The 144179-nt window shown below is 43.1% G+C and overlaps 1 protein-coding gene across 1 annotated transcript; it reads left to right on the top strand.

Annotated features, from left to right (window-relative positions):
- Positions 1-42351: 42351 nt before the first annotated feature.
- On the top strand, positions 42352-117933 carry LOC116972947 (regulator of microtubule dynamics protein 2-like). The gene is made up of 10 exons (XM_033020546.1): positions 42352-42839; positions 74721-74937; positions 77273-77375; positions 80006-80066; positions 95050-95125; positions 98836-98913; positions 111053-111151; positions 112858-112911; positions 113039-113116; positions 117478-117933. The coding sequence occupies exons 1-10, from the start codon at positions 42397-42399 to the stop codon at positions 117529-117531; spliced, it is 1263 nt and encodes a 420-aa protein (XP_032876437.1). The 5' UTR covers positions 42352-42396; the 3' UTR covers positions 117532-117933.
- The last annotated feature ends 26246 nt before the right edge of the window (positions 117934-144179 follow it).

Raw genomic sequence — 144179 nt, 5'->3', positions numbered from 1 at the left:
CACATCGGGAGGGTGGAGGGGCCATGGCAATCGATTCAAATCGACTACATCGGACCCCTTCCAACCGCTCAAGGGGGCTACAAGTACTGCTTAGTCCTTGTGGATGTGTTCTCAAAATGGGTAGAGGCCTTCCCTTGCAGAGCAGCCACCGCTATGGGTACGGCAAAAATCCTGGTTAGGGAGGTGTTCACCAGGTGGGGACTCCCACAGTTCGTGGAGTCAGATCAGGGGAGCCATTTCACAGGACAGGTCATGCAGTCAACCCTTAGAATACTGGGCATCAAGGCCAAGTGGCATGTGGCCTACCACCCCCAGTCCTCGGGTCCGGTAGAGCGGTTGAACCGGACAATAAAGGAAAGGATAAGGAAGGAAACAGGGGACTCACCCAACCGGTGGGTGGAGGTTTTACCCCTGGTCCTTATGGGGATTCGGGCCAGCCAGTCAAGTACGGGGTACTCTCCCCATGAGCTTATGACGGGCCGGGTCATGAGAACGCCAATGCACGTTATGGTCCCAGCCCTAACAGAGGGACAGCTCAGAGAAGTGAACCGGGACAAGTTTGCCAAGAGGCTATTTGAACAACTTAGGCAGGTTCACTGGCAGGCAGCCAGAAACATGGGGGGCCAGCACCAAAGAAACAAGCTACTGCTGGAGCCTCGCAGGCATTGCGAGTGGGCAGTGGGAGACCAGGTAATGGTCAGGAGATATGCTAGGGTAGGGGTGTTTGAACCCTTGTATGCGGGCCCATACAACATAGTGGACAAAGCCAGTCCCATGGTGTATGCCATTCAGCTTCCCCGTAGAGTCAAATGGTTCCACATCAACCAGTGTAAATTGTTTGACCCCACAAGGGCAGGGAAAAGTAAGAAAGGGGTACATGTCAGAGAACAGGATCAGGAACAGACCCGGGTTGATGTGGAAACCGTAGGGGAGCCAGGCGAGTCCACAGGTAGTCAGCCTGAAGTAGCCGGCTGTGTTCCAGGGCGAGGACTGGAAGCAGCAGAGAAGGAGGCTGACTCCAGCCCTCCGCAGGCAGGTACCGTTGACTGCCTAAGAGAGGCAGAACTAGCAGAAGCAGAGGAGATGGAGGTATCACCTCTGGTGTGGGAACCCCCGGTCAGATGTAGGAGTGACAGGGTCACTAAACCCCCAGTAAGGTGGTCCCCATCCCTAATTAAACCTAGGGCTAGGGCCGGCCACAGGAGGGCCGGGAAGGAGAGTGGCTGAAACAGGGCACTACGGAGTGCAGCTGGAGGGAGCCCAGTCTCCACAGGGAACGTAGGGGTATCTCCAAACCCCGTAGTGCAAAGGGAGGTGAGGGGCAGTCAGGCCCCTCAACAGGAGGAGTTCTGTCCTGCACGGGAGTGCCCAACAGAGGGGTGGCCCCAGCGTGACGGGGACCAGTTATGAGTTGGCCACCCGGAGAAGGGTGGCGTTGTATATAGCATTGGTTTGTGTGTAAGTAGATGTAGTTAGCGTAATTAGATATAGGGTTTTGTATAGCTACAGGGGAGTACAGGGACAGACAGTACGGGATCGAAGGGATGTGCTGTGGAAAGGTAGACCATAACAGACAAAATCAAAGCCCCGAATGCCATTTTAGGCGGATAGCTTTGTGGAGGCAAGGAGGTGTTTTGCTTTGTTTTCCAGATGGGTAGCCCCGCCGTATGGATGATGGCAATGATGTGCCTCCGGATGTGCGTGGCGCGTCGCGGGGACACGGAGGAGTCCATCGTATATGGGTGCTCAGGGGACAGAGCACCCCTCGTGTCTACTGGGCAAGGAAACCTGGTAGCGGATAGCCAGGCTGGATACTCCCATGAGGGGAGATGGCCTGGGTGGCTGGGGTCGAACTCGACCAGGTTCTCCAGCCACAGGAGCTTCGCCTACGGGGAAGCATCCATACCCTGTGCCGAGATACAGATGGCTACCGACCGGGTTAGTGTGACTGAGGGCAGGCGGGTGTGTTTAACCTGTAAGGGGGACGTTCCTTTGGGGAGATGGTGGTGGCTTAGGAAGCTGAGCTCGGACATGAGGGATCGATCCTCGGACTGGGAAAGACTGGACAATGATACCTACCGGACCATCACGGGGTCACCGGGAGGGATCACTGTATGTTGGGACAAATTGTGGGCCTATGACCAGGGGCTTTATTTATGTCTATGGGGGTCTGCCAAGGTGTGTCCGGTAGGGGCATCAACCACTTTCGTCAAGTGGTGGCAGGACCCCGGGAACGGGATAGATTGGGACCGCAGTGGGCAGGCATGTGTAGCCCCCAGGACTGGGATGACAGTAAACGCCACCGAAGAAGCCCCTACCCACAGCCCAACCGATCGACCCTCACAACTGTCCAACCACCACCAAAGGGCCGGAGAATGGGTTAGCGCTTGTCCCAACCAAAAAGATGCTGTACCAGGGAGTGCAGCTGTGGCCTCAGTAGTATTAAATTTGACTGAAGTGCGGTTACCCGCATGGTGCCCCCGCGAGACGGAATTATTATATCAGGCCCTGCTAAAAGACATGTTCCAGAAATTCCACAACCTGGATTTTGGGGACATAGACATAGAAGAGATGTACCGCAGGGGAGGGGATTTCACTATGGGGATATAGGCAAAGACGAGGGGTGGTTAACGACGGGTTTACAGCATTTAACACGGGGACGTCTATTATTAATAGCATGAACAACGTAGAACTGGCCCTGCAGATCAATCAGTTGAAGGGCCAGTTACGAAAGGTTCTGGGGGAGGAAAATGCGGTGGTAGGATTGGGACTGCACGAAGAGGTGGCAATGACTCTACATCTAAAAGAAATCATAGCACAATTGGAGACACATGCAAAAACGATAAACGCTTTGATTAAAGAGGACCGGAATGCGTCCGATCAGGCTGCACAGAATGAGGTGTGTGGGCTGTATGGTGCGTGGTTGTTGGGGGAGGGGAGGAGCAACCTGGAAGACCTGAGGCAAGGTCGGGTCCCCTCCTGGATAAGCAACCAGCACCTAGCAGCGCTACACCCTTATAACAGCACTTTGAGTCCTTGTCAGCTTCGTGTGGCCTCCGAGGCCTACCCGGTACCGGTGGATTGCGGAAAATCCAATCACACCATAATGGGAGTTGTCGTAAGAATCCCGGTGATGGGAATCTCGGCACGACCAGCTCCTCTGTACCGAGTGGAGAACGTGGGAGTTGTTCGTGGGGGGGTGCATATTCGCTACGGGAAGGTCCGGCCCTATGTCATAGTGAGGGAGCAAGCTGTGACAGGCATTGACCTTTTGGGTTGTCGGAGCCGGGGAGCACAGGTAATCCTGTGTCCCCAGCACATGGGCGCTGAGGCTAGGCCTCAGTGTGGGTTCAGGGCTGTTGGGGCACAGCCTATAAACTGTACCATGGAGGCGATGGCGGCAGACCATGTCCCTCCACAGGTGGCGTATATAGGCAGTGGGACGTACTGTGTCACAAGTGCCCAGCGGTATCAGCACGGATCACAGCTGTGGTGCCCGATACCGCACAGCAGCTTCTGCTTTAAACCCAGGGCAGAAGTCCATGTGGCACAGCAGCGAATATTACCCATCCCGGAACCTTCTTCAGTTCACCTCTCGGTACGAGAAAATGTAACTGACTTATTTAACTATGTTGCCCATTTTGGGTATGATATTCCCCCAGTGAATGAAAAATTAAAAGAGTTGCTGGTGGCGGTCGAGTTGTCGCACAAACACTTCTTCTCCCTGGAACAAAAGACTCTGGATATCGCCAGGGAGATCGAAGAGATCAAGTCTCCAAGTTGGTTGGACCTGGAGTCCTGGATCATAGTTCCAGCATGGGTCCGCATCGTGTCCCATGTTCTGATCATCTGCCAGATGATAATTGTGGTGTATTTGCTATGCATTAATTGCAAATTTAAAAGGCGGAGGAGGATGACCAAATTACAACAGCTGGTAAATCGAGCCGCCCGACATCACCGTAACAACACCCCGTCACTGTAAAATGTCTGTACTCTAGTGCAATCGTTTTTGTACATATGTTGTAATCCTTGCATTTTCAGGGAATGGTCGTGAGGGTACTGTATGGTTTGTGGGATTGATGTAAAGTAAAAGGTGTATAGTGTAAGTTAATGTGCTTCGAGGGCCTAGTTTAGCAATTAAGGGGGCTTTCGGGGTACATAATTTCACCTTCTCACCAGGAGTGTTTACAGCTCTTGAGGCTGGAGGATTGCCCACTAACTTTGTCAATCGATACGGTCCGTGCAAGCCTGGACGTAGCATAGGGGCATGTAAGTTATTGGGGCAAATCCTCCAAAATTATGGAAGAACTCGGATACGGACATGGACATTTAAAAAAAGACAGATTTGCTGGCTACAACGGAAAAACCCCCAATCCACAAAGAAAGAATCAGTTTCAAGTTTCAAACCTGTCTGGCCTGTGGACTTGGGCATCACACAACTATGCGGATGGTGTGGGCAGGAAAGGCTGAGACGGAGATAACGAGATTATCTTGGATACACAAAGGAAGGTACCGAGCCTCAGCAGACGGTGGTAAACAGGCCAGCAGCAAGCACAATCACCATCGTGGATGACCCATCCATCAGGACAATGGGAGCCCATGTAGGCGATGGGATAACGATCAGGCTGAGACATCATGACATCAGCAAACTCCTTATCATCGGAAGCCTATTGTTCATGCCAGATCGAAACTGGGAATGATCAAAAGAACCCTTTTATCCAGAGGACCACCTGGGGGGTTTCAAAGGAAACTCGGGTATAAAAAGCCGGAGTCAAGCCAGAACTCGCTCTCTTTCTGCTCTGCTGGACGGCTCGTGAGCCTGCATCAACCTAGCTGTAAGTATCCCAGTGGCCTGGTGAAGTTCCCGAAATAGGATAGAGGTTGAGAGGAGAAAGGGAAAGGGGGAGTATACTTGCAAGTAATATTGTGTAAAGTCAGTTTTACGACGTGCCCGATAGTTTTCCGTCCATAGTCTTAGTTTAAAGCAGAAGTTTAGCCATATAGTGTTGGTGAGATTCGATTTCTCATTGTTTAATAAAGCCTGTAAATTTTAGACTTGCTTTGATTCCATCTTGGTTTCTGTTTTCTCTCATCAGCACACTCTGGTCAATTCAACCTTTTATCATATCGCACCATAATTCCGAGGTCTAGAACCTAGGGGAATCCCTTTTGTTGTATTTTCTCTCTTGGAAACCGCTCGAGTGGAGTGGTGGCCGTTTGACCCTCCGACAAGGGAGAGAATAACTCGGGCAGTTGGGCCCGAAGTGGAGTAAAGGGAAACGAAACCCCTACAAATCCACCAGTTTCATTAACACCCCTTCTTCTTGGCAACTACCCAGCTCCTTCCACCCATAACATGCAACTATCCTGCCAGGTCACTCAGTTCCTTTCCTCTCCTTCACCTTCTCCATTTGCTCATCACAGACCATCTTTGATCGGATTTTACTGACTTTATTTAGCACTAAATGTTATTCATGTTATTCCCTTTATCATGTATCTACACTGTGGATGGGTCGATTGTAATCGTGTATTGTCTTTTTGCTGACTGCTTAGCACGCAACAAAAGCTTTTCACTGTACCTTGGTACGCATAACAATAAATTAATTTAAACAAAACAATCCGTACTCTGGGTCCCCAGTTTTTTATGTTCAAGAAGGAACTGCAGATGCTGGAAAATCGAAGGTAGACAAAAGTGCTGGAGGAACTCAGTGGGCGCGGCAGCATCTATGGAGCGAAGGAAATAGGCAACGTTCTTGATTCCACAACTCTGGGCATGAGACTCTGTGCGTCTTCCCGGTCCATTTCTCTCAAACGTTGCCTATTTCCTTCGCTCCATAGATGCTGCCGCGCCCACTGAGTTCCTCCAGCACTTTTGTCTACCTTCGATTTTCCAGCATCTGCAGTTCCTTCTTGAACATAAAAAACTGGGGACCCAGAGTACAGATTGTTTTGTTTAAATTAATTTATTGTTATGCGTACCAAGGTACAGTGAAAAGCTTTTGTTGCGTGCTAAGCAGTCAGCAAAAAGACAATACACGATTACAATCGACCCATCCACAGTGTAGATACATGATAAAGGGAATAACATGAATAACATTTAGTGCTAAATAAAGTCAGTAAAATCCGATCAAAGATGGTCTGTGATGAGCAAATGGAGAAGGTGAAGGAGAGGAAAGGAACTGAGTGACCTGGCAGGATAGTTGCATGTTATGGGTGGAAATGTTGCCTATTTCCTTCACTCCATAGATGCTGCCGCACCAGCTGAGTTTCTCCAGCACTTTTGTCTACCCCCATTTTTTATACACCCTCCCTCCCGCCATCCCTCCCTCTGGTTCTATGTTTCACTCCCCACATTCCTTTCTTAACAGATATCTTTTGGCTTCTCCACATGTTACTTCCAGCGTTGGTCACTACTTCCATCCTTCTCTGTCCCAGCCGACACATTTACTGATCAATCCCACCTTCCCTGGATCCATCTATCACTTGTCACCTCCCTCCCACATCTTCCCCTCATCTCTTTCTACCAAGTAACTATCGACTACTCAGCCAGTCTGAAGAAGTCTCGCAACCCGAGATGTCCTCCGTCCATTTCCCTCCGCAGCCGCTGCCTGGCCACTCAGTTTATCCAGCATTCTGTTTTTGCTCTTTGATTACAGGTCAGTCGGGTAGTGGACTGCATGGAATATCCTGGAGATCCTGCAGAAGTAGATGTGGATCCTGACTGGCATCACTCTAGTAGAATGTGTCTTTGTTAAGAAGGTGTGGAGAGGGATATAGTGGTCTTTGTCAAGTTAATCTTAAGCAGCTATGTAATACAGGATTCTACGATCTATAATACACTCAAAATGCCAAAATAACTCAGCGGGACTGGCAGTATCGCTGGAGAGGAATGGGTGACATTTTGGGTCGACCCGAAATGTCACCCATCCCTTCTCTCCAGAGATGCTGCCTGTCCCTCTGAGTTACTCCAGCATTTTGTGTCTATCTTCGATTTAAACCAGCATCAGCAGTTATTTTCTACAGGTTCTATGATCTATGAACAAGAACACATATCGAGACAAATATTGACAGCTGTTGGAAGATCATCAACTAAGTGAATAGAGTATATTATTTGGTTTTAAAAAAGCAGCATCAGAATACTTCTGTGTTTAGCCAATTGAATCTTCTATGTGTTTAAAAACTTCATTTAGATTACACCTTGAGAGAAATGGACCGGGAAGACGCACAGTCTCATGCCCAGAGTTGTGGAATCAAGAACCAGAGGATGTAAGTTTAGGGTGAGGGGGGAAAGATTTAATAGAAAGCTCAGGAGTAACTTTTTCACACAGTGTGGTGGGTGTTTGTAACAAGGCGCCAGAAGAGGTAGTTGAGGCTGGTAGTGTCACAACAATTACGAAACAAATGGACAGATACATGGATAGGGCAGGTTTAGAAGGTTATGGCCAAACAGGCAGGTGGGACAAGTGTAGATGGGACATGTTGGTCGGCATGGGCAAGTTGGGCTGAAGGGCCTGTTTCCACACTCTATGATTCAATGAGCTCAAACATCTTTTTAGCTACAAAATAACTGGTAATTTGCCACAGGCAATGATGGTCCAGTTTTATACTGCCATTGTAGAGTCTGTTCTCACCATCTCCATCATGGTCTGGTTTGGCTCAGCCACCAAGCACGACATCTGGAGGCTGCAGCGAATCGTTCGATCAGCTGAGAAGGTTATTGGCTGCAACCTTCCCCCCATTGGCGAACTGTACACTGCAAGGGCCAGGAAGCGAGCGGGTAAGATCATCTCTGACGCCTCGCACCCTGGCCACAAACTCTTTGAAGCACTTCCCTCTAAAAGGCGACTCCGGACTGTCAAAGCCGCCACTGCCAGACATAAAACAGCTTTTCTCCACGAGCAGTAGCTCTACTGAACAGCCAAAAGTCTGTAGCCTCCTTTTGCTCTGTATTTTATTTCATTCTTTACATGTTTAAATTATAATATTTTATTTTTAATTGTCTACTGTATATCATGTTGTTACTTGCGAGCAAAGCACCAAGGCAAACTCCTTGTATGTATACATACTTGGCTAATAAAATGTATTCAATTCAATTTTGCATCCCTCATACTCCATTTTATATCTTTTTAAATCTTGGAAAAAAGATTTGAAATAAGATTGAACCTCACTTTTGATTTTTAATTACCTTAAGATACTACTGATATTTCACAGTATATTTGTACCTGTGCATCAGTTCTAGAAATTAGGCATGCAAAAAATGGTGGCGCAGCAGGAGAGTTGCTGCCTTACTGTGCCAGAGACCCCGGTTTGATCCTGACTACGGGTGCTGTCTGTATGGAGTTTGTACGTTCTCCCCATCACCTGCGTGGGTTTTCTCCAAGATCTTCAGTTTCCTCCCATACTCCAAAGGTGTACCAGGTTTGTAGGTTCATTGGCTTGGTATTAATGTAAATTGTCCCTAGTGTAGGATAGTGTTAATGTGTGGGGATCGCTGGTCGGCGCGGACTCGGTGGGCCGAAGGGCCAGTGTTTGCGCTGTATCTCTAAACTAAACTAAACTAGTAAGATTAAACGAGAACTTACCAGTTTGAAGTTTGATCTGTATTTTATGAGGAGTTACGATGAGGGATTACGTGAAGACCCCGTCCAGCACGCATGCGCGACATACTTCAAAGCAGCGGTGTGGAATCACAGAAAACACAATAATTGAAATAAACATAGTAAAGATAAGGAGAACTAACATACCAGTTGATCTCTATAATTGAGGGTGGGAGTGGAGGACACGTAATCCCTCATGGTAACTCCTCATAAAATAAAGATCAAACTTCCAACTGGTAAGTTCTCGTTTAATCTTACTATTTTACTTCAGAGTCACGTGAGTGACTACGTGAAGATTTTAAAGCTCTGTGATTTCAAACCGTGTAGCAGTCCATACTTCACTCACTGCCGAAGTCATCCAAGGGAGGAAGTATGTTATCGTAATCAAACCTGAATCTGCTTGTAAAACAACAATGGTATTATTTGAAAATAATAACAAAGAAATTAATGCTTCCCCGGGCTAAATTATATATTTTTTGCAGCGTCTAAAATTCTCTCTGCAAGTGAAACAGGTTTTAATGGCTTGTTGTAGAATGTTTTAAAGTTCTTCCCATGGACCACCCCACTGTTACCAGGTTAGGTCCAGTGGCACATCCATACTGTTAGCCGCCGACGTGGATGGTGCTCTGGTGGAGTGAGATGTGTAAATATCGGTATCAACTCCAGCAGCACCCAATACCTGTTTGAGCCATATAGAGATGGTTTGACTCGGTACTCTGACCCAGTGGCTTTTTTTGTGGCTGACTTATTTTGTCTCCCTCGGGAATTTTAGGTTGTGTTGATATATTGTAGAAGGTGAGTCATGACACGTAACGGTGGTCAGGTGGGTACGCCCAGGAATTCCATAATGAGTCCTGAAGTTCCTGGTCTACTCTGTTTTATCAGCTCCTGAATGGTGAATGTTATTTGGTCTGATGTTACGACCATATTGTCCAGTCTAAGTAGGTAAAAGGACTGGACCTTATGCTGAGACTAAGCCATCAGCATGGCCGTATACAGGGTAGCTGTTTTCAGAGTAAGGGATCTGGCTGGTGGCCATCCCTTAGGTATGTCAGGACAACGCTGACATCCCAGATCTTGGTATATCTAGGTCTAGGGGGTTTTGAATAGAAGGTACCTCTCATTAATTTGGCCACCAGTGGATGAGACCCTATGGCCTGTTTCCCTTGGTGCCTGTCTTAGATAGGCTGACAGTGCACTTCTAGCACATTTGATAGTTCAGACCTTCATCGTGGTGAAGGCTGGTCAGGAACTCCGGTACATAGATATGGTGGTTGATTAGTAGGTTGTTTCTGTTCTCGAGCAGTATATTTCCCATTTTCTCATACTGGAGAGATGTTGTTTCTTGGTGGAAGTCGGTGAGATGCTGTCATCGTCTCCATGGTCCTATTTGACAATCCCAGGTCCATCAAAAGGTCTTTTTGGAATCTGCAACCCAGTAGGCTTATTCTGTTATGGCATGGGTGACTTTTGCCTGATACAGGGTGGATCAGTAGATCTGGTCCACTGGAAATGGTCATGGGTTTCAATGACCCTGTCTAGGACCACTGGGAACAATGGCTGTGTAGGCCAGTCGGGTACTACCAAAGAGCCCGAAGCAAAGTTCATCTGTATTTTGCGTAGTACCCGACTGATGAGGCAGAAAGGGGGGGGGGAAACATAGAGATTAGTTCCCCCCAGTTCAGCGAGAATGTATCCATCGCCGCTGCCTCAAGGTCTGATTCCCAAACGACATACGTGGTGATTCAGTCGGGATGCAAAGAAATCGATATCTGGTGTTCCATATTGCTTTGTAATTTCAGCAAATACTTTGGGGTTTAACATGTCTGCCACAGTATTTAGCTTACCTGGTAGGTAAGTTGCTGATAGCCAAATATGTTTGTCGACATACCATTACCAGATTGTGTTGATCAAATTGTCACATGATATCGATTTTATCCCGCCCATGTGGTTAGTATAGGCCACCAGTGTGATATTGTCAAATTGTAAACGAACATGCAAAATGGTGCACTTTTGAACAATATGCTTTTAACCCATAGAACGCACCCAACATTTCCAACTAGGTTTTATATGCAGTGTCTGTAGTAGTGATGACTCTAGATTAGTCCATCTACCACCTGTTCTGGATATGGGTTATTGATAAATGATGGGACTGGAACTATGCCAAATGTTCTCTTTCCATCATTATAGGTTTGAAATAGGCAATTTCATGGTTCAGTCAAAGTGACTGAACCATGAACCAGGGATTGTTTAAAAAACGCTAGCACCTTTGCTCTATTGCAAAGGTCCAAGTTAAGTAGCTGCTACTAATTTCCCAATTACTCTTGCCACTTTGTCGAATGGTTGGTTGATTGTTAACCATTAATTTGTTACAGGTTTGTGCCAATTCTGCTGACTTTTCTTTTGGCAGCGTTATAGACATGTGGACTGAGTTAATTGAATACCAGATAGTCCATAGTTGTGGATGGTGTCAACGTAGATTTATCTGGATGTATGACAAAGCCCAGGTTAAATAGGTTTTTAGTAGCTAATGCTGCTGAATTAGCTAATTCCATGGTTTTGTCTATTGTTAGATATCATCGAGATATGCCATGACAATATGTTTCCTTAATAGTGTCAGGGCTGGTTTAAATATCTTGGAAAACAGTTTTGGCTCATATTAGACCATTAGTCTATAATTTGTACTGCCATAGTTATGCCATCCAGGTAAATCTTTTAGGTATCTCCGATGATCTTTATGAATGGGTACTGAATAGTATGCATCTTATTAGTCGATGCCTACCATAAAGTATCCTTAGGAAATCCATTGTTTGGCAGTTACAATGTTTTCCATTAAAGTGTGTATACCTGACGAAAGTATTCAATGTGGTTAAGTTAATGATGGTGCAACATTCACCATCTTTTTTGGTTTTAGTAAATTTAATAGAATTCCAAAGGTTCATATTTAGACTTCTTTATGACCCCTTTGTATGTAACTTCTCCAGTTAAGCTAGTCCCTCATGTTTTCTTTTAAGTAAGAGGGTAAAACCCCTTTGGGGTGCATGCTGAACTGGTGGCAAGTTTTTCTTAAATTCAATTTTTATCCTTGAATACTTTTTTGTATATAACTACCAAGTGTGATAGTTCTTCATGCTTCAAAAAACAGGTGTAGTTTCCCCCCCCCCCTCCCCTGTTAGCACAATCCCCTCACCTTTTATGTGAAGGTAGGAACCAGACCCACCTACCTCCACTGTTGTTTGGTGGTGTGTTCATTTCTTCGGTTTCTGGTTCCTTGTCTGTCGGGGTGGTGCTGTTGGGGGGTGGCGCATTTTCCATGGGGCCCGCTCTGGGCCCTGTCCCGAAAGACTGCGGGGATGGTATGCGGGCCCCGAGCTTTCACCAGCACCATGAAGTAGACGCCTACTGGTGGATGCGTAGAGGTACTGCCGTCTGGGTTTTGCGTGGTTTGCTCATTCCAGGTCCTGCCCTCATGAGGCCGAATGCCTTGGATTCTTCGTCCAGATTTTAGGCTTGATTTGGTAATTCTTTGCCAAATAGCAGGATCTGTGGTTCTGAGGCCAGCGTTCTACACAGTCCTGCGAATTTTTGAGGTTGAGGGCAGGTCTTATGACCTCCTTCCAGAGGTTGCCAATCACATACTGTGTTGCACAGTAGAGCCAGGGTGTTTTGGCATGTCAACCCTGTCCATGGAATGAGCATGTGAAGTGATAGCCGACATCAGTGGTATCAACATTTTTTGCAATTTTAAGTTGTTGGGTTTAAATACCTTGCTCAATGTACCCCCAGTAATGGCAGGCACATTGAGCAACTTTGGGGAGGCGTGATAAAGTCCAACGCCTCAATGACTACCTGTCTTGGAGAGGTTTAAAGGACAGGTAGTAAACTGGCCGCCAGTTTAGGCTGTAACGGCCGTCCCGCTCGTGGTGTTGCCACGTAGCGGTTCTCACACCCAGTAGCTCTTCCTGGTCCTGTACCTCAAGCATACTCACGATTTTCTTCAGCCAGTGACCACTCTTCTTGACCAGCCCAGTCCTGGTCGCCAACGCTCCCCTCTGTTGAGGGAGTTGCGATGGCCAGTGCTGTTAGTGCACTGGAGCGGGAGTGTTTGTGCTCCCTTGGCGAGCTTGCCCCAGCTCCCGGGGCAAGTCTCGCTGGAGCTTTGCTCCATGAGCCTTTCCAGGCTTGAAACGGTCACCTTCTCGCTCTCGGGCGGTAGTCTACCATGCCGGGCTCTGCTGAGTGAACCGGCTGGTCCGACTTCCGTGTGCCTGTCTCCAGCCCGCTGCAGTTGGTTGCCAACGTTCCCTTGAGCTGTGCTAGCGGCGCTGGGCTTGGCTCGGAATGCTGTCGGTGACTGTGGACCACAGCGTTGTGCGGTCCAGGTGCCCCCGGTCGCCCCCCACTGCTGGAATCCTCCTGGTCCATAGCAGCCCGACGGGGAACGACCTTCCCTGTTCTGTTCCTATTAAAATAAACCAGAACAAGGTTTCGAAAAAACCATGTCCTCAGAGTAAGGTCCGTTTTCAAATTGTTGCGGGAGAGCTCGTACTCCCGTCCGTCGCTGTGCACTGCGTGAGACGCTATTTCGCGCATGCGTGCTAGACGGGGTCTTCACGTAGTCACTCACGTGACTCCGAAGTAAAATCCCAATGCTCACTGTGTTTCACTCAATAACTTCTCGACCATCTTAACTCTCTCTTATTTACCTATCACCCCTCTCTGTGCAGACCAGAAATCTTACTCCATTTTTCATAATCTCCCGTATAATGCCTGCTTGCTGACCTGCCAATAATCAGAATTGCAGCTTTAGATGAGGGTTTGCTCTCAATGCTATCAACGGGGATGTGATTTGTAATTGCTGCAGGATGCAGGCTTCACAAAAGTATTTATTTATTCTGTTCCCTACTGAGATGGCAGATGATTTTGATTATCGCTGGATCAGACCCATATGAGTGCTGGGCTAAAGTTTGATTTCTTTGAAGTATCACATCTATGGTTTGACAGCTAATAAACAGCTGTGGCAGATCAGTGTAGGAAGGAACTGCAGTTGCTGAGTTAAACTGAAGATAGACACCAAAGTCTGGCGTAACTCAGCAGGTCAGACAGCATCTCTGGATAGAAGAAATGGGTGACATTTCAGTTCGAAACCCTTCTTCAGACCTGATGTTTCGGGTCGAGACCCTTCTTCAGGTCTGATGAAGGGACTCCAATCACAATCACAATAATACTTTATTAGCAAAGTATGTTTGCAACATACGAGGAATTTCATTTGCCAAGTCGATCATTCAGATTAAAAGCAACGAAACAAAATACATTTTAACATAAACATCCACCACAGTGACTCCTCCACATTCCTCACTGTGATGGAAAGCGAAAAAGAGATCAAATCTCTTCCCTTCTATGCTCTCCCACGGTTGGGGGCCTCGAGCCCGCTGTTGACAGGACGATCTTCACTCCTGTAGCTGGCGCCGTTTGGACCCTCTGACTCGGGGCGATCAGCTCCTGCATCGGGGGGATATCAGCTCCTCTCTGCCTCAGGCGGTGGAGGCTGGTTCTCTGGATGCTTTCAAGAGAGAGCTAGATAGAGCTCTTAAAGATAGCGGAGTCAGGAGATATGGGGAGAAGGCAGGAACCAGGTGCTGATTGTGGATGATCAGCCATGATCACATTGAATGGTGGTGCTGGCTCGAAGGGCCGAATAGCCTACTCCTGCACCTATTGTCTATAGTATTGTCACTCCAAGGACGTACAGGTTTGTATGTTAATTGGCTTGGTATAAATGTAAATTGTCCCTAGTGCGTGTAGGGTAGTGTTAATGTGGGGGGATCGCTGGTCGGTGCGGACTCAGTGGGCCGAAGGGCCTGTTTCCGTGCTGTATTTCTGAACTAAACTACAGTGGCTTGCAAAAGTATTCATACCCCTTGAACTTTTCCACATTTTGTCATGTTACAACCACAAACGTAAATGTATTTTATTGGGATTTTATGTGATAGACCAACACAAAGTGGTGCATAATTGTGAAGTGGAAGAAAAATGATACATGGTTTTCAAATTTTTTTACAAATAAAAAACTGAAAAGTGTGGCGTGCAAAAGTATTCGGCCCCCTTTACTCTGATACCCCTAAATAAAATCCAGTGCAACCAATTGCCTTCAGAAGTCACCTAATTAGTAAATAGAGTCCAGTTGTGTGTAATCTAATCTCAGTATAAATACAGTTGTTCTGTGAAGGCCTCAGAGGTTTGTTAGAGAAATTAGTGAACAAACAGCATCATGAAGCCCAAGGAACACACCAGACAGGTCAGGGATAAAGTTGTGGAGCAGTTTAAAGCAGGGTTAGGTTATAAAAAAATATCCCAAGCTTTGAACATCTCACAGAGCACTGTTCAATCCATCATCCGAAAATGGAAAGAGTATGGCACAACTGCAAACCTACCAAGACATGGCCGTCCACCTAAACTGACAGGCCGGGCAAGGAGAGCATTGATCAGAGAAGCAGCCATGGTAACTCTGGAGGAGCTGCAGAGATCCACAGCTCAGGTGGGAGAATCTGTCCACAGGACAACTATTAGTCGTGCACTCCACAAATCGGGCCTTTATGGAAGAGTGGCAAGAAGAAAGCCATTGTTGAAAAAAAGCCATAAGAAGTCCCGTTTGCAGTTTGCCACAAGCCATGTGGGGGACACAGCAAACATGTGGAGGAAGGTGCTCTGGTCAGATGAGACCAAAATTGAAGTTTTTGGCCTAAATGCAAAACGTTATGTGTGGCGGAAAACTAACACTGCACATCACCCTGAACACACCATCCCCACTGTGAAACATGGTGGTGGCAGCATCATACTGTGGGGATGCTTTTCTTCAGCAGGGACAGGGAAGCTGGTCAGAGTTGATGGGAAGATGGATGGAGCCAAATAGAGGGCAATCTTGGAAGAAAACCTGTTAGAGTCTGCAAAAGACTTGAGACTGGGGCGGAGGTTCGCCTTCCAGCAGGACAACGACCCTAAACATACAGCCAGAGCTCCAATGGAATGGTTTAGATCAAAGCATATTCATGTGTTAGAATGGCCCAGTCAAAGTCCAGACCTAAATTCAATTGAGAATCTCTGGCAAGAATTGAAAATTGCTGTTCACAGACGCTCTCCATCCAATCTGACTGAGCTTGAGCTATTTTGCAAAGAAGAATGGGCAAAAATTTCAGTCTCTAGATGTGCAAAGCTGGTAGAGACATACCCCAAAAGACTTGCAGCTGTAATTGCAGCGAAAGGTGGTTCTACAAAGTATTGACTCAGGGGGGCTGAATACTTTTGCACGCCACACTTTTCAGTTTTTTATTTGTAAAAAAATTTGAAAACCATGTATCATTTTCCTTCCACTTCACAATTTTGCACTACTTTGTGTTGGTCTATCACATAAAATCCCAATAAAATACATATACGTTTGTGGTTGTAACGTGACAAAATGTGGAAAAGTTCAAGGGGTATGAAAACTTTTGCAAGCCACTGTATATAGATTATGATTAGGAATATTTATACATTAAAAGGGTAGACACAAAATGCTGGAGTAACTCAGCGGGTGAGGCAGCATCAATGGAGAGATGGAATTGGTGACATTTCGGGTCGAAACCCTTCATCAGACTGATGTCCGGGGAGGGACAAAGGTAGAATGTAGGCGGTGACAGTAAGATTGGAGGGAGAACTGGGAAGGGGGAGGGGATGGAGAGAGAAAGCAAGGGCTATCTGAAGTTAGAGAAGTCAATGTTCATACCGCTGGGGTGTAAACTACCCAAGCAAAATATGAGGTGCTGTTCCTCCAATTAGCGCTGGGACTCACTCTGACAATGGAAGAGGCCCAGGACAGAAAGGTCAGATTAGGAATGGGAGGGGGATTTGCTGAGCCACCGGGAGATCAGGTAGGTTAAGACGGACTGAGTGGAGGTGTTCAGTGAAATGATCGCCGAGCATGTGCTTGGTCTCGCCGATGTAGAAAAGTTGACACCTAGGACAGTGGATACAGTAGATGAGGGTGTAGGACTGAAATGTCGCCAAATCCTTCTCTCCATAGATGCTGCCTCACCCATTGAGTTACTCCAGCATTTTGTGTCTACCTTCGATTTTACCAGCTTCTGCAGTTCTTTCATAAACACATATTAAAAGGGTAGTGAAAGCAGGATTTTAAATTCTGTATTAAATAGGCAGCTACTTATTATTAAACAGTGACTCATAGTTCTACATTCTCCCACAAGAGGAAAAATCCCTGTCAAAAGTCTTAGGTATAGTTACTAATGAATCCAAGTTCTTCGGTTTTTTAGCCAGAGAGTGGTTGGGTGATCACTCTTTTTCCCATCCATATTCCTCCATTCCCTGTCTATCCAAACACCTCTTCAAAACCATTATTTTATCTGCTGCCACCACCATCCCTGGCAGTGCATTACAGGCACCTATAACTCTGTGTAAAATGTCTTGCGCCACCCATCTCCTTTAAACTTTGCCCGTCTCACCTTAAAGCTAGTCTTTGATTTTTCCATCTTGGGAAAAATGTTCTGACTGTTAACCCTATCTATGCCTCTCATAATTGTGTACACTTCTATCAGGTCTCACTTCAAACTCTGCCATTTCAGGGGAAATAAACCAAGTCTGTCCAACCTCTCCTTATTGCTAATACCCTTTGATCCAGGTATCACTTTGGTAAAAAAAATTGCTTCACCATTGCAGCTTACCCAAAAAACCTCAGAAGCTGGAAAACCTCAGAGGATTCTTTTGTTGACAACCAAATGCTGGCAAATTGTGATCTGAATCATTGAACATTCAGATTGTGCGGCACAATGGCACAGCAGTAGAGTTGCTGCCTTGCAGCGCCAGACACCCGGGTTCCATCCTGACTGTGGGTGCTGTCTGTACGGAGTTTGTATGTTCTCCCTGTGACGATGTTGGTTTTCTCCAATTTCCTCCCACATTCCAAAGGTGTAGGTTTGCAGGTTAATTGGCTTTGGTAGAAATTGTAAACTGTCCACGATGTGTAGGATAGTGCTAGTGTATGGGGTGATCGCTGGTCGGCTCGGACTCTGTGGGCCGAAAGGCCTGTTTCTGCGCTGTATCTCTAAAGTCCAAACAGTATGATACAGAAACGTGCTCTCTGGGTCAACATTGTCCATGCTTACCATATGCCTAGCTATGCTACTTATTTGCCAATATCCCTCTACGCCCTTCCTATCAAAGTACCTATCCAAAAGTCGTTTAAGCATTGTAATCACAATTGCCTTTACCACCTCCTCTCGAGGTTTGTTCCAGATAACCATCTGTGTAAAAAAAACTGCCCCTCAGATCTCGTTTAAGTTTCTCTCTGTCACCTTAAACCTGTGTCCTCTAGTCTAGAATAACCTGCCTTAGAGAAAACCCTATCTATGTCCCTCATAATTTTATAAACATCTAACACCACTCCCAACCTCTTGTGTTTCAATGAGCATAAACCCAGCGTATCCAACCTCTCCTTATAATTAAGGCTCTCCATTCCAGACAACATCCCAGTGAATCTCTTCACACTGCCTCTATTCCTACCTCAGTGGCACAGTGGCGCAGCAGTAGTGTTGCGGCCTTACAGCGCAAGAAACCCGGGAAAAGATTTGCAAGGATATTGCCAGGATGGAGGGCTTCAGATGTAAGGAGAGACTGGATAGGTTGGGACTTTTTTCCCTGGAGCAAAGGAGGTTGAAGGGGGTGACCTTATAGAGGGTTATAAAATCATGTGGGACATAGATAAGGTAGGTGGTCACTTTCATTTTCCCAAGATAGATGAATATAAAATTAGATGGCGCAGGTTTAAGGTGAGAGGAGAAAGATTTAGTCGGAACCTGAGAGGCAACATTTTCAGGGGGTGGTAGATACATGGAACAGGGTCCCAAAGGAAGTGATAGAGGTGGGTAAATTTACAACATTAAAAAGACATTTGGAGAGATACATGGATAGAAAAGGTTTGCAGGAATATGGGCTAAATATAGGCAAATGGAAGTAACTCAGGTAGGCACCTTGTTTGGTATGGGTGAAATTGGCTGAATGGCCAATTTCCATGGTGTATACCTCTATGACAGTAACCCAAGTGTGGTCTAGCCAATGTTTTGTACAGCTGCAAAATGTCATCTCGACTCTAATCTTCACTGCCTCGGCCTACCAAGTGCCTCCTTCACTACCCTATCCACCTGTGTCAGACTTTCAGCTCCACGGTTCCACTCCTCAGGTCTTCACCATGTACTATTTAGACTTCTCTAAGTCCAGTACATTACCTCCCACTTACCCGGATTAAACTCCATCTGCCACCTCTCTGCCCAGATTTTCAGATGGTCTATGTCCCGCTGTATCCTTGGACAATCTTCCTGGCTATCTACAGCTCCAACAATTTTTGTGTTGTCTGCAAATGTACAAACATACCGACTTCCAATATTCTCATCCAACCCATTTATATATATTACAAACAGTAAAGGTTCCAGCACCAATCCCTGTTGAACATCGCATGGTTACAGACTCCCAAACAGAAATATACGCAGGATGTTAAAAAATGGGGCAGACCTCTGCAGGGAGGTCGATGGGGCCTGGTGAGTTGTTTTGCAGCTATAGAGGCAGATTTATCACACAGCTTGTATAGTGACCCTGAACTCAGGGGCCTTCACCCATGATGCCGTTAAACGCACAGGGACTGTGCTGCTCTTAAATTATGGGGCTTGTCTTTCATGCTGTGTCTAAACTCTGGCTCTTGTTTTCAAATTTATGGGGCCTCAAAATTCAATGTTGCCATTAAATTCATGGAACCTCTATTTTCTGCCCCATTTTTTAAACTCACAGCACTTCTATTTCCTGCAGCATTTTTTTACCCCATGATCTTTTAACTGTCTCCTGCACTGTGTTTAACTGATGATGCTTCTATCTTCTGTCCTGCCAATAAACTCTGGGAACTGCAGATACTGGTTTAAACTGAAGATAGACACAAAAAGCTGGAGTAACTAAGTGAGTCTCTCAGCATCTCTGGAGAAAAGGAATAGGTGATGTTTCGGGTCAAGACCTTTCTTCAGACCTTCTATAGAGTTCTTTAAATTCTGTGATCTCTGTCTCTCACACAATATCTAAATTGAAAGAGTACTCGGAAAACTCTGGCTTGCTGGAACTCACATATGTGCCCTTCACTGTTGTGAAACTCAAGGGGCCTCTGCCTCTCTACTTTCCCTGAACTCCTGGGTCTCTGAATGTGTTCTAAATGAAGTCCTAACTTTAGGGTGCCTCCATCTTTTGCAGTCCCTAGACTCACCGCACTCCTATCTTTTGTACTGTCCCTAAATTTGATGCTGTCCTTCAACCCCTGACATCTCCTTAGTCTCCTGAGCTGCCTCTCCAAACTCATTGTCCCCAAACTCATCAGGTTCCCACATACATCCCACATTTAAAAAAAGATGCAGTTGTACAGAAGGACATTGGGATGCAAGACCGTAGCTGACTACATGCTCCTGGCTTGGTTTTACATTGTTTTCTACTCATTAGCTTCGTTATCATAAAACTGTGTCGGACAATCTTTGCAAACTAAAATATATTCTTTTTTTTTGTTCTTTCACTTTCCCATCCACATTACCTTAATCAGAATGCAAGCAGAGCATCTTTCCTCCTGAACTCTCTTAACAACAGTTTGCAATTTATAATTTAACAGAGAGTGCGAGTGAGATGATATAGGGTGCAGGTTCAGAATAATTCCTACGATAAATGTATGTTAGTTGATTTAAGACATAGGCTTAATCTGGTGCTAATTTCGAAAAGTGCCATAAAGCATTCATTATTTATTCATTAATGTTGGCTTGTCTTTTATTCCAATTGATATCTTTGCACTCATATATCACAGGCAACTTATGAACTAGCGGTCTAAATTGAAAGAGAATAGGTATTTCTGCACTAGTTGCTAATGCAGGCGTGTTCCTGGTATTATTTTTCTTTGCTCAAGCTATTGCATATTTTTCCTAACCTTGCAAGACACTAAAGAAAAAATACAGTTTACTTACGTTTTCTTTTACAGAATGCAGAAATATGAATAAGCCATTCAGCTCCTTGAGTCGCTCCTGCCATTCAAGTAGGTCTCCAAGATCAGCTCCTTAGAATTAACCTTTTTTCTATACTCCTTAATATTTCTCCAAACAAAACTATGATTTTGTCAGCTTCAACTGACTAAGGGTCTTGACCCGAAACTTCACCGATTCCTTTTCTCCAGAGATGCTGCCTGTCCTGCTTAGTTACTCCAGCTTTTTGTGTCTATCAACTGAACTAATGTCTGAAGAAGGATCTCTACCCAAAACGTCACCCATTCCTTTTCGCTAGAGATGCTGCCTGTCCTGCTGAGTTACTCCAGCTTTTTGTGTCTATCAACTGAACTAATGTCTGAAGAAGGGTCTCGACCCAAAAGATCATCCATTCCTTCTATCCAGAGATGCTGCCTGTCCTGCTGAGTTACTCCGACATTTTGTGTCTATTTTCGGTTTAAACCAGCATCCGCTGTTCTTTCCTACTAATTTCAGCAACTCTTTGTAGCAAGGAATTCCAGGTCAGGTGAAATGCTTTGCACAACAGCCAGGTTTTAATTTTAAGGTCCTGTTCAGAAGTCACACACAAGATATTTTATCTCTATCGACTCCTTCAGAAATATTAATGGCAATTTTTCAACAGTCAGGCTTTCGCAGAAATTCGCAGTAACCTTTTATATCTGCAAAAGATCCTGTCAGTACTGCTGAGTGTGGTATTAATAATTATGAGTTTGCAGAATTGGTTAGGTGATTTCATTCGCAAACTTTGTAGCAGATGAAGTTTATTCCAATCCAGCCAACACTTACACATTGGCTAATGACATAGGCAGCTGTATTTCCATGCTGGTTCTTGGATGGTACAAGTGCATTACGGCCAGAATATTTTGCACCAGGAGTACCAGGAGAACTGGGTGTGTCTTGTGTGGGGGGTGGGTGCTGGGGAATAGGGGGAAACCGGTCCCAATCACTTACCTCCGTGTCGCATTTGCGACCCTCACGTGGCCTAACAACTGGATTGATGCGGCCTTTCTGACTGGAGACCAGCCCAGAGCCCAGAGCTACAGCAGCGGGCGCAGCGTGGACCTTAACATCGCGGAGCTGCGATAATTTGCCGGGACTGCTGACTTTACCATCATGGAGCTCGGTCTGTGGAGCTTCCAGCCGAGGCCGCTGCGCTGACTCTGGCATCGCGGAGCTGCCTGCCGATCCTTTGCCGAGGAATGTCGGGAGAAGTAATCCGGCGAGAGGGCCTGTACAACGGGCCATCCGTAGCGGCGACTGCGGAGGGTTCACGGCCCTGAACTCGGGTGCACGGAGGAGGAAGAATGACTGGACTTTTGTGCCTTCCACCTCAGCGGGAGGTGCTGGTTCCGCTATGGTGGATGCTTATGTTTTATGTTGACTTCTGTTATGTATTGTGTTTGTTCTTTCTTGCTAGGAGAGGACTGCTCATCCGCCTAGCTTACTTATGAGTGAAACTGCATCATGACGAATGGCTAACAGCACCAGGACATCATGAAGCAGATGGCACCACTCAACCCCAAGTTGGAGTGAACGCCATAGATAGATAGATAGTACCGGGAGAATCTCTTGCCTTTTTTGTCATCGTCTCATTTGACTGCAGGAGATGCACCACCAGCAAAGATCTTTGACCACCAGTGTGTACAAATAACATTCCGCACTTTTTCTTTTGCAATTGTCAAGCATCTGCAGGTGTTTTGTCATTATTCAGTTGGTGACAGTGATAGGAAAAAGACAAAAATGCTTGCACATTTGCTCATAAATGCACACTGGTCACAATGTATTTTTACAGCAGCTGTGTGCAAACACGATTTGAAAGTAAATCACTATTCAATAATCTATCCACATTAAATGTTATTATTGAAGTATTAATTTAAAAAAATCATCTGCAATAGTTACTTAGAATTGGACAGAAAATGAACGAACAGACAATTGACTGAATTCATACTTAAAAGGGATCAAAAATTACCTTTGATATTTCCTGCAATCAATTGGCTAACAGTGATTGAGCCAAGCATTTCCTGCCTACATTTTGGTATAGTGAGAAAGTATTCTAGGATTAGAGTGCATAATTTTAATTGCACAATTTTAGATCCTATATAATAATTTGAGAATGCTGAGTGAAAATTCTCAATTCAAGTGAACAAATTGGACAATAAATTTAAATGTAGCTTTCGCTCTGCTTGCAATATAGTCCCATGCACTAACTTGTTTGTGCCACATAAGCTCTGGGAAAGATCAAACAGCTCTGGTTTCACATCGAAATGCTTCAAGACGAATGTCAAACCTCTGGACCAAGATTTCTATAATGATGGACAGGCATATCGGACCACCATTCTTCACCACAATTAAACAAGTCAAAACGTATTAAATGATGATATCTTTCAAAGAGTTCATCCATATCGCTATTATGTACCTAGGAGGGAAGTACTTCAAGAAGTTGCACCCAGATGTTGTGTGAGATGAAGTGTGCACAAAGCATTATATGGCACTGGCAATGACCTACTGCATGGCTGTTCATGGATGGATGCCATTCTATTCTCACCTGCAATCCAATACCAAACAACATCAAGACTGCTGAGGTTTAGAAATACATGTCCCATTTCAAGTTGACGAATGATGGATGGGGGCCTTAACAATAACCCTTATTGTAAGCACGCTCCAAAAATGAAGTGTGAAAATAATGATCAGATGCGATACTGCACGTACGCAAGTCATGTATCCCTTCATTCATTCAGCATAACCGTTTGCAATTCTCTGCATCCGGTAGGTTGTGAAGTAGCTAGTTTTGTTCCAAAGAACAGATTGCAGTAACTTTGCCAAAGAAAATATTGCTGAGAAGGAAAATATTTCAAGGTTATAATAATCCCAAGGCATTATTACGAAACAGTTTTTGAAAAATGGTTATATCCAAGTTATATGTCAAAATACTTGAATATGCAGAAGGGCCTTGAGCAAGCCCTATTGTCAGAAGAATTTATACCTGTGATTTATCAGTTCTTGTATGCAGTTGTATTATCTATTATATTGAAAGGTTTTTGGTGCCTTTAGTAGTACAGTTGACAAAAAAATTACAGAAAGATAAGCTGAACTATTTTTTAATACTTTGCTGTTATTTAATAGATTATTTGCACTATTTATTAGATTAAAAGCAAAATGCTAGACATAGAAACACTTGGAAGAACACAATAAGACGGAGGCCACAAACCCTTTGTGCACATAAAGAACTATTGCATGTGGAATGCCTGTATAATAACTGCAATTCCCCATCCTGTCACAAGTTCCCTCTGATACAAACCCCCTCACATCCCATTGACCATGATGCAAAAATAATAGACAATACAAAGAACCATAAGCGTGAAAGGAGTCAATTGAGCCTGCCATGCAAGCTTTCTGTCAGAGCAGGCTGTTGTTAAATCAAGCTTTTTCCATTTGAGGCAGCTGGCCAAAATAAAGCCAATTCTGTCAAGGCAGCACTTTGAGACGGTAATCCACGCCTTTGTTACCACTCGGCTGGATTACTGCAATGCACTGTATGTGGGGGTTAGTGGGTCCTCCATCGCCCGTCTCCAGATGGTACAGAATGCAGCTGTACGTCTTTTAACTGGCACACGTAAACATGAGCACATTTCGCACATTTTAGCCTCACTCCACTGGTTGCCTATTCAGTTTAGGATCCATTTTAAAATTCTTTTATTTGCTTTTAAATCCCTGAATGGTCTTGTCCCGCCCTACCTATCTGAGCTTCTACACCCTTATACACCCGCCCGCTCTCTCAGGTCAGATAATCAGCTGCTCCTGAGTGGGCCTAAAACTAAGCTGAAGCTCAGAGGGGACCGTGCCTTTGCTGTGTCGGCACCCAAATTATGGAACAATCTGCCTCTCCACATTAAACAGGCTTCTTCTCTGTCTGTTTTTAAATCACTGCTTAAAACCCATCTCTTCTCCGTGGCCTTTGATACCCAGTAAGATGTCGACTTTATTTACTTGATTTAATTTCTTATTTCGATTGCTTTTATTGCGTGGCTATTATTTTTACTCATGTTTTATGTCTTTTAATTTATTGTTGTATTTCATATGTAATATTTGCGCCTCATGTGAGCTGTTATGTTGTCTGTTTATGATGTCTTGTTTATTCTTCTGTACAGCACTTTGGTCAACATTGGTTGTTTTAAAGTGCTTAACAAATAAAGTTGGATTGGATTGGATTGGAGAGCAACTCACTTACGTATTCACCTACGGCGCCGAAGTAGAGATGGTTGAAAGTTGCGAGGAGTAAATGTCACAAGCAACTTGTTCTGGACCACCCATATTGAAGCAATGGCCAAGAAAACACACCAATGCCTCTACTTCCTTAAAAGGTTTAGGAAGTTTGGCATGTCCCCAACAAATCGCACCAACTTCTACTGTGGCGCCGTAGAAGACATTTTATCGGGATGCATCTCGGCTTGGTTTGGGAACATTCATGACCGCAAGAAATTGCAGGGAATTGTGGACGCAGCCTAGACCATCACACAAATCAACCTCCCTTCCATTGACCCTTATTTACACTTCACACCGCCTCAACAAGGCCAGCAGCATATTTAAGGATGAGTCGCACCCTGGCTACTCCCGCTTCTCCCCTCTCAAATCAGGCAAGTGGTACAGAAGTGTGAAAATACACACCTCCAGATTTAGTCCTGGGCCTCCTCCATGGCCAGAGTGAGGCCCACCGTAAATTGGAGGAGCAGCACCTCATATTTCGCTTGGGCAGTTTATACCCCAGCGATATGAACATTGACCTCTAATTTCAGGTAGTCCCTGCTTTCTCCTCCCCTTCCCAGCTCTCCCTCAGACCACTGTCTCCGCCTCTTCCTTTCTTCTTCCCGCACCCCCACCCTCACATCAGTTTGAAGAAGGGTCTCGATCGGAAACGTTGCCTATTCCTTCGCTCCATAGTAGTTGCTGAGTTTCTCCAGCATTTTTGTCTACCTCCAGAGTTAGGGACAGTTTCTTCCTAGTTGTTATTAGGCAACTGAACCATCCTATCAACAACTAGAGAGTGCACTGATCTACCTCACTGAAGAACATCTGACTATCTTTAATCGAACTTTACTGGATTTTATCTTGCACTAAACGTTATTCCCTTTATCATGTACCTGTACATTGTGGATGGCTCGATTGTAATCATTTGTTGTCTTTACGCTGATTGGATAGCACGCAACAAAAAGCTTTTCAATATACCTCGGTACATGTGACAGTAAACTAAACTAAGCTAAACTCACGTTCCCTTGCAAACACTGCATATCCTTATATATTTATCCAATTCCCTTTTAAAGCCACAATGCAACTTGCCTTTGTCACATGTGCAGGCAATGCACTTCAGATTCAAATCATTTGCTCCATAAAAAAAGTTTTTCTTTATGGCACTATTAATTATTTTCTTTCACCAAAGGAAATCGCTTCCCACTACCAACTCATCATTTCATACCTTCCCTCTTTAAAAGCAAACAATCCCAGACTCTCTAATCTATCCTTGCATCATTAGTCCATCGTTTCAGGAGCCATTCTGATGTTTTTGCTAGTCCCCCTCAATTGCCATCACATTCTTCTTATAATGAGGTGAGCAGAATTATACATGATACTCCAGATGAGGCCAGACCACTGCTTTGTAAAGGTTCAAAATTACTTCTCCTTTATGCTTCATGCCCCCATTGTTAGAGCCTTTAATTGTGTATGCCATATTAACCTGTGCATCTCAACCTGTACAGCCACTTTCAATGATAACGACTCTTGGTCCCTCTCCTCCTGAACTCTATTTGGTACAAAATCCTTTTTTCTATATAGCTTCTCATTCTTTCTACCCAAACGCCTCATCTCACATTTATACGAATCAGACTTCATCTCCATGTGCCTGTCCATTCTACCAGTCAATTCACAAACCATATCTATAAATGAAATGTAAAACTCCAATCTGCTGCATTTTTATTTCATGTCCATCTTCTATACATTCGCCTTACAGCTTCTAGCCAGAGCTATCCCAGTTACTGCTGACTGGCTGATTGAAAACTATTGGAGGAAGAGACTCCAGATAGTCTTGATGATTGGCCACGAAGACCCAATTTCAGACTGCACATCTCAGCAGTTTGCATATGGCACAGTCTGGTGATGGTGCGCATGGCAGCATAATAAATGTTGATATATCTATTGAGTCGACCAAAGAATGGAGATTTATTTCACTAAATAACATGAATAATAATCAAATGGCTAAAGGCAAGTAACAATGGAGCATGCCATAATTTAGTTTATTTAGTTCGTTTAGAGATGCAGCGTGGAAGCAGTCCCCACCGACCAGTCCGCATCAACCAGCAATCCCCACACACTAACACTAACCCACACTAGGGACAATTTTTATATTTATACCAAGCCAATTAGCCTACAAACCTGTATGTCTTTGGAGTGTGGGAGGAAACCGGAGCATCCGGAGAAAACCCATATAGGTCATGGGGAGAGCGTACAAACCCGGTAACTCTACCGCTGAGCCACTGTGCCGCCCACCATGCCATCATGTTCTGAAATGTTTCAGTTGATTATTTGAAAGGCTGAAATTCCTAGTATTTTCAGCAATGTTCAAATCAGCAATGTCCGCCTCTCTTGCAATGTGGCAAGAGTGTCCACACTACCACTCATTGACGATGAGTAGCATCATTGTCATTGCTATCTTGTCACTAGGTGCAACATTTATATTGGGAGAATTCCAATGGAACAGGTCCACATGTTCATTGGACACGCCTGGGATAACATGGTGTTATCGGTGTAGGATTGGATCAGAAAACTGCCAGGGGTGGAAGATTGCAACCTTCACGTGGTCCGCCCTGTTTCGACTAATGCAATCAACTCGACGTGCACAAACGGAAGATCAAATAGAATAAGTTGTCCAACAACTTTAGGCTGTGCACGCCACACGAAAGAAGAAGAAAACTGCCACAGGATTAGCATCTCCTCATGCTTCATGACAGCTCCCATCCAGCCAGTACCTTCCTGATCTGTGTAGGAGGGAACTGCAGATGCTGGTTTACACCAAAGATAGACACAAAATGTTGGAGACAGGCAACATCTCCGGAGAGAAGGAATGTGTGAAGTGTCGAGTTGAGACCCTTCTTCACACCGAGAGGGAGAGGGAGACACAGAGATAAGGAAGAGTAAGGTGTGGAAATGAGACACGAAAAGGGATAAAGTTCAGAGAAAATGTAGAATAGATCATTGTTAGCTATGAGAAGTTAACAACGAAGTATACAGATATAAAATTTAATATGGGAGACAGTCAGACTGGTCAGAGACTTAGGAAGTGGGAGGGATGGAGAGAAAGGAAAAGCAAGGGTTACTTGAAATGGCTGACACCATGATTATCCACATCGCTGTCTAGAAGCTGTCATCCTCTGACCCTGTAATTCCCAGCACATTGAAACTGCTAGTCTTGAATCGTCCCCATTAAAATTATTGGCACCAATCCAGCATAATTCCTACTCTTCCATACTCCACTATCTAAATGGCCAGTTATAATTCTTTCCCCACACATACCCTTCGCTACACTCTAATTTCCCAACCACTCCAATCAGCCACAGCAGAGGCCTTATCTTGCTCCATACCCAGCTCCCAAAAATAGAACTAGGCAACGTATTATAATGCAACATGTAATAATGTCAACTATAATAGTGTGGCAATTGATTAAAAAACAACAAAGTGTAAGATAAAGGGACTGTGTGAGTCTTTCCATCTCTTCTTATCTTTATGAGTTTTTGACTTTATGATGTGCATTATACCTTCGACTGATGAAATGGCAGGTGAAGTTTAATCTAAGCAAGTGTGAGGTGCTGCATTTTGGGAGCCTGAATGTAAGGGAAAAGTATACAGTTAATGGCAAAACCCTTAACAGAATTGATGTATGGGTGGATCTTGGGGTCCAAGTCCATAGCTACTGTGCCTGAAAGTGGCAAATCAAGTAGATAAAGTAGGAAAGGTGTATGGTATGCTTGCCTTCATTGGTCAGGGTCATGAGTGTAAGAATCAGCAAGTCATGTTGTAACTTTGTAAAACTTTGGTGAGGCTGCATTTGTAATATTGTGTGCATTTCTGGTCACCCCAGTACAGCAAGCATGTGGAGGCTCAGAGAGGGTGTAAAAATGTTATGCCAGAATGCTGGCTGGATTGGAGGGTATTAGCTATAAGAAGTTGGACAAATTTGGATTGTTTTCCCTGGAGCATCAGAGCTTGTGGGGAGACCTGATATAGTATGTAATGTAATATGAGAGGCATAGAGAGGGTACACAGTCAGAACTATTTTCCCAGGGTTGAAATGTCAAAGACTGGAGGACATAGCTTTTAGATGAGAAGGGGAAAGTTTAAAGATATGCGGGGAAAGATGGGAGGGAGGAAGACCAAGCATAGGCTTGCCGATCGTTTCGCCCAACACCTCCGCTCAGTTCGCAACAACCAACCTGATCTCTTGATTGCTCAGCACTTCAAATCTCTCTCCCATTCCGAATCCGACCTTTCTATCCTGGGCCTCCTCCATGGCCAGAGTGAGTCCCACTGTAAATTGGAGGGGCAGCACCTCATATTTCGCTTGGGTAGTTTACACCCCAGCGGTATGAACATTGACTCCTCCAATTTCAGGTAGTCCTTGCTTTCTCCCTCTTTCCCCTCCCCTTGCAGCTCTCCCTCAGCCCACTGTCTCCGCATCTTCCTGCCCCATCCCCCACCCACCCCATCAGTCTGAAGAGGGGCCTCCACCCGAAACATCACCTATTCCTTCACTCCATAGATGCTGCCTCACCCGCTGAGTTTCCCCAGCATTTTTGTCTACCTTCAGTAGAAGTTGCGATCACTGTCGTACATAGCATTGTAAAAGGCACCGTGCCCATTGATGTTTTCAATGATGATGATAATGCCTTCTGTGGCAGAGAATTCCACAGATTCACAACTCTGGAGTGGTATGTGTTTTTTTCTGGAGTGGTATGTGTTTTTTTTATGGATTATGTGTCTTCTGTGTGTCTTTTTAATTTTTTTAAATGTTTTAATTTTTAATCTTTAATTTTTAACTTGACTTGACTTGACTCTCTGAATAGCCGCACAAGAGTTCCTATGTGGGTAAGCACAAATGGCAAATAAGGTTTTTGACCTTTTTTCTCTGGGTGAAATCTTTATGCAGAATTCTACCATATTATGGTCATAGTTGGCTAAGGGGCTTTGCACAACAAGTTTGCAAACTAATCCTTCCTCACTACACAATACCCAGTCTAGGATAGTCTGCCGTCTAGTTGGTTCCTCTACATATTGGCTACATATTGGCTTAGAAAACTATACCGTATACATTCCAGGAAATCCTCCTCCTCAGTGTTGTTCAGCACGGGAGCACCTCAAGGCTGCGTGCTCAGCCCCCTGCTGTACTCACTCTACTCATGACTGCGTAGCTGGTCATAGTGCGAACTCCATCATCAAGTTCACTGACGACACCACTGTTGTGGGACGTATCACTGATGGGAGTATAGAAGAGAGATCGAGCAACTGTCCATATGGTGCCAGCACGATAACTGGCCCTCAACACCAGCAAAACCAAGGAACTGATTGTGGACGTAGGATGGGGACCCACAGTCCCGTTTATATCAACGGGTTGATGGTTGAAAGGGTCAAGAGCTTCAAATTCCTGGGCGTGCACATCTCTGAAGATCTTTCCTGGTCCGAGAACACTGATGCAATTATCAAGAAAGCAAATCAGCGCCTCTACTTCCTGAGAAGATTACGGAGAGTCGGTTTGTCAAGGAGGACTCTCTCTAACTTCTACAGGTGCACAGTAGAGAGCATGCTGACTAGTTGCATCGTGGCTTGGTTCGGCAACTTGAGCGCCCTGTAGAGGAAAAGACTACAAAAAGTAGTAAACACTGCCCAGTCCATCATCTACTCTGACCTCCCTTCCATCGAAGGGATCTATCGCAGTCGCTGCCTCAAAAAGGCTGGCAGTATCATCAAGGACCCACACCATCCTGGCCACACACTCATCTCCCTGCTACCTTCAGGTAGAAGGTACAGGAGCCTGAAGACTGCAACGACCAAGTTCAGGAATAGCTACTCCCCCACAGCCATCAGGCTATCAAACTTGGCTCGGACAAAACTCTGAACATTAAAAGCCCATTATCTGTTATTTGCACTTTATCAGTTTATTTATTCATGTGTGTATATATTTATATAATGGTATATGGACAAACTGATCTGTTTTGTAGTCAATGCCTACTATGTTCTGTTGTGCTGAAGCAAAGCAAGAATCTCATTGTCCTAACAGGGACACATGACAATAAACTCACTTGAACTTGAACTTGTTACCAATTTGGTTAGCCCAATCTATATGTAGATTAAAGTCACCCATGATAACTGCTGTAGATTTGCTATACACATCCCTATTATCCTGTTCGATGCTATCCCCAACCTCATTTCTGCTGTTTGGTGGTCAAGATTCTTCGTCTGTGAATTTTCCTGTGCTGAGAGTTTTTATTTTCCATTTAACAATATGTATTCAGGATGTAATTCCATGAATAAGCTGGGTTAGTAAGTGGGGAATGGAATTAAATTACAGTACTGGAAAAAAACTAGGATGGGAGAAAAGGGACAAACACCAATTCTGGCGAATAGGGTAGGGTATAGGATTTACAGTGTCGTCCATAATGTTTGAGACAAAGACCCATCATTTATTTATTTGCCTCTGTACTCCACAATTTGAGATTTGTAATAGAAAAAAACAAACTCTGAACTATAACAGCCTATTGCACTTTATCTGTTTATTGATGTGTGTGTATATATATATATATATATCGTCACACTAATCTGATCTGTATTTATGACTACAATATCCTGCTGTGCTGCAGCAATGCAATAATTTCATTGTCTTATCTGGGACACATGACAATAAACTCTCTTGAATCTTGAATCTTAATCTGTCTGTTACATTTATTAATTTTTTTAATTATTTATTGTGCTATATATGAGTACTGTGTTTACAGACGGGTTATGCTGCTGCAAGTAAGAATTTCATTGTTCCGCTTTCAGTACACGACAATTACATGCTCTTGACTTGACTCTTGAATATTTTCGTCTAACTTCCACTTCAGCATTTGTATTTCTTAAAGATTATACGTCAGCCGAGGACATTTCTAAGCAGTATGGCTTAGGACCACATCTTGCAGCACATTGCCTTGATTTCCAATGCAATCTGAGTTTATGAAGTGGGTTATATCTTAGTTACTATCTATTTAATATCATTTCCTTCTGCAACATAATACCATCTAACTTATGAAATGTGCTACATATTTGGTTACTATCCAACTAATATCCTTCACCTTCTAAAAGATAACAATCCTAAGAATATTGAAATCCTCAGTCAATAATGTAGTGAAGGTTTTTGCGCAAATATGTAAATATTTATTGGGAGTAAAAGTCAAGGGCAGCTTTTTATCATGGGAGGTAACCATGCAATCTGGAAATCTGCCAATATAGAAATGTTTGACATTTGAAAATATATGTCTCTTTTTCTCAGAAGGCCATCATTCATATGCATGAGAGAAAAATATAATAATATTGATCGGTCTAATTAGCATTTAGCTGTCCCTGCAGTACTTTAGTTTCTAAGCCAGGTTTGGATATCTTTGTGTACATCATCATTCTTTTACTAACTGGAAACACACTTTGTGACATGAATTGTCTTGTTCATGATCATCTTCTTCCTTTTTCTACAGCCTGACCATTACATTTCAAAATGATCTACTTCATTACGGAAAATAAAAGGGAATGTAATAATCTCACATGGATAAAGCTTGAATAATGATTTTGATACAGGAAGACTCTTTTGGTACAATTAAAACCTTTTTAAATATTTTGACTTCATTGGCTCTGGGGATTGACCGTCGTCTTACTTCAAAACTTCTGATCTCAAGGCTTTCCCCAAGATAAATAAATGGCACCATAAGACAGATCTATACAGAGGGTGGGGACTTTATTCTGTTACTGAGAGACAACTCAGAAATGGCGCGAATATCAAGCATGTCTTTCCCTGTCCTAAATTATCAAACTGAAATTACAGAACAAAGTATGTCATAAATGAGTAGGAAGGAACTGAAAAAGGCACAACACGTCACCCATTCCTTCTCTCCAGAGATGCTGCATGTCCTGCTGAGTTACTCCAGCATTTTGTGTCTATCTTCAAAGTCATAAATGAAGCCATTTTTGGCTCCAAATACATTTCTGCAACTTTAACATTTAACAAGATCATGGCTGATCTTTGTCATCCAATTGCCTTGAATATGTTCAACAATTGGTTATCAACAACCTTCTACAGTGATGAATTCATAACTTTCACAAACATAATGCAGAAATTGTTTCTAAATATCAAACTTCTTAAACTGCAGCTAGGCACCATATATCTAGCTGTCAGCCAAGAGAAACATCATCATTTCAAGCCATTACAGAATCTCATGTGCCAAAATAACATTTGTTCTCATTTTATTAAACTCAAGAAAATATTAGCTACCTCTACTCAACATATTCATTAGGTAACCATTTTACTCTAGGAATAAATCTATTGTATCTTAGTTACAGGCCTCTCAGGCATCGAAATAGTAATCCAAATCAATATGTGGTACTTCAGGTGGAGTCTTAACAAAGTCCTGAGCGGTTGCAGCAGGAATTGCCGACTATACCTAAAGGCTAATATACAACCACCAATTTCCATACTGCACTCAAATTCACTTGGACCATCTCTCACACCACCCTCTTCTTTCTTGATTAGACCATCGCCTGACGCCTATTACAAACCCACTGACTCCCACGACTACACTTCTTGCCACCCTGCTTCCTGCAAAGACTCTATCCCCTACTTCCAATTCCTCCGTCTACGCCGCATCTGCGCCCAAGATGCAGTGTTCTATACCAGGCAATCTGAGATGTCCTCATTCTTTAGGGATCGGGAGATCCCCTCTCCCATCATAGATGAGGCCCTCACTCATGTCTCCTCAGTACCCCGCAGCTCCGCCCTTCCTCCCCCTAGTCACAACAGAAACAAAGTCCCCCTAGACCTTACCTCTCACCCCATCAGCCATCGTATACAACACACAATCCTCCGACATTTTCGCCACCTCCATTTGGATCCCACCACTAGCCACATTTTCCCATTTTCACACCTTTCCGCCTTCCGCAGAGACCGTTCCCTCCGCAACTCTCTGGTTAACTCATCCCTTCCCTTCCCACCCAACCCCCCCCTCCCCAGGTACCTTTCACTGCAACCATAGAAGATGCAACATCTGTCGCTATACCTCCTTCCTCAACTATGTCCAGGGACCCCAACAGTCCTTTCAGGTTAGGCAACGAATCACTTGCACCTCCTCTAGCCTCATCTACTGTATCCGTTGTTCAAAATGCATACTCTTATACATCAGCAAGACCAAAAGTAGACTGGGCGATCGTTTCGCTGAACACCTTCGCTCAGTCCGCCGGAACTAACCTGATCTAACCGGAAGTGGCGGCGCTGTGATACAGCTGCGGCTCGCCTGCAGTCTGTCTGTTTTTACTTTTTGTGTTGTTTTTTTTGTCTAGTTTAGTAATTTTTTTGGTTATTAGGTGGTGTTATGTGTGTGGGGGGAGGGTGAAACAGAGCTTTCTGTCTCTCCCTTCGGGGGAATGCGACTTTTTGTCGTATCCCCCTTCTCTTCCCCCGTCTGCGCTGAGGCCTAATGGCGGAGCTGGCGGCCTCCAACCTGCGACCGACCTCGAGGGTCTGGAGGTAGAGCCAGCCAGGACTCACCAACGCGAGGCTGGCCGTCTTCGAGCTGTGGCGACGTCCGGGTAGCGGCACGACTCGGCGCTCCGGTGAGGGCGGACGGCGCGGAGCTGAGACACTCCTGTGTGAGCGGCGCGGCTGCTGGCTGGAAGGCGCTCCCGTGTGAGCAGCCCGGTGCGGGGCTGAGACGCTGCCGTGTGGGCGGACCGGCTCCCGGCTGGAAGGTGCTCTCGTGGGGGCAGCCCGGTGCGGGGCTGAGACGCTGCCTTGTGGGCGGCCCGGTGCGGGGCGGAGACGGTGCTACGGCGGCGGCGACCTGGATCCGGGGCTCGGCCGAGGGCCAGTGGAGGACAATGTCGGGAGCTCGCAGGTCACAGGCTGGTGCCTGTTTTCCGGAGCACCCGTTGCAACAGCTGCGGGCAGCTTCGACCACCCCCGGGCCGCGGAGCTTGAACCGCGGGACTGATGCCATCGCCCGGTGGGGTATCGCCTCGGCGCAGAGGGAGAAGAGGAGGGAAGAGACAGTAACTCTAAGACTTTTGCCTCCATCACAGTGAGGAGGTGTTTGGTGAACTCACTGTGGTGGATGTTAATTTGTGTTTATTGTGTTTTGTTATTATTACATGTATGGCTGCAGGCAACAGCATTTCGTTCAGACCGAAAGGTCTGAATGACAAATAAAGGATTCAATCTCCCGGTTGCTAAACACTTGAGTTCTCCTTCCCATTCCCACACTAACCTTTCTGTCCCCGGTCTCCTCCGTTGTCAGAGTGAGGCTAAATGCAAATTCGAGGAACAGTAACTCATATTTCGCCTGGGCAGCTTACAGCCCAGTGTTATGAATATTGATTTCTCTCACTTCAGGTAGCCCCGACATTCCCTCTCTCTCTATCCCTCCCCCACCCAAGTTGCACCAGCTTCTCGTTATCACCCAACAAACAGCCTGTTTGCTTTATCATCGTTACTTTTTTTGCATATCTTTCATTCATTGTTGTTTATCTCTCTACATCATCGTCTATATCTCTCGTTTCCCTTTACCCAAATTAGTCGGAACAAGGTCTAATTTGTTCGACGTCTCGACCCGAAAGGTCACCCATTCCTTCTCTCCAGAGATGCTGTCTGTCCCAATGAGTTACTCCAGCTTTTGTGTCTACCTTTCTAAATACTTGCTCTGGTACTATAATAAGACCTATGATTAATTCCGAGGACATGTCTGGACAATATTCAATAGTTGCTTTTAAATTTAAAAACATTGCTGTGTTTGGCTTTATGACCTGAGCATACCTTTGATACATTGTTGTATCAGCTGTTTTTGCCGATTGTGAGTTGACTATCGGATGTTTTGTTGGTAGCTTTAACTTGGCCATTGTCCTGAGCAGCTCTACGAGAGACCTTGCAAACACCATAGCGATAGCAAGTATGTGACAATGCTACTTTGGCAGGACCAGAGCAACAATGAAATGTGAAGTTGATGGAGAATGACTTTCTCTAGGTTAAGTAATAATGATGGGCAGCAGTGCATTTGTTAAATTACATTGGCTAAGTCTATGACCTTTTAGCTATTGGCCTACATTGAGTGGAAATGTTTCTGAGGGTGAATGAGACAATTAAGGTACTGGAAAGAATGCATAATGGAGTGATGTGACCTAATGAGAAAATAGTTGCTGGTAACGGAGCCTGAGATATACTAGACATTGGACTCTTATACGATATGATAGAACTTTATTTATCCCAGGAGGGAAATTGGTCTGCCAACAATCATAAAACACAACAAACTACATGAAATTAAAGTGTTGAATGGAAAGTCCAGGATTTGGGAAGTGCAAAGATTGGGGAGTGCGGTGTGGGGGGGAGAGGGGGAATCAGTCTACCCCATGACAGAAGGGGGAGGAGTTGTACGTTTGATAGCCACAGGGAAAAAGGATCTCCTGTGGTGTTCTGTGCTGCATCTTGGTGGAACCAGTCTGTTGCTGAAGGTGCTCCTCAAGTTGACCAGTTTGTCATGGAGGTGGGTGAGCTGTATTGTTCAAGATGCTCTGCAGTTTGTGGAGCATCCTCCTCTCCAGACCATCTCTAGTGAATCCAACTCTGCCCCCAGGACGGAGCCAGCCTTCCTGATGAGCTTGTTAATTCTGTTGGCTTCATCTTGCTACCCCAGCACATGACAGCAAAGTAGATGGCACTGGCCACCACCGATTGATGGAACATCTGCAGCATTTTACTGCAGATGTTGAAAGAGTATGTACAGACAGCTCTGTCTCTTCTTATACAGTGCCTCAGCGTTCCTGGACCAGTCCAGTTTCATGTCCAGTTAAACTCCAATGTACTTGTACTCCTTGGTAAACTGCACATCCACACCCTTGATGGCGACAGTAGTCTGGGGTGTTCCACTCCTCTTAAAGTCCACCACTAAATCATTCATCTTGTCGGTGTTGAGCTGCAGGTGATTCAGCCCACACCACTCAACAAAATAGTTGACTACACCTCTATATTCAGCTAGAATACATCGGCGAGACCAAACGTAGACTGGACACACATTTCGTTGAACAGTCGTTCCGTCTGCGTGGATCTACTCGATCTCCCGGTTGTCAAAACACATTTATTCCCCTTCCCATTTCCACACAGACCTTTCTGTCCCATGCCTCCTCCATCAGAGTAAGACCAAATGTAAATTTGAGAAACAGCATCTCATATTTCACTTGGGCAGCTTTTTATGTCTTTATGTATATGCGTTTTGTGAGGTCCTTTGCAAGGACATTGTAAAAACCTTGGAGAAATTTTTATCTAACACTTTTTCACATTTTAGATAGTTATAAGTTTGACATGTGAAACCAAGGGAATAGGTGAAACGGGTCAACAAATGTTAACTCTTTGTGTGTGGATTTTGCACGATCTATGAAGTATCTCCAGAATTCTCTATTTTTATTGCGGCAAATATTTGGTTAGATTAAAGATATTTGATGCAATTGGTAACCCAACAGTTCACCTCCTCCATTACTTGGAGGGTTCTTCCTGTATAGGTCCCCAACGGTTGGATGTTCTAGATATTTTTAGATGAGGCTCTGTGGTAACATTTGGTACATGGGCTGGCAATAATAGAATTCGGCCAAAAGCATTTGACACAGTAGATGTTACATTTGAAGGAGTTGGCAGAATCTATCTATCTATCTTCTACACATAAATAAAACTCTGATCTTGTGCTCTTCTGGTTTGCGCGTTTTTTCTATTTGCGAAAAACAGTACGTGATAGCGCTAGATTACTCACCGGGTCACTCACCATTCTCCTGTGCTGCGAGTGCAACAAGTTTCGTTCCGATCGGTGGTATATTGTAAAAGTTATAGAGCTTTAAAATTCTTAAAAACCGTGCGTGCGCAAATTCCTTCAGACAGCGCCACGCAGTTTGGTCTCTTCAACTGTCAGTCAATGCCACGGCCGGGATGGCGACGCCCCTTCCAGCCCCACCGGCGGCAGCCTGTTCCGCCTCACTCACAAACTCCTTTCTCCGCTCCTCACAGTAACTTGTCTATTGTCTCTCCCACCACCGGCGGCGGCCGCGGGGGAGGTGTTCAGTGGAGGCCCTGGTCCCGTCTCTCTCTCTCCCTCATCACTCACCACTCTCCCCCGCCAGCAATGGCGGTCCCATCTACCCTCCCCCCCCGGGTCTGTCTCCTCTGCCGCCGCCGTTGCTGTAACTCACCCTCATGGCCTTCTCGGAGATCTTCTCCACCAGCTCATCGAAACTCGTGCTGCCCACTGTGACGAACACCGACTCTATCCGCCCTCCCCCCCCCCCCCCCCCGCGGCCTGGCGGTGGCAGCGAGCAGGCAGGTAGGTAGGCGGATGGGCATGGCGGAGATGGGCCGAGCGGCAGCAGCGGGAGGGCGGGCAGGGCAGGGACGGGCCGAGCGCAGCAGCAGGCGGTCGGGCAGAGCGGTCACGGGCCGAGTGGCGGCTGAGCTGGAGTGGACAGAGGGAGGGAGGGAGAATTGGATTGCAGGGTGGCCTAGCAGTTTGCGTGGAGTTTGAGTAACTCACACACACACGATGCAAACTGGTACAATCGTCAAGTCAACAGGATCTATACCACAGCTAACAATGAATAACCTGAGGAGGATGGAGCTGCAGATGCTGTATTTTATGGATGGAGGGAGTGACTGAGGGTAGGGGAAAGGAGAGGGAGGGAGAGGTGAGGGAGGGATTGGGGAGGGGAGGGGGAGAGGGGAAAGCAGAGGGAGGGTGAAGGGGAGGGGGAGGGAGTGTTGGGGGATGAGGGGAAATGAGCCGTGCCTGCGCAGTTGGAGGCTATGTGTGAGTGGTGCAATATTGCGTTGGAGGGACGGGTTGCATTGGGGGAACGGGTGAGTGGTGGAATATTGCACTGGGGAACGGGTTGCGTTGGGGGACTCGGCCTCTCATGTGACAGTGACCCAACGGGTCCCACTTAGTCTAGTATATAACTAAAACTCTCATCTTGTTATCTTCCGGTTTGCTTTGTTTTTACATTTACGCAAAAACGCTATACGATAGCGCCACGATTTTTTGCCACCTTACTCACCATTCTCCTGTGCTGCAAGTGCACCAAGTTTTGTTCCGACCGGCAGTATGTTTTCAGGTTTATTAAGGTTTGAAAATCTTTAAAACCGTGCATGCGCAGATTGGCCTCTTCTCCTGTCAGTGACTGGCACGCAGATTGGTCTCCTGACGTGTCATTCATCGGCGTCGCCGGCCTCGCCCAGCATAGCCCGACCACAGCCAATCAGCTGGAAGCGGGCCACAGCCAGAGACGCCGCAGGCCACAGCCAGAGCAGCCGCGGGCCATGGCCACAGCCGCAACCGCCGCTGCTCCGGGGAAAAGGAGCGCCAACCTCGAGATCCTGGGGAAGTGAGGATGGAGAGTGGGGGGATTGAGGGAGAGGAGGGGGATGGAAGGGAGAGGGGGGAAAGTGGGAGGTGAGGAATGAGCGTGGGGGACGAGGGGAGATAGAGGGAGAGGAGAGGGGGATAGAGGGAGAGGAGTGGAGGAGGTAAGGAGTGGGGAATAGAGGGAAAGGAGGAAGAGGAGGCGAGGAGGGATAGTGGGGGGCATAGGGGGAGGTGAGGAGTGGGGGATAAAGGGATATGAGGGGGGTAGGGAGGGGAGAGGAGTTATGGAGGGAGGGAGGCAGTGACTGAGGGTAGGGGAAAGGAGAGGGAGGGAGAGGTGAGGGAGGGATTGGGAAGGGGAGGAAGAGAGGGGAAAGAAGAGGGAGGATGAAGAGGAGGGGGAGGGAGTGCTGGGGGATGAGTGGAAATGAGCCGTGCATGTGCAGTTGGGGGCTATGGGTGAGTAGTGGAATATTGCGTTGGGGGAACGTTTAGCTTTGGGGGTACTGGTGAGTGGTGGAATATTGCGTTGGGGAACGGGTTGGGGGACCAAGCCTCCAGTGTGACAGGGACCCAACGGGTCCCATTTAGTCTAGTATCCATTAATATGGAGGTGGCACTTGAAAATATGAAAGTTTCACTCACGGCACTATTCCAAAACATGCAGGCACAGTGATTTGAAAGAAAGCAGTAGGTCATGTTCAATGCGAAAGGCAAGAAGCCTGCAGTTCATGTCGGTGCAAAAGATGGGGCCATGCCAATGATGTTATTGGGGTCAGTTGCCGTCAGAATGGTCTGTTAGGTTCTGAGAGTTGCACGGCAATTTGCATCTGGTGCAAGTTCTTGAAATAGGTAGCTGTTGGTAAATATGGTACTCTCGTTTGCCTTAGATGCAATGGAGTGCAGGTATGAAAGAATCCAGCTGAGGTGCAATTACAAGGATGAACCATCTAATGAGAAGGAAATGGTATTGGTATATCTTTGTCATGTGTACCAAAACACAGTGAAAGGTTTTAGTGTGATCGCTATCCAATAAAATTAGATCACACACAAATACAATCAAGCCATACACATGTATAACAGATAATGAGGATTTTGAATGGCATTTACTACTCAACAAAAGTGTACAACATGCATAGTACATTTAAGGGCACTTTATTGCTTGAGAGAATGATAAAAAACACGTGTCTTGACACTGCACTGTCAGTCTATTGCAGGCCAGGATGGGTATTGGAAATAACTCAACAACTTCATGTTAAGTGTGCAGGAAGGAACTACAGATGCTGGTTCAAACCAAAGTTAGACACAAAAAGCTGGAGTAACTCAGCGGATCGGGCAGCATCTCTGGAGAAACGGAATAGGTGACGTTTCGAGTCGGAACCCTTCTTCAGACAGATCGTATTACGTCCAGTTGTCTCCCTTCCACAGTCTCCAACCTTATCGTCCCCCAGCCCCACATGGCCTGTTTTTACCTTCTCCCCAAAATCCATAATCCTGTCAAGTTTTAACCCCGACTCTCCCCAAATGATGACTGGAGATGCCACCAAATTTAATACTATCAGACAACACAAATTTGTCATGAACACCCTTGGTCACTATCTGGTTGGTGCCCGAGTAAAGATTGGTTTTCTCATTTCAACCAAATGTTGCATGCCTACCGAATTGGATGCTCGGGTGCGTGGAGGTACTTGCAGCAAAACCACCCATTGAGCATTAAGCAAAATGCTCAAAATTCTGAAACATGCTGTGACTTTTTTTCCCAGATACTGAGAAAAATCATCTCTGACACACTATCAGGGGGCATGATTTGAAAGGAGAGGTTGGAACTTTCCCCCCTGGAACCTAGGGGGCTGACCTTGTAAAGGTTTATAAAATCATGAGGGGGCACACATAAGGTGAATAGCTTTCTCCTAGGGTTGGGGAGAGGGTATAGGTTTAAGGTGAGAGGGGAAAACATTTTAAAGCGACCTGAGGGGCAACTTTCTTCACACAGAGGGTTGATGCAGAGGAAGGTACTGTGGTGATGTTTAAAATAACATGTGTACAGGTACATGGATAGCAAGGGTTTAGAGGGAGGTCAGGGACTAGCTCAATTACATAAGCCTCATCTGGTTGGCGTCTGTGTGAAAGATGAGTAGTTCTCATTACAACCAAACGCAGCATGGATGAGATGGGCCGAAGGGACTGTTTCCGTGCTGTGCGAGTCTGATCGGGCTCTCGGTTACCTGGTCATCGCGGAGAAGAAGGGAGTCGGTTGGCCTCAGCAGAGAGAGGAAATCCCGGCGCGGGGGGGGAAGAGGCTCCCGGCAAATCCCGACCGGAGACGGAGACCTCGGCGAGGGCGGGAGACGATCCCACCGACCCGACCCGACCCGACGGCTGTCAGCGCCCGAGCTCGCGCTCTGCGGGGACCGTTGGCGCTCACGGCCCGGCCCAGCCCAGCTGTCTGGCCTTGAACCGCTCGCGCCCGAGCTCGCGCTCTGCGGGGACCGTTGGCGCTCGCGGCCCGGCCCAGCCCCCTGGCCTTGAACCGCTCGCGCTCTGCGGACACCGTTGGTGCTCGCGGCCCGGCCCAGCCCCGCTGTCTGGCCTTGAACCGCTCGCGCTCGCGCCCGAGCTCGGAGCGCGGCCACTGCCACAGCACAGCCTCCCGCTCTCCCCCCTTCCCGCTCACCCTCACTCTCTCTCCACCAAAGATACTAGAGGAGCTCCTCTATAATCTTTGCTCTCCTCTCTCCCTCCTTCCCCTCACCCTCTCTCCTTCCCTCATCCTCCGTCTCACACTCTCCCTCCTTCCTTCACTTTCACACCCTCCTTCCCTTCCCTCACTCCCTCCTACTCTCACTCCCTCCTTCCCTCACCCCCCCCCCTCCCACTCCCTCTCTCATCCTCACTCTCTCCTTCCCTCACTCTCCCCCTCTCACTCTCTCCTCCTTCCCTCACTCTATCTCCTTCCCTCACTCCCTCCTTCCCTCACCCACCCACTCTCCCCCCCATCCCACTCCCTCTCTCATCCTCACTCTCTCCTTCCCTCACTCTATCTCCTTCCCTCCCCCTCTCTCCGCGGCAATGGCGCCGGTGAGCGAGGGCAAGGCCCTGGCGCTGGGCCTACTAGCCGGCATCGGGGCGGCCGGCCTCACGCTGGCCATGGCGGCCTGGTACCGCCGGAGGAGAGAGGCCGAGGGCAGCTTCGGGGGATGCAGCGGGTTGCCGGGCCGGCCGTGGGCGCCGAGGCAGGGGCAGGGCGACGTGGCGGACAAGTTGGACGGGCTGATCCGCAGCCTGGAGGAGCTGAAGAGCGAGGTGAGGAGCCTGAAGGAGACGGTGCCCCGGGTGTACAGGGAGCTGGGCCAAGCTGGGACCGCCCGCGGAGCCAGAAAGAGATGCAGCCCCGGACACACGGCTTCCAGGAAGAGGAAGAAAGTCGAGTGGGGCTCGGACGATGGCGCCGCCGATGTTGCAGCCACCGGACAAGCCTCCCTGAGCTCCGAGGAGGTGGAGAGTGAAAGAGGGTGAGGCACCTGTTCGCTTACATTTTACATATTTGCAATGTCACATTGCATATCACTGTGGTGAAATTCCAGTGACTGCTGCACCTTTGATTATTTTCTGAGGCTGAGGGGGGGGAGAACTGATGGAAGAGTGTACAATTATAAAAGGCATAGATGAGGTAGACAGCCAGAACCCCTCCCCTGGGTGGAAATGTCAAATAGAGGGCAGTTTTAAGGTGAGAGGGGCAAAGTTTAAAGTGGACACAATGAATTGCAGATGCTGGAATCTCGAGTAAAACACAAAGTGCTGGGGTAACTTAGCAGGTCGAAGACTAGAGCAAAGATCTTTGGACTAGAGGGCAGAGCTTTAAGGTGAGAGGGGCAAAGTTTAAAGCGGACACGAGGAATTATGGATGTTGGAATCTTGAGTAAAACACAAAGTGCTGGAATAACTTAGTGGGTCAGGCAGCATTTGTGGAGGGCATGGACAGGTGACGTTTCAGACCAGGACCTTTCTTCAGACTGATTAGGGACACAAAATGCTGGAGTAACTTAGCGGGTGAGGCAGCGTCTCTGGAGAGAAGGAAAGGGCGATGTTTTGGGTCGAGACCCTTCTTCACAGATTGTAGAAGAGTGTTGGAGAGAGAAAGCTCAAAGGAACTGTCCTTATGATGCACACAGAGGATGGTGGGTGCCTGTGGTGTGCGGCTAGGGGTGGTGGTGGTGGTGGAGGCAGATGCAACAGTGGCACCTAAGAAGCTTTTAGGCACATGGATATGCAGGGGACAGGTGGGTATGGATCATGTACAAGCCAATGAGATTTGTGTCTCTTGGCATTATGCTCGACACAAACATTGTGGACCAAAGGGCCTATTCTTGTGCTGTATTTTTCAAAGTTCAATGTGGTTTATGTTGCATGATTATCATAACGGGACAGTTCCATCTGCACCATTTACTAATACCCACTTAATCTAGCACTGTGTAAAAAATAAAACACATTGCTGGAGAAACTTAGCAGGTCAGGCAGTTTTCGTGGAGGGAATGAATAGATAATATCTTGGGTCGGGACCATTCTTCAGACTGTTATGTCCCTATGTGTTTTCTCTAGGACACCAGACTGGTTAAAATGTGGAACAATTGAGACAGATTTGTTTAAGGAAAAGGTAGATGAATATGTGGAGAATATGATATGTTTGTACATAGACGGCGGATGGTGATGCATTAATCAGAATTTTTTTGAGCTAAAATGTCCTGATTCTGTCTCTATTTATTTTGTTCATATTATAGTCACGGTTGAAATAACACAATGTAGAGACATTTTCCTTGACTAATTTCTCCTTATTGCTAATACCCTCTTATCCAGGCAGCATTCTGGTAAACCTTTTCAGCACCTTTTCTAAAGCCTCCACATCCTTCCTTCATTGGGGTGACCAGAACTGCACACATATGGTTGATGCATACGGTATAGAAATTAGCCATTTGGCGTAACTAAGATCATCTTGTTCTACTTCTTTGAATTTTATCAAGATAATCCTTTATTCCTTTTCCCTCGTGCATTACCTAGCTTTCCCTTGAGTACATTTATGTTTTTCAATTCAACCAGTCCTCGTGGTAGTGAAAATATCAGCTTAATATACTTTATATTAGTGACTGATTATTGATCTTGTTTTTAGATTTGCCACAAGTCTCAACATCCTTTCTATACTCATACTTTATTGTCTATTAACAATAACTACCAATAACAATAACAATAATATCCTTAAGATAGTAAAGCATCCTGAGGCATTTCATTTGTTTTCAAAGTAGAAACTTGACTACAAACTTTTTAAGGATTGAAAGGCCGAACAGTTGGGTTTTTAGAAGAGATTTTGACGTGGAAAGACGATGGAACAGTTTAGGAATAGAATTCCAGATGTTAGGATCAAGCTGCAAAGTTTATGGAAGATCAATAGGGAAAGATGTGGCTTGACCAAGGGACGAGGAAGAGAGAGCATTTGTGTGTAAAACTACTTGTATGTTTTACATCCTGAGTATCTGAAAAATACATTATGCTTACAATATTATGTATGTTTTATCATATTTTAATATTTAATTTTTAATGATGTTACATTTCATTAGATAGTTATTATGTAGGTATTTCTGGCTAAGATTCTTGAGGTCTGGCATGCAATCAGAATTTAAAAAATGAAATAATAGGAAATGCTTATGAATTTCCACAATAGACTGTTTTCCTCTGTGGAACATGAGCCCTTTGTCGGATACCTGTAAAAACTATTTCTTCACATCTTCATCTCGATAAAATTATATCACATGTTCACACTAAATAGTTTTTACCTTCTGCCTTTCCTTAATTTCCAATTGTCTGCATTATTTATGTGTGCATAAGTCAACATATTAAATAATTCATGTTTTAATTTACAAAATTACTTAAAATGTAGAGTACACCACCTAGAGGTGAACTCTAGTTAATACTACAAAGCCAGTGTATGGATGACTGATTTAAGGAAATCCACTTTACACAAATGTTTTGCATACATTTTTGGAGCATTTTTCAGTAGTCATTTTTGGTAGTATTCCAAACAGGGTTATTATATAAAACAGGCCACTGTGGCCTTGGTGAAAATGAGTTACGAACAATGAGACTCCACAAGACGGCTTTGAATCTAATAGAATGACTTGGGGGAGGGACAGAGAGAGAGAGGGGATGCATGGGTTACTTGAAGTTTGAGAAATCAATCTTCATACCATAAGATGCCCAAGCGAAATATGGGATGCTGTTCCTCCAATTTGTGTTTAGCCTCACTCTGACATGATCTGGATGCCATGATTTGGTTATCTATATCTGTGTTTCTTTGCTAAGCACCCCAGTTGATACTTATTGCATTGAGAACTTCCACAACTCCATCTGCACCAACATTATCTGGAGGTGCAGAAGTCCTGATTATAATTTAAAAATAGGCTGTTTTGTTTTAGTTGACAAGGGTGAATACAAGGTGGCATCCTGGTACAATATTAGGTGGTGCTGCCTCACAGTTCTGGTGACCTAGTTCCATACTGACCTCGTGCTCGCTATGGTATTTGTAAGCTCTGCCTGTGACCAGGTGTTTCCTCCTAAGTGTTCCAGCCCACATCACTACTGTGTAGGAAGGAACTGCAGATGCTGGTTTACACCAAAGTTAGACACAAAATGCTGGAGTAACTAAGTGGGACGGCAGCATCTCTGGATAGAAGGAATGGGTGACCTTTTTGGTTGAGACCCTTCTTCAGACACTAGGATATACTGCCTTGTTAATGGACTGCTGTAAATTATCTGTTGTGTAGGCAAAATATTCAAAGGGAAATTGAGGGCACGAGTCTTGAGAGAATATATTACAGGGTTATTGAGAAGTAGAGGGAGAATTGGACTGCTGGGATTGCAGAAAACCAGCATGTTCGTAGAAACTATTTCCAATTGTTTTGAATCATAAATGTTAACATTTTTTTTGCTTAATTTTGTTTTCTTCACCTCCATCACTATTTATCAAACGGTTAGCAATGAGGCAATTAGCAATGAGGCCTATGTTGTCAGTTTTTGTGATTCTAAATTAGTTCATTTCTCAGTTTTGAGTGAGTAGTGTCAAATAATGAGAAATCCATAAAGTCAACATTGAGCATGTTTTAAGCTAAAGGAGATCATTTAAATTAAAATCGGAAAATGGAGAAAACTTTTAGCGGAGATGTTTTTAGAAAAGGAAGACGGGGCCCACAAATCTATGGCTCTAAATCTTATACCTCAGTGAATGGGTAGAAATAAAGAAAAACGGTTCAGGAAACAAATAACAATTGTGTGAAATAAGCATGGTCTTCTTGCTGGAGGGCTTTTGAGGAAGTTATTTTAATTTTTAATTTTTGGTGTGATAGGTGAGTGAGCATTAAAAAGTCAGAGAATGCCATACCTATTGGAACTACCTTCTTGAACTGCTCTTGTCTTCTGGTCAAGGTACTCACATAAAACTGCTGGATAGGGCGAACGGTGATGTGCAACTTGTTGCAAACTTGCAGGTAGTTTTGTTTCGATGCACCTGCTGTCCTTGAGGTCTGGGTGTGGGCAGTGCTATTGGATTAGCCCTAGTGAATAAGTGCAATACATTTTGTAGATGTTACATACTACAGTCACAGTATGCAAGTTGATCGTTTAACCATTTCATAATTTGGCGTCTTGGAGTGGGCTGTTTTGTCATTGATGGGGTCATGCTTTTTGAGTGATTTAAAAACTGCACTCCTCTGGGCAAGCAGATTGTATTCCTCTGCACTCCTCAATTATGCCTTGTGGTCATGCAATTACTTGGGATTTGGAATGAGCAATGAATTTTGTACAATGAAATCTGTACATAACTAAAGCTCTGATCTTGTGCTCTTCCGGTTTGCGCGGTTTTTCTATTTGCGCAAAAACGGTTCGCGATAGGCCTAAGATTTTTCACCAGCGTTTTCCTGTGCTGTGAATGCAACAAGTTTCGTTCCACTCGGTGGTATATTGTAAAAGTTAGCGAGGTTTAAAAATCTTAAAAACCGCACATGCGCAGATCGATCTCCTCTCCTGCCAGTCAGCGCCGCACGGATTGGTCTCTTCCCCTGTCACTCCCTTGAACGGTCCACCCCTTTCTACGCCATCGCGTCTTTACTGGAGCTAAGGGACGCTGTGGGTGGCCAGTGGAGATCTCCAACCGGACACAATTTTCAGAGGGCGTCCCGGCGTCAGAGATGTCGCTAAACGGAAAGTGGTGAATGTGATCCCGGCGGAGGAGAACGTCCAGCACCCGCTGTGAGTCCCAAACGCACGGCCATCGCAATGCCCTGGAGCTCCAGCCCCTTCCCCTCTGCACCCCCTCGCTGGTCCTGCCCCTTACCCTGTGATACCCCCCTCTCCCTCATGGCTCTTTCCCCGTCTTTTCTCAAAGCTCTCCCCTCCCGTCCACACGCCGGCGCGGCCGTAGCTGCTGGTGCTTCCTGGCCAATCCGAGGCCTGACTCTGAGGGCGCTGACAGCTGATGCTCCTCCGGGGCACGCAAGAAGGGAAAGGAGCGGCAACCTCGAGATCCTGGGAGGGAGAGTGGGGGAGGAGAGGGGATAGAGTAGCAATGTTACAAAATTTTGAGATTTTAAAAATCAAGTCTGCAATTTATCCCATCAGATAAAGCATAAAAAGAAGTTTATTTTGACACCTAATTCACTTTCATATCTTCAGTATTAAAAAAGTTATGGCCATTTTCATACTCGGAAATAAGCTACTTGTTCCCTATTGCTTTTCATTTGACTGAACACAAAAGCTGTGATCGAGGACAGTCAAAAGCCCATAACTTTATTAGAAATTAAGAGAACTGATAGAAAGTTTCAGTTATTATAGACTGAAGCATTCTGAAACAAATATTATACAATCTTACTTGGATGACCTGAAATTAAAGCATATAATTAGTTAGTTACCCAATTGTAGCTAATTCCAAAATTCAATTACTAGATCTAAACATCTATCCATTTCTTAAGGAAAGATTAAGATTTTTAAATAGCCTAAGTGTCCAAAGAACATTCACACAATAATTCACAATAAAACATGATTTTTAAATCTCATTTACATTAATTTATAGGCCAAATGGAAGGGATTTAGTGTTCAATTGCTGTAAATTAATGGCCATTTAAATCAGCTTGCGAGTGGAACACGCTGGTTTGGAACGCTGCCATTGCGGTGAATTTGAAGCCCATATGGCATGAAAGGTACTGCGGGATTGAATGGGCCCCCAAGTCAGCTACTCGCAACATACAATTTTGTATAAAGAGATCTTAAGAAGCCCTTTTTAATGTAAAAATAAACAACCTACCTTGCCTTGTCCCCTACATGAGATCCATCCCGTTGTCGGGGTTCGCGGCTTTAAAGGATGATTTTTAATTTACTATAACAATTAAATAACCCAATTTAGTTTAAAAATACCTGCAGCGAACGAATTTCGCAGCGATTTTTCGTCAGCAACTAAGTAGGCTGAACAACATCGATTTCAACAGCCTAGAGAAAATCGCGTTTTAAACCCGCCCCCCTCTCAAAGGCGCCAAAGCCGCGCACACGGGCAGCGGCAGAACTGCAGCGCCGCTGAAGGTAAGTTTTGCAACATACCTAGATAGAAGGAGGGGAGGGGAGTAGGGATGGGAGAGGAGTTATGGAGGATGGGAGGGAGGGAGGGAGTGACTGAGGGTAGGGGAAAGGAGAGGTGAGGGAGGGATTGGGGGATGGTAGGAGGAGAGGGAAAAGAAGAGGGAGGAGGTGGGGAGGAGGGGAATAGAGGGGGGGGGGAGTAGAGGAGGTTGAGAGTGTGGAATAAGAGGGACAGGAGGGCAGTGGGAGATGAGGAGGGGTAGTGGGGGGGATAGGGGAGGTGAGGAGTGGGGATAGAGGGATAGGAGGAGGGTAGGGAAGGGAGAGGAGTTATGGGGGGTAGGGGAAAGGAGAGGGAGAGAGAGTTGAGCGACATATTGAGGGGGGAGAGCTGGAGAGGGGAAAGAAGAGGAAGGGTGAAGAGGAGGGCGAGAGAGTGCTAGGGATGATGGGAAATGAGCTGCACCAGTGCAGTTGGGGGCTATGGGTGAGTGGTGGAATATTGCGTTGGGGGACCAAGCCTCCTGTGTGACAGGGACCCAATGGGTCCCACTTCGTCTAATAAAAAATAAAATCTTGATGGTGCTTTAAATAGAAACAAATGTAAAAACAAGTGTTGTACCAATGAGCTAAGATTCCAACTTCTGGTTTGGCAAATGCTTGGAAATTTGATTTTGTGAACATTGTTTATACGGTATTTGTGCCTATGCTATTTAGTCATCTGACATTGTTTATGGTATGCTTCAAAGATGGCAAAATAGGAACATGTTTTTTCTTTTAAAATGGATCTGGAAGTTATTAGTCGGGTAACAATATTTAATATTTTATGTTATATATGTTTTGTAGTAACATAAGTTATAATCAAATCGAAGAATTTGGTAGCATGGTGTTTGGAGATAATATGAAAATTAAAAACTGTGATGTCTGCAATATCAATATTCTGCCAGCTATTAATTTATCAAAATATCATCGATATAGGAAAATTCTACATGTGTAGGAAGGACTACGTATGCTTTTTTCTGAAGAAGGGTCTCGACCCAAAACATCACCCATTCCTTCTATCCAGAGATGCTGCCTATTCTGATGAGTTACTCCAGCATTTTGTGTCTATCTTAGGAAAATTCTACATTCAGTTCCAATGCTTTTTACAATATGCAGCAACTCTCAAAATATGCTGTTGATCCCCCTCATTGGAATTTATATCACAAATTTAACTTCTTAAGATAGCTTTTTTAAACTTTCCATGATTTTTCTACATAGGTTTTATTGCATGTTGAAGAAAGTAATTTAATTAACCTGGGTTATATTTGTGCAAAATTGAATTAATTGCGTTTACATTGAAACTTGCATTATTAATTTCTAGATCCAGCTTTCATCCACCTAATTTGTCAGTTTTTTCCACTAACATCACTGGATCCAACAATGTTTATCAACAGTTTAATGCTGATAAATGTGAGGTGTTACACCTTGGCAGGACAAATCAAAATAGGACGTACATGATAAATGGTAGGGAATTGAAGAATACAGTTGAACAGAGGGATCTGGGAATAACCGTGCATAGTTCCTTGAAGGTGGAATCTCATATAGATAGGGTGGTAAAGAAAGCTTTTTGTATGCTAGCCTTTATAAATCAGAGCATTGAGTATAGAAGCTGGGATGTAATGTTAAAATTGTACAAGACATTGGTGAGACCAAATCTGGAGTATGGTGTACAATTTTGGTCGCCCAATTATAGGAAGGATGTCAACAAAATAGAGAGAGTACAGAGGAGATTTACTAGAATGTTGCCTGGGTTTCAACAACTAAGTTACAGAGATAGGTTGAATAAGTTAGGTCTTTATTCTCTGGAGCGCAGAAGGTTAAGGGGGGACTTGATAGAGGTCTTTAAAATGATGAGAGGGATAGACAGAGTTGATGTGATCAAGCTTTTCCCTTTGAGAATAGGGAAGATTCAAACAAGAGGACATGACTTCAGAATTAAGGGACAGAAGTTTAGGGGTAACATGAGGGGGAACTTCTTTACTCAGAGAGTGGTAGCGGTGTGGAATGAGCTTCCAGTGGAAGTGGTGGCGGCAGGTTCGTTGGTATCATTTAAGAATAAATTGGATAGGCATATGGATGAGAAGGGAATGGAGGGTTATGGTATGAGTGCAGGCAGGTGGGACTAAGGGAAAAAAATTGTTCGGCGCAGACTTGTAGGGCCGAGATGGCCTGTTTCCGTGCTGTAATTGTTATATGGTTATATGGTTAATGTTACTGTGAGGATTTTTAGGATCCAGTTGGGGATCATGCCTGAACAGTGCAGAGTTTGCTCATTTTGCACGCCCCCCCAAGCAACAAAATGTGCAAATTGTGAAACGTGCGTATTCTTATGGGTTTCCAATAGCAGAGAATCTATCCATGATGGGAGATTTCCGAGCAGGCGACGAAAGAGTTGACAATTCCAGCTGGATAAGATTTCTGCCAAGAATAATGTTTTACATCTTGCAAGTTGTCAGAAAGGTCAGACGACATTTAAAGGAAATCAATTTTTACCTTCTCATTGCATCATCTTCTGAATTATCCGGGCATGTGTAGAAAATCATTCAATGTTAACAGCATTGTGTGTACACTCATCATGACTTTAAAGTTAAATGCAAGATTAATTATTTTTGAAATACTAAGAAATACTCTGTGAGATGCTCAAGGTGATTCTGATTCTGATAGTTATCTAGAAAATACAATAAAAGTACTGCTCGTGTAGATGTTTGTTATTGGAACACTGTTTTGTTTGGCAGTGAATAGGTTTAATGGCTCATTCTATATATCTGCTTGGTGAATTACTTTTTCTATGGTTTGAATAATATATTTGATGTTGCTCCTACCCCCCACCCCCTCACCTCATTTTATAAAGGTGCGTTTTTTCTACAAATTCACCATGGATAAAGGTAGCTTATCATTGATGTAAGAGACAAAATACGGGAGTAACTCAGTAGGACAGGCAGCATGTATCTATCTTCGGTTGAAACCAGCATCTACAGTTCCTTTTTACAGACTAATAATTGATGTGATAGGTCAGTGTTATTTTGTGTGAAAGTATTGCAAGCCCGTCTCACGTATGTTTAAAGAACATCACTGAATGCAGCACAAACATCGAAAGGCTAGATATAGTGCTCAGATAGATGTCCAAATTGAGTTAACTCCATGTACACTGGCGATGGAATGTTCCTCATGCTGAGCATTATTTCTTCATAATGTCTACTGGACTATCAACAAACTCCCACAAAGGAAATGAATGTCATTTATTGCATTATTATTGTTTAATGAGGAGTTAAATTTCATTATGACAAAATTACTTTGGCCTATGAAGGGTTCTTGGAAGAAATGGCGTGTAATCTGGACGAGGGTTTAAATGTGAAAAGATAATGACAAGGTACAACTTGCATGTTATGTAGATAACATTGTGACAAATGACAAGAAAATTGTTCCTCTAGATAGAATGTGAAAGGACACGTGTTGCCTCAATTAGTCATAAATCAAATTTTATATTATTAAGATTAAAATAGAAAACCACAAAGGGATATGGATTTATGTCAATCCCTGCAATTAACATTATGCAAGTTTATTCACATCCTTTTCCTGTTTTGTACACAGCGGACAGTTTTAGATATTTTGAAGAGGCCATTGATTGCTTTTATTTAGGTTGACAGAATTGCCTGACAGTAATAAAACTTATCAAAGCAAACTGTTTCTGGCCAAGTTAGATTGAAATCCCTTGCGGGTACATACCAGCAACTCCCTCTGAACTAACAAAACAGACCAATACTTTGAAGGCTTGCGGATGAAAACACACCTGCTCCTTGATTTTAGGCAGTTTGCGGATTACATTGCTAAAAAAACATTAAGGGAAATTATGAGTGTGATACAAATCCAATGCATTATTAAATATGTTTTGGGATAGATGGTGAAGGGAAGGGCATGGATTAATTCAAATATTAATAACTAAGCCTAGCGTCCTTGCAATTTCTGAACAGGATTATTGCAGTAAATTAAGATAGTCAAAAAATTAACAAAGTGCTGGAGAAACTTTGGGTCAGGCAGCATCTGTGGCACGAATGAACAGATGATGTTTTGTCAGAATCCTTGTTCAGGCTTGAGTAGGGAGGGAGAAGGCTAAAAAGGTTGGGTTGTGGCAAATCCTGGCAATTGATAGGTGGATATAGATGAAGGGTTGAGGTAATTGATGGGTGGAGATAGAGACGGTGTAAGACAGGGGTTGGCAGCCTTGTTCTGCATAGGGGCCAGGACGCATGTCTGTGAGCGGACTATCGCTTGTACACATGGATCCCGCCCCGGATGGCAGGCATCAAATCACGTGTTCACGGCAAGTAGACAAAAAATGCTGGAGAAACTCAGCGGGTGAGACATGCAAGCATTTTTGTCTGCCTTCGTTTTTTCCAGCATCTGCAGTTCTTTGTTAAACGTGTTCACCCAAGGTGTGCGGCCGTGCCGGCAGCTTTGCACAGGATGTGGTACAGCCAGAGCTCAGCCGTGCTCGGGTCGCCCGGCCGCTGCTCAGGGTGCTGCTGCTCGGCCGCTGCTCGGGGTGACCGACCGCTGCTTGGGGTGCCCGGCGGGCCAGATGATTACGGGGAAAAAAATCCGACTGCGTGCCGGATGATTTTGGGATACAGGCCGCAGGTTGCCGACCCCTGGTGTAAGACAAGGAAAGAAGACAAGGAGGAAAATGTAATACTGGGGGGAGGGATATGAGTAAAACAGGTCATGGGGATGGGGAATATCCACCTATCACTTGTGTAGGAAGGAACTGCAGAGGATGGTTTAAACCGAAGATAGACACAAATTGATGGAGTAACTCAACAGGACTGGCAGCATCTCTGGAGAGAAGGAATGCGAGACGTTTCGGGTCGAGACCCTTCTTCAGACTAGAGTCAGGGGGAAGGGGAATGAGATGTATAGTCAGTGATGTAGAGCGATATAGAGTAAATGAATGAAAGAGGTGCAAATAGATATACATAAGAAAATATGTCTATTTTCCACCTATCACTTGTCAGGCTTTGCTCCACGCCCACCTCTCTTTTCCATCTTTCTTTCCCCCCCTACTCAGTCTGAAGAAACTTGCTAACACAAAACTTGATATTTTGATATCCATCTTCTGTGCCAACAACACCTTCTCTAGTTTAGTGTCACCTCCAAACCTAATAATCATGCCTTGTACATTCTCATCCAAATTGTTGATACAGATAATAAACTGCAATTGCCCCAGTATCAACACCTGAGATACACAACTAGCCTCAAGCCCAAAAATCAATGACCAATAATAAACCAATACTAACTGTGATGAGAAGTATGGTGAATTGGGCAGCAGCAAGGACTAACAATGCATCTGGCAGGATTCCTTCTGAAAGGAATTCATTCACATAAACATCTTGCGACAGATCATTGAACAACTTTTCTTGCACCATCCCCTTTTCTTCAAAACAAAAATTATTTTGGAGAGATATAGCAAGGGTTAATGTAGCTACGCCTGAAAACAGATTCAGGAATGAGGTGTATTATTATTCTGAGCCCATTCACTATGCTTAAAAGAATTACTTTAAATGTTTGCCCTCTATTTCAAATGTACATTTAAATGCGGCTTCTCTAATCTCCAGCTGTGAGTATATATTGCAAGACAAGTTGAGTTTATTGTCATATACACAACAAGTAGGTAAGGAGACCATACTGGCCTTTGTATTGGGAAATTAGCCTGGTCATGTGACTGGCGTTTAGGTAGGAGAGCATTTTGGGAATAACGATCACAACTTCTTGAGTTTTAAGATTATTAAGAATGTATAAGTTTGGTGAAAAGTACTAAATTGGAGGGGGGAGTATTATAACATTATTATGCGGGAGTTAGGGAAAGTAAATTGGGAAGCTGTGGTGGGTAAGTCCACAACTGACCTGCAGTCATTTAAGGCCAACCTGATCAGCTTTCAGGACTGCATGTTCCAGTAGAGAGGAGGGACAAGGATGGCAAGGTAAGGGAACCTTGGATGACCAGAGAGTTTGTAAATTTGGTCAAAAAGGAAAAAAGAAGCATATGTAAAGTTTAGAATTATGAAAACAGACAAGGCCTTTGCGGAATAGAAACAGAAAATAGGAGTAGGCCATTCTGGAGTGGGCCATTTGGCCCTTTGAGCCAGCACCGCCATTCAATATGTTCATGGCTGATCATCCATAATCAGTACCCTGTTCCTGCTTTCTCCCCATATCCCTTGTTTCCTTTATTCCCTAAGAGCAATATCCAACTCTCTCAAGAATAGATCCAGTGAATTGGCCTTCACTGCCTTCTGTGGCAGAGAATTCCACAGATTCACAACTCTAGGTGAAAAATGTTTTCCTCATCTCAGTCCTAAATGGCCTACGCCTTATTCTTAAAACTGTGATCCCTTGTTCTGGACTCCCCCAACATCGGGAACATTTTACCTGTAAATAGCCTGTCCAATCCCTTAAGAATTTTATATGTTTCAATAAGATATCCTCTCATCCTTCTAAATTCCAGTGAATATAAGCCCCGTCGATCCATTCTTTTATCATATGTCAGTCAGTCCCGCCATCCCAGGAATTAACCTAGTGAACCTATGCTGCACGTCCTCAATAGCAAGAATATAAAGAAAGCAGGGAAGAACTCAAGCAGACACTGTCTGAAGGAGGGGCTCGACCCGAAACGTCACCCATTCTTTCTCTCCAGAGATGCTGCCTGTTCCGCTGAGTTACACCAGCATTTTGTGTCTAAGCATTTTTCATTGGTATTCACCAAGGAGAAGGACTGGAGAGATATAAATCACATGCAGCAGAAGGGATTCATTGAATTTGACATCAAATTTGACACAGTTATAGTGGACAGAAGTGCCTCTTCCTGCGCTGTTTTATGTTCTAAGGAAGAGTTAAAATAAATGCATCTTTTTCAGGGTAGAAGGATGCAGATTGCGCAGTACCCCTAGGATCAGTTTGTGGCCCTCAATTATTTATTGTTTATATGCCTGCTCTCGATGGGGTGGAGGTGAAGAATGTTGGCATTCAAGTTTGCTGTAGATACGAAAATAGGTGGAAGGGCATGTTGCAATAAGGATATTTGGATTCCGCACAGGATATAAATAGTTATACAGCATGAGAAAAAGGTACAGCTTGCCAACCAAGTTGGCAGCCAGTCCCATATACCTGGGTCCATATCCCTCCAAACCTTTCCTTTTCATGTACCTGTCTAAGTGTCTTTTAAATGTCATAATTGTACCCACCTCTACCACTTCCTCTGGCAGCTCATTCTACTGACATACCCCATGCTCAATATGAAAAATGTGCTCCCAGATAATTAAAAAAAACCCCTATTCCAAATCCTGGGGGAAAAGACTGGCGATTCACCTCATCTGTGCTCCTCGTGATTTTATAAACCTCTGTAAGGTCACCCCCTCAGCCTCCTATGCACCAAGGAAAATAGACCAAACCTTGGTGCATAGGAGGCTGAGGGGGTGACCTTACAGAGGTTTATAAAATCACCATAATTTCCAAGATACTCAACAACCCCACCTCCTCTTAATACCAACATGCCCCAGAATACCAGCATGACCCTCCCAGTTTTCACCATCATCTATTTTTTTCTCCTTGGTAAATAATGATGTAAAGTACCCACTTCTGACTTGCATAAACACCCTCCTTTGTCTCTGAGTAGATTTACCCGTTCCTTAGCTACCCTCTTGCTCTTAATATGCATATCATGTTTTTAGGATTCTCCTTAATCCTATTTGCCAGGAACAATTCATGGCCCTTTTTAGCGTTCCTAATTCATGTTTCAAGTTTTTCTTCCTGCTTCCTTTATATTTCTCAAGGCCTTTTCAGGCTCCTAAATCCTTCTCACACGTCCTTTTTCTTTTTGACAAAACTTACAATATTTCATTGCGTTCAAGGTTTCTGAACCTTGCCAACCTCCTTTTTCATTCTCACAGGGACATTCTGGTCCTAAACTAACCAACTAGTCTTTAGAAGGCTCCCATGTGTCAGATGTGGATTTATCTCCAAACAGGTTCAAGTTCAAGTTCACATTTATTGTCACATGCACCAATTGATACAGTGATATTTGAGTTACCATGCAGCCACATGAATAAAAAGAACACAATACACAATAGAGTTTAACATAAACATCCACCACAGTGGAATCAACATTTCTCACTGTGATGGAAGGCGATAAAGTTCAGTCATCTTCCTCTTTGTTCACCCGTGGTCGGGGCCTTTGAACCCACCGCAGTCGCCGCTACGGACGGCCCGATGTACAGGCCCTCTCGCCAGGATGATTGAAACTCCGGCGTCGGAACGGATCGGAACACACTCAGCGGCTTGGAGTTTCTGAATCGGCCGCTTCTTACCGGAGACCGCGGCTTCCGAGACGGAGATCCAACAGTCACTCTCAATCACCTTTCCACAGTTTCTGCCTAATATTTTTTAAATCAATCTTTCCCCAATGTACCACTTTCATCTGAGAACTATTCTTACCCTTATTCATAAGGTCATAAGTGATAGGAGCAGAATTAGGCCATTCGGCCCATCCAGTCTACTCCTCCATTCAATCATGGCTGATCTATCCCTCCTTCCTAACCCCATCTTCCTGCCTTCTCCCCATTGCCCCTTATATCCGTACTAATCAAGAATTTATCTCTGCCTTAAAAATATCAATATCAATATGACCTTTGGTCTTAGTCTCTCCCACTAATGGAAACATCCTCTCCACATTCACTCTATCCAAGCCTTTCACTATTCGGCAAGTTTCAATGAGGTCCTTCCTCATCCTTCTAAACTCCAACGAATATAGGTCTAGTGCCGTTAAACGCTCATTGTATGTTAACCCACTCATTCTTGGGATAATTATTGTAAACCTCCTCTGGACCATCTCCAGAGCCAGCACTCCATCTAAAGTTTATGGAATTATGGTCACTTCCAAAAATGCTCCCCTCACAGAAACTTTGATCACCTGGGCCAGGCTCTTTCCACGGTGCAATGTCCAGGTGTGTTTTATTGTTCAAAAATCAAAATGTTATCAGGCAGGTGTAGCATGTGGTTAGGAAGGCAAAAGACATATCACCTTTATTGTAAGAATGGTGCCGTTTAGAAATGGGGAAGTATTGTTATAATTCAACAGGTTCCTACTGAGGCCAAATTTTATTTAAGAAAATATATACTGTCATTCGAGCCAGTTCAAAACCCATTCATTGGATTAATTCATAGAATAGAAAGGTTATAGAACAGTGCAGTACATGAACAAGCCCACAATGTTTGTGCCAAACATGATGCCATCTGTTATCTACCTGCAGAAAATTTGCTTCCTTCTATTCCCTGCATATCCTTATGCCTATACAAAAGTCTCTTAATTGCCTCTATCGTATATGCCCAAACCACCAACCCCGACCGTGTGTTCCAGACACTCGCCACCATCTCTGTTTGGTAAAAAAAGTTGCCCCACACATCTTGAACCTTTGACCCTCTCCCTTAAAACTATCATTATTATCATTATCATCCTTTATTGTCATCTTGCAAAGCAACAGTTGTACAGTACAAAATAGGAAGACGTTTCCCAGGGAATACCGGAGCATCGCACATAAAAACCTAAACATTTCACGCATAAAATAAAAACGATAAAAAAAACAACCCAGTTCCTGATAAAACAGTATGAATAGTTTTTAAAAAGTGCAGGTAAAAACAGCAACATTAAAATACAAGTAAAAACAGTCATAAAATGTCCAGGGCAACTGGTTTAACTGGCCTGAGCCAGTGCCAGAGTTATTACTCAGTGCCAGTTATTAAATTGTCAGTGCAAAAGCAGCAGAATCAGGTGGAGTGACTGTTTAGCAGCCTCACAGCCTGTGAAAGGAAGCTGTTTAGCAGTCTGGTTGTCCGGGCTTTGATGCTACGGTATCTCTTTCCTGATGGCAGGAGATCTAGATGTGTGTGTGGAGTGGGTGCAGTCTGTCCTTTGCTATTCTCAGTGCTTTTTTCAGGCAGCGGCTCTGGAACAGTTCTTGTACCGAGGGTAGCGAGACGCCAATGATCCTCTCTGCTCCCCTCACTACCCTCTGCAGTATTTGATTTTTCCATCCTAGGTAAAAGGTTCTGACTGATGCTCATCAAGGTTGTGTCGGAAGGAATTGCAGATATTGGTTTACATCGAAGATAGACACAAAAAGCTGGAGTGACTCAGCGGGTTAGACAGTTTCTCGGGAGAAAAGGAATAGTTGACATTTCGGGTCGAGACCCTTCTTGTCACCTATTCCTTCGCTCCATAGATGCTGCCTCATCCGCTGAGTTTTTCCAGCATTTTTGTCTACCTATTTTTCCAACATCTGCAGTTACTTCTTAAACAACTGTAAGTAATCCATGATTCTTTTAACTTCAAGTAGCTATGGGGATGAGGGGGAATGTGTTGCCTGTGGCATGGCGCAACACCTGGTCCTTCATTCATTTAAGGTAATATTTAGCTATGTGTGATTTGGTTTAGTTGAGGAACAGAGTTCATAATTGGCAGTATTGCCATCGGTTGGTATTGTACATGAATGTTTGCTGTACTATTCCAGCTCATTGCGATACGTGTTTGTGGTTTGAGTTTGTGCGCAAAAGTGGCACGGTGGTGCAGCGATAGAGTTCTGTCTTACTGCGCCAGAGACCCGGGTTTGATCCTGACTGCGGGTGCTGTCTGTCTGGAGTTTGTACGTTCTCTCCGTGACCTGCATGGGTTTCCACCGGGTGCTCCGGTTTCCATCCACACTCCAAAGACTTACAGGTTTGTAGGTTAATTGTAAATTGTCCCTAGTGTGTAGGATAGGGCCATTGTACGGGGTGATCGCTGGTCGGCGTGGACTCTGTGTTTCTGTGCTGTATCTCTAAACTAAACCAAACTAAACTTCTTTACCAGGATTGTATCTGTTGGACATCATTGAAACAGTTTATCTTAACCTTGTGAACCATTTTTGAGCACTCTGTTGTTACATGGTAAGTGCTAGTCAGCCTAATGGCCAGTTCTCACGGTGCGACCTGAAGCAAGATGTCACCCGAGTGAAGTGGTCGTGGTCCAGCACGAGTTCCGCACGATAAAGATTTCCCACGATAAAGAGTTCCCACGGTACTCGGCATTTCTGTTATTTGTGCGAGTGACTTGTCCGTCTCCCGATCTTTCCCGTTAATCTTGAATGAACATCGTGGACTGTAGTGTTGTTAATCACGTGGCACAAATGATGTTACTTTTTTTCACATACTATATTGTTTTTTTTCACCCGAGCTCTTTAATGAGCTGAAGAATAATCTGGTTTTTTTAGACAAATGTTGTTTGGTGTGATGCACCTTCTCTCAATATGTGCAAGAAGTCGTCTTTTTATTTTGTCAAATAGGAATAAAGACTTTGTCTCACATTGACCGTGATGGTTGTCTTATTTTATTATCTACTGAGAGGTGAAACTTTCAGTCTGAAGAAGGCTCTCGACCCGAAACGCCACCCGTTCCTTCTCTCCAGAGATGCTGCCTGTCCCGCTGAGTTGCTCCAAGCAACTTGTGTCTATCTTCAAAGGACTGACCACCGGGCTGGATGTCGGGGCTGGCGTGTTGCGTTTCACAGACCGAACTGTCCAATTAATAGTAACAGATGGGCACTCCCTCTCAACCACATTCTCTTGCCTTCTCCCCATAATCTCCTGACAGTCGCACTAATCAGGAATGTATCTATCTCTGCCCCTATTCTTCACCCTTTTGACAGTAGTTTTGTTTTATTGGAGACGCGGGAGACAGCGGATGCTGGAATACTGAGCAAAACACGAAGTGCTGGAGGAACTCGGTGCATTTGTGTTTAAGAAGGAACTGCAGATGCTGGAAAATCGAAGGTACACAATATTGCTGGAGAAACTCAGCGGGTGCAGCAGCATCTATGGAACGAAGGAAATGGGCAACGTTCCTAGTTAGCCGGCGCCTGAGACTGAGCCAAGTAATGTCCAGACCTGACTTCAACACAAAGTGATGGAGGAACTCAAAGGGTCAGGCTCGTCCAACGCTCTGTGTTTTGCTCGTGATTCCTCCATCTGCAGTGCCTCGTGTCTACAGACCAGAGTTGCCACTTGACCCCGAGATGTCCATCACAGAGCATACGGAAGATAGACACGAAATGCTGGAGTAACACAGCGGGACGGGCAGCATCTCTGGAGAGAAGGAATGTGTGACGTTTCTGTTAGAGACCCTTCTTCAGAGTCTCGTCCCGAAACGTCACCCATTCCTTTAATCCAGATGCTGCCCGTCCATGATGTTATGTCTGTCTCCAGTATTACTGTGTCTATCATCGGCGCAAACCAACATCTACAGTTCTTTCCGACACATTATGATTAGAGGATACCGTCTCGCCATCACTAGGATTACCCGCTTCATTTCCAAAACGTTGCCACCTCTCTTTACTTTGCTTACTGAAGCCTGATCCTTGTCAGACCCAGTGCTCGATTGCCCAGCCTCTCATCTTTCAATCGGGTTCGGCCAGGAAGGAACTGCAGATGCTGGATTAAAACGAAGATAGACACATGTAGCTCAGCGGGACAAGCAGCATATCAGAAGGGTCTCGACCCGAAATGTCACCCATTCCTTCTCCCCAGAGATGCTGCCTGCCGTCGAGTTACTCCAGCATTCTCTTTAAACCGGCATCTGCTGTTCCTTCCGATACATGCACAAGAAATAGGCAACTTTTCGGGCCGAAACGTTGCCTATTTCTTTTGTTCCATAGATGCTGCTGCACCCGCTGAGTTTCTCCAGCATTTGTGTGTGGGGGTGGGAGTTGGGGGGAGGGGGGAGAGATAAGGCAGCCTGAAGAAAGGGTCGCATGTCCATTTCCCTCCGTAGATGCTGCCTGGCCCGCGGAGTTCCTCCAGTCTTAGAAACTGCTTTAGACAAAAAGAGACACAAACTGCTGGAGTAAAATAGCTCAGCAAGTGAGGTAGCTGAACACTCAAAAATGAAAAATAATGAAAATGTGATTATTTCACCTCCCTTCAACTATTTTGTGTTTCAGCATGAGAGGGATTATAACATTAGAGTCATTCATCTTGTAGTGATGTGTTAATGAAGAATTGCAGACATCAATCTGATAGTAAAAAATATATTTATTTAACAATGAGGTAAAACAAGCACTGACAATCAAACTGCTCAGTTACTCACCGTTCGCAGGAGTTCCCACGGTACCCGCAAGAGTTATTACGGATATCGCACGGGCCACTGCGTTCATACAATGTTGCAACGCTCACCAAAAAGTGCTCTAGGCACTCTTGGAGAAATTCAAAAATGTTTGAATTTTCTCCCGACCTTACCAAGTCACACGACTACCTGCCGTTAGCGCCACGGAGGTCCTCGGTGGTCCACGAATGCCGTACTGCTATCGCAGAAGGTTCCCACGATGTTAAATCTTGTTAAGTCTTGCTTCAGGTCGCACAGTGAGAAAGCCCTTTAACATAGCACACTTACAAATCAGCTGCTGCAATTCATCTTAGTTGTTTTTCTATGCATATTGTGTGAAAATAAAGTGTAAAAAATGATGTACAGAGGCTGAATACAACTTTTTTCCATTACATTACAACACCTCGACTTTATAATGAAATATTATGCAATCATTTTTGTCATTACTTGCAAACTTTTGCTTGTTATAAAATTTTATGACATTTGAATTGTAGCCAGATTGGATCACAGATGACTAACATTGATCTCCTGGAGGCCACTCCTGCCTGTGCATCATACACTAAACCAAATCCATTTCCACCAATTTTTTTTGTACTGGTGCAGTTTCTTTTTGTAAAATGTTTTTATCACTTCAAATAAAAAAGAACTAAATCATCTGTCCTGCTGAGTTACTCCAACATTTTGTGTTATACTCAGGGGTGGATCCTCCCCTGTGCGCTGCATGGAGCTGCAGCTTTTCCAGGCTCCTCCATACATTTTTGAGATGGGTAGTTTCCCATCCCAGATACTGTTTCCTCTAGGTATTCTTGTCTCGCTACATTGCTCAGATTAATGGTGTGTTTCCTGTCTTCCCAGTACTTCTTTCAGTATTCTCTGTCACTGACCTGCTCAGACATACAAGTACACCAAGACTAACGTTCTCAATAACCTCTTGGGAGACAACAGGGTGCAGCGGTAGAGTTGCTGCCTCATAGTGCCAGAGACCTGGGTTCGATCCTGGCTACGGGTGCGGTCTGTACAGAGCTTGTACATTCTCCCCATGACCTACATGGGTTTTCTCCGGGAACTCCGGTTTCCCCCCACACTCCAAAGAAGTACAGGTTTGTAGGCTAATTGGCTTGGTAAAATTGTAAATTGTCGCTAGGGTGTCTTGGATAATTGGCTGGAGGGCGTGTTTCCGCAATGTATCTCTAAACTAAACTAAACAGGGTAGTTTAACTTACCTACTTTGATGGATCCTGCCTGATTCCCTACTCACATCGCCATCTGTCCAGAGCACTTTGTGCCTTACTTAAGATTCCAACGTCTGCAATTCCCTATGTCCCCTGATTATTATTTAATTGATTTATTGATTTCAATGGAATGAAAACAGATATATTTATGATTTACAATATCATAAATAACAGCCTCCATTTTTCTGTTTTCTTATTTTTAAGGAACCATATTTTAATTTTATAAATTCTCCCAATTCATTTAAGAAATTAACTTTTTTTAAATTGCACCAAATCTTTCTGGGAGAAGTGAATAAAGACTATCACTGTGGACACTTTATTGTTCAGCATTGTCCCAAGAACCAAGCTTTAATGATTTATATTGCAACCTGCATTTTCACAGTAATTATATGCAGCCAATAATTAAATACTGTTCAGCAACTGTGAGATGGGGAACATCCTTGAGATTTGTATGAAGGAACAGCAGATGCTGGTTTAAAGTGAAGAAGTCTGAAGAAGGGTCTCAACCTGAAACGTCACCCATTCCTTCTTTCCAGAGATGCTGCCTGTCCCGTTGAGTTACTACAGCTCTTTGTGTTTATCCTTAAGAGATTAACGGCGATGGCTATTCACTATCTTTTTTTCAAAACATATCGATGCCACTTTCCTTGCGATATTGCATCCCATACACTTTGTCCCATACACCTATGTATTTCTTTCAAATGCACAGTCTTTTACCCAGAGTAGGGGATTTGAGAACCGGTGAACATAGGTTTACGGTGAGGGGGGAATGATTTAACAGGAACCTGAGGGATAACTATTTTACACAAAGGGTGGTAGGTATAGAATGAGATGCTGGAGGAGATAGTTGAGGCAGGTGCTCTCACAACTTTTAGGAAAATTTAGACAGGTACATGGATAGGATAGGTTTAGGTGGATATGACTAGAGTTAGATAGGGCATGTTGGTCGGCATGGTCAAGTTGGGCTGAATGGCCTATGACTGACTCTACCCCCACCCATAGCTACATATTTCTCCCAAATCATATGTTTGTCATACTTTTAGTTAACAGGACTTCAATCCATTCAAGTATTTCTGCAGCCTGGCAGATAATTTACTTTATTACATATTCATGGCTTTAGGACAGGGTTGATGCTAACCTAATGCCATTTTCAGAATCCAGACATGCAATTCCCAAAAGAGCATTTGTCATGTTTTCCAGTGTAGTGCTGGCCTGTGTTAGTTTTAGCATGCATTACCCTGTTAAGCTATTGGACAGTTTTCACAGCTCTTCGTCCAAGAGCTTTGGCAGGCAGCTCTGAAAGATCACTCTGCTACTGGGAGTGATGCAAGTTGAAGAATGGGGTTGGGGTGCAGAGAGAATACTCCAAAGAAGTCAGAGTGACTTGGGCAGGCTGGTGAAGAACAGTACCTCCTGCAGGCATGTTCACTGTGCAATGAGGCACACTGGGCATGAGGAAGGGCTTTGGTATCTCTGAATGCTTTCACTTTGGGGGAGTTTAGAGTTCTAAGAAATACCAATGCTTGCTCTGCAAAGGCTGCAGGGAAAGCGAATGGTATGTTAGCTTTCATAGCAAAAGGATTTGAGTATAGGAGCAGGGAGGTTCTACTGCAGTTGTACAGGATCTTGGTGAGACCACACCTGGTGTATTGCGTACAGTTTTGGTCTCCAAATCTGGGGAAGGACATTATTGCCTATAGAGGGAGTGCAGAGAAGGTTCACCAGACTGATTCCTGGGATGTCAGGACTGTCTTATGAAGAAAGACTGGATAGACTTGGTTTATACTCTCTAGAATTTAGGAGATTGAGAGGGGATCTTATAGAAACTTATAAAATTCTTAAGGGGTTGGACAGGCTAGATGCAGGAAGATTGCTCCCGATGTTGGGGAAGTCCAGGACAAGGGGTCACAGCTTAAGGATAAGGGGGAAATCCTTTAAAACCGAGATGAGAAGAACTTTTTTCACACAGAGAGTGGTGAATCGCTGGAACTCTCTGCCACAGAGGGTAGTCGAGGCCAGTTCATTGGCTATATTTAAGAGGGAGTTAGATGTGGCCCTTGTGGCTACGGGGATCAGAGGGTATGGAGAGAAGGCAGGTACGGGATACTGAGTTGGATGATCAGCCATGATCATATTGAATGGCGGTGCAGGCTCGAAGGGCCGAATGGCCTACTCCTGCACCTAATTTCTATGTTTCTATGTTTCCACTTGAGGGGAAAGCATTTTCCATTAGTGTATGATATTGAGCAATGTCCTTGGTGTAAAATTGACCAGAAAGATGTGATAAACATTGGGAGTTTGGAATGATTCCGAGGCATGGTCAATAGTTCAGGAACATTTAAGGCAGTTCTGAGCTCACGAGAACTTACATCAGTGAGGTCAAAGAACTGTGGGGTATTTTCAAATAGTGGAGAAACAGAGTTAATAAAGATTAGCGTTTCTGCAAGCATTGAGGGTTGTCATTTTTTTCCTGGACTGGTGAGGTTGGAAAAGAACTTTGAGCTTTGCTCTATTGCTGAGATTCTTGAGAGTGTTTCATACTAGAGAAAAAGTGCCAGTGTATACTAGATTCCAACTGAAAAGTCACTGGTACTAAGACATCGAGAATTCTGTGTAATAGTTGCTCAACTACAGTACAATGGCACAGTGCCATTTTGTTTTGTCCGTCAGAGTTGTGCAATGTACCTGGCAGGCACGTGCCGTGAGTAATTACTCAGGGTAGGCAGTCAGTTGGCTTTTTAAAAAAATCTTAAATCTGCATGCGCAGATTGTTCTCCTCTCTGTAAAAATACAAAATAAAAATAAGTAACAATTCAATTTGCCCAAGGCTTCCAAATCTCCTTCATTCTGAATTACTGAATGGGTGGGGGGTGGTGGATGACGGCAGGTGCAGAGATGGTTGAACAACGGGAGCACACCGGGACAAGTTGAATCAGTTGTCATCTTATTGAATGACGATACTAGTGCAAAGGACCAATTGGGAGAGAGTTCCTTTCACAGCCGTGGAGAGTCTGGCCAGGGGTAAAGTTGCGGGGAGGGCAGGAGCGTTGAGAAGGAGGGGGTCGGGGATCATGCCAGTAACTCGCTTACCGCTGCCGCGGCGCTCCGGGCGCTGAGCCATCGCATTGTGCCCAGGGAGGGAAGCAGCTCGGGTGGCTGCGAGCGGCCGCCGGGACCGGACAGCAGAAATGGCCGCCACTTCAGCGCCTTCTGCTGGCCCGCTTACCTCTGGCAGTGCTCGCCGTCTGAACATCTCTCACCTGCCGCTCGCTCATGTCACCACTTCCCTCAAATCCTTAAATTCCCACAGCAGAGTAACCTCAATTGGTCCCTTGATCGCACTGTCGGAATTTAAGGATTTGCGGGAAGCGGCTGACATGAGCGAGCGGCAGGAGAGAGGTTTTCAGACGGAGAGCACTGCCAGAGGTGAGCGGGGATCGGCAGAAGGAGCTGTCCGGTCCCGGCGGCCGCTCGCAGCCACCTGAGCTAATTCACAATGCGCTGGCTCCGTGCCCGGAGCGTTGCAAGTGGGTTACTGGCATGATCCCCAATCCTCTTCCTCACAACGCTCCTGCCCTCCCCACAACTTTACCCCGGGCCAGACTCCCCAAATGCTGTGAAAGGGGAGCTCTCCCCACCCCAGGAAATACAATATTTAAAACCATATAGCACCAAGAGATTTACTTACCACATTATTGGTACACGAACTCCATTCTTCTCTCTTTGTTTCCTAAGATACTCTTAAGATAATGACAATCCATGTTTGAAAATCCCGCTAAGAAACTGCACAGAGCTTCCCGTGTTACAAGTGCTGCGGTTGAAAGGCACGGAGAATTATGCCTACCTAACAGATCGATCTCTCAGATAGGAATAATTCTCCCATGCCTTTACTATTTATATTGAATAATGACCATTTTATAATTTTAGTCAGGGTAGGCAGTGCCTACTTTGTCTACCCTGACGGCCCGTGCTTGGTACCTAGGCCATCATATCTCTTCGTACTTCCAAGCTCCAAAATCTCTTAATCTGTGCATAGACTTGCTGAAAATAAATGAATAAGTTAAAATTGTCAGTATAACAATTTCCATGGACAGTATTTTCTGATTTTTAAATGTGGAAGATACTGACAATATTCCTAGTTCGTAAAAAGTGCAGTTTAATTTGCTGAATCGCCCCATATCAGTATTTCTGACAATGTTTTGAGAAAGTGCAAAATATTACCCACAAACTTGCTTTGACCAAACAACATAAGATTTTTGCGTATTAAATGTATTGCAAGTGGCATGCTACTTCAGCAATCTTTCTGTGTAACATGTAATAATTATTTTCCACAGCTATTTGCATTTGAATAGAAACATTTTAAAACACCCTGCAACAAGAGATCTGTGATGTATTTAATTACTGGATTTTTTAAATATCCATAGTCAAATTCATGTTCATTGTCCGTTTATTCAAATATAAAGTTGATTTGCAAAATTTCCCTTCAATTTTGGAGGCACCAAGAGAATAGATGCTGGAATCTTGAACAAAACACAAAGCGCTGAAGGAACTCGTGTCAGGCAGCATCTGTGAGAGTGCTGGGGTGGGTGTGGAATGGACAAATGTTGTTTCGAGTCGGGACCCTTCTTCTGACTCGGGAGTCTGAAGAAGGATCCAGACTTGAAACATCATCTGTCTAATCCCACCACAGATGCTCTATAACCTGCTGTGTTCCTCCACCATTTTGTGTTTTCCCATTCAATTTTATTCATCAGATTTAGAGTTTATGTATTTAAAAATTGAAATTATCCCTGATTAAGTTATTGGAAGAGCAGAAGGTTTATTAAGAAATAAAAGACAGGTTGTGTGATTTTTTTTTAAATTGTTTTTTCTCTCCTTTTGACGTTCCTGTCCGAGAGTTGTGCACTTCAATGGAGCTAGGACATGACATTTTGGCTTCTGCTCCTGATCTGGAAATTCATACTGGATGTTGGACACTAGAGATTTTTGTCCCATTTGGATCGATTTCATGGAATTAAAAATCTACTTTTCTTGGTGATGTTGTGTATTTAAATTACTTCTTTAAATATCCCAAATCAGAATATTCAAAACCGTATTTCTGGTGTTTTAAGACTTCATTCCTAAATCTTATACTTCCTATGGCATCATAGTATTCATAAAAAATTAAATAAGTTAAGTAATTAGATTTTCTTACGTCATAGAGTGATACAGTGTGGAAACAGGCCCTTTGGCCCAACTTGCCCAATATGTCCCAGCTACACTAGTCCCGCCTGCCTGCATTTGGTCCATATCCCTCCAAACCAGTAAGGCACATGTACTGTGCCTAATGTTTATTTAGTCCAGCCAGTCCATGTTGGTATTTATACTCCACTTGAGCCCCCTCCTGCTTTCCTGATCTAAACCTATTAGCATGTCCTTTATTTAGCAATGTTACAAAATTTTGAGATTTTAAAAATCAAGTCTGTAATTTATCCCATCAGATAAAGCATAAAAATAAGTTTAATTTGACACCTAATTCACTTTCATATCTCAAGTATTTAAAAAGTTATGGCCATTTTCATACTGGGAAATGAGCATCTTGTTCCCTATTGATTTTCTATGGACATAACAAAAAAGCTGTGATCGTGAACAGTCAAAAGCCCATAACTTTCTTAAAAATTAAGAGAACTGAATGAAATTTTCAGTTATCATAGATTGAAGCATTCTGAAACAAATATAAAATAATCTTACTTGGATGACCTGAAATTAAAGCATATAATTAGTTAGTTACCTAATTGTAGCTAATTTCAGACTTCAATTACTAGATCTAAACATCTATCCATTTCTTAATGATTAACATTTTTAAATAGCCTAAATGTCCAAATAATATTCACAAATAATTCACAATAAAACATGATTTTTAAATCTCATTTACATTAATTTATAGGCCAAATGGAAGGAATTTAGTGTTTAATTGCTGTAAATAAATGCCCATTTAAATCAGCTTTCCAGTGGGTCCCTGTGGAACGCGCTGGTTTAGAACGTTCACATTGCGGTAGATTTGTGCCCCAAATGCCGAGAAAAATACTGCGCGATATAATGGGCCCAAATTGAGCTACTCGCAATATTAAACTTAGTATAAAGGGATCTTTAGAAGCCCTTTTTAATGTAAAAATATACAACCTAACTTCAGTTGTTTGCTTTATGAGACCCTGCGGTTGCTGACGGTCGCGGGTTTAGAGATTGATTTTTAAACTACTATAACTATTATTCAAGGCCTTTAAACCTAATAATAGCTTTTGCGACGGGGTCTTCCAGCGATTTTTCGTTAATAATTAACTAGGCTGAACATTTTCGATTGGAACAGCTTAGAGAAAATCGCGTTTTAAACCCGCCCCCTCTAAACGGCGCCAAAATCGCGCACACCCTCAGCAGCAGATCTTCAACGACGCTTCAGGTAGGCTTTGCAACATACCTACTTTATTTGCTTTTTCCTGATATCCATTCTCCCCTTATGTGCATCTAGATTATTTGTTTTATTCACTGCGTGTGGCATCAAGTTCCATATTCCCACCTCTCTTTGAGTGGAGAATGTTCTGCTGAATTCCCTGTTGATTTCCTGGTGAGCATCTTAAATTGATTGGCTTTCGCTAGGCTCTACCACACAAGTGGAAACATTCTTTCTGTAGATGATCACAATCTTTTATAATGTATCATTCATCAACCATCTTAAAAGGTGAAATACACTATTCATACTTCCCTAATGCACATAACCATGCATTTCTTGCGTCATCCTTGAAAAGTTTTGCCAAGTGCTCACTAGGGCATCTGCATCCTTGTTACTGTATAGTGAACAGAATTACACACGCCACTCAGTATGGTCTCACCAAAATTCATGACAGGTTTAACATGGATACCCTGCTTTTCAATTCTGCCCATCAAGAATTAATCTTGCTACTTCTACCAGAGGGACAAGGCACCTATCTTGATCGCAGGACCACTGTGGAGAGAATCAACAGTTTCAAGTTCCTGGTCATGCACATCGCTTATGATCTGTCCTGGGCGCAGCACAAAGAAAGCTCGCCAATGCTTTACCTCCTCAGAAGTTTAAGGAGATTTAGCATGTTACTGAATTCCCTATCAAACCTTTACTGGTGTATAGTGGAGATTGATTGTTCAGTGTGTGCAAAACTTTTTCTCCCTCCACTGCCACCCAACTATACATCAAAAGATAAAGGAAAATCAAATATGCTATTTGGCATCCACATTACATCCCTAATTCTAATAAGCACAATGATAAAATCTGATTATATACAACCGCGTTATCAGATTTCTGCATGATTTGAGCAGGAAGGTATTTGCTGTCTTTAGAAAATCTTGCCTTTGACATGTAGAAACTGAGAATCTTGTCTTGCATACTTAAATTGTCCTTTTGATTCCTTTCAACTTTGACTAAAAATCATAAGCACACCAGGGTACAACACCAGGGTAATTACTTTTTATCTCCTTATCTCCTTGCCCTGCTCTCCACCCCCGAACTTGCCCCTGCCCTGGCACACATTCAAATAGCCCTCATTAACTTGCCCAGAATTTGGTGGTATCTTGTTAACTATTATTGAAACATTACTTGCTCGCATTTGTGTGAATATTATTCATCGATATTATTTACAATCTGATGACATTTTTTAAATTTATGGTGCTTTCAAAACCTTGTTAGTCATTGCTTCCTATTCAGTATTACAGAATTGCTTCCAATATTTCATCCCAATTTAGAAGTGATTATGGTTTAAAGATTGTGATTTTGAACAGTGAAGCGAGTTGTGGGAAAAATCGAGTACGATATGGTTTATTAACTGGTTTATCGCCAGATTTCAGATTAAAATATTATTGTATATATTTTAGGCAAAAGGGTTTTTGTAATTTAATATATTCTTTAAAATGCTTCCGGCACAGCCTACAAGTTTTCCTTTCTCTGTTCCAGCACTTTGTTGATGCATGTCTACTGTACGTGCTGCGATTATGCAATACTCTGAAGTGCAAAAAAATAAAAGTTTTCCCTAGAAATTGGATGAGGAAAAAAAGTCAGATTTTGAAAAGATTTATCACATTTCAGCAAAAAGCTGGAATATCCTCAATATATGTAGGCTTTTGCTTCACAACGTGAAAGAATGCATCATTTTAATAGCTTTTGGATTTTCACCAAAATTGTGAATGTGACCTTCTAATGTCATGCATCCTTTTTTTTTCCAAAATGGGCATGCTACAGTGAATGCGAACACTCTAAATATGTTGTACTCGTGTACTAACTTTTCATCTTGATAACTTTCAATACCAATCTTTACAGGCTTTGTCTCTCACCTCATGCATTTTCTTCTTTCCGATAATGAATGTAATGAAAATTAGCATTCTATGCATTTATTGCCTTAAATCGTTTGTTAGATCCGTCCAAACTACCAATTTACTTAATTGCCTCATTATTGTTTCATAACACTTTTATAATCCTTCCTAAAATTAATTTGCCTGGTTAGATAGTGCCTGATTATATTTAGATTTGTAGAAATAATGCATCAAAAATGACATGTTATTCAAGATTGGAATTTCTGCAACAATTCTCATCCAGCAGAGTTCTGGGCTTGTTGTTGCTTGGCACAACATTCCCTGGGGAGACGACAGCAAAACAAAGGCAACACAGTGTTGGAGTTAATATTGTTGCAACCTGATTTTTGCAGTTTAATTATACAGCCATGTGCCAGGATTAGGGCCTCAGTGGTTCACAAAAATGGGCCTTTGAAAATCAGTACAAATTAGTAGTATTGCATTGATCGCTGATTTGCAGTCAGATGGCTTTTTCTGATTAGCTCAGGGTATTGGAGCTTGAGAGTAACAACAAGTTTACTCCACCAATCCATGGAAAGAGGCAGCTCTCTATTAAATAAAGAGACAATTAATTTGTTATTGGCCCAATGTAGATGAAATATGGGATCTACTTCATGTTTAAGATAGACACAAAATGCTTCAGACTGAAGGATCTCGACCCAAAACGTCACCCATTCCTTCGATCTAGAGATGCTGAGTTACTTCAACATTTTGTGTCTAACCATCAGTGTAAACCAGCATCTGCAGTTCCTTCCTACTTCATGCTTCAAATGTGATAATTTCTCTCCCAACACATCACAATACATATCCGCAGAGGAGCGGTTCCATATAGATTATTGTCACATTATAAAGTCATAACTAGGGATCCTTTGTGAACTATGTTGGCTGTGTGTCTTGGTTCTTTTCTTGTTGTATGACTGCAGAAACCAAATTTTGTTTGAACTTCATTTGAGGTTCAAATGACAATAAAATGGTATTGTATTGTAATATTGTATTGTATATGCAGACTGTCAACCATGGGCTCCTACCTGCGTAAGCCATGATTGAAGTTTCACAGAATTGACAATATATCCATGGACAATAACCTTGTAAAATTGTGTATTGCAGCAATCCATAAATGCTTTTATTTGATTGTTCTCTTAGTTATTATCTGCCCTCTTTTCAGATATTCACATAAAAAGGGTTTAAGGGTGGACTGCCAGTACTTTGCTTATAATCCGATGTCGATCTACGATCATTTTCATCAAGCTAAGCAAAATTGGCAAAGAATATGTTCTTCGACAATTACTCTTCACAGTTGGCCCTTCCACTACTTGGTACTCTACGTAACTTGTAAACTGCATCTTTTAAAATTAAACACATTTAGTCATCGACAAGACCCAAAAGCTTTTGTATCTGTTGGTATTTGGTTGCCATATGTCCTAAGATGGAACATTTTCAGAAAGTATTGGCTCTTCTGCGAGATGATTGACAGAAGAGTCAGTTATTCTGTGTGAGGGTCTTTGAAGAGAGGACAGATGTTTAAGAATTAATCATGATAATATAGAAAGGTTGCTATTTAACACCATTAAGGTAATTATAATTTGTGCTGAAATCAAGTAAGCACAAGTCAATTTAGTTTCACCCTGTTGTGGATTTGGACACAGATTAGTTTCTGAAGATAGACACAAAATGCTAAACTCAGTGGTTCAGACGGCATCTCTGAATAAAAGGAATAGGTAACCTTTTGGTTCGAGACTCTTTATTAGACTGATGGTGTAAACTAGTATATGCACCACAGTGTTATGAAATGTTCACATGGAGCTCACAAAGTAAACTGTATGTGGTAATAACAGGTAAATACAACAATAAACACAAATGACGAATGCAAAACAGTGCAAAGATTGAACACAATCTGAAGTAGTGCAAAAAAAGAATATCAAGCTGCAGAACAGAATAACTGAATCGGGAAGAGTTAAGAGTATGAACACATGGCAGCCCCTCTGGGAAGGGGGATTGAAAAAGATGATTGGTTCAGGAGTCTGATAGCAGAGGGGAGGAACTTCTCTTAAGTCTGGATGTGCAGGCTTTCAAGTCTTCAATCTTTTCCCAGAAGGTAGAAGTGAGTAGAAAGTAAAAGAAAGTAGAACACTGGTTTAGAAGGAATGGCCGGGGCTGTAGACATCCTTGATGATACTTCCAGCCTTCCTAATGCAACACACCGTGGCAATGGACTGGATGGAAGGAAGTAAGAAGCCTGATGGAATGGGCTGTTTTCACTATTCTCTGCAGGTTCAGGTGGTCAAGAGCACAGCCATCAGGCTGAGATGCCAAAATTGCCGCAGGATCTTGATCAACTGGGTAGGTGGGCTGGAGAAAGTTTAATGGGAATGGCAAGGCTCTGGGGAGTATTGTAGAGACGAGGGATCTACGAGTGCAGGTACATAGATCCTTGAAAGTGACGTCACAGGTCGATAGTGTGGACAAGAAGGTTTTCGGCACATTGGCCATCATCAGTCAGAGTATTGAGCAGAGAAGTTGGGAGGTCATGTTACAGTTGTACAAGACATTAGTGAGGTCACATTTAGAGTATTGTGTTAAGTTTTTGTTACCCAATTATAGGAAAGTTGTAAATAAGCTGGAAAGGATACAGAGAAGAGTTGCCAGAACTCTAGCGCCTCAACTGCCTGATTTGTCATTCCACCACTTGTTATTCCAACGTTTTACCTCAGCAACTGTTGTTGAGTAATATATAATATACTCTCAATTTAGTTTTAAAGAAACTGAACGTTGCCATAGAGTTTACCAGGACTTTATAGTCAATGCAGAAGAAACTGCATATAAAATCATAATACCTAAAGGGCTGTCCTTGCTGTTTGTCCATTAAGTACTTCATATCTGCATATTTGCAAAGACATTTGATCAATGCAGATCTATTATAATCTATATAATGCAGACTTGTTAATAAACCTATAAACGTTTAATTTGCAGTTATATCACAGCGCACACAGATACAGAAGATTCTGAAGAAGACAAATTGAAACATTGCACTGTAAATTCTGCATTTGAAACTTCAGTGAGAGGTGCGCACGAGGGGAGTGGGACCAATGATTTTGATCTTCTGATGCAGAAAGCAGATACATTGCATGGTAGTCTCATGGCAGAGAAGAATGAAGGATATCTGTTACTGCTTGAAAAAAAAGACCAGGTGGGTACAAACTACATATTTTTAATTACATTTTGTGTTAATGTGGGGAAACTTGACTATCATTTGGTCAAGGAAGGTGTACAGCAGATTTAAGGCAGAGATAGATAGATTCTTGATTAGTACGGTCAGGGTGTCTGGGGTTATGGGGAGAATAGAAGAATGAGGTGAGGAGGGAGAGATAGATCAGCCACGATTGAATGGTGCAGTAGTCCTGATGGGCCGAATGGCCTAATTCTACACATATCACTTATGAACGTGTACTGATTATCAAAAAAAAAATCATATGGAAACTTCAGAGCAAAGCTTTGATTACAGCAAAATAATCATTGCAGTTAAATTGAATGCTGGAAGCAGGAATCCAGATTCATAGAATTGTTACAACATGAGCCTTAGCAATCAGCCCATCAAGCCCATGCCAGCACTCTGCAAGAGCAATCTAGTGAGGTTTTTATGATTTGTTTGGTGGATTTTACATGCATAACAAAGACAAAATGTAATTATTTTCATCTGAAGAATTACAAGCATGCAGGCTGTAAATAAATTAAGCCACCAAATAAAACTGGATATCTGGAACATTAAAATTCCAAATTGTTGTTTATGTGGGTACACTTTGTGATCTGTATATTCTTCTGTCGTTGGGCTCAGTACCAGTTGAGTGTTTTTAACTTTGAAGTAGTAGATTTTTTTTTAATAGTAATGGGAACTTTTGATTATTAAATATGGCCATAGGCAAATTTCTAAAAATAGAAAGTGACAATAATCAAAAAAATTGGAGATAAGGAAGTGTACTGGGATACATTTTTGACAATGGACGAGCCATTTTTCCAGTGGTGAGTCTTGGGACAGCAAGGTTATGAAATGATGTTTGGTCTTAGAGCAGAACACTGATTAATTATAGGTTAATTATGAGGTCCGATTGTATGTCTGATTTACTTTCCCTAAAGTTTTATGAGGTTAAGGGGATGATCCAAACATGTAGGAGCAGTATAAGCTCCTGTTTGTGTTTTCTGTTTTTTTTCCCTTTTTTTTTTTTAAACGGTGCCAAAATTGTGGCGACTGTGCAGTTGTGGTTGTGCAAAAGAATTTCACTGTGCTGTGCAAATGTGACAATAGAGAACCATTGAACTGTTATATGCCATGGGTCCATTGCTTTCAACTACAGTTTTGTGTCTGGTCCCCATAATCCTTGATTCGCCTATCGTCTAAAAATCCTTCCCAGCCTTGAATGCACTTAATGATTTCATTTCTTTTCAGACTTGAATTTTCTGCTTGTCTTAAATAGGCAACTTTTTTTCGTGTGATTATGCCACCTAGTTCTAAAATCCCCCACCAGGGGAAATATCCTCTCAGCAAATGACCTGAGCTGTGAGATGCATCTTATGACTCAATAACATTATCCCGCATTCTTCTAAACTGGCCCTATTTACTCAAAGTCTTTCATTATGAAATAAGCCCTTCATCCTAGGAATCAATATAATGACCTTCTCTTTCAAAGTAACTATATCCATCCTTAAATATATCATTCCAAGTGTTTAGCCTCACAAAGACCTTTGGAGTTATGTCAAAACTGCCCTTTTTTTCATACAGTTTGTGTTTTGCTCAAAGTTTTTAAGTAAGTTTTTAAATTATGAAGGCATCGGGTATATACTTACACTTTTTATATTGATTCCTGGGATGAAAGGCTCACTTGACAATGTAATGGTAGTCTTGTTCATCTTTTCCGCACCTTCTCTTGCTTAATCACATCCTCCTCTTTATCATTTGATCTGTCTTAAACTATCTGCATGTAACATATATCCACGTGTGTTTCCACTTTCACTGAATTATAGATATGCATCTCAAGAGTCCGTGCATCAATACTTCAAAGGGTCCTGCCATTTGCTGTATACTTTCTTCTTGAACGCAATTGACCTACCAGAACGCAATTCTTGAGACTTAACTATCTGCCAATTCTCCGTTCAAATTTCCATCTGATCCATACCCTGCTTGATCATTTGACAACTTTCTTCATTAGCCACAACTCTAACGATTTTCAGATTTGTCATCTGTAAACTTCCTAATCAGTCCACTTGTATTTTCATTCGAATCATTGCTATATAGTATAGACGGTCTCTAGCATCTCAGTTTATAACCCAACCCATATCTGTCTACATCCTCTCTTATGTTCCTTCCCCCTATCTCTGCAGTTTTAAACTATATTTAATCCATAACCTTTCCAAATTCTGAAGTCAGGTCATCAGTCAGAAACATTCAAGTTTCGTCCTCCATCAATGTTGTTGAGTATTTCCTGCATTTTGGGCTTTTATTTATGATTAAATATTGTTTGTTTTTCAAGTTCCGGGACCAGGTAGAATTTCTGTGGCGATTAGCAAGGGCATATAGTGATATGCATGATATTACACCGGATTTGGAAGATAAAAAAAACTATGCTATGAATGGTAAGGCATACAAATAAACACGTTTCTTTGTGCTCTTTAATTTGAATAGATATAGCTTGATTTCTGCATCAGTTGGTTTGTTGGCTTGTTTATATTCTTTTTTTAAGTTTTGAACAAATAAGTGTCTGAGCTTGAATGGTCACCTCTCACCTTTTAAGATCAAGTTTCAAGGAAACTGTTCAAATCAAAATGGTACTTTTCTAAATATAACCTTGCTAGTAGCTATCCACTCCAACTACCCTACGCAAAGTCCCCATTGTTTGCCGGTGTCCCCTTGAGGATACAGTAAGAAATGTTTTGTTTGTGATAATAGACAAGGATAGACTTGCATATAAAAAAGGTTATAGTTCTTTGAAATAGTTCTGAAATGTTGTCCACATTTATTTCTTTAACATAGTGAATTTAGCAGGACAAGCTTTGTGATAGAAAGTGTTGGACAAAGCAAAAGTATTCTCCTAAGAAAGACACAAAATGCTGGAGTAGCTCAGCGGGATGGGCAGCATCTCTGGATAGAAGGAATGGGTGACGTTTTGGGTCGAGACCCTTCTTCAGGTGGTGAGTCAGGGAAGAGGGAGACAGAGAGTAAGGTGTGAAACGAGACATCAAAGGTGACGAAGTTCAAGGAAAATGTAGAAATGTGCATTGTTAGCTAGGAGAAGGAGATAACGAAGCATATAAAGATAAAATTTAATCAGGATTTAGTCAGACTGGTCAGAGAACTAGGATGGGTGAGGGATGGAGAGAGAGAGAAAGCAAAGGTTAATTGGATTAAGATAAGTCAATATTTATACCACTAGGTTGTAAGCTGCCCAAGCAAAATATGAGGTGCTGTTCTTCCAATTTGCATTGGGCCTCACTCTTGACAGTGGAGGAGGCCCAGGACAGAAAGGTCAGTGTGGGAATGGGAGGGGGTGTTCAAGTGTTTAGCATCCGGGAGATCATGTAGTTTTAGGTGGACTGAGCGGAGGTGTTCAGCGAAATGATCCCTGAGCCTGCGCTTGGTCTCGCCGACATATTGCTGTCCACACCTGGATACAGTAGTTGAGGTTGGAGGAGGTACAAGTGAATCTCTGCCTCACCTGTGTTCTCCTGTCTGTTCAAGAAGATCCATTCTCCTTTGTTAGATTTCTTTCAACAGGATCTTAAAATCATTGAATGGCACACATTAGCCCACTTCTCACCATGTGTTGGAAAGTTAATACAACAAGGAGTTGGTTTGGAGATCTAAAAATAATTTCCCCTTGAAGGACAAAGTAGTCCTTTTTGCTAATTATGATGATGAATTGACTTCCTACATACTTTCAATGTGAAGACCGCTTCCACTCATGAGTGGGCTGCAATAATCAATGTGCAACACTCCTGCTGGCCTTTGGGTATTCCTGCATCAATGTCTGCATATATAAACAAATAATTGGCAGCAGGAGTAGACCACTTATCTGTTTGAGTCTGCTCAATCGTTTAATATCACAGCTGTAACCTTGACTGGTTGCTGTCTATATCTGGTAACCTTTTAACCCTTTGCTTATCAAGAACCAAGCCACACTGCATTAACAATACTCGTTGACGCTGCTGCTACTTCCCTTTGATAAAGATAGATTTGAAGACTAATGACTTACTGAAAGAAAAAAGTTCTGCTTTGTCCCTATCTTACATTGCCCATTACTTAATGTTATAATTCATAATTCTGAACTCTCACACAGGAAGAAATATTCTCATTACATTCACGCTGTCAATTTTCCTTAGGATCTTCTGTTTCCTCGCACTCCAGTGAATTTAAGCCTAGGCTGTTCAACCTTTCATCATAGGGCAACCTGCCCATTTCAGATGTAGATCTACTAAACTGTCTTTGACCAGCTTCCAGTGCATTAATTGTCTTCCTTAATGGACATGAGTTGCACAACAGGTAGAGCTGTTGCCTGAACACTCCAGCAACCAGGGTAACTTCTGACTTTCATTGTGGGATTGACACGTTATCACTGTGACTGCATTAGTCGGTGTTCCAGTTTCCTCCGTTCCAAAAAATGTATGAGTTGGTAGCTTAATTGGCCATTGTAAATTGCCTATAATGTGTAGATGAGTGATAGAATCGGTGTCAGAGTTGATGGGATTGTGAAAAAATAAAAAGATTTGGTATAAGTTTATGTAAAAAATGTGCGTTTGATGGACATTGTGGGCTCCGTCGGTCGTGGCTTGTTCCTCTATTCTATTGCTCTATGAATCTTTGCCTTTAAATGAGGAGATCAATACTGCACACAGTGCTCCAGAGGTGCTTTTGCCAAAGCCTCATATAATGATGTAAAATCCCTGTACTTTTAGATTTAATTCCCCTCATTACACACAATAACATTCTGTTATCTTTCTAATTACTTGCTGAACCTGCGTGCTAGTCTTTTGCAAGTCATGCAAGACGCTACTATGCAGCTTTGTTAATTGTAAATTGAGAAAAATATCACACTTGTGCCGCAATTGAAATTCCTCCTGTTTCACTGTTTGAAATATATTTGTGAAATTACTAAATCCAGATTGTGTCCTGGCTTGTTTTTATTTGTGAGAGCATAAATCCAAAATGCTACAACGTTGGTAAATTCTATATATAATGTAATTATTTTTTTTTATAATATCCTTTTCAGGTAAAGAGTTAGCATTGGATGCAGTTAATCTAGGCCCCGAGAGTGCTGATAGTCACATGTGGTAAGTCTGACTAATGTCACAGGAATTATTGGATGAGATTGATAATCATACAGTAATTAATGTTGTTAAAGCCACACTTCGAGTGCTGTGCACTTCTGGTTGCTCTGCTCTGGGAAGGGTGACAAAAAACTCCCAAGAATGGAGGTTTTAATATAGGTAGAGGCTGCAACGGCGAGGTCTCTTTTCACTGGAGCGTCGAGGCTGAGGTGTGACCTTGTTTTACAAAATTATGTGGTGCGTAAATTATGAGGGGCATAGATGTGGTGAACAGTCACAATCTTTTACACTGGTACCTGGTGAGAGGGGAAAGATTTAAAGGGGATCTGAGGAGCAGCTTCTTTAAACAGAATGGTGAGTGTATGGAATGAACTGCCTGAGGAAGTGGCAGCGGTGGGTATAATTATGACATTTAAAAGACATTTGGGCAAGTACATGCATAGGAAAGGTTTGAAGGGATATGGGCTAGGCGCAGGCAAATGACAAAGCACTTATCATGCATTTTGATTGAAGATCGAAAATCTGTTATCTATATAGGGAGTGACTGTAAATAAGCAGTTCAAAGGGTATTTGGCATGAATCACCAGAAAAGCCAGGATGGTCCAACAAGTTGTTAAGGCAGATAGCACAAGGTCATAAGTAATAGGAGCAGAATTAGGCCATTTGGCTCATCAAGTCTACTCCGCCATTCAATCGTGGCTGATCTATCTCTCCCTCCTGACCCCATTCTCCTGCCTGCCTTGTTGGCCTTTATTGCAAAGGGTTTAGAGTTTAAGAATGGTGATTTTTATTAGAGTTGCACTGGGTATTGGTGAGGCAGACACGAATATTGTGCATGATTGGTGACGGTTAGATTATTGGGTGGATTTAAAGTGGAGATAGATTAAAATTTGAAGGATCAAGGGACGGAGAATTACAGGGAACTGGCGCAGAAATGTAATTGAGACTAGGTTAGATCATGTTCAATGGTGGGGCAAGTATAAGGGACCTGGTGGCCGATTCCTGCTTCTACTTATTTGTAAATAGACACAAAATGTTGGAGTAACTTAGCGGGACAGGCAGCATCTTTGGATAGAAGGAATGGGTGGTGTTTCGGGTCGAGACCTTTATTTGTATTCTTGTGCTTGGCGATATATAGCCAAGTCAGAATTGTGTGAGAGTTGGAAGGAAACCTGCAGGTACTGATTTTTCCCATTCATCTGCTGCCCTTTTCCATCTTGGTGGGAAGGGTTAGAGGTTTAGGACGTACTGTTGGAGCAACTTGGACGAGTGTCTGAGTGCAAGCTGTAGATGGTATATACTCATTCACTGTGTGCCGAGATGCAGGGTATGTTTAGGGTGAAAATCAAAAAAATATTTAGAGTGGTTAGGAAGGATCTGCAGATGCTGGTTTACATCGAAGATAGACACGAAATGGTGGACTAACGCAGCAGGACAAGCAACTGAAGAAAGGTCTCGAACTGAAACGTCACCCATTCCTTCAATCCAGAGATGCTGCCTGAGATACTCCAGAATTTTGTGCCTATCCTAAACATTTAGAGTGGTTGATTGGTGCTGATCTTATTGAATGGCAGGACTGTCATATGTTGATAGAATGGAGCGGCTGGGCTTGTGTAATCTGGAATTTAGAAGGATGAGAGGGTATCTTATTGAAACATATAAGATTATTAAGAGATTGGACATGCTAGAGGTAGGAAACATGTTCCCGATGTTGGGGGAATCGAGAACCAGGGGCCACAGTTTAAGAATTAGGGGTAGGCCATTTAGAAGGGAAATGAGGAAAAACTTTTCACCCAGAGAGTTGTGAATCTGGAATTCTCTGCCTCAGTAGGCAGTGGACACAAATTCACTGGATGCTTTCAAGAGAGTTAGATAGACCTCTTAAAGATAGCGGAGTCAGGGGATATGGCGAGAAGGCAGGAACGGGGTACTGATTGTGGATGATCAGCCATGTTCATATAGAATGGCGGTGCTGGCTCGAAGGGCCGAATGGCTTACTCCTGCACCTATTGTCTATTGGGCTCTGTTCATTGAATTGTGTGCTCCTGTTCCTATTTCTTATCCTCGTGTATTGTGATTTTTTTAAAGTTGGACACGAAAAAAAGAGGATATAAAACACTCGAAACAATTGTTTTAACTTTTGATTTGTACCCATCACTAAACAAAATAGAACAACAGAATGCATTATGTATTACTGTTCCTTTGTCGGTTTTATTTTTCTAGAAATATAATGAAACATCCTCCTCACTGAGCCAATATGTAAAGGTTTTGTGTAGGAAGGAAGTACAGATGCTGGTTTAAACTGAAAATAGACACAAAAAGCTGAAGTAACTCAGCAAGACAGGCAGCATCTCTGGAGGAAAGGAATAGGTGACGTTTCGGGTCAAGACCCTTCTTCAGACTGTTTATTCTTGATATTCAAGCTGTACGTTCAAAGGTTCAAAGGTTGATTTATTGTCACATAATAATAATAATAATAATAATAATAAACTTTATTTATAAAGCGCTTTAAACAACCGCAGTTGCCACAAAGTGCTGTACATGAGAACTCATGGACAAAAAGTTATTACAAACCATTAAAAAACCGTAAAACGAAGGACTAAAAACAGTAAAAATTAAAAGACATTAAAAGCACTAAGAACAGGAGCAATGTCTCAGCCAGTGTCGAAAGCCAGAGAATAAAAATTAGTTTTTAGGGAGGATTTGAAGATGGACAGTGAGGGGGCCAGTCTGATGTGCAACGGCAAGGTGTTCCAAAGTGCCGGAGCAGCAACAGAAAAGGCTCTATCCCCTCTGAGCTTCCGCTTAGACCGTGGTAGCTCAAGGAGCATCTGATCAGCTGACCTGAGGCACCGGGCAGGAGCATATAGGTGGAGCAGCTCAGAGAGGTAAGGCGGGGCGAGCCCATTCAACACCTATATGTAGTGAAATTCTTTTTGCCAATGCAGCACATAAAAAAGAATACAAACATAACAATAATAAATAGCTTTAACATAAAAACATCCCCCCACAATGGTTCCCATTATGGGGGAAGGCACAAAGTCCAGTCCCATCCCCAATGTCCACCCATAGTCGGGCCTATTGAGGCCTCCACAGTTGCCTCTACGGAGGCCCGATGTTCCAGGCCGTCCTCGCCGGGTGATGATGTTCCGGCGTCGGGAGAGTCCTCTCAGCGGCATGGGAACCCTGGAACGGCCGCCTCCCTACTCGAGACCGTTCATGATGTTAATTCTTGCAGTTTGTAGGATTTCATGGAACATAATGGTTTTAAGTCAATTCATCACCAGGGGGCACAGATTCCTGTAATGGTGACTTTATTCCATGAAGTTATGTCTCTACTGCTGTGGAATTGTTAACATGTTGGAGTAGAATGAGGAAAATAGGATATTATATTTCTTTGTTGATATAACTGTGTTTGTTCATAGTTAAGATTTCTTATTAAAAGTTTTCACGGCTACTCGTGATACTCCCTCTTATCTGGAAATTTTGCACATAAGGAAAAAGTAACTATTCTCCCTTCTTGTATGGAAAAACAGTATTTAAACTGTTATCTTTCGTTAGCAAAGTTGAAATATTAGAATGAGATTTTGAGGAAAACCTTTATCTATGCACGGTTATTGACCACGTCTTCTGTGTGGTCATAAATTTGGCGAGCGCAGAACAGTGATGTTGATTTTTTGGATGATGGTCTTTCTATTTGTATTGCAGGTTTCTCACTGTAGAAACCCAGTTCTCATTTGTGACCTCTGGGGATGACATGTTTACCCGAGGAATCCTGTTTCTCCATGTTCTATAAACATGATGGTTAATGGGTTGTGTTTAGATGCAGATGCTGGTTTAAACCGAAGATAGACACAAAAAGTAAACGGACAGGCAGCATTTCTGGTGAGAAGGAATAGGTGATGTTTCGGGCCGAGACCCATCTACAGTTAACTGGCTACTGAGAATAACCCTTGAGGGCCTGTCCCACGATGCGAGTTCACCCAAGAGCTCTCCCGAGTTTTAAAAAAAATCAAACTCATGGTAAGTACGTAGTCGGAGCTCGTAGATGTCTCGTAGCAGCTCGTATGCTAACGGCAGGTACTCGGGAAACGGGGAAACTCGTGAAGTTTTTTTAACAGTGTGAAAAATGTCCACATGTAAAAAATACTTGTGATGAGGTACCACGAGTTAAAAAAAATTTTTTAACTCGGGAGAGCTCTTGGGTGAACTCGCATCGTGGGACAGGCCCTTTAGTGTAGATGGCTGGTGGGACAATAAGGAGGGTGTTTGTGGACATGTGAGGGAGATAAGGTTACAGGGAAATTAATGCAGCAATAGGATGGAAGGTATTGTTCAGAGAGCTGGTCGACACTTCCACAGGCCAAAGAGTATCCTGTCCCATTAGAAACAATGGAAAATGTGGAACGTTGGGTCACCAATATTTCAGGTTATCTTACTCAAAAGTTGGGAGAATACATTTATTATAACAAAAGTCTGTGCAAACTCCCTAGTTTATATATTTTGCATCCCTGCAGTTTGCAAGTTTTGAAACCAATAATATTGAGTTCAAAATTAACAAAATTCAGTGAATCACTCCAAATGAGCACTGCCGTAAAAACTGCAGTGCTAAGATATGGATATTTTAAATTGTTAATTAGCACAGATAAACACAACACATTTCCATTTTTTGCTTAGTCGTAAAGATATAACTTGAATTCACCAATTTCAAGCAATACCCCCTACCCACTTTCTCTTCCTCGTGTGCTCCTACCCTACCCCCACAGTGGTGCATTTCTCTAGCATCTGCCACCCTTCGTCACTTCTCTTTTATCCTTCTCTCCCTTTCCACCTATATACCTTCTTCTGACTTCAAATTTCACTCCTCTGCTTTTCTGACATCTTTTTTTTGTCTCCTTTTCACCTCTTGGCTTTGTCACTTACTCCACCCCTTTCCAAGCAAATCCTCTCACCTGTATCCACCTATCACTTGACAGGCTTTGTCCCGCCCATCTTTTCTTTTCCAGCGTTTTCCCCCAGCCCACTATAATCTAGAGTAAACTCAGTTAGTCAGGCAGCATCTGTGGAGGGAATAGGCAGACAACATTTTTGGCCGAGACCCTTCTTCAAACTGATTATAACCATATAACAATTACCGTGCTGTAATTGTTATATGGTTATAATCAGTTTGAAGAAGGGTCTCGACCAAAAATGTTGTCTGCCTATTCCCTCCACAGATGCTGCCTGACTAACTGAGTTACTCTAGTGCTTTGTGCTTTGCTTAGGAATCCAGCATCTGCAGTTGCTTGTGTCTGCATTTTTTCAATTGTGTTTCAGATTTTACCTTGCTCATCATTATATCTTGATTGTTGTGTATTTGTGTTGTGGTTGTGTATTTCATTGACAATGTAACGTTGGTTTAAAATAGGCAGCTTTGTTGATGTATATAGATAAAAAACCTTGGGCAGATAACGTTGAATTAACAAGCCATTATACATCTAATCTCTGTAGGAAGGAACTGCAAATGCTATCTTAAACCGGAGATATGGAGAGACACAAGACACAAAGTGCTGGAGTAACTCAGGCAACATCTGTGGGGAGAAGGAATGGGTAATGTTTCAGGTCGGGTTCCTTCTTCAGTCTGAAGTTACTCCTGCTGAGTTACTCCAGCACTTTGTGTCTATTATACATCTCATCTGGTTGTCTTCATCAATAACATTCAAGGTGCCTATGTTTCGGCATAATGGCATGCTATTTCACACCAAGTTTAATTGGCCTCAGGCATATTTTACAATTTTAAATTGAAATGTGTTTTTTTTATTTTGCATTTATAAACTGCAAAGTACTCTGAACATTTCAATTTGCACAGCAGTCGTGATTGACCTTGAATAATAAATCGAGCACCACATAACCTAATTTGCGCTTATCTGTTATGTCAGCTTTTTCTGCTGTTGGCTTTGGGTACACATTTGCCTTGTTCCTACATGCAATGTGTATTCAAGGTCTGCTACAGTGATGAGTAACTTCCAGGAAAGGGAAAACATGTTTAATAACATTACGTCCTATGAAATTAAATTTATTACTAATGTGTTTTTGAGAACTTTGTATACTAATGACAGAATGCTTCAGTTTATAATCCAGCTAAAATAATTTTTACACCTGAATTTTTTTTTTTTTACATTTCCTTATAATTTGCGTTACAGTTTTTTGTCCGTGCCATGCATCTGAAAATGTTCTTTCCTTCGTGGACTGTACACAAAGAAATAGACAGATTAATAGGTCATTAAATAAAAACCCATCACTAATATTCTGGTGGGATGCTTAAATCAAGCATGGTGCATTATCTTTAGCACTATACATTCCTTGTTTAAATGTGACTATGAAATTATGGGCTTCAGTCAGGATTTCCGGTGAACCATTTTGCCATTAGTTAATTAAACCTTGCAACCAATATGAAACATGAAGGGCAAAGGTAGTGAAGCACAGCAGGAATTGCCTGATTGAAAACCCGTTGGAGCAACTCAGTGGGTCAAGCAGCATCTATGGAGGGAAATAGACAGATGGTGTTTTGGGTCGGGATCCTTCAGACTGATGAAGTAGAGGAGAGATGGTTGGTAAAAAGATGCAAGGGGAAGGGTGGAATTAGAGCTGGAAAGTGATAGGTGCATTCAGGTGAATGGTTGATTGGCAGAAGAGTCTGTGCGGGAGAGATAGTTATCAAGACTGGAGGTAATAAATGGGGAAGACAAAGCATGGTTTGGGAACAGCTCCATACAAGACCGCAAGAAATTGAGAGTTGTGGACGTAGCCCTGACCATCACTCAAACCAACCTTTCTTCCATTGACTCCATCTACACTTCACACTGCCTCAGCAAAACCACCAGCATAATCAAGGGCCAGTCTCACTCCCTCTTCTGCGCTCTCCCATCACTCAAGAGGTACAGAAGTTTGAAAACGCATATCTCCAAATTCAAGGGCAGTTTTTCCCCAGCTGTTATCAGGCAACTGAACAGTCTTCTCAACAACTAGAGAGCGGTCCTGACTTCACATCTACCTCATTGGAGACCTTCGAACCATCTTAAATCAGACTTCACAGGACTTTATCTTGCACTGAACATAATACCCTTTATCCTGTATCTGTGCATTGTAAAATATAGTATTTCCACTGACTAGATAACATGCAACCAAAAGCTTTTCACTGTACCTTGGTACACATGACAATAAACTAAATCAAACTAAAAGGTTTAATCAAATTAAGAAAGAAAGATAGACACAAAAAGTTGGAGTAACTCAGCAGGACAGGCGGCATCTCTGGAGAAGGAATGGATGATGTTTTGGGTCGAGACCCTTCTTCAGAAGGTGGGAGTGAAATGTAGAACCACAGGAAAGAATGATGGGTGAAGAAAAATGGGGTGTTGGGATTAGGGAGGGCTAAGTGATTGGATGGAGGCTGATAACCCAAAGCAGATGATATCTCAGAAAAATACCAAGTAAATTCAAATTCATGTAAATATGAAATTCTATCTACTGTAAGGACTGATGCTAGAATACAATGGATTGTCGGATTACTATCGAGCAGTTACTACCATTCCCTACAGCCTCTTGCTTTCATATGTGTTTGGAATTGTAGTCCCAAGCCATGATGCAACCTGTTCTACAGTGCATCTGTAGCAGTTTGTTGGAGGATTTGGTGATATGCCAAATCTCTTTAATTTCTTATAGTGCGTACATTGTAGGAAGTTTAAAGGCATTAAAATTCTGAGAAAGTACAGTTTTATATTCCCATTTTGACAAAACGATATGTTACAGTCTTAGAAAAGATTTGGCTTACCTGTGTTTTTTTTAGGTAAGAATGGGGTTCAAGCCTCAGTAAAGATTTTGGTTGCACAATCAGTGTTTTTGCTTGCATGTCTTAGCAAAGAAAGCTGCATGGTTGCGAGTGCTCTCTTTCAAAAGAGTCAGGATGCTGTAAAATAATTTGGGGCCATTATTCACCAACTGCTGTATAACAAATAGTATGATTGGGCATCTATCTCAATTTCAGCATGCACATTTTGCTGCAATATATGATCTTAGAGCCATAGAGTGATACAGCGTAGAAACAGGCCCTTCGGCCCAACTTGCCCACACCAACACGCAAGTCCCATCTGAACTAGTCCCACCTGCCTGCTTTTGCCCCATATCCCTCTAAACCCGTACGTCTTTGGAGTGTGGGTGGAAACCGAGCACCCGGAAAAAACCCCACAAGGTCAACAGGGAGAACAAACAAACTCCGTACAGACAGCACCCATAGTCGGGATCGAACCCATGTCTGTGTGCTGTAAGGCAGACACTCTACCACTGCGCCACTGTGCACCCGTTCTTTCTATGCTGTGGGCAACAATTAAAAATGTACACTTTAGTTGACTACATTCTATGTTTATTGGTTGTATTATTTTGGCTTTAATGAATTGAAATGTAACAGGGTGCCAATTACTGAACACATTTTAAATCCAAATAATTTTGCTATTCCTGAACTGTATGACATCAATTTGATTTAAGAATAATTCCACTTTCTTTCAAACCTGCACTATTCAACCATAAAAAGATCTTTAGTAATCTTATGAAGTCAAGTGATTGCCCTGAAAGAAACTTGTGCTCTGCTGTTCAAATTTGATGTAAGTACCAGCAGGATTAATTACATTCTTTTCAGTGGTTTGATCAATTTATGCGGCTTACTTGGCATTATTGAGGAAACCATTACAAGCCCATACAAACCAAACTTTTGGATCTACATCATAAACTTTTCCAAGTTATATTACATGGAATATAATTACATATAATTTGCCCAACTTGTCTATGCCAACCAAAGTGCCTTCCTGTGCTTGTTCCATTTAAATGCGTTAGGTACATACCCTTTATATACATAAACCTTTCATATCTGTGAAATTATCCAAACGGCTTCCAGACCTTGTATTCTACACATCTCTACCACATTTTCTAGCAGCTTGTTCAATATGCCCAACAGCTATTGTGCGAAAAATTTGCACAACTGAAGGCAAGTGTGCCTTAAACTTTCTTCACTACCTTGTCTAACTTTGTCACCACTTTCCGAGTACCATGTATTTGTACCCTTTGGCCTCTCTGTTTTTTAAAAAACGCCCTAGGGTCCTGTAATTCGTTTTGTATGTTCTGCCCTGGTTTAACTTCCCAAAATGCACAACTTTACAATTAGCTGACTTAACTTTCATCCTCCGATCCTTTTGTCCACTTTTCCAGTTGATCTAGATACTGTCAACACCTTAGGCAACCTCTTTACTGTCCACCAAACTACCTTTTTAATGTAGGTACACAAAATTGCTGGGGAAACTCAGCGGGTGCAGCAGCATCTATGGAGCGAAGGAAATAGGCGACGTTTCGGGCCGAAACCCTTCTTCAGACTGATGGGGGGTGGGGGAAAGAAAGAAGGAAAAGGGGAGGAGGAGGAGGAGCCCGAGGGCGGGCGGATGGGAGGGTGGGAGGAGACAGCTAGAGGGTTAAGGAAGGGGAGGAGACAGCAAGGGCTAGCCAAATTGGGAGAATTCAATGTTAATGCCATAAGGACGCAAGGTCCCCAGACGGAATATGAGGTGCTGTTCCTCCAATTTCCGCTGTTGCTCACTCTGGCAATGGAGGAGACCCAGGACAGAGAGGTCGGATTGAGAATGGGAGGGGGAGTTGAAGTGCTGAGCCACTGGGATGTCAGGTAGGTTATTGCGGACTGAGCGGAGGTGTTCGGCGAAACGATCGCCCAACCTACGCTTGGTCTCACCTATGTAAATCAGCTGACATCTAGAGCAGCGGATGCAGTAGATGAGGTTGGAGGAGATACAGGTGAACCTTTGTCGCACCTGGAACGACTGCTTGGGACCTTGGATGGAGTCGAGGGGGGAGGTGAAGGGACAGGTGTTGCATTTCTTGCGGTTGCAACGGAAAGTGCCCGGGGAGGGGGTGGTGCGGGAGGGAAGGGAAGAATTGACGAGGGAGTTGCGGAGGGAGCGGTCTTTGCGGAAGGCAGACATGGGGGGAGATGGGAAGATGTGGCGAGTGGTGGGGTCACGTTGGAGGTGGCGGAAATGGCGGAGGATTATGTGTTGTATTTGCCGGCTGGTGGGGTGAAAGGTGAGGACCAGAGGGACTCTGCCCTTGTTGCGTGTGCGGGGATGGGGAGAGAGAGCAGTGTTACGGGGTATGGATGAGACCCTGGTGTGAGCCTCATCTATGGTGGCGGAGGGGAATCCCCTGGGGACCTTGCGTCCTTATGGCATTAACATTGAATTCTCCCAATTTGGCTAGCCCTTGCTGTCTCCTCCCCTTCCTTAACCCTCTAGCTGTCTCCTCCCACCCTCCCATCCGCCCGCCCTCGGGCTCCTCCTCCTCCTCCTCCCCTTTCCCTTCTTTCTTTCCCCCACCCCCCATCAGTCTGAAGAAGGGTTTCGGCCCGAAACGTCGCCTATTTCCTTCGCTCCATAGATGCTGCTGCACCCGCTGAGTTTCCCCAGCAATTTTGTGTACCTTCGATATTCCAGCATCTGCAGTTCCCTTTTGAATACCTTTTTAATGTCATCTGCAAACTTACTAATCATACCACCTGCAATCTGATCCAAATCATTTTTATATGTGGCCAACAACAAACAATCCAGTGGCACACCAGGCCTCCAATCTGAGAAACAGCCCTTCAGTCTGAGGAAGGGCCCCAACCCGGAACGTCACTTATCCATGTTTTCCAGTGATTCCAGACCCGCTGAGTTACTCCAGTACTTTGTGTGTTTTTTCTAAACCTAGCATCTGCAGTTCCTTACGTCTTCATTATCAGCCTCCAACAAGCCAAATTTGTATCCAAATGGGTATCTCACCCTAGATCCCATGTGATCTCAAGTTCATGACCAGTTTACAAGCTGGATCTTGTCAAATGCTTTACTGAAGTCCATCCTAACCTCGTCAATCCTCTTGTCTCCTCTTCAAAATGTACTTATTCAAACTCGTGAGGCACTATTTCCCACTCTCAAAACCACACTAGGGCTCTCTATTTTTAATTGGGTTATTTTTCTATTTTTAACCAAAATGTGAGCATTTAAACATAGCAGAATAAATATTGATTGGTTTTAAAGTGTTCTGATATTGGGCTGCCAATTACATTACAGAACTGAATATAAAGGTTTGTTGGCAGTTTAGATCCATAAATAGGCACGCTATCCTATCAGAGTTGGCACTTGCAAGAGGTAAGAAGGCATGAATGCCCAGCATTATTAGAGATGGTAATAACTGCTGTCAATTTCAGTGTATATTTTTAAAACTCGTTCTTGTAAATGTCATTTAATTGAAAAGTAACCTATTCATGCATACAGTGAGCCCCAACTTTCTGTAACCACCATTACTCTATAAAAGATGGGATATCATTACTCATTTAAGATATAATTTTTTGTGTGCGTTAGTACTTTTCATATATTACTCCTTTTCAAAGCCTACCTATTATTGAGCAGCTTCTACTTGCCGAGTGTTATGCCATGAATCTTCAGAGCAGATGATACAATCATGTACTATAAAATGAATGCTATCTTGGGCTGTAAATCAAAATGGGGAGAGATCTCTAGCAATGAGATGTATCATCACCCAATGAGCTCAATCGTTTTACATCTACTTTGAATAGGCAAGCAAGCATCTATATAGGCGTTTCCCCAATCCCCGCTGGCTCTGACCCATACACCTCAACAACAGAAGTCGGATCTACTTTCACGAGGGTCAACTCTCGGAAAGCAGCTGGCTTTTAACAGAAAAAAATATGTATCGGAAAGGTTTGGAGGGATTGGGCCGGTGGATTTGGTGTAGATGTCCATTTTAGTTGGCACGGACACGTTGGGCCAACGGACCTGTTTCCATGCGGTATAACTACGATGACTTGGAGAAATTGGTGTCTCTATAGCTGCTCTCTCTTGAGAAAAATACATTTGGAAGAAACCTAATACACAAAAAAAATTTAAGGAGCTTCAGTTGGGTTGATGTTGAAAAATGATTTATGTTTTGTGCAGGATCCATTTTCACTTTTGGACCACGCCATCACCTCAGTCAAGTGCTGAACTTTCTCACCGACATATGATGTTAATCTGCATAATTCCTTCCCAGTGCTATTTAAAGGTATTTTTATGCACATGAAGGTTAGTTGCAGGTTTAGCATTTCTGGCTACTATGGCGGTTTTGAGAGGGAATTTTTTTTCTGAGCTCTAAGATATAAAATTTTAAGTAGACTACTACTTATTTTTTTGCTACCGCCACTGTATTGCTCATTTTTTGGGTGGGGAGTTAATTGTCTGAAGAAGGAGGAGGAACATGTTCACAGATTCATTATGTACAGTAGCTCTTTGTTATGTCATTAAGGAACAATGACATCTATTTAACAAGTATACTCATAAAAGGTTATGCCCACTGTTCCAGCCACAAACCAAGTAAGGAGCAGCATTGCCTACAGCTATCAGAATCATCCTCACAGTTGACATTTACGACAGATTCCTTTCCAGATTACTTTCTAGTATGCAAACTTTGAAATGCTACTATCTTCCATTGGAAGTTTAAAAAAAAAGGATTATTCACAAATAAGTGTTGTCATATATTGTGTGTGCGTAAATGTTCTTAAGAAGCTGTTGACAAGCAACGGACTGAAATTAATGCAGCACTCCCAGTGAAGATACTTTCAAAGTGCTGTTGAGTAAGAAGTGTCTGGATTTGGATTTAGTGACAATGAAGGAATAGCAAAATGTGTTCAAAATTTGAAATGATTGTGCGACCAATGGTAACCATAGGTTCTGGGGTTTCCTTGTGCCTGCTTTTCCATGACGTTAACGGTTTAGAAAGTGCTGGTGAAGTAAACTGTTATCAGGCAATTGAATCATCCTACCACAACCAGAGATCAGTGATGAACTATTATCCACCTCTTTGGTGACCCTCAGATTGGACTTTACTGCCTTTAACTTGCACTAAATGTTATTCCATTATCATTTATCTGTACACTGTAAATGGCTCGATTGTAATCATGTATTATCTTTCTGCTGACTGGATAGCTGGCAACAAAAAGCTTTTCACTGTACCATAGTACATGTGACAATAATAAACTAAACTAAACTTGATCAGTTAACTAAATTGCCAATTTAGACAGCATACTCTGCAGCCACAATGCAGTGATGGTGGATGTGATGCCAAACAAATGTGCAGCCTTGTCCTGAATGACAAGACCAATTTAAGTGTTGTAGGAAGGAACTGCAGACGCTGGTTTAAACCGAAGATAAACACAAAATGGGTTTTGGGTCGAGATCCTTCTTCAGACTGAAGAAGGATCTCGATCCAAAATGTCACCCATTCCTTCTATCTAGAGATGCTGCCTGCCCCGCTGAGTTACTCCAGAATTTTGTGTCTATCTCCAATTTAAGTGTTGTTGGATCTCTACATCCAGACAAGTAAAGAATAGAAGAGTATTGCCAGTATGCTCTTTGGTTGTATGTAAGAAGGAACTGCAGATGCTGGTTTCAAGCGAAGGTAGACACAAATAGCTGGAGTAACTCAGCGGGACAGGCAACATCTCTGAAGAGAAAGAATGGGTGACGTTTTGGGTTAAGACCCTTCTTCAGTCTGCAGAAGGGTCTTGACCTGAAACGTCACCCATTCCTTCTCTCCAGAGATGTTGCCTGTCCCGCTGAGTTACTCCAGCTCTTTGTGTCTACGCTCTTTAGCAGTAGTCTGTCATGTACTGCAGGGATGAGGGAAGTTGTTGGCTGCTTTGGGAAAGTGTTTGGGGATTGTGATCAATGTTCTGGTTATCTGTGTGGCATCTGTTTGTGCATGTGAACTTTGTACAATACTGTAAATACGAGCATGAAAATGTAGTTTCTCAATTTATGGTGCAATGGACAATAGGTGCAGGAGTAGCAAGAGCAGTAAACAATCTGTTTAGGCAACTCTGCAGAACAAACAACATCTGTCGATTGAAAGGAATGGTGGCTGTTTCAAGTTGAAACTCTGCATTAAGATAGATTGTTCCAGCATCTGCAATCTCTTGTGCCTTTGGAACTGGAATGGCTATTTATCTAAATTATTAATGCAGGTGTCGCATCCTGAGTGATAACATGCCTAGACAAAAACTAAATGCTGTTCTTTCGACTTAGTTGGAAAGGTGCAAGAGGCCAAAAGACCACAAGATCAGAATATAAATGGAGCGGAGAATTAAAATAACAGGCAACTAAATTACTCAGGCAAACCGGATGGAAATTTTCTGGTTAGCGGTCATCCAATCTATGTTTTGTTGCAGAGATTGCATTGTGAGCACTGAATATAATGTAGTAAAATGGAAGTACAAATGAATTGCTGTTTCACTTGGAAAGATTAATTTGGTTCCTGGGTTGTAGGAAGGGAGACGTAAAGGGGCAGTTGTTGCGTTTTCTGCAGCTTAGTTTAGTTTAGTATAGAGATAAGGCGCCTAAATTGGCCCTTTGGCCCACCGAGTCTGCACCGACCAGCGATCCCCGCACATTAACACAAGCCTATCCACTCTACGGACAATTTACACTTACACCAAGTATACAAACACAAGCCGATTAACCTACATCTTTGGAGCGTGGGAGGAAACGGAAGATCTCGGTGAAAACCCATGCAGTCACGGGGAGAACATACAAACAGTCAGCACTCGTAGTCGGGATCAAACCCGGGTCTCTACCGCTGCGAGACTGTCCCATTACTTAGAAGATCATAGCAATGAGGGAACAGGAATGCTGAAAGGAGAGGGGAGGAAGCGTCTGCTGTAAATATATGCTGTTTTAAGTAAGCCAGGCAGGTGAAGCTTCTCCAGGCATGCTGATAATTAACATTTTGTTTGGCATTTGTATTAATTTATGTGCTCGTGATCATATTTTCCCATTTTTTGTTCAATATTCTTTTTGTTAGACTGTTGAAATATTTACACCATTGCCCTTCATTGAATAATTGGGATTTCTAATATTTGCAGGCTTGCAATTATTTTTGGCCATCTTTCAGGGTACGGAAGTGTACAGACCAAAATCAAGTACGGCTTTCTGTTCAAGGTGAGTTAGGCAGTTGTGCCAATTGAGAATATTTTTAATGTAAAAGAGATGAGAAAACTATTTTGGTTAATTAGCATTATTTTCAGGGTTGGCTTTGGTTAAGCTAAAAGTTGGCATTGCAATGTCAATGGCAGACAGCAACGAGACTGATCCATAGTTACGGAATCAAATGTAACTCAAATCTTGAAGATTATCATGATTTAATTGTCGCTGAAGCATAGAGTCATAGAGTGAAACAGCGTGGAAGCAGGCCCTTCTGCTCAACTTGCTCACACCGGCCAAATTGTCCCAACTACATTAGTCCCATCTGGCCGCGTTTGGCCGGGCATAGGGTTCTCCTTTTCAGAAAATGGAGATGGAGCTGTGAGTTTAGGCTGTGAGAAGGAGCTATGAATTTGTGTCCGAAGTTGCTTTCCCCCAAATGTTAAACTTAAGCATTTACTGTCAACGTTGAATTTCTCAGTTGACATGTTCAACCTTTCGTCAGCCTGGGGTGGTGGCAGGACCAGACTGATTGTGTGCTTTGGTATAAATCAACAACACTCGTGTCAATGACAGCATTACATAGCAATGTTACAAAATTTTGAGATTTTAAAAATCAAGTCTGCAATTTTTTATCCCATCAGATAAAGCATAAAAAGAAGTTTAATTTGACACCTAATTCACTTTCATGTCTTCAGTATTAAAAAAGTTATGGCCATTTTCATACTCGGAAATTAGCATCTTGTTCCCTATTGATTTTCCATTGACTTAACACAAAAGCTGTGATCAAGAACAGTCTAAAGCCCATAACTTTATTAAAAATTAAGAGAACTGAAATAAATGTTCAGTTATTGTAGATTGAAGCATTCTGAATCAAATTTTAAACAATCTTACTTGGATGACCTGAAATTAAAGCATATAATTAGTTAGTTACCCAATTGTAGCTAATTCCAGAATTCAATTACTAGATCTAAACATCTATCCATTTCTTAAGGAAAGATTAACATTTTTAAATAGCCTAAGTGTCCAAAGAACATTCACACAAGAATTCACAATAAAACATGATTTTTAAATCTCATTGACATTAATTTATAGGCCAAATGGAAGGGATTTAGTGTTCAATTGCTGTAAATTAATGGCCATTTAAATCAGCTTGCTAGTGGGATTCTGTGGAACGCGCTGGTTTGGAACACTGCCATTTCGGTGGATTTGAAGCCCATATAGCATGAAAGATACTGCGGGATTGAATGGGCCCCCAAGTCAGCTACTCGCAACATAAAATTTTGTATAAAGAGATCTTAAGAAGCCCTTTTTAATGTAAAAATAAACAACCTACCTTGCCTTGTGTGTGAGTGATTGGTGGTGGTTGGAGGGGCCGTAGGCGCAGATTGGCAGCCACGCTTCTGTCAGTCTGCCCCAGGGCAGCTGTGGCTACAGAAGTAGCTTACCACCACCGAGTGTGACTGAGGAGTGAATGAATTGCGATGTAAAGCGCCTTGAGTATTAGAAAGGCGCTATATAAATCCCATCCATTATTATTATTATTACATGAGATCCGTCCCATTGTCGGGGTTCGCGGCTTTAGAGGATGATTTTTAATTTACTATAACAATTAAATAACCCAATTTAGTTTAAAAATGCCTGCAGCAAATGAATTTCGCAGCAATTTTTCGTCAGCAACTAAGTAGGCTGAACAACATCGGTTTCAACAGCCTAGAGAAAATCGCGTTTTAAACCCGCCCCCTCTCAAAGGCGCCAAAGTCGCGCACACGGGCAGCGGCAGAACTGCAGTGCCGCTGAAGGTGAGTTTTGCAACATACCTACATTACAGATGAGAAATTCTTTGAAGAGCTCATAACAGCAGGTGTAGATTGTTTTTCTGTCCTCAATAGACTTTCCCCTGTTTTTGGCTCTCAGCAAGTTGGGCTTTGGCTGTTTGGACAGTTCATGCTATTGGCAGCCTCAGATACCTCACATGTCGTGATTCCTGATTATTTGTTGGATCTGTCATGCTCATTCCATTGTTGGCTCTTTAAGCCGTGACTTTTGTTGGACTTGGTCCTTCCAGTGCTTGCAGAGCTGGATTTTCAATTCTTTGAGACATAATGGAATTTCTAATCTGAGAACTCCATGCATTTGTGGTTAATTAGCTCCTGGATGTTTTAGTCATCTTCATCAAAACAGGGGCAGGCACTGTGGGCACATTAGACTTAACTAATATTTAGGTCCTGATGAATTAACATTGATCAGACATTGTCCAAAAAACCTATCCCAAAAAGCTGTCAGATTGTGGTACATCTTTAAACCAGATTTTTTTTTAAATGGAAACTGAAGTTTGCAAAGAAGGTCATTTGCTTTCACAAACAAGATTAACCCAAGGATACTTTGCATCATTAGTTTGCTACACAGATGCACTGCAGCCTTCCTGTCTACAGAATTTCACCGAGAGTGAAAGAAACTTCCTTGGATGTTGATAAGTTCCGTGCTCTCCCCATCACAAACATCCGGTGAAATTTGATTAACCAGGATTATTTGGATTAAAATGCATAGATGTGCAAGGAATAAAATGGTCATACAACAAAAATCACAAAAGAAGCAACTTATGTCATTCAGATTTCATTGGCAGGATTCCTTCGTATCGTGAGAGGCAGGGGATAAAGCTGGACATTACTCAAAAAAAGAATAGGACAGCTCAGATTAATCTGTACTCTCAGAGCCAGCTATCTGGACAGCTATCTGCATCTGAGTTGTGTTCATAATTAAAAGTGGAGCAAATTGCATGGACGTTGAAATGACAGTAAGGAAATAAAGAAGTAAGGTCTGAAGAAGGGTCTCAACCCGAAGCGTTGCCTATTTCCTTCGCTCCATAGATGCTGCCTCACCCGCTGAGTTTCTCCAGCATTTTTGTCTACCTTCGTAAAGAATTAAAACCTGGGTAAAATGATCAGATACAAAGGCTCCTGTAGTGCATGGTATTTCTGGTTGTAGCATTTTCTAACATGTAATCGTATAAAATTATTTTGTAGTTTTTTGTCCTATAATTTGTGTGCTTATATTAGTAGTAATGTTCAATAAACTTTCAAAAAGAGTTTTGAGTATTGAAACTCTTTGCGTCTTGGCCAGTTTAATCAAACTGGCTCAGGGCTGAATGCATAATGGGACTATCTACAGTCCTCTCCAAATTATTTTGGTTGGGAGTTGACAAGTTTTTTGTGAGGTGCTCTCCATCCTGCCATTATTTTGGGGCCAGTTAGATGGAGATGATGAAGAGGACCAGGCAATGATTTACCCAGTAGTCCTGAGAGTGACATCATCGCAATGTGGTCATCCTTATGGTCTCCTGTTTGGATGAAGTTGCTTTCTGAAAAGCACCAGTTTCTGGATCAAGGAGATTGCCATGAGGCCTAAATCTGTCTCTCTACCAGTGCAATATTAATTAAGGCAGAGTTGCATTCCAAGAATATTGCCAGGAGGGTTCTTGATTTTACAGTGAACTGTACTTTATGAAATAAGGCAGACCCAAGCTTCAATTTTTTAGGTGTTGTGAAGGGGCCAGAATGTGAGATTAAAAAAATGTTTGGGTCAAGAATATAGAAATATTTTTATTGGGTTTTGTAAAGAAATTATCACATAATTTTGAAATAGGTTGCAACTTTGAGATTGAAGACAATGTTTACAAATTTATATTCTACACTAACTAGTTTCTTCTTTCTTTTTTTTAAAAATAGGAACATATAGATAAAGCAATTGAACTGAGGCCACAAGATCCCAAATTGTTTTATCTTCTAGGAAGATGGTGCTATGCAGTAAGTTGGCAAATTTTGTAATCCATCTTTGAGCTGATTTGTAGCTCGGTGAAGAAGAAGTGCAATAATCTTTCTCTTAAATTTATCTTGGTACATTTCAATGATTCTGCATTCCCTTGCCCTTAATTACTCATTTATTTGGAGAGACCATTTCTTCTAGGTAACCCACAAGAATAGATATTTACAGTTTCGGCCTATTTGATTATGATCCTATTTTCTTTCCATTGCTTTAATGAAAATAATGCAAGAGAGATGGATTACAGAGTAATCATATACGGTTCTTAAAAAGTCACAGGTGAAGTACTACATGCAGTTTATGTCTCTTTATTTAAAGATGAATATATTAACGTAGATGCTATCCACCGAAGGTTCATTAGTTTGGTTCCTGAAATGTTAATATTGTCTTGAAAGGAAAGATATGGTATTTAGTAGAATGGCAGGTGATCTTATTGAAAAATGACTTCTGAGAATCGTATATATAAGATGATTTCTCCAGGTTGGGTATCTGAAGCCAGAAGGCATTCTCTGAGGACAAAGAGCCTCCCATTGAAGACTAAGATGTCAAGGCTGAAGGAACCATATTATTGCATATATATCCAATTTACTAAACTGGAATAAAATTAGAATATAGTTGAAACAGGTCGGCAGGTTAGGCAGTATTTCGGTTTAACAATCCTTCATCGCACCTGAAAATCAAATTCCATTTAGTTTAGTTTAGAGATACAGCGCAGAAATATGCCCTTCGGCCCACCGAGTCTGCACCGACCAGCGATCCCCGCACATTAACACTATCTTACCTACACACACGAGGAATGATTTACACTTATACCAAGCCAATTAGCCTACAAACCTATACGTCTTTGGAGTGTGAGAGGAAACTGAAGATCTCAGAGAAAACCCACACGGTCACAGCGAAAACGTACAAATTCTGTACAGACAGCACCCGTAGTCAGGATCGAACCCAGGTCTCCGGCGCTGTAAGGTAGCAACTCTACCGCTGTGCCACCCTCTTTCCACAGTTTCTCTTTCCACAGATGCTGGTTTATCTACTGAATATTTCCATCAATTTTTAGTTTTGTTCTCAATCTTACAGCAGCTGTGGGGTTTTTCTCCCAATTAATATAAAAAATGTATTTGGCAAAACCCGCATTTAACATGAGCTGGAGTGTTAGGGGAGGCATGCAAATTCCACACAGACAGCACCCAAGGCCTGCACTAAACTTGGATCCCTGAAGCTGAGAGCCAATAATTCCACACTGTATAAACTATTCTTGGAGATGTCAAGTAGGTAAACCTAGGCTTTCACACCCTTTTAGGAAGTTGAAAGGACTTTATCGTGAAGGATTGGGAATTTAGGAATGGGGACGTTTTAAAGGATGTTAGTTAAGCTGTAATACTGGAATACTGTAGGTAGACAAAAATGCTGGGGAACTCAGTGGGTGGCAGCATCTATGGAGAGAAGGAATAGGCAATGTTTCGGGTCGAGACTCTTCTTCAGACTGATGTCGGGGAGGTGGGGGGGGGGGCAGGAAAAAGAAAAGAAGAGGTGGAGACAGTAGGCTTGTGGGAGAGCTGTGAAGGGGGAGGGGAAGGAGGGAGAAAGCAAAGACTATCTGAAATTAGAGAAGTCAATGTTCAATATGAAATATGAGGTGCTGGTCCTCCAATTTGCACTGGGCCTCACTGGCAATGGAGGAGGCCCAGGACAGAAAGGTCAGATTCGGAATGAGGGTGAGTTGAAGCGCTGAGCCACCGGGGGATCAGGTTGGTTAGTGCGAACTGTGCGGCGGTGTTGCGCAAAGTGATCACTGAGCCTGCGCTTGGTCTTGCCGATGTAGAGAAGTTGACTTCGGGAACAGCGGATGCAGTAGATGAGGTTGGAGGAGGTGCAGGTGAACCTCTGCCTCACCTGGAAAGACTGCTTGGGTCCTCGGATAGAGTCGAGGGGGGAGGTAAAGCAACAAGTGTAGCATTTCCTGCGATTGCAAGGGAAAGTACCCGGGGAGGGGGGTGATTTGGGTAGGAAGGGACGAATTGACCAGAGAATTACGGAGGGAACGGCCTCTGCAGAAAGCAGAAAGGGGAGGAGATGGGAAGATGTGGCCAGTGGTGGGATCCCGTTGGAGGTAGCGAAAATGTTGGAGGATTACATGTTGTATGCGATGGCTGATAGGGTGGAAGGTGAGGACACGGGGGACTCTGTCCTTGTTACGAGTAGGGGGATGGGGAGTAAGAGCGGAGCAGAGGGATATGGAGGAGACCCTGGTGAGAGCCTCATCTATATAATTAAAAGTCTTGACCACTTCCTGTTTGCATTGTATATTGATTTTAGAAAAAACGCTACCACTGTGATTTTTGACCATCTTACTCAGTCCCCCTCCAGCTGTCGGCCATAGGATTTTTACCATTGATGAAAAATAAAAGACTTATTAATGTTTTTAAAATGTTGAGATTCTCTCTACTGTCAATCATGCCATGAAGGCCAAGCCCCTTCCGGTGGGAGGGGGGAGGTACTATAAAACCCGGAAGTGTGGACGTGTCTCAGTCTCTGCAAGATGGGGGAGCGAGAGGTCACGACTCTCAGTCTGAGCTGTGAATAACACTGAACACATGTCTACTAAACTGAGTGTGATTTTACTGACCTGTGAGTGACCTTAATGTGGTTTGAAAATGAAAATGTGGTTGGTTTGAAAATGAAAATGGATTTGAAAATGAAAATGTGATTGGTTTGAAAATGTGGTTTGTTTGAAAATGTGGTTGGTTTGAAAATATGGTTGGTTTGAAAATGAAGTTTGAAAATGAATATGTGGTTGGCTTGAAACTGGTTGGTTTGAAACTGTGGTTAGTTTGAAAATGTGGTTGGTTTGAAAATGAAAATGTGGTTGGTTTGAAAATGAAAATGTGGTTGGTTTGAAAATGAAAATGTGATTGGTTTGAAAATGTGGTTTGTTTGAAAATGTGGTTGGTTTGAAAATATGGTTGGTTTGAAAATGAAAATGTGGTTAGTTTAAAGCGTGGTATGAAAATGAAAATGTGGTTTGAAAATGAAGTTTGAAAATGAATATGTGGTTGGTTTGAAACTGGTTAGTTTGAAAATGTGGTTGGTTTGAAAATGAAAATGTGGTTGGTTTGAAAATGAAAATGGGTTTGAAAATGAAAATGTGGTTTGTTTGAAAATGTGGTTGGTTTGAAAATGAAAATGTGGTAGGTTTGAAAATGAAAATGTGGTTAGTTTGAAAACGTGGTATGAAAATGAAAATGTGGTTTGAAAATGTAGTTTGAAAATGAATATGTGGCTGGTTTGAAACTGGTTGGTTTGAAACTGGTTAGTTTAAAAATGTGGTTGGTTTGAAAATGTGGTTGGTTTGAAAATGAAAATGTGGTTTGAAAATCCATATAATTAAAAGTCTAATCTTGACCACTTACCGTTAGCGCTGTACATTGATTTTAGAAAAAATGAATTTGGTGGCCTTGCACCCTGCTTGAAATGGTATGACACTGCACTTGAATTTGGTGGCCTTGCACCCTGCTTGAAATGGTATGAAACTGCACTTGAATTTGGTGGCCTTGCACCCTGCTTGAAATGGTATGAAACTGCACTTGAATTTGATGGCCTTGTACCCTGCTTGAAATGGTAGGAAACTGCACTTGAATTTGGTGGCCTTGGATCCTGCTTGAAGTGGAAGGAAACTGCACTTGAATTTGGTGGCCTTGGATCCTGCTTGAAGTGGTATGAAAGTGCACTTGAATTCGGTGGCCTTGCACCCTGCTTGAAGTGGAAGGAAACTGCACTTGAATTTGGTGGCCTTGCACCCTGCTTGAAATGGTGGGAAACTGCACTTGAGTTTGGTGGTCTTGCACCCTGCTTGAAATGGTATGAAACTGCACTCGAATTTGATGGCCTTGCACCCTGCTTGAAGTGGTAGGAAACTGCACTCGAATTTGGTGGCCTTGCACTCTGCTTGAAGTGGTCGGAAACTGCACTCGAATTTGGTGGCCTTGCACCCTGCTTGAAATGGTATGAAACTGCATTTGAATTTGGTGGCCTTGCAACCTGCTTGAAATGGAATTTCAAGGAATAGCCGTGAGTCAATGCCAGCCCACCAGCCGTTAGTGAGTGAGCTGCCAGCACACCAGGCTTGAGTGACTGAGCTGCCAGCCCAAGAATCCATACGGCCCACAATGTCCATACTAGCCCTCTGGAAACCAGTCCCTTCAACCCACAACACCCATACTAGCACTCCAGAAAGCCCCCCCACTGCCCACCAATATTGGAGTTGGTGGAGAGGTGGAATATTGCGTTGAGGGAACCAGCCCTCCCGTGTGAACACGGGACCCAACGGGTCCCACTTAGTCTTGTCTATAATAAAAGAGGGGAACCCCCGTTCCCTAAAGAATGAGGACATCTCCAATGCCCTGGACTGGAACACCTCATCCTGGGTGCAGATGCGGCGTAGACAGAGGAATTGGGAATAGGGGATAGTCCTTACAGGAAGCAAGGTGGGTTGAAGAGTAGTTCAGATAGCTGTGGGAGTCAGTGGGTTTGTTATCGATGTCAGTCAGTAGTCTGTTGCCTGCGATGGAGAAGGTGAGATCTAGAAACGGTAGGGAGATGTCGGAAATAGTCCAGGTGTATTTGGTTGCCGGATGGAAATTGGTGGTGAAATGGATGAAGTCAGTGAGTTCTGCATGGGTGCAGGCGGTAGCACCACTGCAGTCGTCAATGTAGCAGAGGTAGAGTTCGGGGATGGGGCCACGGTACGCCTCGAACAAGGATTGTTCGACGTACCCTACAAAGAGGCAGGCATAGCTGGGGCCCATGTGCATGCCCATAGCTACGCCTTGGATTTGGAGGAAATGGGAGGAGTCACAGGAAAGGTTGTTGAGGAACAGCACCTCATATTTCGCTTGGGTAGTTTACACCTTGCATTGACTTCTCTAATTTCAGATAGTCCTTGCTTTCTCCCTCTTTCCCCTCCCCCTTCCCAGCTCTCCCACAAGCCTACTGTCTCCGCCTCTTACTTTCCTTTTTAAGCACCCCAGCCTGAAGAAGGGTCTCGACCCGAAACATCGCCTATTCTTTCTCTCCATGGATGCTGCCTCACCCGCTGAGTTCCCCAACATTTTTATCTACCTTTGATTTTTCCAGCATCCGCAGTTCTTTCTTAAACACTGGAATACTGTGCACAGTTTTGGTTCCCTTAACCATAAAAAGCATATAGGAGACAATCCCTAAATGTTCCAGGAACTATGGGATTAAGCTATCAAAATAGGTTATTCCTTGGAGTTTAATGATATGAATGAGAGGGGCCTTATTCCAACATACAAAATCCAATGGGGATTTGACAAGTTAGATGTTGGGATTTTTTTAATAATGGGAGAGTTGCAATCGAGGAGACATGGCTACAAAATAGGGACCAATCTAAGGTGCGCATAAATCTCTCTGAGGGGAATGAATCTCTGGAAATTCTCTGTCCCCACATGCTGGTGGAGAACAGATCCGTCAATATATTTAAGGTAGAGATAGATAATTCATTGATTGATTGAGAAATTGATGGTTACAGGGAACTGGCACGGTAGAGGAGTTGAGGCCAGTGTAGTTCAGCCATGATTCTATGAAACAATGCGGCAGCTTTGAGGGGCCAAGTGGCCTCTCTTCCTCCCATTTACTTTGTTCGTGTCCAATATCCAATAGCACAAAATCTTTAGTTCCATGTCATTGAGAAATGCAAATTGTGTGTCCTGTGGCAATTTAGTGTAAGTTAAACTGCAGGTGAATATCTCTTTAAATTATACTGGAAAAGCACACATTATGCAATCTGCACCTAGCAATCCAAATACTAGCTCAGTGGTTATGTTAGTAAACTATCACTTAAAATTGTTGACATATTCTTGTCATATACTCAATAGTGTTCTCTTGCGCAACTCCCATATTGACAATGGAGTCATTCATTAGATTGACTACACCAGCTCATCCTTTGGCAATCTTAAACAATGTCTTTGACAGACAGATCCTTTAGTTTTTCCCAGTCATGTTTGTTTTCGCTATTTTCTAATATAGAGTACACCATGTTACACCATGGATGTCTAAGTAGCCGGTTACAGAGCTGCCAAGTAGTACGGATTTTCCGTATTTTGTACGGAAATGCGATCAGAATACGGATTTGCTTTGTAAAATACGGATTTTTTTAAATCAGCCCGACTTCCTGTTTCATCTTGCTGCTTAATAAATGCAAGGATATAAAAAGTCATACTGCACCTCTAAAAATTATAGCAAATCTATTAGTATTTTAAATGTTAAGATCTGGAAGCTTTGATCTGCCTGTCCTGCTCCAGGTTTAAACAGCGCTGTCAGTTTAGCGCTTGGGAATTTAAGCAACAGCGCTATGGGTTCTAAAAATTCCCAGCTGGAGCGCTATTGCCTTTACACATAGCACTATGGGCTTTACACATAGCGCTATGGCCACAGCGCTATGGGTCACAGACTGTTAGGGGAGGGAGAGAGGGAGGGAGGAAATAAGAGAGGGGGGGAGAAAAAGAGGGAGAGAGGGAGGGAAAGAGGAATGGAGAGAGGGAGGGAGGGAGATGGAGGGAAAGAGAGGAAGGAGGGAGAGAGAGCGAGGGAGGGAGAGGGTGGCTTCCAAAATGGCTTCTACATCATCATCTGGTGCTAAAAGCAGGAAGCAGCCGTTCAAACAGAAGTATACAAAGAGATAGCAATGAGTGCACTGTCAAGTAAGGTGCGTAGAAGACATGTCAATTGGTAGTAAAGTTATGCATTCTTGTACTCTTACATGGGTATGACCGCACATAAAAAAAGAACACTTTTTTCAGCAAAATGGCACCGCGTAAAAATACTGATTTCCTCAGCAAAATACTGATTTTCAGGTACTTGAATACTGAAATGCTCTGACAAAACTTGGCAGCTCTACCGTTAGTTATGGTATAAAATGCTGATGACCTTAAACCCAACAACATAACTGGGAATAGACACAAAATGCTGGAGTAACTCCACGGGACAGTCAGCATCTCTGGAGAGTAGGAATGGATGATGTTAAGGGTCGAGACCCTTTTTCAGACTAGAGTCAGAGGAAAGGGAAACAAGAGATATAGATGGTGAAGTAGAGACATATAGAACAAATGAATGAAAGATATGCAAAAAATAACTGGGAATCCTGGAACAATTAAATAGGAAATGCACACTTGCTCCATCTGTCATTACCAGGACAGCCCAACAGCTTTTAAAATTGCATTATTTGCAGCTTTATTATTCTCTTGCATTTGTGCCGTGGGGCTACCCAGATATGTCAAACTTTAAAGGAAAAAAATAAAATGCAATTGCCTGTATTTTAAAGTCTATCAGACTTATTGAATTTCATTAAACTAAAATTAATAAGAATAGATGTACTAGATGTTCAGCATATTGTGATATTTAAGGTGCTTTTGGATAGGCACATGGATACGCAGGGATAGAGGGATATAGTACAGTTCCAGGCAGAGGAGATTACTTTAACTTGGGGATGGACATTGTGGGCAGAGGGCCTGTTCCTGTGCTGTAGGTGTTCTACTGTGCCTTCATAATGTTTGGGACAAAGCTACAAAAATGTCAATTCTTGAGTGGCCAAGTCATCACCCGATTTGAACCCAGTTGAGCATGCCTTTTATATGCTGAAGAGAAAACTGAAGGGGACTAGCCCCCCAAACAAGCATAAACTAAAGATGGCTGCAATACAGGCCTGGCAGAGCATCACCAGAGAAGACACCCAGCAACTGGTGATGTCCATGAATCGCAGACTTCAAGCAGTCATTGCATGCAAAGGATATGCAACAAAATACTAAACATGACTACTTTCATTTACATGACATTGCTGTGTCCCAAACATTATGGTGCCCTGAAATGGGGGGACTATATATATACACTGCTGTAATTTCTACATGGTGAAACTAAAATGGGTAAAAATGGCCTTTATTAAAATCTGGCAATGTGCACTTTAACCACATGTGATTTTTTTTCTATTACAAATCTCAAATTGTGGAGTACAGAGGCAAATAAATAAATGACGGGTCTTTGTCCCAAACATTATGGAGGGCACTGTATGTTCCATTGTATTTCCTTCTTCGATCTGTGCTCAAAATATATGTATTCTTATATTCAAGAATTGAAGTTGCGCTCAGTCCGCCAAGGCCTGCTAGATCTCCCGGTTGCTAACCATTTTAACATCCCTTCCCATTCCCATTCTGAACTTTTTTTCCTGGGCCTCCTCTATTGCCAGAGTGAGTCTTGTATGCAATTTGGAGGAACAGTGCCTCATATTCCCCTTGGGTAGGTTACAGCATAATGGTATGAACATTGAATTCTCCAATTTTAGGTAACCAACCTACAAACAGCACCACTGCCTACCCCCACCCACCCCCTCTTCCCTATGCACCACCTGGATTTGAATCAATTTCTCCCCTTCCCCTCCTTCTGTCCCCTTCCATCTATATTCCTTCCTCTAGTTTTACAATTTGTCCCTCTTCCATCCTTTTCTCACAATTTTTCCCTTTCATCTCTGGCCTTTGTCCAACCTTCTGCCAACCAAAACCCCTCTCAACTGTATCTACCTCTCACTTGTCAGACTTTGTTCAGACCCTCCTCTCTTCCAGCTTTCTGTTACCCTCCCTTCCCCACCCCCACATCACTACAATCAGTCTGGCGAAGGGTCTCGACACGAAATGTCACCTATCCACGTTCTCCAAAGATGCTGCCTGACCCACTCTAGCATTTCATGTCTTTTTCTGTAATTCAGCATCTGTAGTTGTTTGTTTCTCATCTTAACTATCAGGCTTAGTTATAAATTTGCTGTGGAAATAGGTGTTTGAGATTGATTACATTTATTTAGATTAATGTAACATCAGACTTCATAGGTTCATTGGATGCCATTTTCATATTTAGGTAGCTCTTTTATTAAATAAATTTAAAATTAGAACTAGAAAAAAATAAGGATCAAAGCAGCACTTTATCACTTGAGCGTAAATCCCAATTCATTAAGATTTTAGCTTTTCTTAACCTCAGTTTGTTTTCTGCACCAATCCAATATCTATTTCTTCACTAGACACCAAATGTTCCAGTGTTGAATTCCAATCTTGAATGTACTCAGTGACTATGTAAAATGTTAATGTGGGAATGACAACAAGTGAGAATTCAATTTGTTACAGTGGTGGGCTGCTTCTGGAGTGGAGTTTTAACATAGAAACATAGAAAATAGGTGCAGGAGTAGGCCATTCGGCCCTTCGAGCCTGCACCGCCATTCAATATGATCATGGCTGATCATCCAACTCAGTATCTTGTACCTGCCTTCTCTCCATACCCCCTAATCCCTTTAGCCACTAGGGCCACATCTAACTCCCTCATAAATATAGCCAATGAACTGGCCTCAACTACCTTCTGTGGCAGAGAATTCCAGAGACTCACCACTGTGTGAAAATTTTTTTTCTCATCTAAAAGATTTCCCTCTTATCCTTAAACTGTGACCCCTTGTTCTGGACTTCCCCAACATCGGGAACAATCTTCCTGCATCTAGCTTGTCCAACCCCTTAAGAATTTTGTACGCTTCTATAAGATCCCCCCTCAATCTTCTAAATTCTAACGAGTAGGTAGCTGATGTAGCCAAATAGCCATCTTGGTGGTCAAATGTGTGTTATTTTCTGGTGACTGACTAAGGCACCCAATTCTGACTGCAGCACCATTTAGAACTGAGACATAATTGTTTTAAGGCCTAAACCAGGGGTGGGGAACCTTTTCATGTTGGAATGCCGCATTAAGTTAGCTGCAATCTAATAAGGCCCCATCCAAGAAACTTAAATTAGATATACTTCAAAATGTACATTATTTTGTTAAAATAGCCCTCATGACATTCTAATGTTTTAATGGTGGCCGTCTGTCCGGGAGGATTATTTCGTTGAACCTTCTTTTTCACTTTAGTATTTTAAATACGTTCATTTTAAGATTAAAATTAAAATAATAAAAGACGGACAAAACATATTAATAAAAATAAAAGGATTTGTTCTACAAAATTTGGATTCATTCAAAAGGCCGCACTTAATGGCCTAGAAGGCCGCATGCGGACTTAAGGCCGCAGGTTCCCCACCTCTGGCCTAAACCATTGTTACCTGCTCTGCTTATGTTCACCAGGTATATTCAGAGCCACTGCCTCATCCTCTTAGCCACAGACTTGACAAAGCATGCTTGCCAAAACTCTGCACCATGTGGGCTTGTCACATGTCAGACTTTGTGAATTAAAGAATTCACTCAAAAATTTGTTATCTTGTCTGTGTGTCAACCTCACGTTTGTCTCTACAATTCAGTAGAATACACACTTGCATTAAATTACACCTTGTGAAAAAATATTCTTGGTCATTCTGTATGTCGATCTGCATGCTAACCAATTTTACTATTGCCTCCTCTCCCCAACCCTTCATCCTGTAAATCTGTGAGTTAATCTGTCTGTCAACATTTGGTAAATGCTACTCTGTTGCATGTTTTGATGCAAAAGTTCTGAGTCAGCATTCTGAAGAGCTGACGTCTGGGTTTCACCAGCAATGATCTGCGCAATTAGCATTTCGATAGGCTTCTGGGGATGAATCCAGAATTAGTAGATCCAGAGCTGCTACTTTTCAGCTTTTTAAAATATTTTCTTCTGCTCAGTCTTTATTAAAAAAAAAAATAACAATTCATTATAGAACTCATTGGTTCCTCTTAGGATGTTGGTATTCTACGTGAGGTCAGTTTTTATGTCTGATAGCCACAAAACCATTCTTGCCTTTGAAATTAATTAGTTCAGCTTAGTTTAGTTTAGTCAGGCTCTTGGGCCAACCGAGTTCCCGTTGACCAGCGATCCCCTACCCTAGCACTATCCAACCCTAGGGACAATTTAAGATGTTAACAAGCCAATTCGCTTTCAAACCTGTACGTCTTTGGAGTGTGGGAGGAAACTGGAGCACCCAGAGAAAACCCACGCAAGTCGCGGGGAGAACGTACAATCTCCGTGCCGTACAGTCGGGATCGAATGCCTGTCTCTGGCGCTGTAAGGCAACAACTCTACTGCTGCGCCATCGCGTCACACAGTTCAGTTCTATGCAGACTTTCCGAATGTTTGGCTAGAAATCCAAGGAATCCAATGTTCTCTGCAATACAGCAAGCTCATCTTTCTGTAGGTACAGATACCAGATATGCATACAGTATTGCAGTTTGGTGTCTCATTTGGGCCTCTAGGTTTAGTGTGTGGGTGATAAACAGATGGAACCAGATGAAGGAGGAGAAGGAAAGGTAATGGGGGGCTGGGTGCGTGGGGAGGATTGGAAAGAATGGTGTGTGTATGAGATGGCCTAGGTGGATCAGAACATGAGAGAAGGGAACAGATAATAGCTGGTTATCTAAAATTGGAGAATTCAATGTTCATGTCATTGGATTGTACACTGTCCAGGTGAAATATGGGGTGCCGTTCCTCTAGTTAGCGATTGACCTAGTCATTGCCTTCATTAAGCTCAGTTTGATGTCATCCCATAGTCTAAGATTCACGCAAAAAGCTGGAGTAATTCAGTGGGTCAGGCAGCATCTCTGGAAAAAATAAATAGGTGATGTTTCGGGATGGGATCCTTCTTCCCATTGTTGCCTGCGTTATTATTTGCACCAGATCCCATTTGCCCCTTGTACCTGTGCTCGTGTTATTAATATTAACCATTAATTTTCCTATTTTTCCTGCTTCCAAAGTTTTTCATCGATACACTTTTCCATATTTCTATCAGTTACGGTCCTTCAATTCTTCATTTGTTCTAGCGGTTCTAATCTCTTGATCAATCTGATTTATTGCTCCAATGTTGCCAGGCTTTTGTTTAACTGGCAAGGCCTTGATCTCCAGAATTACCCCAGACTTTGTTTCTCAGAGAAGCAGCATGAAAAAAATCTTCTTGACCATTTATTTTTTACATTTACCGTAATATCTCGCAAGCGGTGGGCTGGTTTCATGTTTTGCTCCTCTGTAATGTATTCAAATGGTTTTCTCTGTTAAGGTATATAAATATGAATATTTAATGTAAGAAGATCATGAAATTGGAATTTACCTTTCTCTTCATAATGTGTGAATTGCTTGGTTTGCAGGCTTCGCAGTTGTCATGGATTGAAAGAAAAGTAGCTGCAGCCTGGTTTGGAGAGCCACCAAATTCAACCATACAAGATGCGTTGCAATGTTTTCTCAAGGTAATAAACCTGCCAGTTACTCAGTTTTTCCATTTCCCCCCTGCAGTTTAATTGCTGAATCTTACTATGGTATTGATTTTAAAACATGTGGGAAGGAACTGCAAATGCTGGTTTAAACCGCAGATAGACACAAACAGCTGGAGTAACGCAGCGGGCCATCACATCTCTGAAGAGAAGGAATAGGTGATGTTTCGGGTCGAGACCCTTCTTCAGACTGAGAGTCAAGAAGAAGGGTCTTGACCCGAAACGTCACCTATTCCTTTTCTCCAGAGATGCTGTCTGACCCGCTGAGTTACTCCAGCTTTTTGAGTCTATCTTTGAATTTAAAACATTTGGGAATGATGCAGAGACCTCTGGGTGGTTTAATTTACCTTTCATTATCACATATTACTTGTATTATTTAGTTATGAAGCTGAGGATCAGTCAGCAAGATAGATTAAAATACAAGGTAGATTTGACACTTTAAAATTCAAATGTTGAGGCTTTTCACAGTCCCTGGCTCAGTCCTCAAATGCATATTCCAGCATGTGTTACTGAAGTCTATTCAGGGACAAAGTTGTTCCAGTTGTAACAATACAAGACAACAAATTACTATTTAACACTTTAAATAGAGTCTGGAGAAGGGTCTTGTCCCGAAACGTCACCCATTCCTTCTGTCCAGAGATGCTGCCTGCCTATCCACTATTTAACACAATTGTTCTCGACAGCTAACTCATCAGCTGATACTATTTCATTTTAAACTTTCTGCTTGACTGATTGTTCCAGTGATTAGTGAAATTAAATTCTTATCACCTACTTAAACTTGCTTGAAACCTACGTTTTGTTGTCTCAGTAGTTTTATATATTTTACAGTTCTATATATTGCAAGATGATATTAAGCAGACACATACCAAAACTACTGCAACATATATGAACATTTAATATAGTAAAAACAATAAAGCTTTTCACAGAAAGGTTATCAAACTAAAATTAATCCACAAAAGATGTCGAGACAGTTGACCGCATCCGTGATCAAATAAATTAGCTGATTTTAAAGATGGAAAGCGACGTGAAGGCAGCTGAAAGCACAGCTAGCGGAGATGATGGAAATCTGCAGTAACCCCCCCCCCCCCCCCCCCCCCCCCCTCTCTATTCCCTCTCTCTTCCATGTGCCCCATTCTTCCCTTTCCCTCAGTCCCCTTCCACCTATACACCTACTGGCTTCTCATTTTGCACATCTACTCTCCTTATCTCACACTTTGTCTTTTCATCTGTGGCTTTTGTCCTGCCATCTGCCAGTCGAAAACCTCCTTTACCTGTATCCACACATCACCTGCCAGACATTGTACTGCCACCACCTCTCTTCCAGGTTTCTGCCCCTCCATCCCACCCCCCCACTACAATCAGTCTGAATAAGGGTCCTGATCCAAAAAGTTATCTAACCAGACATACGGCCTGAGTTATTCTAGCACTGGTTCTTTTGCAAACCAGCATCTGCAGTTCCTTGTTTCTATATTATATGCAACTCTGATACCTTCAGGTTCATAGGCAGTAGCATCAACAATCAGATGGCCAGTTTAATAGTCCTTCAGAGGAGTCTAATGGTTTGCCTTGAAAATTAGCTTTTGCTTTCTTTGTTTGAAGGATGAATATCGCTCCAAGTCAATGCATTCCTTATTATTTTATTTAACCTTTAAGCAAATGTGTACTTGTCTTGAATTTTCTAGGTAGAGGAAATACAAACAAGGTATTCCAAAGATAACTGTGTTTACTTGACAAAGGTAGGTACTATGTTTGAATTGTTTCATTAAAATGTTATAGCTCTATTTTAAAACTCATTCATAACAATTTCTGAGTTGTGATGCTATTTGTGGTTCATTTTATATCTTCCCTGTGTTTTATTTTCAGTGTTACAAAGAACTTGGACAGAACACTAATGCGCAAATGTGGTGTGACATGGCAGTTTCCTTTACTGACATTATAGAGGTAATTACATTGAAATTAATGCTATTAAAACAACCTGCTTTCATATCCTACTTTCATTTTCGATATCCCGCAGCTCCGCTCTTACTCCCCCTCCCCCCATTTGTAATGACAGAGTCCCCCTTGTCCTCGCCTTCCTCCCCATCAGCTGTTGCATACAGCATATAATCCTCCAACATTTTCTCCACCTCCAACGGGATCCCACTACAGGCCACATCTTCCCATCTCCACCCCTTTCTGCTTTCCGCAGAGACAGTTCCCTCCGAAACTCCCTGGTCAACTCGTCCCTTCCCACCCAAACCACCCCCTCCCCAGGTACTGTCCCCTGCAACCGCAGAAGATGCAACACTTGTCCCTTTACATCCCGCCTCGACTCCATCCAAGGACCCAAACAGTCTTTCCAAGTGAGGCAGAGGTTCATATGCACCTCCTCCAACCTCATCTACTGTATCTGCTGTTCCGAAGGTGTCAACATCTCTACATCGGCGAGACCAAGCGCAGGCTCGGCGATCTTTTCACTGAACACCTCCGCTCAGTCCGACTTAACCTACCTGATCTCCCGGTGGCTCAGCACTTCAACTCCCTTTCCCATTCCCAATCTGACCTTTCTGTCCTGGGCCTCCTCCATTGTCAGAGTGAGGTCCAGTACAAATTGGAGGAACAGCACCTCATATTTCACTTGGGTAGTTTACACCCCAGCGGTATGAACATTGACTTCTCTAACTTCAGATAGCCCTTGCATTCTCTCTCCATCCCCTTCCTCTTCCCAGTTCTCCCACTAGTCTTACCATCTCTATGCTATCTTTGTCCCGCCCCCCTCCCTTGACATCAGTCTGAAGAAGGGTCTCGACCCGAAACGTCGCCCATTCCTTCTCTCTAGAGATGCTGCCTGTCCCGCTGAGTTACTCCAGCATTTTGTGTTAACCTACTTTCACCTCCACATGGAACATTGAGAGAATACATGAAGTGCTTATTTGATTACATGATTGTATTTTGCAGACCAAATCTACTCCTGCTTGTTTATAATGTGTTTTGTAATTTAATACATTCATTTTATCAATAGCTGGGTTTGACATCAGTCCAGGTTGGGATGAAAGAGCAGCAACATCAGTTTTTTTTGGGGGGGGTTTAAACACTAAATTAAATGTATTCAGTTATTTACAATAGTATTTGCACGTCAAACTATAACAAAACACCCGCCACCATAATAGAAACTTGGCAAGTATTCCTTCCTACTAAGCACCAAATTACTCTATTACAATCCTGATCCAAGATACAGTCGATCCCCCACAGCACCCAGCAGTCCCGGAACTCCTTCACGGCACCCGTGCACACCATGTGTTCCTTTTCAGGGTTGTAACGCTGAAAGAGGGGCAGGCAGTCAGCTTGGGCAGAGCCTGGCACCATGACCCATGAATGACCAGACCCAGGAACAAACTAACCAGGGCACCCACTGATCTACCCACTCCCCTACACACTGGGTGCCCAAAAATTAGGATGGTGGGACTATCAACATTGTAACTAACTTTGATGAACTGGTGCTGCTAGGGGCAGTTCAGTTCGGTTTAGTTTATCGTTACGTGTACAGTGTTTATTGCGTGCTATCCAGTCAGCGGAAAGACAAAACGTGATTACAATCAAGCCATTTACAGTGTATAGATCAGCGTTTGTCAACCTTTTTACCCTTGCTGAACTCTTGAAATAATTTTCATGTCTCAGGGAACTACATAAAAATTATTACATGTCTTTATTAATCTCTTTCTTTCTCTTTCATAAATTTAAAGTTCTTAAGGCAAACATAATATATTTTTCTGATAACTGGTTTAAGCAAAAAATAACATGTTTTTCTCAAGTTTACTGGCAATGCAAAAAAAAACTGAAATCAAACTGCTTCTTTGAAACTGAAGCAAATTAAGGCAAACAGAACTAAACTTGGAAGAGAGAGAGAGAGAGAAAACAACACACACAAGCTTTTCATAAACTAACAAAAACATACATAATAAACCTTTGATAAACTAACAAAAATAAACATAAACATACTTATGGTGGCATTGTCTGGAAATTTGATTATCAAATTACGTGGGTGTACGAGGAGTAAAGAAGGGGGCTGCGAACACATCCTTGTGGAGCCACAGTGAAGATGATTATCGTAGTGGATGATTTGTCCCCTATCCTCACTGATTGGGGTCTGTTGGTCAGGAAGTCGAGGATCCAGTTTCTAGAGATGAGTTCTGACTCTAATCCCCACGAGTTTGGTGATGGTATAATGGTGTTAAAGGCAGAGCTGTAATCTATGAATAGGAGTGTGAGGTAGGTGTCTCTCTTATGCAGGTGTTCTAGGGATGAGTGTAGGACTAGGGCCATGGCATCAAACGTGGACCTGTTGCGGCTGTAGGTGAACTGCAGTGTGTCAAGACCACTGGGTAGACTGGATTTAATGCGTTCCATAACTAGCCTCAAAACATTCCATGATGGTGGATGTCAAGGCCACTGGACGGTAGTGGTTTAGGCATTGCCCTCAAGACAAACTCCTACCACTGGAGGTATGTGCAGGTCAGATGGCAATAATGGTTTTCTAATTGACCTTTGCAAGTCCTTTTAGGGAGAGAAAACGTTTTCAAAGCCCCAATAACCGATAACTATGAAGGTCCAGAAATGTCAATGGCAGATTCAGATAGAATCTAGATATATTTGCATGTGAACAACAAACACTTTTAAGTGGTTTAAAGTGACAGTCGGCAGCTGTGTAATGCAGATCAGATGCTTTTTATTTAAACCGATTTTGATTCATATGCTCGAGTTTTCTATACAATACCTTTAATCTCCCATCAAAGCAAAAATTGTCAAAATTTCAAATCCCATCAAAACCTCTTTTCCCAAAAACAGCTGCCTTGACTGTAAATTTCCAATCTGAAATTGGCAGATTGGTTTGGGTAAGGATATGGAATCAAGATAGGTAAATGATGTGTCATGATGGCCAACAAATGCTGGCATTTCCATTAATGCTTGCATCCCTCTATCCCAGTGCTGATATAACATCAGAACAGTTGAAATCAATCTTAACGTTTACATGGAGAACGTATAAACTCCATACAGACAGCACCCTTAGTTGGGATCGAACCCGGGTCTCTGGTGTTGTAAGGCTGCAGCTCTACCGCTCTGGCACCCTCATGAGCCTTTAGTTATCTTCTAGTTAAAGAGGGTATATAGAGCCTCAGTTCATCTAAGATCTGCTTTTAATTCAATTGTTGACTTCTGGGATAAATCCCAAACTAAATCCTGCATTGTCATAAATTCTTGAAATGTTCCCTTTCGTCTTGGTGACCAAGAGTCGTGCTCGGTTTTAATTGGCATCTTCTGATTGATTGATGAATCCATTTAATCATTATAACTAAGCATTCCATTCTCATTAATAATTTTGTTCTTCAGACTTAATGTCGCTCCCTTTCTACCTCTCCTTTAACTATTCCTTGACAATACATAGTAAGTGCAAGGTATCCAAAAATAAATTGGATAGTTATATGGACGGGAAAGGAATGGAGGGTTATGGTCTGAGCGCAGGTATATGGGACTAGGGGAGAATATGTGTTCGGCACGGACTAGAAGGGTCGAGATGGCCTGTTTCCGTGCTGTAATTGTTATATGGTTATATGGTTCCTCAAAATGTGTGCTTCCAAAAATGTTGCAGAAATTTATTGTTAACTAGATTTTTGCACTACCGTGTACCGTTTTGGCGTAGGTCCCCCCCTTTATTCCCAAATCTTACGTTTTTTAAGTTTAAAAATGTAAAATATTTCTTGTTAAATATAACATCAAATCTTAAGGAAACTTGGCAAGACCGACGACGGGAAAAAGCTGAGTAAGGTTCTGCAAAAATGTCAGCGCTACCGTGTACCCTTTTGGCGAAGATACAATAACACACACACACACACACACACACACACACACACACACACACACACACACACACACATACACACACACACACACACACACACACACACACACACACAAACAAGATGAGACTTAATAGTATATAGATATGAATGATTGATGCAATTTGATGGTCGCCTTTTACAGTTTTGACTTGCCATACCTTGCCTCACAACAGTAACTCCAGAATTGCTTGCCAACACTCAAAATAGTTCCCTGGCCTGTTCTTTATAGTTATTTTTGCTGCTATATTAACCATGATTTTCTTGTTTGCTGTAACACTTTCCGCACCTTTCCTCCATTTTCCATCCCATACATTTCTCTATACATGGGAGAATGGCAACAATTATTATTGGGGCAGAGGAGTACTAGTTAACAGAAGTGGCATTTATACAAGATTCTCATATATATTTTCCTTTCCTTTGCCACAGGAACAAGAAACTCAAGAAGAATTAGAAACTCTTGTCTCCATCCTCAAGCAGTGAATTGTATTCCTTTGCAACGATTGTGAAAGTTGTTTAAATATTTGGATAACTGCATTGTAGTTTTTTCTTGTTGAAAGGGACAATAGGTTACATTGAAAACCAGCACTGAGGATCACTTCTTTATTGAATTTTGCATTGTAGATTTATTTATTGAATCATGTGAAATTTGCTGATTCTGCACCTAACCTGGTTAAAATATAAAACTCATTATTTTATCCATGGTAAAATAAACAATTAAAACAATAATTATGGATTATATCTACAAATAATTTTGTTTTGATTTATAATCTCTAGATTATGAAAGGTTGCAATTATTTAGTAATTTACTGAAGCCATTGCTTGCCTTTTATTATGATTCTTACTTGAGGTCCAAACTAAAAAAAAGTCTGAATATGGACTTTTTTTAAAATTTTGATTGAAAAAGCACAAATATAAACATATAATTGATTTCAGAAGAATGACTTTGATTTACAATCATGTATTAAAATATATAAATATTTATAATTTTTTCCAAAAATTAATAAATATTAATTGGGACCAATGTTTCTGTTTTCTGTATTACAAAACTGTACCAGAGAAAGTAAAATACAAAATGTTTTCTATGAATTGGAATGTATCTTAACTACACAACTTAGTAATGATTACTTTCATTCCACTTGGGGCGCAGCATTGATGGCAGCCTCTGCCCACAGTCTGTCTGTTTTTTTAATCTTTTTTTAATTTTTAGTCTGTTTCAAATGTGTGTTTTGGAGGTTTCTTTAGTTTTTCTATGTGGGGGAGGGGGGTAGGGTAAGGAGGAAACCGTTTCCCAGTCACTTCCTGGCGAGGATGCGACTATTCTCCGAGTCGCGTCCTCGCCCCCCCCCCGCTCGCGGCCTACCACCTGGATTGGCGCGGCCTTTCCTGCCGGGGACCGGACAAAAGCTTCAGCGGCGGCAGCGCAGCACTGGATTCATCGCGGAGCGGGCGATGCCTACCTGGATCGCCGTTTGAAGCTCCGGAGTGCTGGGCCTGCTGCTTCAACATCTCGGAGCTGGGGTTTGGAGAGCTCCCAGCACGGGCGGCACTGACCAACATTGAGAAGTCCTGGGACCCTTTGCCGAGGGCCGCCAGTGTTGAATCTCCGACCAGCGCAGCCTGTGGACTTCGGGAGCTGCGGACTCCGGTAGAAAGTGGCCGATTAGGATGTCCAAGCCGTTGAGGTGGTTCTCCCGTTCCGACGTCGGAGTTCCATCATCCCGGCGAGAGGGCCTGAACATCGGGCTGCCCGTGGCGGCGACTGCGAGGGGTTCGGGAGCCCCCCTGACCACTGGTAAACAATGGAGGAGGATGACTGAATTTTAGAGCCTTCCATCACAGTGGGAAACTTTGATCCCGCTCTGTGGGGATGTCTGTGTTAAAGACTATCGTGTTCTGTGCTCTTTATTATTCGTTTGGCTGTATGGCGACAACACATTTCACTGAACCAATCGGTACATGTGACAAGTAAATGTATCTTGTATCTTTTTTCCATTTCCTGGTTGAAAACAATGAATATGTGAAATGAGGAAATTTATTGACTGTGGAAAGTCAAATTCACCTTACAGCGTGGATAAGTTGGTTTTGAGTGCGTAGATCTCCGATGTGTACAAGAATCCACAAGAGGTGAGGACATGTTAAGCAATACCAGATGCATCATTACCTTATTGTCTTCAGCCTTTTGAAGAAAAGTACTGCAGAATGCTTATTTCCATTATTGACTTACTAACTGGTGTAAGCAACTAAGCTCTCAATGACCATGCTCTTAGATCAAGGGTTCCCAACCTGGGGTAAATTTACCCGGGGGGTAAATTTGTTGATTCTGGATTTGCACACATTTTTTCTCATTGACTGTGTGTTTGGTTCTGGTATACCGGTATCTGTTCATCATTAGTTGTTCATAAATAAGTGAAATGACATTGTTATGTGCTATTAAAGTTGCCTGGGGTAAATGGGACGAAAAAGGTTGGGAGCCCCTGTCTTAGAATAATTGTGTAGGAAGGTACTGCAGATGCTGATTTACATCGAAGATCGACACAAAATGCTGGAGAAACTCAGCAGGACAGGCAGCATCTCTGGAGACAATTTGGGTTGAGACCCTTCTTCTTTCTCAGTCTGAAGCAGAGTCTCGAGACCCAAAACATCACCCATTCCTTCTCTCCAGAGATGTTGCCTGTCCCGCTGAGTTACTCCAGCTCTTAGAATATCTGTCTCGCTGAAATCCCTGGATAAGAATCAAAAGTTGAGCCACTGATTGTTCAAGGCTGAGACAGATTATTTCTAGACCACAGGGGAAGAGAGGGTTATGAAGAGCAGACAGGAGAGCGTTGAGGTCAACGGTCAGATCAACTATGATCTTATTGAGTAGCAGAACAGGTTCCAGGTGCACAAAAGCACAATCTAGCTCTTTGTTTCAGTATTCTAAGCACTGTATTAAACAACACAGCTAACACAAAATTGGATCGGTGTTGTTAATTGGAAGTATTGTCCCATGAACCTAACTCATTCCAAATTCTTAGCCACAAAGTCTCGGGTACAAATTTTGTAGTTGTTGAGGAACAGCTCATTCTTAACATCAGTGGCAGCACAATCACTTAAAAGTCTAAAAACTATAAACACAGCTTGAAAGTCTATAAACTTTATCTTTGAGTTTGACATTCATTTATATTTTAAAATTTGAATGCAAATATTAGCTATGATGCTATTACAAGGGCACTATTCAGGGTTAAGTAAACGGCAGGACACAGAATATGACCGTTCCACCCAAACAATCTGTGCAGGCATTTCCGCTTCATTTGAGCCTTTTTCTTTTTCCCTTCTCTAAATTTATCTGTCAAGCCCTCTATTCTGTGCAGGAAGGAACACCAAGGATAGACACAAAATGCTGGAGTAACTCAGCGGGTCAGGCAGCATCTCTGGTGAAAAGGAATAGATGATGTTTTGGGTCGAGACCCTCCTTCTTTCTCATTCTGAAGAAGGGTCTTTACCTGAAATGTCACCCATTCCTTTTCTCCAGAAATGCTGCCTGATCCGCTATGTTACTCCACCATTTTGAGCCCACTATTCTGCCTGTCCATCATCCTGTAAGTGCCAAAATACTCAGTGTTTAAGAAGGAACTGCAAATGCTGGAAAATCGAAGGTACACAAAAAAGCTGGAGAAACTCAGCGGCTGCAGCAGCACCTATGGAGCGAAGGAAAAAGGCAACGTTTCGTGCCGAAACGTTGCCTTTTTCCTTCGCTCCATAGGTGCTGCTGCACCCGCTGAGTTTCTCCAGCTTTTTTGTGTACCTGCCAAAATACTAATTTGGCTTCATCCACATTCAAAACACTCAGCGGACAGGCAACATCTCTGAAGAGAAGTAATGGGTGACGTTTATTCTATATATCTGCTTGGTAGATTACTTTTTCCATGGTTTGAATGATATATTTGATATTGTTCCACTCGCTTACCTCAAGATGCTTCAGTCTGAAGAAGGGTCTCGACCTAAAATGTCACCCATTCCTTTTCTCCATAGATGCTGCCTTTCCCGCTGAGTAACTCCAGCACTTTACGTCTCTCTTCGGTTTAAACCAGCATCTGCAGTTCCTTCCTACACAAAAAGAGACCCAATCTATACATTTTGTTTAATTATGTATGCCATTGTATTTCTAATATAATTCTTGTAAATCTTTTCAGCATCCTTCTCATTAGTTCTATCCTTTTTATAAAGTGGCATTCAAAACCATGAATTACATAATGTTCTAACAAAGGTTCAATTCCTCTCGGGCATAATCCATACTTTGTTATTTAACCCAATTAGTACTAAATCCTGTTCCGGTTTTTGCTTACATTATGACCTTGACATCCTGTAGCTGGCAGCTTTTAATGATTGATATATTTAGACTGCTAAATCACTTTGTTCCCATACCCCACATAGACTCTCATCTTTCAAGTAATGTGACATCGCTATTCCACCTACCAACATGAATTACCTCAATTATCTATTCCTGGCCCATTCTGAAACTTTATTGATGTCTTTAGTTTAGAGATACAGTGTGGAAACAGGCCCTTCGGCCCACTGAGTCCATGCCGACCATCAATCACCCGTACACTAGTTCCATGGCATTCCACTTTCACATCCTACACACTGGGGGAAATTTACAGAAGCCAATTAACCTACAAACATGCACGTCTTTGGAGTGTGGGAGGAACCCGGAGCACCCGGAGAAAACCCACCCGGTCACATGGAACATGTACAACCTCCGTACAGACAGCACCCATAGTCAGAATCAAACCCAGGTCTCTGGCGCTGTGAAGCAGCAACTCTACCATTGCACCACTTATATAAAATTCCTCCTACAGTTTGTTACAGTTCATCTCAGTACTGACTATTCCACCCATTCTGTCTTGACCCCGATTTGTTGTCATCTTTGTTATGGAAATTATGTTCTTGATGCCAATGACAATCATGCATATAGATTATGAGCCACACGGGTCTCAAGACTAGAATGCTTTTGGAAAATGTAGACAACTTAGATGAACAGCATATCTATTGGAGTAAAAGTCTGATAATCTGTCATGCAATTGTTGGGGGAATCCCAATGGTTCTGCATGGGTCCAGATTGTGTGTGAAGGATCTGGACTGCACGTGGTGTGCAGCTAGAGTCAGTGTCAAAAATCATGGGTCATGCTGAAGATTACAGGCTGAAAGTCATCACCATTCTCCAATATCCCTTTCTTAGATGTTATTTTTCAGCAAGACTTCCCTTATCTTCCCATCTGCAGGTTAAGTTGACTGGCCTATGATTCTGTAGACGTATTCTATCCCTTTTGAAAATAGGGGGATTACCTCAGCTGCTAGCAAGTTCTCCAGCATTTCACTTTTTCTAGTGAAGTATTAAATGTGTTGAAATGCTGAAAATGTCCGACTATCCCTCAGAGGGAACTTTTTCCTCACAGAGAGTGGTGAGTCTGTGGAATTCTCTGCCTCAGAGGGCGGTGGAGGCCGGTTCTCTGGATGCTTTCAAGAGAGAGCTAGATAGGGCTCTTAAAAATAGCGGCGTCAGGGGATATAGGGAGAAGGCAGGAACGGGGTACTGATTGGGGATGATCAGCCATGATCACATTGAATGGCGGTGCTGGCTCGAAGGGCCGAATGGCCTGCTCCTGCACCTATTGTCTATTGTCCATTGTCTATCCATTTTGGATTGTTATATTTGCTTCCTAATTAGACTTTTATCTGAAAGTAGGGTCTCGTCCCGAAACGTCACCTATTCCTTTTCTCCAGAAATGCTGCCTGTCCCGCTGAGTTACTCCAGCATTTTGTGTCTACGGTTCAAACCAACATCTGTAGTTCCTTCCTACACTTATCCCTATTAACTTCCTCTTCCATTCAATTAATATTGGGAGAGGTGAAATCCTGTATTATGCTTTTTACTCTCTTCACTAATTTGTCCTCTTATTTCTTTCATCTTCTACCATAGCAAACAAAATAGGAGCAAGAGCAGTCCTTCTGCCCCTTCGAGCTCACTCTTGCCAAGTTTGGATGAAGGGTCACAGACGTAACATTGACTCTCTCTTTCCACAGGTGCTGCAAGAACGCCTCATTTTTCCAGCATTCTTTTTTTTATTGCATCTGATCTGAATGCTATCTTTGTGAATCATTCCCTTATTCTTTTGGTATCCAAATATCTTTCCATTTTTGTTTTGCATAAATGCCATTGGCCTCCACAGCCCTACAGGGTAGAGAATTCCAAAAGATTCACATTCTCTGAAGAAATCTCTCCTCATCCTAAACAGGCTGCCCCTTACTCTGAGACTAGTCTCTGGATTTAATACTCCTCAGCCAAGGTGAAATATTCTTACTAACCATATAACCATATAACAATTACAGCACGGAAACAGGCCATCTCGGCCCTACAAGTCCGTGCCGAACAATTATTTTCCCTTGGTCCCACCTGCCTGCACTCATACCATAACCCTCCATTCCCTTCTCATCCATATGCCTATCCAATTTATTTTTAAATGATACCAACGAACCTGCCTCCACCACTTCCACTGGAAGCTCATTCCACACCGCTACCACTCTGAGTAAATAAGTTCCCACTCATGTTACCCCTAAATTCTGTCCCTTAATTCTGAAGTCATGTCCTCTTGTTTGAATCTTCCCTATTCCCAAAGGGAAAAGCTTGTCCACATCAACTCTGTCTATCCCTCTCATCATTTTAAAGACTTCTATCAAGTCCCCCCTTAACCTTCTGCGCTCCAGAGAATAAAGACCTAACTTATTCAACCTTTCTCTGTAACTTAGTTGATGAAACCCAGGCAACATTCTAGTAAATCTCCTCTGTACTCTCTCTATTTTGTTGACATCCTTCCTATAATTGGGCGACCAAAATTGTACACCATACTCCAGATTTGGTCTCACCAATGCCTTGTACAATTTTAACATTACATCCCAGCTTCTATATTCAATGCTCTGATTTATAAAGGCTAGCATACCAAAAGCTTTCTTTACCACCCTATCTATATGAGATTCCACCTTCAAGGAACTATGCACGGTTATTCCCAGATCCCTCTGTTCAACTGCATTCTTCAATTCCCTACCATTTACCATGTACGTCCTATTTTGATTTGTCCTGCCAAGGTGTAGCACCTCACATTTATCAGCATTAAACTCCATCTGCCATCTTTCAGCCCATTCTTCCAAATGGCCTAAATCACTCTGTAGACTTTGGAAATCCTCTTCATTATCCACAACACCCCCTATCTTGGTATCATCTGCATACTTACTAATCCAATTTACCACACCTTCATCCAGATCATTGATGTACATGACAAACAACAAAGGACCCAACACAGATCCCTGAGGCACCCCACTAGTCACCTGCCTCCAACCCGACAAACAGCCATCCACCATTACCCTCTGGCGTCTCCCATTCAGCCACTGTTGAATCCATCTTGCTACTCCTGCATTTATACCCAACAGTTGAACCTTCTTAACCAACCTTCCATGAGGAACCTTGTCAAAGGCCTTACTAAAGTCCATATAGACAACATCCACTGCTTTACCCTCGTCAATTTCCCTAGTAACCTCTTCAAAAAATTCAAGAAGATTAGTCAAACATGACCTTCCAGGCACAAATCCATGTTGACTGTTCCTAATCAGACCCTGTTTATCCAGATGCTTATATATATTATCTCTAAGTATCTTTTCCATTAATTTGTCCACCACTGAAGTCAAACTAACAGGTCTATAATTGCTAGGTTTACTCTTAGAACCCTTTTTAAACAATGGAACAACATGCGCAGTACGCCAATCCTCAGGAACTATTCCCGTTTCTAATGACATTTGAAATATTTCTGTCATAGCCCCGGCTATTTCTACACTAACTTCCCTCAATGTCCTAGGGAATATCCTGTCAGGACCTGGAGACTTATCCACTTTTATATTTTTCAAAAGATTCAGTACTTCTTTTACTTTGAAACTCATAGTATCCATAGCTACTCTACTAGTTTCCCTTACCTCACATAATTCAATATCCTTCTCCTTGGTGAATACCGAAGAAAATAAATTGTTCAATATCTCCCCATCTCTTTTGGCTCTGCAGATAGCTGTCCACTCTGTCTCTCCAATGGACCAATTTTATCCCTCGTTATCCTTTTGCTATTAATATAGCTGTAGAAACCCTTTGGATTTACTTTCACCTTACTTGCCAAAGCAACCTCATATCTTCTTTTAGCTTTTCTAATTTCTTTCTTAAGATTCTTTTTACATTCCTTATACTCCTCAAGCACCTCATTTACTACATGCTGCCTATAATTATTGTAGATCTCTCTCTTTTTCTGAACAAGATGTCCAATTTCCCTTGAAAACCAAGGCTCTTTCCAAATTTTACTGTTTCCTTTCAACCGAACAGGAACATAAAGATTCTGTACTCTTAAAATTTCCCCTTTAAATGTCCTCCATTTCTCTTCTACATCCTTCCCATAAAACAAAATGTCCCAGTTCACTCCTTTTAAATCATTTCGCATCTCATCAAAGTTAGCCTTTCTCCAATCAAAAATCTTAACCCTAGGTCCAGTTCTGACCCTCTCCATAATTATATTGAAACTAATGGTATTGTGATCACTGGACCCGAAGTGCTCCCCAACGCATACCCCCGCCACCTGTCCCGTCTCATTTCCTAACAGGAGGTCCAGCACTGCCCCTCCTCTAGTAGGTACCTCTATGTATTGCTGCAAAAAACTATCCTGCACACATTTTACAAACTCCAAACCATCCAGCCCATTTACAGACACACTGCTTTATTCTTGTCAACCCTAGGAATTATTTTGAAAATTTCAACAAAATCATCTTGCATTCTACAAACGGATTAACTTGTCTACAAACTGTTCATTAGTCTGCTTGATCTGTCATTATCCTCTATCTCTATTCTATTTTTCTGCTTTCACTGTACGATCCTGATAGGTACCACAGCTCTTCACTGCTCATTTTTCCCAATCCTCACTTTTTTGTCATGCATCATACCCTACAAAGTTTTACTCCTGATCCTAATTATATTTTTCTCTGTAATCTCATTAAATCCCTACTATGTCTGAATTTTCTCAAAGCATTTCTCCTTTTTAAATGTCACCTATTAACATTCTTCCGAGATGCTGCCTGACCTGCTGCATTGCTCCAGGATGTAGTGCCTTTTTAAAATATATATATAAACCAGCATCTGCAGTACCTTGTGTCTCCCTTTTTAAAAAAATCACTGTATAAGCTTAGTAGACAGTGTACCTTTTACCTAAAAGGACGCAAAGTGCTGGAGTAACTCAGCAGGTCAGGCAGCATCTCTGGAGTACATGGGTAGCTGACGTTTCGGGTGGAAACCCATCTTTTTCGTTCACCTAATTGTTAGTGGAATCTCTTGACACACTATGAAGAAACTCCAATGTCTAAAGAATGGTCTCGACCTGAAATGTCGCCCATTCCTTCTCTCCAGAGATGCTGCCTGTCCTGTTGAGTTACTTCAGCTTTTTGTGTCAACCTCCTTTGTAAAATACATTAACTCTGTATTTGCTCCTCAGCTATTCTCCCTACATTACTCTTGGGTAAAGGATAGGTGACGTTTCGGGTCGGGCTCCTTCAGTCTAAAGAAGGGTCCTGACCCGAAACATCATCTTTTCATTTTCTCCAGAGATGCTGTCTGACCCACTGGGTTATTCCAGTTCTTTGTGTCTATATTTGGTATAAACCAGCATCTGCCGTTCTTTGTTTCTACATAATATCAATTGTTTTTCTTTTCTATTTTGTTTACATTCAGCTTACTATTTAAAAAATTCCTACTACCCCACTGCTAGTTTAATTCTGCATTCACCAGGCATTTTATTGGGTGTATGTATGGAAAAATCTGAGTAATGTTCACCACCAACATCAATTTTAATGATCTGGTCTTCCCATCCCTCGCCTGAGGCAACTGAGAACATTTGTCTATTTGTGGCTTCGAGATCTATCCTTATGATGAATTCCAATTCATTGACTACAGTTCAAACATCACAGTAAGGCTGACAAACCATTTACAATCTCTTTGGAATAATAAGGTTAGCATATACTTCAAGAATGATAGCAATGCTGCAGCCTAGTAACTCAAGGCAATCAGTTACGGTAATGACCTATCACCAGTGTGTCATTATCACACAGCCTTCGGCCGTCTGAAAAGAACCTCAAAACTCCTAGTCTGGGCAATGGTGATTCCTATCCTTCCTGAACGCTTCCTGATTATTTTCATTTGCCAGTTTTCAAGCACTAATGTCATGATCTTAGCTCAATTCTGGTCCCCTGACCTGTCCCTTTTATCGACTGCGGGAATTCACCTCTACCATATACGATATGGACTCTACCATATGGACTCCTACATATCGGCGAGATCAAGTGCAGGCTCGGTGATCATTTTGCTGAACCCTTGCTTTCCCTCCCCATCCCATCCCCCTTCCTAGTTCTCCGACCAGTCTGACTGTCCCCCCAATTAAATATTTATCTCTGTATACTTTGTTGTCAGCTTCTCCTAACTAGCAATGATCTATTCCTTGACCTTCATCTCTTTTGGTGTCTTGCTTTCACACACACTTCCTTATCTCTGTGTCTCCCTCTCCCCTGACTCTCAGTCTGAAGAAGGGTCCCGACCCAAAACATTACCCATTCCTTCTATCCAGAGATATTGCCTGTCCCACTGAGTTACTCCAGCATTTTGTGTCTATCTACCATCTTGAAGGTGGGTCTACGTACCACCCCAAAACAACAACACCAGGTTGCATTGGACAAATTGCAGTATGCTCGGTTGCCAACTCTCTTGGGACAGCGAATGCTGATTGCCTGTTCATCATTGCCGTTGACTTCAATCAAGCTAACATCATGAACGTACTCCCCAAATACCAGCAGTATGTCTCCTGCCCCACGTTAACACTGATCACTGCTAGAGCAGAATCAAATACGCCTCCCACTTCAGCCATCTATCATCTATCGGTGCTGCCTTTGCCAGCTTACAGATAGAGAGTGAAACGCAAGGAACCAATGAAAAGAGTAATAAAGCAATAGTCTATAGAGTAGGAAGGAACTGCAGATGCTGGTTTACACTGAAGATGAACACAAAATGCTGGAGTAACTCAGCAGGACGACACCTAGCTAACAAGGATCTGCATTTTCCTGGTCCTCCATCTCTTTTGATATCTTGTTTTCACACTTTACCCTTCCTTATCTTTGTGCCTCCATCTCCTCTGACTCTCAGTCTGAAGAAAGGTCTCAACCTGAAACATCACCCATTCCTTTGATGAGTTACTCCAGCATTTTCTGGCTATCTAGTGGTCTATAGAGACTGAGGATCTACTTCAGGACTGCCATGAGTAAGTGGACTAGAACATTTTCAAGACTACTTCATTCACTCCGAATGAGTATACCTCGGTCACCAAATCAAGATGAGTCAGGAGCACAGGAGCACAAGTATGGTGATTTAAAAGTACAATAAAACATTTGCTTGCACCAACATCACAGGCATAAAGACTGAGACAACGCACAAAAACATAATGTGTAGGGTTAAACCAAAAATAGACACAAAATGCTGGAGTTACCCAGCGGGACAGGCAGCATCTCTGGAGAGAAGGAATGGGTGGTGTTTTGGGTCAAGTCCCTTCAGATCTTAGTTTAGTTTAGAGATACAGTGTGGAAATAGGCCCTTCGGCCCACCAGAGATGCTGCCTGACCCGCTGAGTTACTCCAGCATTTTGTGTCTATCTTCAGTACAAAACATAAATTATACATACATTACACAATATAGGGAGAAGATAAGAATAATGCAACATAAAAAAAGCAAGGAATTAATGCAAAAATAAACAATTTAAAGGCAGGAAAGCAAGAGGTAGTCCATAGTAGAAACAAGTAACTGCAGAATGCTGGTTTATGAAAAAAGACAAAGTGCTGGAGTAAGTCAGCAGGTCAGGCAACATCTCTGGAGAGCATGGATTGATGATGCTTCAGGTCGGAACCCTCCTTCAGGCTGTTTATAGTGGGGAAGGGGAAGAAAGAATAAAGGGTAGGCCATTTAGAACTGTGATGAAGAAAAACGTTTTCACACAGAGAGTTGTGAATTTGTGGAATTCTGCCTCAGAAGGCAGTGGAGGCCGATTCACTTGATGCATTCAAAAGAGAGTTAGATCGATCTTAGGACTAGTGGAATCAAGGGGTATGGGGAGAAGGCAGGAACGGGGTACTGATTGTGGATGATCAGCCATGATCACATTGAATGGTGGTGCTGGCTCGAAGGGCTGAATGCCCTACTCCTGCACCTATTGTCTATGTATCTATGAAAGCTGAAAGAGAGAAGGGGCAGGATGAAGCCTGGCAGGTAACAGGTGACCCATAGTGTTCTGTTGCCAAGATAGGATAATGGTTTTACAGGTCGGTTCAAGAACTTGATAGTTGGAGGAAAGTAGCTGTTCTTGAACCTAGTGGTGTGGGGTTTCAGGCTTCTGTACCTCTTGCTTGGCAGTAGTAGCGAGAAGAGGGCACGGCCTGAATGGTGTGAATCCTTGGTTATAGATGCCATCTTCTTGGGCCAACAGCCCATGTAGATGCTGTCAATGGTGGGTAGAGCTGTGCCACACTCTGCGGTCACTTGCATTCCTGGCCATTGGAATTGCCATGGCAGGTCATGATGCAACCGCTCAAGATACTATCTAGGTAGAGGTTTATTGGTGACATCGAGTCATAGAGTCTTCTAAGTGGAAACAGGCCCTTTGACCAAATTTGCCCACACTGGCCAACATGTCCCATCTGCACTAGTCCCACTTGGCTGCTTTTGACCCATATCCTCCAAAGCTAACCTATCCATGTACCCTGGATAATTGGTGTCGGTAACATTTAATAAATCCATGTATCCATCTCAGTCCTAAAAGATTACCCCCAGTTTAAGGATAAACGGGAAATCTTTCAGGACTGAGATGAGAAAAACATTTTTTACACAGAGAGTGGTGAATCTGTGGAATTCTCTGCCACAGAAGGTAGTTGAGGCCAGTTCATTGGCTATATTTAAGAGGGATTAGATGTGGCTAAAGGGATCAGGGGGTATGGAGAGAAAGCAGGTACAGGATACTGAGTTGAATGATCAGCCATGATCATATTGAATGGTGGTGCAGGCTCGAAGGGCCGAATGGCCTATCCTGCACCTATTTTCTATGTTTCTATGTACCTGTTTTTTATATATTACAATAGTATCTGCCTCAACTATCTCCTCTGGCAGCTCGTTCCATACACCAACCATCCTTTGTGTGAAAATATGACAAAGACATGACGAATCTCTTTGTAGAGATTAAGCTTTTAAAATCTTATAGGAAGGTAGATACACTGGTGCACCTCCTTCATCGTTTCATCTTTGCACTGGGAGCTGTACAGGGCATCAGGTATATTAACGCCCAGGAAGGTGACGCTGCTAATTCTGTCCATTGCCGACACACCAATGAAAACGGACACGTGACACGTTCCCTGACATCCTCTTTCTGAAGTCAGTCTTCTTCTTATCGAGTCCACACACAAGATTAGAAGTTGTTCAGCCAGAGCTGAACACACTTCTCGGCATCTGCACAATGGTGTCTGTCTTGTGCTTCTTGTGCGTGGTGGTGGAAAGATTGGTTGAAACAGGGCCGTGACGTGAACGCTCTTTCCTTGGCCCCTCTGAAGTCAGCGATCTGTTCCTTGTTGATGTTGAGCAAGAGTGGGACGGCACGGTTGAGTTGCAGTAGAGTTGCTGCCTGACAGCGCTGGAGACCCGGGTTCCATCCCGACTTCGAGTGCTGTCTGTACGGAGTTTGTACATTCTCCCTGTAACTGAGTGGGTTTTCTCCGGGTGCTCCGGTTTCCACCCACATTCCAAAGGCGCACAGGTTTGTAGGTTAATTGGTGTGGGTAACATTTTATTAATTTACCTTCGCGTGTAGGATAGTGTTAAGGGCCTGTCCCACTTTCACGACCTAATTCACGACCTTTTTCACTCGTGGACGTTGTTCATCATGTTGAAAAAACGCCCCGACCTACTTGATGCCACGAGTACCTACGACTAGCCTCGCGGCCTATCTACGACCTCCTACGACCTCGTGACGACCATGATGCGAGTATGAATCAAGGGCAAACTCGGCAGAGGTCGTGAATTAGGTCGTGAAAGTGGGACAGGCCCTTCAGTGAACGGGGCGACAGTTGGTCTGCACGGACTCGGTGGGCCGAAGGGCCTGTTTCCGTACTGAATCTCTAAAGGTTGTTTTTGCAGCACCACTCAACACAAGATGTGCTGTCTCTCTCTGCTGAATGGTGATTCATCCTTCACCTCCTATGATTTGGTGAACAGTGACAAACCTATAGATGGCATTGGAGATGAGCTTAACCACATAGTCAAGAATGTAGAGAGTGTAGAGCTGCATTGAAGGTCAGTGAGATGGTTTAGTTTAGATTAGAGATACAATGCAGAAACCGGCTCTTCAGCAAACCGAGTCCATGCCGACCAGCGATTCCCCTAGCCCTGTCCCACGGTACGAGTTCATTCCAAGAGTTCTCCCAAGTTTAAAAAAAGTCAAACTCGGGGTAAGCATGGAGAATGAACGTAGCGGGTACGTCGGAGCTCGGGGACGTCTCTTAGCGGCTCGTAACGCTAACGGCAGGTACTCGGGAAGACTCGCTAACGGGAAGGTAAGCTCGGGAAGACGCGTGAAGATTTTTAAACATGTTGAAAAATGCCCACGAGAGCCCCGAGTACCGACGAGCGGCCATTACCGTAAATCTCCGAGTTCGAATCAGGGCAAACTCGGGAGAGCTCTTGGAATGAACTCGTACAGTGGGACAGGGATTTAACACTATCCTACTCACAGTAGGGACAATTTACAATTTTTAACCAAGCCAATTAACCTACGAACCTGTACATCTTCAAGTTCAAGTGAGTTTATTGTCATGTGTCCCTGTATAGGACAATGAAATTCTTGCTTTGCTTAAGCACACAGAAAATAGTAGGCATTTACTACAAAACAGATAAATGTGTCCATATACCATGATATAAATATATACACACATGAATAAATAAACTGATAGTGCAAATAACAGAAAGTGGTTGCTAATAATCAGAGTTTTGTCCGAGCCAGGTTTAATAGCCTGATGGCTGAGGGGAAGTAGCTATTCCTGAACCTGGTTGTTACAGTCTTCAGGCTCCTGTACCTTCTACCTGAAGGTAGCAGGGAGATGAGTGTGTGGCCAGGATGGTGTGGGTCTTTGATGATACTGCCAGCCTTTTTGAGGCAGCGACTGCGATAAATCCCCTCGATGGAAGGAAGGTCAGAGCCGATGATGGACTGGGCAGTGTTTACTACTTTTTGTAGTCTTTTCCTCTCCAGGGCGCTCAAATTGCCGAACCAAGCCACGATGCAACCGGTCAGCATGCTCTCGACTGTGCACCTGTAGAAGTTAGAGAGAGTCTTCCTTGACAATCCAACTCTCCGTAATCTTCTCAGGAAGTAGAGGCGCTGATGTGCTTTTTTGATGATTGCATCAGTGTTCTCGGACCAGGAAAGATCTTCAGAGATGTGCACGCCCAGGAATTTGAAGCTCTTGACCATTTCAACCATCGACCCGTTGATATAAATGGGGCTGTGGGTCCCCCTCCTACTCCTTCCAAAGTCCACAATCAGTTCCTTGGTTTTGCTGGTGTTGAGGGCCAGGTTATTGCGCTGGCACCATATGGACAGTTGCTCGATCTCTCTTCTGTACTCTGACTCATCCCCATCAGTGATACGCCCCACAATAGTGGTGTCGTCAGCAAACTTGATGATGGAGTTCGCACTGTGGTTCACTACGCAGTCGTGGGTATAGAGTGAGTACAGCAGGGGGCTGAGCACGCAGCCTTGAGGTGCTCCCGTGCTGATTGTTATTGAGGCTGACACATTTCCACCAATACGAACAGACTGTGGTCTGTGGACGAGGAAGTCAAGGATCCAGTTGCAGAGGGAAGCGCAGAGACCCAGTTCTGCGAGTTTGGTAACCAGTTTGGAGGGGATGATTGTGTTAAATGCCGAGCTGTAATCAATGAATAACAGCCTGACATATGAGTTTTTGTTGTCCAAGTGGTCCAGTGTGGAGTGGAGGGCCAGCGAGATCGCATCCACCGTTGATCTGTTGTGGCGGTACGCGAACTGCAGTGGGTCCAGGTTTTTGTCGATGTAGGAGTTGATTTGCTCCATGATCAACCTCTCAAAGCACTTCATCACCACCGGCGTTAGTGCCACTGGTCGATAGTCATTGAGGCACGTCACCTTACTCTTCTTGGGCACCGGTATAATTGATGCCCTTTTAAAGCAGGTGGGGACCTCAGACCTCAGAAGTGAGAGGTTGAAAATGTCCGTAAAAACTCCCGCCAGTTGGTCCGCACAGGTTTTTAGAACACGACCGGGTATACCATCAGGACCAGGTGCTTTTCGGGGGTTCACCCCTCTGAAGGATTTCCTGACATCGGCCTCTGTGATGTCAGACTGAAATGCCATCGCAGCGAATGGGGGATCGGGAAGGCACATCAGTATTCTCCCTGTCAAAGCGTGCGTAAAACGCATTGAGCTCGTCAGGGAGTGATGTTACACCGGCATTCGAGCTGCCTCCTGGTTTTGCCTTGTAGGAGGTGATTGCATTCAGACCCTGCCACAGCTGCCGAACATCTGTCTCGTCCTCCAGTTTGGAGCAGAAGTCCCTTTTGGTCATTTTGATGGCCTTACCAAGGTCGTATCTGGTCTTCATGTAGGCCACTGTATCATCGGAGGTGAATGCCCTGTGTCTGGACTTCAGGAGAGTGCGGATCTCAAAGTTCATCCAAAGTTTCTGATTGGGAAACACTCAGAAGGTTTTTGTAGGGATGCAGTCCTCCACACATTTCTTTATGAAGTCTGTAACGACTGTGGCATATTCGTTCAAGTCCGTTGCCGAGTCCTTGAACATTGCCCAGTCTACAGACTCCAAACAGTCCTGGAGTTGTTCTTCTGCCCCCCCCCCCCCCCCCCCCCCCCCCCCCCCCCCGACCAGCTCTGTGCTGTCCTCACTTCTGGGGGTGCGCTCTTTAATTGCTGCTTGTAGGCAGGAAGAAGCAGCACCGCGGTATGGTCGGACTTACCGAAGTGAGGGCGAGGGTGGAAGGAAACCAGAGCACCTGGAGAAAATCTTGCACGTCACAGGGAGAACGTACAAACTCTATAGAGACAGTACCCATAATCAGGATCGAACCCGGGTCTCTGGTGCTTAAAGGCACCAACTTTACCGCTGCGCCACCATGCCAATATGTTACTGGTCCACACTGATAGAGGTTTCCTGATGAGGTGGTCAAGCATCAAGTTGCAAAGGGAGGTACCGAAGCTCTTAAATATTCTCTCTAGTCGGTAGTTACATCAAGAGAAGTGGTATGTAAACTTGGATTATAATGCAAAAGCAAATATTGCACATTGATCATTGCACAGTAATTGATTTGAAAGGTTAACTTTTCCCCTCTCCACAGATGCTGACTGGTCTGAACATTTCAAGCATTTTCTATTACATTATTTTTAGTCCCACAAATGTCAAAACATTTACAAGGTAAGGAGCAGAAGCTTTGCTGATGTTACGCATTGTGTTTCAGACCTGCATGTGTGCCAAATGATTACATTCATTGCCATCACTACAGCACATTGTCCACAAACAAGATTTGCTCTTTGTAACGAGAGAAGCAAGGATCGTGTTCACATCCATTGTTTCCATTTTCAACTCAGAGAAAAGCTTCAAGTATATTCTCACGTGTCCTCTCTCGAAAAGTATAAACAGTAATAGGAACAATTCGCTGCTAAGAATCCAGTTATTGCTTTGTATTGCCGACACCATTAAAAATAAAATCTGTCAGCTTTAGTTATTTTGAAGTAGTCACTTATGATTCATGCCCTTTGTGCGTTGGTTTTGCTCAAAGGTAATTTGAGCCAAGCCATATGTATACCTTAGTTCATCTACTCCACTTAACCTGCCCATACTTAAATCATTGTGAAAATAATGCTAGACAGCATCCATTGCTATTACGTCCTTGCTTTCTCTCTCTCTCTCTCTCTCTCTCTCTCTCTCTCCCTCTCTCTCTCTCTCCATCCCTCCCCCATTCTAGTTCCCCGACCAGTCTGACTGTCCTCCTGATTAAATTTTATCTTTGTATGCTTCGTTGTCACCTTCCCCAAGCTAACAATGATCTACTATAAAGATGGACACAAAATGCTAGAGTAGCTCAGCGGGTCAGGCAGCATCTCTGGATAGTTGGAATGGGTGATGTTTTATGTCACCCATTCCTTCAATCCAGAGATGCTGCCTGACCTGCTGAGTTACTCCAGCACTTTGTGTCCATCTTCGATGTAAACCAGCATCTGCAGTTCCTTCCTACACAATGATCTATTCTACATTTTCATTAAGCTTTGTCTCCTTTGATCTCTCGTTTTCACGTCTGACCCTTCCATATCTCTGTGTCTCCCTCTCCCCTGACTCTCAGGGGTGAAGGGTCTAGACCTGAAAATGTCACCCATTCCTTGTATCCAAAGATTCTCTATGTCCAGCATTTGATGTCTATCTTCGCTGTAAATCAGCACCAGCAAGGAAAATGATAGAAGTGCTCAAGCAACACAGCATCAATGGAGTGAGAAGTACACTTAACATTTCTGGATAATAATCTTTCTCAACGGCACATTATTGCCCTCGTCATTTAGCTTTAGGTTTTGGTTTATTGTTGTCATGTGTGCCGAGGTACAGAGAAAAAACTTTGCCTGCTCTCCAAACAGATCAGATAGTGCTACACATGAATACATCAAGCCAAACGCAAGTACAACAGGTAGAGTAAAAGAGTCAAGAGAGTTTATTGTCATGTGGCCCAGATAGGACAATGACATTCTTGCTTGCTGCAGCACAACAGAGTATAATAGGAATAAATACAGAACAGGCCAGTGTGTCTATATAGCAAAGACCATGTATATACACATAAATATACAGATAAAGTGCATTAGGCTGTTATAGTTCAGAGTTTGTTTGATGGTGAGTTTAATAGCCTGATGGCTGTGGGGAAGTAGCTGTTCCTGAAACTGGATGTACCAGATTTCAGGCTCCTTTACCTTCTACCTGATGGTAGTAGAGAGATGAGTGTGTGGCCAGGATGGTGTGGGTCCTTGATGATGCTGGCAGCCTTTTTGAGGCAGCGACTGCGATAGATCCCCTCGATGGTGGGGAGGTCAAAGCCGATGATGGACTGGGCAGTGGTCACAACTTTCTGCATTCTTTTCCGCTCCTGGACGCTCGAGTTGCTGAACCAAGCCACGATGCAACCGGTCAGCATGCTCTCTACTGTGCGCCTGTAGAAGTTAGAGAGAGTCCTCTTTGACAAACCGACTCTCCATAATCTTCTCAGGAAGTAGAGGTGCTGATGTGCTTTCTTTATAATTGCATCAGTGTGCAGGGACCAGGAGAGATCTTCGGAAATATGCACGCCCAGGAATTTGAAGTTCTTGACCCTTTCCACCATCGTTCCGTTGATACAGACGGGATTATGGGTCCATATCCTACTCCTTCCAAAGTCTACAATCAGTTCCTTGGTTTTGCTGGTGTTGAGAGCCAGGTTATTGTGCTGGCACCATTTGGTCAATCAGTCGATCTCACTTCTATACTCTGTCTCATCCCCATCAGTGATACGTCCCACACCAGTGGTGTCGTCAGCGAACTTGACGATGGAGTTCGCACTATGACCGGCTACGCAGTCATGAGTATAGAGTGAGTACAGCAGGGGGCTGAGCACGCAGCATTGAGGTGCTCCCGTGCTGATTGTTATCGAGGATGATACATTTCCACCAATACGGACAGACTGTGGTCTGTGAATGAGGAAGTCGAGGATCCAATTGCAGAGGGATGCGCAGAGACCCAGATCTAAGAACTTGGTAACCAGCTTGGAGGGGATGGTGGTATTAAACGCCGAGCTGTAGTCAATGAATAACAGCCTGACAGATGAGTTTTTATTGTCCAAATGGTCCAGAGCGGAGTGGAGAGCCAGTTGATCTGTTGTAAGCGAACTGCAGTGGGTGGAGGTTCTTGTCAAAAGATGCCAGAGTGCAGAATATAGTGTTTCAGAGATTGTCGAGTGGAAAAGAGATTTAAAAGAGAGGGGTAATTGTATCAGATGGCAGTAAATCACCATACAAAGTATTGCCACGCTCTGTAGGTATCTCTCTTGCTAACCACAGTATCACAGATCAACTCTCCTGTTCTCTCCACTCCCCCTTTCCCACCCATATCTTAAAACCTGTTATTTTAGAGAATCAAGATACAGCACGGAAACAGGCCCTTCGGCCCACCTAGTCCACGCCGACCAGCAATCCCCGCACATTAACACTATTATACACACACTAGGGACAATTTTTTAAAACATTTATACATTTATACCAATTAGCCTACAGACCTGTATATCCTTGGAGTGTGGGAGGAAACCGAAGATCTCGGAGAAAACCCACGCAGGTCACGGGGAGATGGTACAAATTCTGTACAGACAGCAGCCGAGGTCAGCATCGAACCCAGGTCTCTGGCGCTGTGAGGCAGGAACTCTACCGCTGCCCCACCCATTCTTTAACTTTTTTTAACTTCTGCTATTTTCAATGAAAGAGCAAAGTTTTAAAAGTACTAGCAGTTTCCCTCGTCACATGTTACATGACCTGCTGGGGATTTCCAGCATTTTCAGCTTTTATGACACTGCCATTATTGTGAATCATAATGTATCCACTTACAATATTAATCACGCCAAGTGTTCAAGAAAAAGTTCACATCTTATTATGGAATATTTCTGAGTTAACTATGTCATGACAACCTAATAACGGAGCCCAGAATAAATTCATCTACCTTTTCAAAATTCCTCAGAGGAAGAATAAGGTTTATAAATAAAGGAACAATAGTATATGAGAGTAGGTTGGTGAGGAACATAGAAGCTTTCGTTCAGTTTAGTTTAATGTCACGTGTACCGAGGTGCAGTGTAAAGCTTCTGTTGCGTGCTATCCAGTCAGCAGAAAGACAATACATGATTGTAATCGAGATTATAATCGAGTATAGATACATGGCAACTGGTCCAAAACGCCGCAGCGAGACTCCTGATGGGCACCCGAAAAAGGGACCACATCACCCCGATCCTGGCCTCTCTCCACTGGCTCCCTGTGCGGTTCCGTATACATTTCAAGACCCTCCTCTATGTCTACAAAACCCTTAACGGGCTTGCCCCCTCCTACATCAAAAGCCTGCTTACCCACCACACCACCTCCAGGTCCCTCAGATCGGCCGACTTGGGGTTACTGAATATCCCGCGGTCTAGGCATAAGCTCAGGGGTGACCGTGCCTTTGCGGTTGCAGCTCCTAGACTGTGGAACAGCATCCCTCTTCCCATCAGAACTGCCCCCTCCATCAACTCCTTTATGTCGAGACTTAAAACTCATCTTTACTCTCAAGCCTTTCTTGACGTCCTCTGAGTGAGGGCTATATGTATGTATTTATGTATGTACTTAATCTATGAACCAATGTTGTATAAAGTTAATACCTCCACCAATGTAAAGCACTTTGGTCAATGAGAGTTGTTTTTTAAATGTGCTATAGAAATAAAAGTGACTTGACTTGACATGATAAGGGAATAACGTTTAGTGCAAAGTAAAGCCAGCAAAGTCCGATCAAGGATAGTCCGAGGGTCACCAATGAGGTAGATAGTAGTTCAGCACTGCTCTCTGGTTGTGGTAGGATGATTCAGCTGCCTGAGAAGAAACTGTCCCTGAATCTGGAGGTGTGTGTTTTCACACTTCTACACCTTTTGCCTGAGGGGAGAGAGGAGAAGAGGGAGTGGGTGGGGTGCGATCCGTCCTTGATTACATTTCACTGCAATTTATAGTGGTCTTGGATGGAGCTGTTCCCAAACTGTGCTGTGATGCATCCCGATAAAATGATTTCTATGGCACATCTGTAGAAGTTGGAGAGAGTTGTAGGGGACATGCCGAACTTCCTCAGCCTTCAAAGGAAGTAGATGCGTTGATGTGCTTTCTTGGTCATTGCTTCAATATGGGTGGTCCAGGAGAAGTTGTTGGTGATATTGACTCCTAGGAATTTGAATTTTTTAAACCATCTCTAATTTGGTGCCGTCAATGCAAACTGGGGTATGTGGACCTCTTCACTTCCTGAAGTCACTCACTATCTCCTTTGTCTTGCTGACATTGAGAGAATGTAGAACTGTACTGCACAAGAAATAGGCCCGTCGGCCCAATATGTCCAAATGCAAAAATAGATAATAAGAGCTTTCATCGTGATGCAGAAAGGAAAATATTAGTAGAAGTTAGTGGGGCTCCTTCACAGACTGAGACAGGAGAAACTATATTGGGCAATAAGAAATTAGGAGGGAAACTATTGAAATATTTTGTACAGGCCACCACCAGGTAACCAATGAATTTCGGTTTTGCAGGCATGCTTGTCGATTGTGTCCAAAGAAAATACACAAAAATCTGTCTATAGTAATTATATCTCCACAGCATTGCAAGGAATAGTATCCAAAGCATATGTGACTGATATGAAAGAACAATTACTAAAAACAGGAAAGAGAAAGAGTGGAAACTAGTTTTAATATTTTATTATAATATTTAATTATTATATTTTATAATAATTTATGTAATATAATATATTATATAATATATATATAATATAATATATATTATATAATAGAATATAATTTATGTAATATAATATAATAAAAATTATAATATTTAATGATTAAATAATAATTATAATAATAATAATAATAATATCAAGCAGGTCTTGTATACTGGCGTGTGTAAATCAGGAGTGCACAATCTGGGGACAGCTGGTATTTGTCTTCATCGAGGAAGGCATAAAAATCTTCCTGGAAATAATGGAGTGCTTTAGGTGTAGAGTGAGCATGGAACTCAAAGATGGAGGACTACCGTTCTGGAGTGAATGCAGAGCTTAAAGCATGAAGGTTAGATCAAAAAGAACACAACATGCTGGCATAACTCAGCAAGCCAATCATGGAGAACATGGATAGATGACCTTTCGGTCCAGGACCCTTCTTGAGACTGAAATGTCACCTATCCATTCCATGAGAGGAATAGATTGATTCAATGCACAGAGCCTCTTGCCCAGAGTAGGGGAATCAAGGACCATAGACATGGGTTTAAGGTGAAGGGGAAAAGATTTAATAGGAATCTGAGGGGTAACTTTCTCACACAAAGGGTGGTGGGTGTATGGAACAAGCTGCCAGAGGAGGTAGTTGAGGCAGGGACTATCCCAATGTTTCAGAAACAGACAGGTACATGGATAGGACAGGTTTGGAGGGATATGGGCCAAACGCAGGTAGCTAGTAGTGTAGCTGGGACATGTTGGCCGGTGTGGGCAAGTTGGGCTGAAGGGCCTGTTTCCACACTTTACCACTCTATGACTATGACTATAAGAGCAGATTGTTCCGGGGATAGGACTGATGTTGGTTAAGGGATAGTCAACGGACCGAATGGAGAATACACATAAATGGGTGAATTCTGAGCTGGAACACTAAGACCAGTGGGGTGCCACAAGGATCGTCATGGGGGTTCCACTGTTCACAATGTACATCAGTGATCTGGATGGGATCAAGCATTATACATCCGTATAATAATGACACAAAGATGGGCATCAGCGTGGGCCAAGAGGAGGCCACAAAGATTCTTCAAGTGACAGAGCCAAGCTGTTGTGAAACTTTGGAAGATGAATAATCAGGGACAGGTCAGATGGGAATAAACATGGAAAACTGTGGGGCTGTTCCTTATGGTAGATGAAATAGAATGAAGGAGCATGTTTTGAATGGAGAGTGTTGCTGTTCACACAGACCTGAGCATCCTTGTACATCAGTCACTTGAAGTTAATAGAGGCATGTAAGCAACGAGAAAGTGAATGGTACTGTATATTTGGAAGAGGATTGGAGGAGAAGAGTAAAAACATATTGATCTATTATATAGATCCTCTGTGAGACTGCTTCTAGAATATTGTGTACCAGGTCTGATCTCCCCACCTAATGAAGGACATACCTCCCATAGAGGGAGTGCAGCAAATATCACCTGATCCATTATTGGGGTGGTGGATTTGTGCATGAGCTGAGATTAAGTCAACGCAATTATACCTCCATTCATTTTAGACTGAGGGGTGATTACATGGAAATGGGTAAATTCATTGAGGGTAGACAAAAATGCTGGAGAAACTCAGCGGGTGCGGCAGCATCTATGGAGCGAAGGAAATAGGCAACGTTTTGGGCCAAAACCACTCTTCAGGGGACTGACAGAAGAAATGCAAAGCTGATACTTCTCCTGACTGGGTCTAGAACAAGGAGTCAGTCTCGAAGTAAAGTGTCAGCCATTAAGGGCAGGGTGGGAAGAAATGTTAATGTTCATAAGTGATAGGGGCAGAATAGGCCATTTGACTACTCCGCCATTCAATCATGGCTGATCTATCTTCCCCTCTCAACCCCATTCTCCTGCCTTCTCCCCATAACCTCTGACACCCGTACTAATCAAGAATCTATATCTGCCTTAAAAATATCCATTGACTTGGCCTCCACAGCCTTCTGTGGTAAGAAGTCCACAGATTCACCACCCTCTGACTAAATCAATTCCTCCTCATCTCCTTGCTAATGGAACGTCCTTTAATTGCGTGGCGGCGCGACTCACTGTTGCAGCGCCCCTTCAGCCTGTCTGTCTTTTTTAATTTTTTGTCTAGTTAAATGTAGTTGTTTGTGTTTTTTAATAGTGTTTTTAACTGTGTATATGTGGGGGGCGGGGGAAACTTTTAAAAATCTCTTCCCTGCACGGGAGACCCGACCTTTTCCCTGTCGGGTCTCCGTTGTCATTGGGGCCTAGCACCGTGGAGCGGCCTCCAACCGGAACGACCTGGGGGCTCCAGTCCCGGAGCCTGCGGAGCTGCGGACTTACCATCGCGGGGCTGGCCGGCCTCGGAGCGTGGGGAGCGGTGGTGGCTCGCTGCTGCGGCCCGACTCTGGTGCTCTGAGGCTCCAGCTACAGCCGCAGGTCCCGTGGACTGTGATATCGGGAGCTCGCGGGTCCGGGTGGGAGGCCGCTTTCCGGAGCTCCCAGCAACGCGACTCCTCCAGCAGGTGTCGCGGGGTTGGAACGACCTGGAGTGGAGCCGTACATCGCCCGGCGCAGCATTAATGGCCGCGGGACATTCGAACGCCTGCCGGGGGTTCCAACTTGTGACTTTTGGGCCTGGAGCAGGGTCGTACATCGCCCGGCGCGGCCTAAAATGGCCGTGGGACTTACTCTCGCCTGCCTGGAGCTTCAACGTCGGGAGAAAAATGGTGCAGGGGAGAGAAAGACTTTGCCTTCCATCACAGTGAGGAGGAGATTCACTGTGATGGATGTTTGTGCAAATTGAATTGTGTGTGTGTCTTGTAGGAATTGTATCTGTTTGTATGGCTGTGGAAACTAAGTTTCGTTTGAGCCTCACTGAGGTTCAAATGACATGTAATAAATATTCAATTCAATTAATTCTGAAGCTATGACCTCTGAATTTTTCTGAAATTTGATATTTGTTCGTCATTTGCTTCCTTTTGCAAACTTCTCCACCTTTTGCTTTCTGCCACTGTTCTTGTGCAAGCAAACATTGTACAAGAAGAATATTAAGGCAAAGAATAAATCACAGGCAGCCTTTGTGCCAGGGAAATGGACAGACAACATTTCAGGTTGGGAGTCCTCTTCATGCCTGTAAATCAGTTTGAACAAGTTTCAGGTCAGTTCAGTTTAGTTTATTGTCAAGTGTATCGAGGTACAGTGAAAATCTTTTGTTGCGTGCTAACAAGTCAGCAGAAGGACAGTACATGATTACAATCGCTCCATTTACAGTATATAGATACATGATAAGGGAATAATGTTTAGTGCAAGGTAAAGCCAGCAAAGTCCGATCAAGGATAGTCCGAGGGTCACCAAAGAGGTAGATAGTAGTTCAGCACTGCTCTCTGGTTGTGATAGTGTGCTGATCCAAAACATAAACTATGCATTGATACGGAGTTCCTTTGGCATATTTTTTAAAACTACGCAAAGTGCTGGAGTAACTCAACAGATCAGGCAGCATCCCTGCAGTACTTTTGTTTTTTTTGCTTAAGATTCCAGCATCTGCAGCTCATTGGCAATGCCTTTCTTTTTAACACTCCAGCAAAGATCTCCGCAAACCGAAATGGCCTCATTAGTGCTTTTCACTTGGAGATCTCTGCATTGCAGTGGAAAAATATAGCTCTGAACGCAGTTGTGTGGTTGCAGAATTAATTACATTACGCCATCTCCATCGGATGATGAGTGTCAGAGTTGCATTGCCCTGAAGACAGCTACCCTTGGGGCAAAACACAAATGTCAATCAAAAAGTAGTTAACGAGCCAGGTCCACGGTTTCTTTCACAAATCAGAGCATGTGATGTACAATGCAACTTGTCCACACCTGAATGTTTACAGCATTAGGCCAAGCTTACTTACAGAACTTACACAACTTACACAACTTCTGGTACTTACACAATAATGAAAGGCATAGATAGAGTGGATGTGGAGAGGATGTTTCCACTGGTGGGAGAGTCTAGGACCAGAGGTCGTAGCCTCAGAATTAAAGGGCGCTCTTTTAGAAAGGAGGTGAGGAGGAACTTCTTTAGTCAGAGGGTAGTTAATCTGTGGAACTCATTGCCACAGTGGGCTGTGGAGGCCAAGTCAGTTAAGGCAAAGATAGACAAATTCTTGATTAGAACGGGTGTCGAGGTTTATGGGGAGATGGCAGGAAAACGGAATTAGGTGGCAGAGATCAGCCATGATTGAATGGCGAGGTGGACTCGATGGGCCGAATGGCCTAATTCTACTCCTATAACTTGTGAACTTGTGAAGCTAAGGAAGTCAGGAGTGCAGATTGGTCAATATAAATTAGGCAAATGTATCAGCACTGCTGATCTGACTGCCAATTTTTTTTTAAATCCTCCGTTGATACTAGTTGCATTCAAAATCTTGCAGTGTTGAATGTTGGCAGCTAGCCAAAATCCACCCTGTTACAAATGGC

The sequence above is a fragment of the Amblyraja radiata genome, chromosome 5 (assembly GCF_010909765.2).
Source record: "Amblyraja radiata isolate CabotCenter1 chromosome 5, sAmbRad1.1.pri, whole genome shotgun sequence".
NCBI classification, from domain to species: Eukaryota; Metazoa; Chordata; class Chondrichthyes; order Rajiformes; family Rajidae; genus Amblyraja; species Amblyraja radiata.
The sequence above is the reverse complement of the archived record's forward strand: the minus strand, read 5'-3'. Positions and strand labels throughout refer to the sequence as shown.

What these genes read in the sequence shown, in the direction of transcription:
- LOC116972947 (XM_033020546.1), top strand. Translation starts at nt 42,397, where the DNA reads ATGGCGCCGGTGAGCGAGGGCAAGGCCCTGGCGCTGGGCCTACTAGCC. An exon ending in GAGGTGGAGAGTGAAAGAGG is followed by an intron (nt 42,840 to 74,720) that starts GTGAGGCACCTG and finishes TTTAATTTGCAG; the next exon opens with TTATATCACAGCGCACACAG. An exon ending in ACTGTGTTTACTTGACAAAG is followed by an intron (nt 112,912 to 113,038) that starts GTAGGTACTATG and finishes TTTTATTTTCAG; the next exon opens with TGTTACAAAGAACTTGGACA.